Consider the following 144,179-nt stretch of genomic DNA (forward strand, 5'->3'; position numbering starts at 1 on the left):
ATAATTACTTAACGAAAAAAATTATAGAATAATCATGGATAATTTTCACGAATATTTCCATTTATTATTCTAAAAATAAAAAAAAAACTTTTTTAATTATCATCATCAAATTTACACGTATTTAATGATGTTAAAGAGAAATAATCATTAAGTAATTATTATTAAATCCACTTAAAGAATAATGAATTTTAAATAACGTTATTTTGTTAATTTGTGGCTTAATGAATTATTAAAAACTGAATAAGAATTCTCTCCAAATTCTATGAAATTGAATCCATTTTTAAATACAGATTGGTATTTGAAACGTTGTCTTGATATATACATAAATATATATGAATGTATGTATATATAATAATTGAATTATAGTTAAATTCGTGTCATTTTGTACACTTCAAATGTTATTGTTATTATAGTAGAACTAAGTGTTTGATATATTGTTCTATTGGTAAATTTATTGTAAGGTTATCTTCATACAGACTGTAAGCAATCTCTTACTGTATAAACATATATATAATTGGATTTGATAAGAGAAATAATCATTTATTATTATCCAATCTTTTATTTCGAATTAATGGAAATTAGAATGGCGCTAAAGTAAAAACCAGTCGGATAAAAATTCAAAAAAGACAAAATAATTTCACAAACAGTCTTCCAACTTTATTACATAAGTAACTGTACATAATCTGCACCAATTGTGTCTTTGTAAACAACCCGTCCCGCTGAAGACAGATTCCAACTACACCTTTTAAGGAATTTTGGGATTCAAAATTAACAAATTACACATTTAACATTACTTTTTTTTTAATATATATATCATACTTTCTGTTATTCAAAAATTTCTACTACGTGATAAATGTGACATAACAAGCAACATAAACTACAAATTTTTTCAGTTTTTTTTTCTTTTTTTTATACAGGTGCCCATAAGTAAAGCCATGGCATGAGTGCTATGCACAAATCTCAAGCATGAGGGACTAAAAACCATTTTTTGTATTTTTTTGGGAGGGGAGGGTGGGGAATACACAATGGAGACTCATCCTAGCGTCAATCACAACGTAAAGGAGTTAAGCGAAGAGATGTGTGTTTTCTTTTAAAAATGTTGATGCTGATTTTATTTTTTTATTTTTTTATAAAGACTGTGGGTTATGCTAAGAGCATTTCTTCTTTTTTTGGTTTTGAAAGGGTTATAATACAGAGAGGTTTATTTTCATTATTCACAATACGTATATCGGTTGAATGATGTTTACAGAGACGAGACGGATCATGAGCGACGAAATAGCAACTGTTTATTTTTTAAGAAACTTTGAGCGTAATTTTTAAACACTTGCCGTTCTTACGCAAGTTTGAGCTTCGTGTTCCAAAAAAGAAAAAAAAATGTGATATTTCGTCACCATGAGACTACAATTGACTTTTTTTTTTTTTTTCCTTTTTATATATGAGGGATAAATCGAGCGAAGGTGGGGAACTTGTGTTCTGGTACCCGAATCCAGAACTGCAAGTTCCATCTGTGACACGTGTGTCTAGTCTAAGACGACACAAGCGAGACACACGTGACACACACATATACACCACGGTGTGTCACAGGGAGAGTAAAAGCTAGCACATACATATGCAACGAGTGTCCGATAATGGTTAACAAGTCTATGAATCGCCAGTGATCATGATGGCCCACAATTCCGCATAATACTCGCGCCACACGAAAGATGACTTTAACACATATCGGACATACCTAACACTAGAAAGAAATTCGAAAGAGAGAGAGAGATAGAGAGAGAAAAGAGATAGAGATAGTCGTAGAAGAGAAAAGTTTTGTATTTTTTTGCCGATTTAAATATGGATACGTGACCTGCGGACATTACCTAACTCGTGATAATGTCGCGAAGTGTGACGGATAGACGGACTACCACTGGCGATCCGTTTGTATCAGGTAAAGGCGGCAGGATCGACAATCCATTATTTTCGGCTGATAATCGCGCGGCGTAGCGATGCAGGTCGCCATTAATCATACCGGGAATGCCATCCCAACAGAACCGGAAACTGAATTATTTGCAGAGGTTTATATATATATATATATTTATTTATATATTTATATAATTTTTGCTTTTTTAGAATATGAATACATATAAACTTTTCTTCAAACAAGCGAGCAGTCCTGCTTCAAACACGATGCGCAGTGTACATAAACGACTATACAGGGATAACATGGAAATTGTATATCATCTATAATAAAAAACAGTTGTAGGGCAACCGCTTGCATTTATACGACGGATTATGTATTGCATAGAACTAGTGGCCCGATTCTTATGCCTTCTAATCATATCTAAGGATCTTCGGATCCTACTAAAAAAAACCCACAATCCTTTATGTAAAATGGCCTAATAAGATGACGTAACTAACCCACTAAATACTTCATTTTTTTAAGAATTTGGAAAGAGAAAAATAAATGCCGTTCGTTTCTAAAAGAATCTATATTACATATATGTATATATGTAGAATGAAGAACGGGAAGAAAATCAATTATTATACTTCTGTTGTATATTTTTTTCTTTATTTACTGTCTTTACTGTCCTTTGTACATTGTAGATTGTCAAGCAGACAAAGTATACTGATACGCGTTTACTAAATTTTTGTTTTGGTATTATTATTATTATTTTTTTTTTTTATCTTAAATATCACAGAACTGTTGTATATATAATCTCACAGAGCTAATGTCTCCACTGATGTATACCCCTTTTATTTTCCTTTTTAAAAAAGGTAAAAATAACATTAGATAATTCTTAAAATTTTTTTAACGAAAGAAAAAACGAATTTTAACAATTATTAATATTATTAATAATATAATATAATATAATATATATATATATATTTTAAAAATTCAATTCTAACAATATCGCGCTCCATTCTAAACTTCTATTCTGGGAACTTTTGTCTTCAGCGGGACGTTGTCTATTCTCAACTTTACATTTTCATTCACATTTATATATATAACCTCTTATCTAGTGAAATTTTTACATATTGTATATAACTTGAAATAACAACATTTTTTTTTCTATCTCTACCTACTTAGAAATAAGGTTCTTTTATTTTTTTTTTAAATTGGGATATACTTATGTTGTTGTTGTTGTTGTTTTTTAAATATTAGATAATTTTTTTTGCCTTTTTTTGTGGCAAAAAAAACAACGAAAATGAGGGATTATTTTCTCTTTTATTTTTATTTTTTCCTATTTTAATAAACAACGTACAAGGCGCATCGGTTGGAAGCCGACTACTTTGTATAAAAAAACATGAAATTTCGTCGAATTTCATGTACAGCATTTGTCAAAACGGACAAGGAAGGGGTTAATTACTGGAGAAGCGAACCGAAAAATATAGGAAATCAAATGAAGCAAATATATTCTGTGGTTTCTTAGGTGGTGGCAAATAGTAGCAAACCCGCGCGCGAAAATTAATAATAAATTTATAAAGTTATGACCACCTTCCACTTCAGGGAAGATTTGGGGGAAAGTCTGACACGATCAGAATAAAACGCTTGACCTCTTCATATGAGCAAGGCAGATGAGTAGCACATTCTTTAGTGTAAAACACAAGAAACCTCACTTGAAAAAAGTAATACTAAATTGTGGGTCGTGTAGTGTCTATTCCGGTTCTTAGAAGCAGCTTCCGGTGATGCCCACGCAGATCTTTGATTATTATTATTATTATTATTATTATTATTATTTTAATTTTTTTAAAGGTATTTGTTTTTTAGAGACAGGGTCACACAACGATCAGCACAGCTGCTTAGAATGATGTTAAAGATGAGTTGGAGCACAACTCCTCAGTATTGCCAATGAAAAGAGAAAGGAGAAAAATTAATCGGAATGGAAACATGGCCTGTGTCCCTCCACGTCATCGAGGCCTTCCTGTGGCCCGGAGGATGCTATACTACATGACTACACAAAGCCCCTTTTGGAGTAGTAGAGTTTCTTATGATTTGAAAATAAAAACAAAAACACAATCAGAAAAACTCAACCCTCTTTTTTTTAAGTTTTTAGTGCTGTAAATCGAAAATATCAATTTGGCATTTAACCTTTGGCATTTAATGAGGCGAGGGAAAAGTTTTTCTTAGAAACTCTCAATTTTGTCTATTGGGAATGATTCGGCTTTAGCCAATTTTTGTTTCCTTTTTTTTATACAGTTTCACAGTGAATTATAAAAAAGGAAGGAATAACATGATTGAGCACAGTTTGGCACATTTTTGGACTCCTTCGATTCTAATAACAACTAAAGAAACTAGAATATCAAACGATTTTTAAGATTTGATGTATTCCAAATGTAATTTTTTCGGATTAGATCACAAAGGCGCAAAGCTTCATCATTCCCAACGCAAACTACTCCAGAAACATGAGCAAATATGATTTTGCACTTTGATATATATGTATATATTGTATATATACTTTCGTTTTTTTTTTTTACGTTTACGTGACGTAAGGCATGACGTACTGATAAGCCTACAAAGGGGGAAAATCTTGCTAAATTTCTAAACAATAACTGTACATTGGAGTTCAAAACGGGAGATTCTTTGTATTTTTCCTTAGTTCCACTAACTATTTTGTTTTTCATCCGGAATTTTCCGGTTCTGTCCATGTTTAGTGTATTTTCGAATTCTGTAGTAGACGGGGGCGGTTACATGACGCCATACATCCAGCAGCTTGATGCACAAGTAGTTAATCTGGTTTATTTATTTATTTATTTATTTGGTGTGTGTTTTATTCTATTCTTGGTCCCGATCCTCTCGGAAGAGGTACGTTGTCCAATAGACGAGATTGAACAGGGCAAACATTAGAGGAAAGAAGATACGAGATATGACATCAATCCGTTTGGATCGAGAGGGGAACTTGGAAAGCCATGCTTTACACAGGTTCACCTTTGGAGATTGCATATGAACTTCACATTGTCGCACCTTCTCTGAATGTATATCACCGTGATGGTGTACCAACGGCTTCTGAGGAAAAACAAGGCAACTTAGTGAAAAATCCTTTCACAGTTATTTATCAAATGTGATAAATTAAGTGATATAGTTGAGCCACTTCATGTAAAGTGCAAGTAATTGAAGATATTGTCAATAGTTGCTACGGGCTTAAATTTTCTTTATTGACAGGTTACAAAGTGCTTTATATCGTATTAAAATATAGACTCCTTCGATTAAAATTTATATAATTGATTACTTATTCTAGGATTTATAAAATATCAAAGTTTTGAAGGAAGTAATTGAAAAGTATTGGAAGAATTCATCATGCAATTAAATTTATTCTCTCTTAAATTAACTTATAGAATGAAACATTTTAAAACTCCCTAAAAACTAAAAAAAAATAGTGAAATATTTATGTAATATGTCGAAAAATAACAGTAAAAGAGACTTAAAAATGCTATTTTGAGAAGATTAGAAAAGCAATTATTCAAAAAGGTTTTTTTCAAAGAATTAGAAATTACTTACTATAAATTAATTTCCAAAGCTTATAATAAATCTGTCGAAGATTTAAAATATTATATGCAAAAAGTAAATAAAGGAAATTCTTAAAGTGACTCAACTATACATAAATACGCGTGTGATAGAACTCACCATAGCGAATGTTGTTCCACCATCCTCTAAGTGATCGGCTTCTAATGCTGCATGTTCTAACTCCCACTGTTTCCTCTGTTGTTTTTGGTTTTGTCGATGTGCGTCGCTGCGAGATGCGTAATTCACTAACGCAAATTCAAGCAGCGCTCCAAAGACAAACGTTAAACAGACGCCCGTCCAGACATCTATGGCTTTGGTGTAAGATACTGGTGGAAGTGACGCATTTATTCCGGAAGTCTGTGTCGCCATGGTAAGCAAGGTGGTGACTCCCAACGACACCCGAGCCGGAATGGCGTTCTGATCCAGCCAAAAGGACACCCATGACACAATAACTAACATGCAACAAGGTATGTAGATCTGTATTAAATAGTAGCTAAACTCCCTTTTGAACAGGAGATCCACCTTGAGACAACTATATTCACCTGGAAAAAAGTGATCATTGTATCATAAGTTCATAGTTAAAAAAATCTGCAGTGAAGATAAATTGTTCAGAAGAGAAGCCCTTCTAAATGTATGATTTAGAAAACTTTTTCTGCTGTGATATTTTTATAATTGCAACAAATAAAATTGAATAAAAACCTTGAGTTTTAGATCCGGAGTGATGTGGTATATTCGGTGTAAAATACATTTTTTAATTAAAAAATGGGCTTCAATACTATATAAAATATAAATATTAGAGGAAATGCTAAGTACCTGTGTTTGTCCTACTGGTACAGTAATCGGTAAGGAACCTCTCCAGTGTAAATCGAGGCAGGTGGAGATTTTTGGTGACCTGCACAGGATCTCCCTCCTTCCAGAGGAATACCAAGTCTTCTGTAGTGTAGCCATCTAGAAAAATGTACGATCGCATTCTTTTTATAAATTTTTCCTTTATTATAACTTTAAGCTTCATCTTACACAACTTCGTACTCACAACTGGCCATTGTTATGGAGCAGGTTTGTTTGTCCAAGGGATAAAACTTCAAGTCCATCGGGCAGGAGAGAACCAGAGAGATTCTATAAATAACGTGTAATATTTTTATGTGTATATATATAAAAGCAATGGCAAGATGTTGCTATTTTTGAAATTTATGCATCATTAAACTCACCTGATACTGTACAAAACGTCACCGTTTGGATATATCCGTAATAGCACATTGGGCATAATGATGTTATGGAAATGACCTTCCTTCTCATTCGAAAAGAATAGATCAGGCTTCCAAATCTTTTCGGGATCGGTCAATGTTAGGTATCGTACTTGACCGCCCATGTCATCAAATTGCATTCTCTCATCTCGCCATTGTTCACGGAAGGTCAATTGGACGCTATATTCCTACATTCAATGAAATATATTTGACATTTAAGTTACCATCATAAAATAAGCCAAACTTATTATCCCACACTTATATTTTTATGATAATCTTAAACATTAAATTGTTCTTTCGATGATTTTATCTTTATCGAATACATCAACTTACTAGATTATATTTTTCGTTAAAGACTATTCTCTTGCTTATTTAAACTTCGATAAAAAGTATTTTTAAAAAGTTTTTGTTTTCAGCTTATTTCAATTTAGTACTTAAATATAAAATAAAATATTATTAAAACTTCAATTCAAATCACAATTGTAATCAAAAACTTGTACGTGTGTCGTAATTCGAATGTTACTAAAGCTTTGTTAATGTTAATCATATTAATAAAGTCAACTTCTACTAATTAAATTTTTAAAATAACTCATATTTTCCACATTTAATTTCGTTTTTTAATGTATATAGTCTAAAATATATCTTCATTTAATCATTAAATAGTATGATTGAGGGTGAAATGGACCAGTGTTATTGTGAAGAAAACTATAACAGAAAATTAAATTAACTGCACCGTAAAAAGTATTATAACTAGTGATTGAAACACTATAATTTAAAAACACTTACGTTTATTGCGAATGATGATATTGACATTTTAAATTAAATTGGCAAACGATTCTTTTTTACCCCAATGTAAAGTGGATCCTGTTCAATTTTCATATGGGAATCATGCTTTTTAATTACGATAATCGAACTAATTGAAAACAAAAGACATCAAAACAAGCTTACTGTATTAAAGTGCAGTTTAAACTAGAAAACTTCAAGAATATTTTTCAAAGCGGACGGATGGCCGAGGAGATTAAGGCATCGGCCTACCACTCTGAGGGACCCAAGAATTTAATCCGGATAGTCAAAGAACTTCAGGAATTTTTCAAGGGCGATCTGTCGCGGCTACGTCGAGCCATCTCCCTCTTCATCCGGCCACTCCGTTGTGGGCTTGATCGACCTCACAATGGGTACAAAAACGCCTTCTGAGTACTCACAAATCAAACAGAGCCAAAAATAAAAAAAAAGAGTTTCGTTTTTTACCATCGTTGCGATCTAAGGGTCCTAGGGTTCTGGTTCCTCTTGACTAACATCAAAAAATTTCGCTTTGTTTTTATTATTTCAAAAATGTCTTTGGCTATTTAGTTTTCTGGAAGCCAACACCATCGTCCCTCTAGTTACCCTTACCGACTAAATAATAAGGGTAACTACACAGGAGTGTTCCCAATGTTGTCTGTAATGGGTAAAATTTGAGACCAGTCACATGTAATCCAGTATTCTAAAGCCATAATGTCAGACCAAATCTATTCTTTAATTAAAAAAAAAACTGTTCTAATGCATTTTCAATATAAAATAACAAATGTTAAAATAAAAATAGCATGAGAACAGATGGCCATTATTTTTTCTATCGTGGTCCTACAGCTTCTACGAATACATCTTAATTACTTTTAACAATGATCCATTTCACCTTATATAAAAATCACCCCATACACAACACATACCCCCAATTATCCTAATTGTCTATATTAAATGAAGCATAATGACGATTCTTCTAATTTTTTAAAGATAATTTTCTTCCTAAAAAAAATCATTTAATCGCGAATTTACCGATTGAAAACGTATTCTTTTTTTTTCCACAAAACAATATATTTTAATAATGCCGCGAAGATAAATTTGAAATATTTGAATTATCAAAAATGTGATACAATATAAATGTTTAGACCCGTGAAATATGCAGCACCGCCTGATAAATAATGAAAAAAAGAAAAAAAAAAAGTGATGATGCATTTAGAATAAAAGATGAAACTGGAAACGTAGTTATAAGATGTATATGCACGTGTGTTGATAGTGTTTTTCACGTTTCAAACAAACTTAAAGCTTATTCAGCAAAGCAGAAGTGTCAAATCTTTTCCGGAGGGCAAATATCTTACTTTAAGAATAACCGAGAATGTAACTTGCTGCTGGCAATCCTTTCCGGAACGTTCGAGATGCTCAATTACTTAAAGTTCTATAGGAAATTTACCATGCAACTCCGTATAAGTGCTTCAGAGTATTTGTACACTTTTAAAACTTTTATAAAACAGAAATAGGATTCATATTTAACATAAAAGTTTCTATGATAAACGAAAAATTGTTATATATATTCAAATTAAACAGCGACTTTATTAAAGTACTTATAGATACAATTCTATAAGATTTAATAATGTGGGATTAATTAATAAGTAGATTAATTTTATCAAAGTTAGAAATGAAGAAGAGAATGACAAAACTTGAATTGAAACTCCTCCTGAACTTCAATGGCTCGCCTATTGTATTTATATTAATTATCAAACTGTTAATCGGTATAAATTTATATATTTATTTCTACAGATACTAGAAATATCTATAATATTGTTAGAACACCTATAAAATTTTAATCATCGGATATTAATTCAGCCTTAACTCTTCGAATTTATGTAAGTTTTACATGCGCTTATCTTACATTTTTATTGATTTAACTTATTAATTTATAATAATATGACATTAATTATACGTTTAAATTCATTTGTGCTATGTTAAATATACTTTAAATAGTAATTTTTTTTTAACAATTCGTGATAAAAATTAGGATTAATTTTATTGTAAACCTATTTTCTTCGGTTTTAAATCCCATTATTTATCATTAAACTTGTATCGAGTCGTGTTTAATTATTTTGTACGGTAAATTTTTAATTATATTTTTTAGTTCTATACTTAATAAAATTCTAAAAATAATAATTTTAGGCTAACTTCAATCACTACATTTTTGTATGAGCTGCATCACTGAAAATAATACAATTATTGTCCATCTTATATTTGTTCTAATTAAATAATAATTGTAATAAAATAAGTAATTTAATATAATGTAATAAAATAATATATATATATATATATATTATAATAGTATAATTTACGTAAGAAGAATTGAGATCAGGAACGGTTAAAAACACAAGAAATAAATTCATCCAAAGAAGAAATGTTTTTATAAATTATAGGAAATTTTCTATATTAAAATAATTTAATGATTTAAAGTTATGAAAATGAAGTTTTTATTTACGGAAATGGGTTGATGTTACCTATGGTTCCAAGATGGCGGCTCGTCTGATTCTAGCAAGGAAACAGTGGGGACGCAACGATTCTAACCTAACTTAATGTTAAAGTTAAAGAATCTGTAATTACATCTCCGAGTTAATGTTACCTATGGTTCCAAGATGGCGGCTCGTCTCTGATTCTAGCAAATAGAAGAAGGGAAACAATGGGGACGCACGTTCGAACCTAACTTAACCTATTCTAATAAATTACCATAATTATTACCAACAAAATTATGGTAATTTATTAGAATAGGTTAGGTTAGAACGTGCGTCCCCACTGTTTGCTGGAATCAGAGACAAGCCGCCATCTTGGAACCATAGGTAACATTAACCCGGAGATGTAATTACAAATCTTTAACTTCAATATTAATAACGACAAATCCTACTTAAATAGACGAAACGAAATAAAATCGTTATCGTGTACATAATCAAAAGTTATTATTTAATTTGCAATAAATCTTCGAAGAAATAAAAATAAATAAAGATATTTATATATTTAAAAAAAAGTGCTGTTCGAGGGTAAAGACGAATTAAAATAATTGCATTATCTTAAAAATCAGATAAGACACGCTGAATTTATTACTAAAGAAGGAGGAAAAAGCAGGCTGTACCATTCTATTGTTCTTTTTTTTTTCTAACATTTTGCAATTCAAATCTGATAAAATTATCTGCATTTAACTAAATCTTGACATTTTGAAATATGCTGACATTCAGAAATATTTGCTAAGTCATCAAAATCTTCTCCCAGTAGAAATCAAGTATCCATCTTATGTTTAACATATTAAAATTTCTTTGATATTTCTTTAACTTAAAAAAAATTTTTTTACATCAATTTTTGTTTAATTATCAGATTTAAAAAGTAGTGTTTAGAGCCAAGCTTCGAGGGTTTAAAAAATAAAAAATAAAGTATCGCTTTGGGAAGGAACCATTATGAACTACTATAGACTTACCATTCGCACGTCATCAATTTCGCTAATACTACGGATGTAGATGTTAACACGAACCAGTGCAGGGCCGTCTGAAAAGAATAAAACGATAATTATTCTACAGTTACGTAGCTTAAACGAAATTAATTAAATAGTTAAGAATATTAATTAGCCTTGACGTCACAATTATCCGTAAAACGCAACGTTCGGTTTAAATTCTAAACAATTCTGTGTTTAAAGAAATATCACGTGAAGTCACGCTTAAATGGAAATTAGACAGTTTAGACTATGAATATGCATTATGCCAGCATATTCACGGTGTGATGTCATATCGGTGGAACTACTACAACCTCTATTGTTATGAATATGTGCCGTGTCGTTAACGAAAAGAAGCCTGTTGTGATGAATAAGCATGATGTCACAGTGTAATATACTGTAGTATAATGAATATACTACGGCATCAAATTATCGGCATTATTATCACGAATAAATGACGTCATACTACAGGAAATTTTCATTGTTTAATGACAAGATGGTGATTTTCTACTGTCTGTAATTGGTCTGACACAGTTTTAAACGTATAAAATATAAATTATTTTTGAAAATAATTATAAAATTTTGTATTTTGATAATGATCATCGTTTTTTTTATTTCTATATTTATATTAATGCTGGAAACAAACTGAAATAAGATGAAAGAAAACGAATACACCTGCCAATTTCAGTAAATATTTCTTCTGTTTTTGGAGTATTTAAGCCGAATTAAACTTTTAAAATTAATATTATATATTTTATTTTACTTTAATATTATTTAAACTGTCAAAACGTAATGACTTTTTGCTAGTTTCGAACGTATACAATTTATAATTTCAATCGTTAAATAGAAGCATTTATACTTCTAAAGGATATTTAATATTTAAAAAAAAAGTTATCATTACACGAATTAAATAATTATAAATTTTTGTTTAGTTTGCCCTTTCATCAGTTAATTAAAAATTGAGATTTATTAAAGATAAGAACAATTTTTGAAAAGTTTTTCTTTTTTTTTTTTTTTTCGTTTGATAAAAATTAAAATATTAATTGATGCAGTTTTAAATGGCATTTATCTTCTTAATACTTCTTTTATTCGAGAATTTCTTTTAAAATTGTGCTTTTTTACAGACTATTTACATCATTATTTATAATTGAAAGATTTCATTGTATGGTTCTATGAACTAATGAAATGTATACGAGTCATTTTCTTTAAAAAAAAAAGAAACTTTTAATTTAATAACTTAAATAACTAATCTTTTTATAACTTTAATAATAGTTTTTTAATAAAAATTTAAACTTTTTATATTGTTTATCAAAATTTTTCAATAAAAGAAGCCTGTAAAACTTTTATTACAGGGATATTCGATTTTTTTTTCAAAAAATTATATAATGTTTCAGAGCTAAGTTTTTAAGTATTTTATTTTAAAATTTGTTAATTAAAATCACTAAAATCACCATAAATAATTTCAATTAAAGCCTAAAATTATACAAATTTAATTAAATTTAGCATAAACAATAGCTCGTTTCATCTCGTATAAAAAGGAATGAAACTTTTTCACGAAATATCAAACTTAATAACTAAAAAGTACTAAAAGATATATATATATATATATAAGGATAAAAATTTTATAAATCTATAAATATATTCTTGTTTTCTAGTTCCGTATAATTGGCTGGAATATTCGAAAACATCCATAAAAGTATCGAATCAACGAGGAACATTTACGAATATGTCATATCCATAAAACTATGAGCTCAGTTTGAAGTAGCCTATATTTCATTGATAGCCTTCTGTATATACTAATAATAACAGAATAAATTATTTATAAGAACATTTAAATTGATAAAATAATATTTATTAAAACTTCAGTGCTTAGTTTTGTAGGACGTTCGATAAAATCACAGTACACACATTTTTATCGATCCCCCTTACAAGCATATATATATGAATATTTATAAAATTTTGACTTCTTCTAAATGTCATTTCTAATAATTTATTAATTCCCATGCCCGTAACTTATAAATCTTTTATAGTAAATACGTCAATTTTGCGACAGGAAATTTTATAATTTAAAAAAAAAAAAAAAAAAAAAAAAAAAATCCGTACTTTTCTGATCCTAATCATAAATTTAAAACGTTTTTCACACGAAATATTTTACTTATTTATTGATTTTAGAATTACTTAAACATCGAATTTTCTCTTAATCAACTTGAAATTCCTCATTAGAATTGCTGGAATCGGCCATTTCTCTCCGCCTTTACACGCATTAGTATTCAAATTCGGCCGCTTCCGCATTGTGGCATAAATGTCGTCCATATTGTTTAAGGTAAAAATTCAAGTCACGTGACGTTCCAAAATTCGGTTATAGCTTTGACGTTAAACGAACCACGTATAAGTGTTTATCGCATCAAAAGACGTATTTTAGCTGTAAAGTGCGACATAAAGAATTGTTGAATGGAAGTGGGTAGTAACGATTTTGCCACACCTGTTGGGGATGTTCGCCACTAGAATAAATTTTTGCCGATAAAGGGTGACAACGCATTTAAAATGCAACATCTGCATCAACTGGTTAACATCGGTTAACAACAAATTTCGATAAATTAAATAAAATTCCGCTGCTCATTTCTTCATATTTCTTCAAATATAACTAATAAATTACTTATATAAACGTGTTTTATATAATTAAATAAACGTTATTCATTTTAAAAAAAAACAAACAAAACAAATTTATATAATTTAATTTAAACGATAGAACGGAATAAATAAATAAATAAATAATTCTTAATAACTTAAAAATCAAATTAAATTCTCCGTTTGTATAAATAAATACATTTTAAATGCGATAATTTTAATTGGAAAATAATTTTTTCCATCAAATCTGTTTAATTTAGGAATATTTTTAATTAGAAAAATTTAAATGAACAAACTAACGTAAACGTTTTTTTTTATATATATATATATTGTTTAACTTCAAAGCATATATGTAACATTTATATTTATTTTATTACATTTAAAATATTCAACAAGAATGACTTTAATAAGAAAGATAAATACAGAACTTATTTCAACACACGTATATATATTATTAATTGTTTACTGAACATAATTTACAATGGAAAATAAGGAGCGATTTTCTAGCATTTTTAAATTAATTCCTTATTTTTTTTTTATTAATAAACGAATCGTTATTATAAGGTTATATAAATGTAACGACATAACAGCGTTAGTTTAACACTAATATTTAAAATAATAGAGAATTTATATAAGAGCACGCTTTAGATTTATTCTTGCAGACGAATTTTCAAAGGGATATCAATCTGGCAAGGCTAAAAAAGGGATATTTTAAACACTTTCATTTAAGTAAAAGACAATTTGATAACTTTAATTTCTCAATCCCACAGGAATCCAAGTAATAGATACCTCTCGATAGATGTAATCAATATTTATTCGTGCAAGCTTCATTTTACAGTAATTCACGTCTTAGAATAATGAAAGTCATCAACCTAATCTAACGTAGATCGATCAAGCATGCGGTTTCACTAAAATTCCTGCCTGTTAATTATAGACGAAGCTACTGCTCGTAAAGGGACAGACAGGTGAAGAATGATGGGATTTCGCGGTTGGCCTTCCGATAGATTTTTCCTTTACGCTCCGTTTTACTTTGCAGCTGTATAAACTATTCACTAAATCCCTTTCCGTAATTATTCTGATACGGCAAATGTTTATACTTTGTAAATTAAAAGGGATATAATTCTATTAATAGTTTCGTCAGATAACACAGTAAAAAAGAAGAGTTCAATTTGTGTACACAATTAGGAACTTTAGTTAATCATCTCTTCCCTAATTTGTTTCACTTTTTGCAATGTCTTTGAAGCCGTCTAAATATAAATCTTCCGTCTTAATAATAATATTCATGTGAATTTTAAAAATAACTCTTATTTTAATGTTGTAAAGCTGGCTAACAAAAGGATCTTTTTTTTTGTAGTTTCGTATTTAAAATGTGTATAAACTTCCTAAAGAAATGGATCTTTATGTCAAAAAATAATATTCTTTCATTAAGTTGACTACATTGCCGGATTTCCAATGAATTTACAGTAATGAACACGCTGAGTTTTTCAGAATTTCCGGGATATTATCGCATTATTTGCTCTTACAAGACATAAAGAAGTTGACTACTAACTCGTATTATCTTTCTCTGCCGTTCATAGGCTCGCAGTTAAGAATATAAACTGCTTTCCAAAAGTAAAACTTACTTAAGTTTCGCTTCAGATATTTTCTTTTATTCTCGGAACGATTTTTTTTATCTTTCAAATTGTAAAAATCGCTATTGAAGTTAATCTCTATCAAACAGTCTTTCATCGAATAAGTGACATAAATAGAAAAGTATTTGACCATAAAATAAATTTACCATAAATGTGAGATTTTTCATAACTGTATTATGCTGACGTTCTCTTCAAAAAACCAACCTTTAGTGGGTGCTAAATCGAAAAAAAAACGTGACGTCCAAACACAGCCATTTACAGTATGTAGGAAGTTTAAAGAAAATGAAGTGGTGCAGGTATAAAGAATTGTTATATACATTTTACTCAACGAGCAATACATAAACGAGAAAATATCGATATGGTGACACTGACTGACAACTCCCTAGATAGATTGAATACCAGTTTAGCGCTAGAAGTGGCCAAAGTGGATATGGAACGGTGATTCCGACGACCACCGCTTTTCCTCCGATCCATCACATCCCCCGGTGAGAAGGGAAGTGGTGATAACATGGCGCTGCGCTTCTCCAACGCTACCGCGTCCTGGATTCCATTTTGTTTCCTTCTGTCATGTTGATTCCATAATCCATTGGACTAGTCGAACGGAACGTCTGGATTGGGTGACCAAGCAATTGTCTGTGACAGAATTCAACTCTCAAGAGATTGTTAGTAAAATATTCAATTCCCTTATCAAATTTGGTTTATGTTTACGAAATTCTGTTAGAATTGATTCCTTTTTTCCCAATTGTTCTATGTTGGAATAGATTGGATGGCAGCGTTTTCTTTCTCTGTCTTTCTCTCTTCTCTTTCTATTGTGTTTTTGTTTTTATTATTATTATTTTATTTATTTTTTAAGAAAAACCGAGTTAGTTAGAGGCACTTTTACTAACTGCCCTCTGGATGTGCTGAGAATTGGATGGCATTTCCTTTACAAAATATCAACAAGATGTAATTACATTCTTAAAAATAACCACGAATTATCAAAATCTTATATTGAAGGTAAATCAAGATGCGCTTTCTTCTTCCTCCAATTTAAAAAATTAAAAAAAAAGTAAATAAATAAAGAAACAATAAGAAATTTTGTTTAGATTCTGAGTAAACATCTTTCGTGTTTCTAATAATCCAATATATTAATACGAAAACGAAGATGAAAATATTTTGAAGCAAAGAATTAAGTCGAAACAATAAAATAATGATCTTTTCACATGAGAAGGTGAAAATAATAAATATGCAAACTTTTATTAATTATTTAAATATGAAATAATTAAACAATAATTTTTTTTAAATTTATAATTAAAAATAAAAATTTTAAATACGGCTTAATAATAGAATTTAAATTATTACGATATCTTTAGCATAAAATATAAAATTTTAATATAAAGAAGTTTACTAATAATAAATCAGGAAGGGAAATTAAATTTATTTAAAGATGCATTTATAATTTAATATTAAAATTCTAGAAGATAAGACTTTAAAAAAAACAAATTATATTCGATTTATTATTTAACATTTAAAAAAAAATTATATTAAAGATATTCTCACGTTTTTATCCTTAGGCAGATTATTTATAATTTCGAAAAAAACTAATATTATTCAGGAAAAGAAATTCCTAAAGCCGTTATTCAAATAGTGTAATTCTATGTTAAAACGTGTAGCATAAGCGCATGCAATGGTAAAGATCTAAGCAGTTATTCCCTACAAAAAGCAAAGGTAAGTGGGCCAGTGTGTAACAGATTACCGTTCTTAATGATAACGCATGCCACTCAATACTCTACATAACATAGTTGCAAAAAGGATCTAGCGGATGGCGCTCGCAAACGGCCATTGTAGTAGGTTGACAGATCAGCCATCTGGCTACGATAGATTATTTCCGGAGAAGCAAAGGCAACAGCAGAAATACTCGAACAATACTGCTGGCAGCCGAAATGGCGACATCAACGCCCCCGTTTTAAAACTCCTGATTGGATGACAATGGATACGAAAAAGACCTCATGCCGACTACTCTATTGTTTTCTGCTAACGTAGTTTATAGATCAAGAGATATTTTTCAAATCTCAAAGAAAAGAAATCCAAAGGAGGAAAAAATTTGCTAAGAAATTAAGAAAAAAAAAAAATTATTCTAAATTCTAGAATTTACAGGAGACAATTGAAGAAAGTTAGAATATATTTTTTCCTCCCCTTCTTTCTTCTTTCTTCTCTAGGTTCTTTCTGTCTCATCTCATTTACATAGCTTTAATGAAAGAGGGTTGAATGCTTTCTTCTGACAAGAAGCTCGTAAAGATTTGCTCAGATAAACGAAGTATTTCTGTTAATTTTAAGTTGTGTAATGAGTGGAGAATAAATGAAACTTTCGCTACCAATTGTAAAAGTTTTTATTTTTTATTTTTATTTTTTTTTTACAAAGTAATAAAATTATGATTAATTAATTTTTTACGGCTGTTTGTTTTGTTTAGCTTTAATATGTTTAGTAAAAATTCAGTGAAACAAAGCACAGTTTAGATTTACTCGCATCATTGATCAGAGATTAATTAAAAAAAAAATCTATCACAGATTTTTCTTTTTATATTATTTTAAGCGTGTACAAATTTTCAAAATGGAAAACGAGAAGAGAATACTAGAAAATTAGCGTTAATCCGTTCATATTTCCAAAGGAAAAACTGTATTAGAAATTGTTCAATTTTAATATAGATTCGCATTTAATATACAATAAATGAAGAGCCTATTATAAGAGACAAACTAATGTTTAGCTTTAAAAATTATAACTTGTATATGAAATTTCTTATCATACATATCTAATAATAAGTATAGAATATTGCTGCGATATAACGTCCCAGGCAATTTGGCTTCCCTTGTTTTTTTAATGTTATAAAATATATTTACGTGCGACAGAATAAACATCATAATTGTTAACTTATTGCTATTTTTAAAAGTATAGAAAAGTCATAATAAAAATCACGAATAAATAAAGAAGTTTCGATATATAAGATTCACGTAATAAACCTCGCGAGGCCGCTTATAAGGAGACGGACAATGGAGTGTAATGATAAAGGCAATAAGGATCCGTAAATAGGAGGTAATAACAGACAAGATTCCCAGTAGGGCTATTGATATCTCTGTAGGAAGTCGTTGACGACACAAAAAAGCATTTTAACTAAGGAAGGTAATTATGTATTTCAGTTCCAAGTTATAATACCCTTTCAACTCTTTAAATAGTACCGATTACTCTTAATAGTAAACAAATACTTATATAAATTATTGCGACTTCGATAAATATTAGATTTGATATTTATTAATTATGGAAAAAAAATTAATATTTTTTATAATTTCGTACGATAAACAATGGAAACGTAGCACTCCTCCGTTAACTTACTGTTGAACAATTGTACTTGGGGTGTTAATTTCTTATTGATCAGTTACCCTTCTTTTGTTAATTCCCTCTTGAGCAGTTACAGCTGGATGAAACTCTCTTGAAAAATTTCATTTGCCTGTTAATTTCTCTTTTGATTAACGTCATTCACATTTTAATTTCTTCTCGAACAAATTTAGTTTATTTTATACGGTTAATAAGTCAACAATTCATTGAACTTTACGCGATTATCGTACAATTAATGCTCGAAACAGTTGATCTGAATACATCATTTGGATCACGAATAGATAAAAAAGTGTAGAATAATCAAATTTTCTTTGATAAATTATCAATAAGAAAATTTTAAAAAAATTAAATGAAGTGTATCAAAATCACAAATCTGGTTAAAGAAAGGATAAATGTATTTCTCTAGCAAGAATCGAACCAACTTCCTTTAAAGTGTTTTGAATATTCTAACAAGCTGTGATAGCGTGATGCAATTTATCACATCTTCGGATGTTTCGCTTATAGCGTAAATAATTAACACAATTAAGCATGTATTCGAAGGATGTCGGTTCGATTATCATCTGCGACCAAACATATTTTGAGAAGATGCAAAGTCCTGTTTTGAATGTGTTTTTCATCAATTAAATTTTTAAATATATATATATTTATCAGTAAAATAATTAAATGAATAAGTATTTATTACAATTAACATTAAAAAATGTAAGATTAACCAATTGATGTTATTTCAAATTAAAATTTAATTGCTTTGTTATGGTATGTATATGTAAGAAAGTAAATTTACTAAAAATAGAATCTTTTATTTTTTTAATTAAAATAATTAAAATAAAAGGAACACTAAATAAATTTTTAATTTCCTTTTTTTTATTTTAAAGTGATATCAGGATGGATAGATTTTATAAATAAATATAAAATAACATTACAATTATTAAACGAGTACAAGAAAGATTTTTATAATAAGAAAATAATTAAAATTTTAAACTCAGCCAATCAGATAAACTGTTAAAATACTAAGGAAAATATCAAAATAAAAGAGACTTTCCACATCATTCCCTACGGAGCGCAACCATAGAGGAAACCACCTGAAATGATAACTGATGCAGAAAGATAAATCCTTCAATTAAAAACAGATTTGGATAAAATTTCAAGCAGAATATTAATTTTTGTAATAAAATTTTGCATCTTATACTTGATCCCGAGCTCTGTGTTTCTTTAAGAGAAGTTTAAAATAACAATTCAGGACATAGATCAATGAGGATTTCTACGGAAGCTACGTTCCCGAATCTAGACTTTCCATCAAAGAGCATATGACAGATGGAATTGCTTTAACATTTTCCGTTGGTTTCAAAAAACTAATCACACTCCAAACCCACGCTGCGAACCAGGCAGGTGGTGGGATGTTGGGAGGAACCATGGTTGCTTAGCAACCTGCATGTGACAAGAGAAGGCAGGAGGTCAGAGTGCTACTATGTCTCCAATCATTTGCATAGTTTTTGTCTCTGATTTGATGGATGGTGTCAGTTGAAGCGAGTTGTTCTCCGCCTTCCATCTGTCTCCTTCTGACTGTCTCAGGCAATTAATTACGTTTCTTGTATGCGTTATAGCTGATTCCATTCTGCCTCTTATCTACGAAAATGAGAATTTTTACAGAAGAGAAATCTTCAGTTGTTTTGATTTTCGGATAAAGCAATGTTAATCATATCCTAGTAAAAGACTTGCTGCGCTATCAATTAACAAAGAAAATTAATAAAATGACGATACAAAACGTCGTAATGAGTCGAAAAATCGTTAGAAGGTAACATTTTAATTGAAATTTATAAAGTCCTGCTTTACACTTTACATAAATATCAATTGCGTTAAATGTAAAAACACATTTAAACTTGTCTTTTATTCAGTTTCTTTATTAATACAGAAAGTTAATGAAGAAAAATTCACACGCCTTACGAACTTCAAATTATTTAGTGATTTTTCGTTTGGAGCACAAAAATTTATTTTTCAAATAAAAAAAAGGAAAAAAGCTAATAGAAAAACATAAGAGCCAAAAATAGTAAAAAAAAAGGGTAGTAAAAAATCCAGAATAAGAAATTTATAGATCGACAGAGTTTCTCTTCAAGATCGCTCTGAGTTTTGAAGAAGGTCGATGACCCCGCGAAAATAGGTAATTTCGCGAAAGACTTTCCAATCTTTCTCTCAAAGAGAAGTGCTTCAACCAAAGTAATAACCTTAGTTACCAGACTCTTTTGTTTTCTTTAATCCGAGATCATCTTTTTTTCTATGGAGAAAAACATGGCTGCTTCCGTTCTCAGCTTTATTTCCTATTTCTTTCGAAAGAAAAAATGTATTTTAAAGATATTTTGATCAACTTGAAACCATACATCTTGCATATTCCATTTCCAATACGAAAAGTTTTTCATAGATAAATCTTCTGATGAAACATTCTCAAATCATCTAGACTCAAAACTTATCTTAAAACATATTACATTTTATATTTTATTAGTTCTTCCCACTTGAAAATGTGTATTTTAATTTATATTTTTCATTTATTTCATGTTATAATTTATCAAATTTAGTAAACGTTGAGGAGATTCGATATTCTCAATTAATTAATGGCAATTAAATCGTGAATTTATATTAAATTTCCTTTTTTATTTAGCCAAAATAAGCTTTAAAATTCATAATCTAAAGTAGAAAAAATATTACTAGAATTTAGGAATCAGGAATTTGTAAATACTGTTAACTATAGTAATATTGTGATGATTAAGTTTTGGGAATTCGTAATAATAATCTGACAAACCAATTATATAATAAAAGAAATTTTTTTAAAAGCATAAATCTTCGTATAATAAAAAAATAAGATTTAATCTGACAAAGAATGCTACAATTGGAAAGATTTTCTTGGACTTCATACAGGCATTGATGCTTTGATCAGTATTAATATAGACATTGCCTACATTTTTATAACGTTGACCTTTAGAGAAAACTTAAAAAGAGAAAAAAAAAATTGTAGCAAAGGCAATTTTATTTTGACTTAATACACAAAATGAAAGACAAGTCCTTTTTATAAATCTAGAAAACTCGAAAATATCAACCATTTATATAAGATGTAGTCGAGTAGAATAGAAACAAACAGAAATAGCTTATTATAATATCATTGAAAATAATCTATAATTTATAAAAATCTATTTAAAAATTCTCTAGAATTTAAATCCGAGTGGAATAAAGTATTCATCGAAAACTCTTTAACATAAAAATTATTGATACGTTATGATAGGTAAACGAATTTCAAATTCAAGCTGACTTGTGTAAGTATCGTTTAATAAGAAATTTATAAGCGAATTTCTTTTTTGTATTTAAAAAGAATGAGATTTTAAAATGACAAAATTAAAATAAATAATAGTCGCATACGTCAGTTAATAAGAAGATTAGATATATATATTTTTTTCTATTTATAAACTAAATAATATTTTTACTTAACGATCTAAAGGAAGACATGAGAGGAAAATGGCACTCAGTAGGCGGTTTAAGCAACAAGACAGCTACAAGTGGCAAGCAATAAATATGTCTTGTCTCAGGGATTTAGCTGACAGAATTTAGCAGTCTGCTCTCTCTCCTAAGCTCCACCACACTCCCTGGAGTCAGGGCTAATAAATTGAATTACTCTCAGCCGGCTGATGGACAGGAGGGCCCATAGGGACCAATGTAAATCACACCATCCTATATGGTGAGAGATGCTATATCCTTGACTGACAGCTTATTCTTATAGCAGCAGAAAGCTTTAATGCCATCTTTATAAAAAAAAAAGTTAAAAAGTTACAACGAATAAAAATTTTGGAAAAAAGATAAGATGTAGATAAAAAATTTAGAAAAAAAGAGAAACTATATAAAGAAATTAATTAAATAAAAATTGAAATTGAAACCGACGTAAAGAGAAATCAACCTAGAAAACAATAAAAATGAAAATAAATAGGTCTACTATTAGTTGAAAGACAGTCAAGGTAAAAGTAATAAGATAAATGAAAGGAAAATGGATAAAAATGAAAAATAAAATAGGAGAAAGATTCTCCAGATATGCAGTGTAACACTAGACTACATAAAGGAAATCTGCAAAAATATAATAAATAAATATAATTTGTTTACTAAATTTTTATAAATATAATAAGCAATTATTTATTGTGGCATCGTCACAATGCCGGCCTGAAATTTTTAATCATATTTCTAATTAATTTAATTTAAAATATAAGCTCTCCACCTCAAATTAGTAGTGTCGTGCCCCTGTAAATCATACTTTTCCTGATAGCAACAGAGTCGTGCCGGTCATCTGTGTAAACTAGTTCTGGGGAAATTTTTGAATTGAAATCACGTGAAGTTCGTATACAGTTAATCGGGGGGCTTTCTGCCCAAAAGATTTCATATCTGATCTTGATTTTTATCCATATAACACCGTTTTCGAGATTCAGAAAGAACAGAAAGACAGTGAGAATTTATAGGCGTACAATTTTTTGAAATTGTAGCCCAATAGTGTTAAATAAATGAATCTTCATATGAAAAACGGGAATAAAATTTGCAGAACATACCAAACAGGAAAAAATTAATTCGAGTTGATTTAATAATATAATTTTGATTAAAATTGACTGAGACACATACTTGTACACAGAAATATTTAAGAAAGTGGCCTTTTAACTTTAAAATCAGTCAAGAATTTAATTATAATTATAAAAATAAAAATTACAATAAGTTCAATTGATGTTTTAACTTCAATTTAAGTAAATCAAGCTGAATATTTTCAATGTTGAAATGGGGATCCGATTATTGTCGTTATTTTTAATTTTAAGAAATAATTTTTGGAATTTAATTTGTCAAAATTAGTAAATTTTTAAAAGATTTGTCTAGTTTAAGATAGTAAAATATTTCTAAAATAAAAATTTTATAATTTTGACTGTAAACTATTTTGATTTTCCTTAATATGCTTAAAAAGCTTGTGTAGTGTTAAATATTTTCCGATTACATCTATTTTTAACCTCAAAAATAAAATAAAATTTTAAATGGAACCATTTTAAATATTTTCTAATGCAATATAACGAATTTATATATCAACAAATAAATAATTTTTTAAAATATAATCTAAATTTAGCCATTTTTATACCCGTATTTATATATCTTTCTCATACTTGGTAAACAATATGGTGGCAATTTAATTTAATTTATTAAAAATATTAAATAGGCCAATTTTGTGCTATTTTTTCTGAATATAAATTTGAAGTAACATATCATTTCATATTATTAAAATCACAATATAATTAATAAAATTAATTAAATTGCCGTATTTATTTCATTCGTGGTGTAAATCTAGTGTAAATTATTAATACTTAGTCTATACATCTATTGTATGGGTATTCAAAGCTTACAAGTGCAAATACACGTAGTACAAAGATATATTATACACACACACAACGTAAGAAACATCACATAAATCCCAAAATCTAGTGATTAATAAACATTTCACAAAAGGAAATATAGATAAAAATTGATGTAGTACTATAAAAATAATGAAATATATTTAAATTTTATAAATATTATATAAAAATATTTGGAAAAATACTTTAATAAATATAAAATTTTATTTTATATTCGTGTAAGAAAGCGTATAAATTATAATGAATCTGAATACATCTATAACGTTTCATATATATTTCATACGATGATAAAAATTTAATTTATTTATGAAAATCATAATATTGGTTTTAGTTCCTTAGAAAAGTTGAGTTCTTAAAGAGTTACCTCAGGCATTATCCATTCAAAGTCAACATATACATTTGAAATTTTCATATATGAAGCATTTCAGATATCTCACGTGGCCAAAAAACCCGAAATTTACATACCTAGGTTATATCTCAGATTCCTGCGATATACCTCAGTGATAGTAGCGTATATCACGAATATAGTTATGCAATTTGCTTACGTTTACAGCATTCTTTTCGAGTAATCTTAATTTTTTTTTCTTTTTCAGATTATTCGTTACTTACTAAAACAAAAAGTAACTGACTCTAAGAAGATTTCAAATAATGACGTTGTCATTATATATTTGTAATGCTTCCGGATATCAAAGATCTTTTATTGGTTTAAATATCTTATTATAAATATATTCGAATAGAAAGATATTTTTTACATATAAATTACATATTTCAATTTAAAACTTTTCTTTTAAAATGATTTTTTTCAACAACAATTTAGTAAGGAGTAATCATAACTTTGTTATTAACAAAGTTTTTGATTGGACTAAAATTATCTTAATGACGTTATTTTCTAGTAAAATGCAAAATATACGAATAAAATTATGCCTTTTTTAAGGCCCTTAACTATAGATACAAAATAGAATATTTAATAAACATCTTTTTATTCACGAAATGGCGAACGTTTTCTATATTTAATTCGCTTATAGAATTGTTTATTATATATATACATATATATTTAGTATGGGACTATAAAAAATAGGCTGTTGATTAAAACAAGTTGGCATTGATAAAATTAATAGGAGCAAATATTTATTATTTTTATTAAATTAAAAAAAAAAACTAAAAATATAAAGATCTAATTCCATAGAATTTTCAGTAGACAATGCATAATACAATTAGAAAACACGTAAATTATATTTTAATTCTACATATTTTTGTACTAATCCTTTACACTTTTTTTAATTATATTGTTGGTGGAAAAGTAATTTTGTTGTGCAATGAAAATGTATTTATTTCTTATTTTTATTTAAATAAATAAAATATTTCTTATTCTTAGAAAATGTTTTTAAAAACTTATTATAATGTTTTTATTAGTTTTTTATTATTATTGACAAATATATAAACATGTGCTTTATAATAAATGTTTACTTTTGAAATTACCTTTGTGAAATTATAACGTTAGATAAATCTCCGGAGACATAAAAAACAATTTAAAATAATTAATTTTTATATATTTACGAATAAGACTGGAATATTATATTATAAATAAATATTTTTACAGTCTTTTTACTATAAAATGTGACGCATTACAAGCAATATAACTGCACCGTTAGGAGAATTTTGAAGGAAAAAAAAACGAAAAGTAAAATTAAATTAATTTAAGCCATATTACCAACTAAATTGAATTTTTTTAAGTGAAAAATTAAATTATGTTGAGTTGTTTAAGATCTAAACAAAGAAAAAGGTGTATTTTTTAGAAGTTATTTTCCATTCTGTCGAAATTACTTATTAAACTCGGAAGTGATGCAAAGAACATGTTTAATCTCGCATTTAACATAACAAAATAAAAGAAAAGACAAAAAAAATGAATCGTAAGAAGCTCTTGTTGCGTTAAAATGGCGGATTAAAATCTGCATTCTTTGAAAATTCTTTACTCGACCACACTAAAAATAAAATGGAAGTTTAGTTTCCTTTATAACAATTTCGCATAAACTAAGAAACATGCTTAAAGAGTATTACAAAAACTGTAGATCTCTAATACTTATAAATGTTTTCTTCGAGTGAATCAATGCTAAAATTCTCAACACAATACAAATCTCTTAAAAACTATTCTTTCTTCTTCTTCATTTCTCTATAAAGCATCGCATTATTATAAATGCTTTTGTGTAAAAATAGAAAATTTTTATACATTTTATTCTACTGGTTTTTCTTTTTAAAAGGTTTTCTAAGATCCAAGTTTTATTTGCAAAAATTTACTTACTGAAATTGAAATATAACATCTATCATTTTTAAATCCGTTGTCTTTAGAAAATTCAATGTTTTCGTTTAATAATTCTAAAGAATTATTGTTAAATTGGTACGCTAAATGTTTTCTAAAGATTAAATTAATCTTTTTTAATTGTTTTTTAAAATTAAATCATAAAATTGAAGACGAAGAGAAGTTAAGCAAACACTTAGCAATAAAATTTTAAGCCATAACACATTTACATCCACTTAAAATTATAATAAAAATTTCAGACAAATCTTTATCATCCTTAATAAGCAACAAAATCGGCATTTATAGCATCGACTTCATTATATAACAGTAAATCGTTAAGCAACGAGTGCAATAAACTTATAAAATTAATACAGAACATTATTAAATGTTCCAAAACGTAATGAAGTAAAGAAATGGACACTCGAGAAGTAAACAAAAAAAAATAAATAAAATTTTATAATTTACCTTATAAATAACTTAATCTATCAATTTATTTTATAAAGAAATTAAGTTATTCCCTTTAAACTAGATACATTAATAGAAATCTTAAAAGCTGACTTGACACAGTACAGATTCATCTTCACACCGAGAAGAGGAATTTATTATTCTATTCGATTAAATATTAAATAATTCCCCTTAAAGAAAAGTAAAATGTATCCATTTAAAGTGCAATAATTCATTTTTAAAATGAAAACATTTAGATTTACAGCAGCAAAAGATAAGAAAAAAAAAAGGTTCGAACGAATTTCATTTATTATTTTTAAATAATAATAATAATAGTAATAAAGAATAATTTTATTCAATCAAAATGATTATTTCATATCTTATGAGCTGCTATTATGGGATGTTAAGAGATTCGATGCACTTGGGTCCTTTCATTCGATTGGCTGCTATTCCCGTCCTCTACGCCATTCCTGTTCGTCTTCTATTTTTAGCAAGCAGCATTCCTTCGCTTTTCTTCCTCCAATCGGCTCGGCGCCAGCATCTTCTGAGCATGCGTAGTGGCATGGACCACCATCGATTACATTCTAGTAATTTTCTTTCCCAACGGCTTGTGTCCCTGAAGGGGGTAATTAAATAAGATAGCTTAAACGAATCCAAACACGGCAACTGTTTTTATACCATTTCTGAAGGATGAAGTATTAACCCCAGGTTATATTAGAGAAGAAAATTAGGAATAACTTCTAGACATTAGATGCTATTTAATCTTAAGATATTCGGCTGTTTGATTTTCTAAAAGACCTATTTGTTGTTCAATATGTGAAAATTGTATCCTTTATTTGTATGAAGGGCTTTGTTTAACGATTTAAACGAGGACAAAGGTCAAACAAAATCGTCACTCTCACAGATTGAATAAAGAGCAGTTTTAAAAAATACATTTGAAAGGGTGTTAATATTTAAAATATACTTTAGCAAAATAAAAACATTTAATTATATAAAGTCAAGTTTTAAAAATCTTAATGTATTTTTTATTACTGAATTTTTAAAAGTGTTAAATAAATTTGAGAATTTATTTAAGAGAAAAGCATAAATTGTTATTTTTTTAAACATTTTTTTTCAGCTCTTTCTCTCCTTTAATAAAATAAAGCAGATAACATTCTTTTATATAATTTAAGAATGATTTATTTTTAAAAAAATTATCCCCGAATTTTCTAAATTTTATTATTAATTAAAACATAAATTCGATTTTTGGACAGTTTTCGTATTAAGATCTATCAAATAAATATTAATCGGTCAGATTTCGTTGAAGAAAAATACTTTTCTAGTTCTTGAAGATGTTAGAGATGGGCCTATAACTATCACGTGATATATTTTTTTCTCCTGTTAAAACCAACATATCAGAAAAAGTCGAACGATTTAGAAAATATTCTTCTTAAAATGAAAGGAAATTTTTTCGATTTTTCCAACGGTATAAGAGAGAAATGTTCTCACAGTAACGCGTACAAACCCGTACAACTGGCAACACTGTTGAAAAATGAAGAGGACTTTCAAAACTATCGGATGAACTGTTGCAATTTTTCAAGAGAAGATCCCATCCCTTCAATGGAGGATTGAAAACAGTTCGGTTCTATCTTTTATAGCATCGAAGAAAACAGCTGACCACATCACTATATAAGGGATTTACAGCTTAAAAGTTTTGTCGTTTAATTCAAAAAAGAATCAATCTTTTTAACTGGAAGATTCTATTTAGATACTAAATCCCATTAATTACAATTAAGTAACTTCGAAAAGATTTCATCACAATTGTAAATGGGGAGGAGGAAAAAAAATGATTTAAATCGGACTCCATCTTAAATGAATTTCTTTGTTTTAGAAAGGGAAATCAAATGATGTCGTTATTCACTTGGTTAATTAGAAATAAAAGCATAAAAAAATTATTCTTGGCACGTCAATTTTTGGCTGCTCTTATAATAATAAAGTAGAAGTTAACGTGATTAAAAACTTTCGCAACTTTTTTAATATATATTCTAATAAGCTTTTATAAAGTAATAAAAATTATTAATAGAATTATAACTGTATACATACCAATTTGGAGATTAATGTAAAAAGCATTACAATGCTTGATACACAGTACACACATATGGAAGTAGAGATGGGCATTAGTATTCTGGTAGCATATTGCACATAACAAATTATTATTATTATTTATACATCTCTTCACTTTTCTCTCTTTGTGTCTCTTCCTCTCTATAGAGAATGGACAATCTCTATTCGATTATGCAAATAAGAGGACGCTCTCCTGTTTATGCAAATGATGAATGCCTTATATAGAGAGGAAGTACAAGATTACTGGAGATGGGTGTGTTCACATTCTGTTACAACTTCGACAGTTATTGCTGTTGTTTCGGCACTGCAGACTTCAATGAGGAGACGAAAAAAGAAGGTATTACTTATTGTTTCTGTTTGTGCCCAAGGAAAAAATTAAAGTTACTTCCAGATCTCTTTTCTCTCTCTCGCCATTTATACATATAATTCTCACTTTACGCTTGACAAAGAGAAGAATAAAGAAGATATTTTTCTAGTCTGGCTTCGTACTGTTTAAACTAGCAATATAACTTCCGAGATTTATTCATATGCCAAAAATTTGGATAAGGATCTTAAATTTCTTTTCTTTTTTTTACTTTTTTTATTTTTTACTTTTTTATCGAAACGTGTCCTACTTAAAGTCGCGGCTCAATCTGTTTTACCTTCTACTAAAGTAAAACGTACCAATCTCCAATAAAAAGCACTATTCTGATTCGATTCTTTACACTTAAAACAAAACTTTCCCCGCTTTTATCTGCCATAAAATCCCTCACCCAAAGTTTTTCTTATGCAATCAATAACAGCAGATTTAGGGAACACTCAATAAACTAATTCCTCTCTTCGGGATAGTTCCAGTCACGAGATACGATCGTCATATCCAACGTCCAAAAGTTCAAGAAGAGAACATGAAAGAAAGGACATGATGATGGGTAAGGCAATACGCCCATCCTTCTTTCCAGTTGCCAATATTTATCTATTGTTAGATAACTACTTGAAAGCCAACTGTTTTGTTTTTGTTTCTTTGTCTTCCTGTTTATATTCTATTAGTACAGTACCATACCTTAAATTTGAAATTTAGTAATCGTTATGAGTGATAATCTCGTATATCATCGATAGTTTTAAATATGTAAATATAATTTTCATGTTAAACTTTTGAATGATGCATTTTATTCTACATTCTTTGATTGAGTTGATGTCATAATTCCTGAATAGATTCATGCCAAATCCATAAAATCTCGAGGATCATCAAAAATAGAAGGTAGACAAATCATTAGGCTGCAATTTGAAGAAATTGTAGACCTATAAATTCATATGTTGTCTGCCTGTGTATCCTTTCTTAATCTCGAGAACGGTGTTATATAGATAAATTTCGAGACCAGATATTGAAACCTTAAGGGCAAAAGGCTCTGATTAATTATATACGAACTTCCGGTGTAGACTGGTAGTAACATGATTTCAATTCAAAAATTTTCTCCGTTCTGGAGGATAACCGGCATGACTTTGTTGCCATCAGGAAAAGTATGATGTACAGGGGCAAGACACTACTAATTTGAGGTGGAGAGCGTATATTTTAAATTAAATAAAGTTAAAATACGATTAATAAATTGTATCACTGCATTATGACGATGTCATAATACTTTTTGATCGTTTCGCTTAAACTAGTTTACGGGATTAAATTACAATATTGAAGAATCCCAGGATTGGTTTTGCAATTTATTTCTTGGATTAAAATTAGTAAAAAAAGAAGCATTATTAATGTTTGGTAAAATACAATATTAGAAGACGAACGATCTCTTTATTTTATTCTAGTTGCTTAAAAGACAAAACGTTCATAAATATGCCAGTGATTGATGTACTAACGTACCTAGATGCATTTGGGAAAGAAAAATACATAAAGAACTATCAGTTATGATGACAAAACACGTCGTAAATTAATGTGTTTGCACATCAGCAGCAACAAATCTTAGTAAGTTTTAAAATGTATAGCCGTGTAACCGACAGGATAGAAAAACGCCCGATAAAGACCAAGATTATTCGCAATTTTTACAAACCAAATGTGGTAAGACAAGCACAAACTCAATTTTGAAATCGAATGCTTGACGAGACATTGGAGATTTTAGAAATTCTTACAATAAAGTGTACTCAATTTTTTTTATACTTGAAGGTTAAAAGCGGCGATGAAAATCAATAACATCTGCTATTTAAAAACAAATATATATATATATATATATATATATATATATTACATATTGTATAGTTCTATTTTATATTATATAAAAATGAGCGTTTAAATTAACATCAATAAATTCTTGGATTTTAAGCAGGAAATTTTACGAGTAGAAGATTATAGGACAATACCGTACCAGGATGAAGATCAATACAATAGGTCTACAGTTTATCCAACATTATAAATGTGTTTCAAATCAGTAAACCATTGATCTAAAACCCGATTTCAAAGAAATATTTTACAAATACAGGAATAACACCGACAATATTCTAAGGAATAACAACTGGTAAGAGGATCCGTTCTGATTTTTGTCACTTAAAAAACGCAATTTCTTAGTGGTTGATCGACGAATCCGACCAAAAATAACAATGCATTCGATACAATTTATCACCAATTAAAATATTAAGCTCGACACTGGCGTAACGGGGCAGCCATTTTCAATTTCTGCAGCACGGTCCCTTAGTTACTTCGACTCTTGTTAGATCACATCCTACCCAATAAGCGGTCTATTGATCCAGAGGTGGTCTCTTTGATTACGATCGTGTTGGGTTCTCTAACGAGATGCCTTTTGTCTCATGGAGATTGCTGTTAGGGATTTCTTCTTACATGATTAGAGTTTTCTATCCAGAAAGTTCTCTGAGGCTTAGTAGCAGATTGTTCTACTTGCTATTTGTCCTTCGCTTAATAAGATCTACTATTAAACAGTAGAGGGTTTATTCGGTTTGTGATTTGTTGGCCATTTCCCAACTCGATATAAAAAAAACGGTCGAAGAAATCCGATCAAACTTTATATAAAAAAAAAAAGATACGGAAGAGAGAAAAAACATCGCGAAACTAATAATCTAGAAATAATAAAAAGGTGATTTTGATGAATTTTATTGCAGAAAATTGAAGATTTCTCTCTCTACACACCGGATTTTAGATAAAATTGATGATGAATCTAGACAACCGAATAATTGGTAGATTAAATGAATAACTATTTCAAAGATAACAATGGAAATTAATGAGGCAATCCTTTGAATATATTTTGCTTATCTCTCGTCTGTGACGTCATTGGCGACATTTTCTTTAGAATGTCTAAATAAGAAAATTTCCTAAAAATAAATGAGGGGTGGGAAGTGATTATTAATTTGTTTCCACTCGGTATGAGGCCTAAATTGTAAATGGTTTTGCAAACGAGATGTTAAGAGTGCCGTTGGCATATGTGTGATTTGGACGAGATTGATGCCACAATTGGACTTTTATTCTTCAAAATCTTCGACTTTAAATACGTCTTTTCAAGAGATTCGTAAGTAAACTGGTTGACATTCATCCGATAATCGAACTCTGTTTATGATTATTTGCAACATATTGATTTTTAGATAGATAAATAAATAAATAAAATAAAAAATAGCTCGGAAACTAGTTTTCAGAAAGCCTGAACGAAAAATATTTCTAATGCAAACACAAAGTAGGATTGAAGCAATTTCCGAGCAGTTACAAATGACATCCGGATTGAATCATGCGTTAAAGTGTGGGATACATTCTGAGGAATATAACTTGAGAAATAATTTCAAAACATAAATTCAAGTTTTATCTTTATATTCAACAATAATTTAATTTAAAATTTCTACACAGAAAGGAAAATATTTTTGCGAAATTATCAAACTAGCGGCGGATACTCTCAAAAATACACTGTTTAACGTTGAAAGTAGCAGATGAATTTTATAAGGAAACTTAAAATGGTTGAAGCTTTTCCGATGTTACAATCTGATTGAACTGAGAGAAAATTCTCTGAGGTGATGTTTCGACACTGCTGCATTTATAACATCTCAAAATTTTATGCAGGAACTCGAGATTTTCAAAACAAATCAACACTGTGTGAATGGTAAAGAAGAAGAAGGAAAAAAGATACAAGAATAAACAAACATTCGATGCATTTCACATAAAAAAAACCTGCATTAGGAAATGTTTAAGAAATTTATTCTTTTTTTTACTCTAGGTTATATGTTTCATGTTGGAAGATAGTAGCTCGGCGTCGCCATATTTAATCATAGCATGAAGATGGGTAAAAGACGAAATCCAATAGTTGTATGTCTGGTTCGCTAATGGATTGCCCAGTAACATGTGTAGTAGGATGGGATCTCTACACTGCCTGCATTACCGGATATCCGTTTATTGGAATGTGACGGTCTGAGCAAACAACAATTGCACGACAGATGTATCTTTGTGCTGTTTCTTGTACTTTTTTATGCTATATCTCAATAAAGCTAACTCCACGTCTTTCTCATCAGTAATAACAGATAATGCTATGAGATTCTATTGGATAAAGATAAAATTCTTACCTACAAATGCATTTTTTTCTTTAAAAATATCCGAATTCGTTTGTGTAATCTATATTTAAAGCTTGGTTTAAACTTATGATGTGTTATAAAATAATTAAATAGGAAATAATATAAAGGAATAATCAATAATTCCTGTAAATATCAAAAGAAGTATGACAAAAACGTAGATATAATTCCTTCTATATGATGCCAATCGACAAATAAAGAACGAATCGGATTTGGGTAGACATTTTCATTACGTGACATGAAAACAGAATTGAACATATGAGATTTCACGTAATACGACAATCTAAATATGATAGAAATTTATTCAACTTATAAAATAATACGAATCAATCGAGATTCGTGTGTCTATCACTTAAAAGAAACTGCTTGTTTGGTAATTGTTTTTACTCGTATAATTATTTCGTGTGCTGTAATTTTATAAATTAAAATTACGTAGACTTTTAATTAACTAGATTTTCATTGTTAAACAAAAATCATTCAATAATTAATTCATTAAAAATTAACGATTGTAGTAGACAAACCTGTATTGTTGATTCCGTGTGGACGAATCCGAGAATCGTATCTTCCCGGACCTATGATACTGTCCAGAATCCGTTTTTCAATTTGTCGAAAGTTTTCTTTCCCCCTAAAAAACAAAGCGTAAGATCATTAAAATAAAAGAAAAATAATATTGACTTTTCTTATTATTATTATTATTATTATTATATATCTACTCTGTAAATAGTTTTGATCTCGATGCTGTGGCCGAGTGTGGTGCAAACATAACACTATCTTATACATCAAAAGGAAGAAAAAGCTCCTATTGTCAAATGTATCTAATGATGTGTGGACTGGACCAGGTGTTCTTTTCTTTTTTAATGATGTTTGATAAAGAACTTCACTGACAGAAAACATTCCCCTCAAGAATAGCCACCTGTCAGACATTGAACTCCACTTTACCTGATTCTATCAACATAAATCTTTGTTTATATATCATTCTTCTCTTCTATTCTTTCTCTGAGTAAATCATGAAACAAATAAGATTTTTTTACGCAATCCGCTAGTTTTATTTAGTAAATTTTTAACTTTTCTCTCTCTCTCTCTCTCTCTCTCTCTCTCCACAAAAGTTTTCTCTCAAGTACTAAACATCTTTTCCAACTTATGTTAATTCTTCATACAGTAATCATAAAAATATATTCTTATTTATTGAATTTAATTATTAAATATGTTCCTAATAAAATAAAAATGTAGCAAAAATTAAATAATTAATGATTATATTTTCAATTTTATTCGTCGAAGACAACAAATAAATACATTTTATCGAAGAAGAAAAAACAAAAAGAAAAAAAAAAAAAAAACTTTAATGAATTTCTTCCACTTTAAAAATTCTTTATTTCGTTCAATAACGTAATTTAAAATATATTTATTTTAATAATTTTTCATTTAATGGCCTAATCAAAAATCATTTAATCTTTGTTAATAGAGAGAACATCTGTTTCATTTGTTTGAACCTTCTTTTTATTATTATTATTATTATTTTCTTTTACGATTAACTGTCAAAAAAATTTTTACAATTGATTTCTGTAGAATAAATTAATTTGTTTCAATTTATTCGGACATTCTTACCATTTTTCCGGAATCGAAAGTTATTTATTTCACTTTGTTTCTCCAACAAATTTAGATTAATTTGATTCGCTTAGAAGAGTGTTGATACATTTTATCAAAATTTATCCTCCTTGCACTTTATCGCTTTGAATTTATTTTCTTCGGGTTTACATTATGCATTCCACTAAAATAATTCGCATTAAACATACATTGTTTAAGTTAAAAGTACGGTACAGACTTCCTTACTGGAGACAGAAACGTTTGTAATACGTCTTGTTCCCTAAACTAATGAGTTGTTTGTTTTGTTATTGTCAGAACATTTTCTGTTTTGTCTTTCCTCTTCTATAAAGCGCTTGTATTTTATTTGTTTTCTACGCGATTTTTCCAGCTCTATATGTTTGTAACTCAGACACCGATTGATATATTATCAGGAAACATTCGAAAATAAATGTTATTTTTATTTTTTATTTTTAAAAACTATTTTCTTGGCTACTTAATCTTCGGTGTAATTAAATTAAGTGGCCTACTTTAACAAACTGAAGTGAAATAAATTTTACTTGATCATTTCCCCGAAAGACAAATTAATGATTTTTTAAAAATTTCTTCTATTATTTAAAATATATATATATATATAACTTTAGTAAACGTTGTTTTAATATTCAAATTTTAAAAGTTTTAAAATATATTTATTAAAGAATTATAATTAAAGCTCGCTTTAATCTTTTATTTGTTGTAAATTATGTTAAATATTTTATAAATTCCCGCTTTTTAAATCGTAAGTACTAAGAAGCCCATCAGTGACCGAGTGGATAAAACCACTAACCAGTGGTTTTGTCCACTCGGTAGTGGGTTCGTGCCTGGTCAATCGGGTTTTCTTCACGTTAATAACTAACAGTGGCCATTTCACATAGAAAGTACCCCTTCCGGGTGGCATCCCCCACGTGTTATATTATAGTATACAAACAAATAAATATTATAAATCTTAATTAAAAATAACTGTAATTTAAGTTGTAAAAATAATAGTTTTCTATTAAAAAAATAATAATAATAAATGGAATATTTTCTCGCATTTTTCGCGTGACATTCTATGAATTTAGAATAATTAAAGCAGGATATGAATGCGCAATTCGTTTGGAATAAATCTTCGTTAACAAACGCATTGAAAAAATTTCCAGATATAAGTGAGAAACTTGAGAGAGTTTGAAAGAGCGTCAACTGAAAGAGGACAATAGAAACTATACTATACGGGGAGGAGTAATTTTGGCGTGGAACGTCGCTTCCGTCAGGCCCCTATTTACTCGCGTCCCACCACAGGAAGTTCGGTCGCTGTCACTTCCGGTTGAATGACAGGTTTTCCGGCCAAAGTCGTGATGAGAGCTGCAGTTGGCTCGAACAATAGCAACTAGGAAAAGCTGAATCGACTAACTTAAGAGGGAAAAGTAAATTTAAAATGTGACAAAACTCCTAAAACTAAATAAAGCTATTTACAATTTTCTGAAGCACCTTTCCATTTATATTTTTGTTATAGACGTTACAATTTTTACCGATTCTAAAAGCTAAAAACTAGAAGAAAAAAAAAAAAAAAATTTGAAGTGCATAAAAATTGGTATATGGATTAGAAACGTCAGTCCCAAAGGAACACAATCAAAACGAAGGATAAATGCCGTACATTCTAAGTATTTTTTTCCCCTGGGAATTCTATTAGTAATCTCCATCTTACATTTAACTGTAAGGAATCAGTTGCAATCAGACATCATCTCAAAGATAACTCCATTGACATCCGCATCTCGATTCTCCCATCACGTTGTCATGGTAACAAAATCTCGTTTGTTTCATTGCTTCGATTTCCCGCGAGAATGGAGACATCCACGTGCAACAAGTTCCCGGATGCTGGGACTCTAATGATATTTAGTTTCATATCTACTAGTGACACTATTACTCCTTAAAAAGGTTGCATGAAGAAAGAAATCTTTTTGATATGTGTTGAAGGGAAACTAACGTCATTTTTCCTTCCTCCGAGAAAATCGTTCCAGATGTTGGAAATTAGTATTTAAGCATTTCTATCATCTGTTATCGGACGATAAGAGGCAGCTTAGAAGCATTGAGAAAAATTGTACGATATATGAATCATTAAACCTTGGTTTTCTTTATTGAAAAGAAAAGAATGGAAAGAGTTAAATCGATAGATTTTAATAATCTAGCTCCAAAGTTAATAAAACCTTAAACCCGAATAGCATTCACTCTGAAGAAGTTTTCAATGAGCAGGAGATGAAATTCTATCATGTGTAGTGATTTATAATATATATATATATATATATATATATTAATTAAAATAAAACCAATATCCACATTCCGGAGGGAAAAAAATATTTCGTTAAAATATTGGTTTATCGGAATTTGGAAGTGTTCCTATGTGAAATGAAAATATGTATTTTTCTATTTTTGTAGCAGGCAAGGAGAGTAAAGTGCATTCCAAACATAAGTCTGTTGGAAGCACAGTCATATCGTGTACAGAGTCCTAAGCTAATAACAAGTGACTCCCGAAGATTGATAACGTTTCAGGAATGGTTCTAGTGGCCCTATTTTTTTCCTTCCATTTTAGCCAATATTATTACTACTTTTTAATCTTATATATAATAAAATTAAGTAGTTTAACTGTCTGGAATTTTAGTCAATTTAATTCTATAAATTTTAAACAAAGAGTAGATTGATCGAAGAAGGGAGAGAAAAAACTCTTCCTCTTATAACCTCAATGAGATTCCTTCCTATTATGCCCATAATAAACCTTTAATTCATTACTTTATTACTATATTAAACTGTGTTTATATATAAATAACGTATAATAAATTAATGTTAAAGCTTGTTAAATACAAAAAAAAACAAACAAATTTAAATTTATGTGGTCTACAGGATGTCTGTCCTTTACCTCAAATTAAAACAGGTAAAGGAAGATTTAAAGCTATTGTGTGGCTGTTATTATACAATAATAAATTGTTATGCATCTAGTAAAACTCTTGAGAGATAATCCAGGTTATTGAGCTAGAAAATGTTAAAATTACTTTGTTTATTATTGTTAAAATATTTGTTTCCTAAGGCCAATATCAAATACAATAATAATGTTAATGTAATTTATCTGTGCAACGACATTTGAGAAATCGTTTCTATTTATTATTAAAATAAAATTAATGCCAAACAATTGTTAGAAATATAATTAATAAATTAAACTTCGTTCATAAATAATTCTAAATAAGAATAAATTAATTAAATAAATAAACATAACTTGATTTTAGATTAAAATTATTTAAATCACATTATATATAATTTCTCTTGGATTTTACCTTATAAAATCGATAAAGATTTACGTAATTAAGAATATTTTTTTTTAAAAAATTAATTTAAATAAAAATATATTTAAACTTCCTATTAAAAATTCAAAATGTTTCATAATTCACGACGTCACCAGTTTTTCGACCAATCGTCTGCGAGTGGGCGTAAACATTTATTAATACACAAATTTGATTTGTCGTGATTTTTTTTTCTTTTATTACAAAAATAATTTTGTTTTTTTATCTTTTTCCCTAAATTTTTTCCCTAAATTTTTATAATTTAGGGAATATTTTTACTGGAACTATTGTCTACATCTATGGAAAATATAGGAAAACAAACGATGACGTTGGCATGATGTCAAACGGTTTTAAATATCTCGTATTTCTTTAAAATAAATATAAAAATAATAACGAAATTCTTATTCTTTTTATTATTTTGCAGATTATTATTTTTAAATTACTTTCTATTCGGGTGCCAACAACCGTTGCTGACGTCATTTCCTGACGTCATTAATGTTATTACACTTTATACGATTTAAAATAATAATTATCATAATTCTAACTTTGCAATTTATTCTTGTTTTTATTGTTTATTATTATTATTATTACAAAATATATTTTTTTCAGGTCATTTATTTAAAAACACAAATACAACAATTATCTTATTTAAAACTGTTCATTTTTCATATCATTGCAATTATTATTACAAGTATTTTTTTTACCATAATCATTTAATATGTAATAATAATTATTACTATTGGTGAAGATAAATTTAAAATACAAAATAGTTTAGAGAATTTCTTACTTATTTATCAACAGAAGAAATGTTATTTGTGTTAATATACAAGATATAAACTATATGTTTAGATCACGTGCTTATAAAAAAAATAATATGGCAACGTTGTTGACGGATTTTTCCGGCATTCTTTATTTGTTTTCGTCACTAATAATTGCTACCATTACCTGTAAGTCTTCAGATTGGTTCGGGAGATGTCAAGTGGTGAATCATAACTCCAAAATCAATGGTCTGATTTTCCTAAAAATTTCAAGAAATATTTTCCTCTAATACACAAACCTCTCTGCAAAATTTCAGAAATTTTCGACGAGAGGTACAGGAGTTATTAAACTTCAAAGTGGGTGACCATACTAACAGCCATATATAGAGATAAAACCCCAATTTTTTTGCATTTCTCGGCGTTTCATGGTCTCCTGAGTCCAAAAATGTAAAAATGTTAAGAGGGGGTCATTTCTTTTACAGATTTCCATACTTTCCCTCTGTTATATAACAGTCAGAAAAATAAAAAATAAAAGCATTAAGGCCTAGATGAAAAAGAAATGTTTGTCTCTGAATGGCACCTAATCCACATCTTATGATATTTTACCGAATTGTTCCACCATTTAAGCTACTGGAACACGTTTATTGTTGATTCTGATGAGATCCTCAACATTAGTCTATGAACAGTTAATTTTAATTGTCTAAGTCTTATTTTCTTTATTACACGATTTGCTCAGTGACTTGTATTGTGTATCATTTACTTAATAATTGATTATTACACGAAAAATTCTAATATATATATATTTGTTCTATTTATGAAATCTGTCCTTCATTATCTCAGCATTGATTTTAATCAGCTTCAGCAATAAAAACTCTAATACGGATATAAGGAATATGATTTTAGTGACGTAAATACGACGTTTCCTCTTGATTATCTTTAATAAATTTCAATAAAAAGAATAATTTTTTACCATTTCAATCATGCGTGATGCTAAAGAAACGTTCGTGCTGTTGTGAATTGTTTACTAATTTGCGTGCCCTTTTAATTATCGTCGTGTCAGCTTTAAAAATGACTTTGAAATATAAATTAAGTAGTGTTGAATCGTCTGTGACGTAATAATATATTTAACAACGTCAACAAAAGTCATCGTTTATCACATTTCTTTCGGTTACGTCACACACAAACAGATTTATTTCGTGCTATAAAGATGACGTAGTAACTTTAAGCGTGACGTAGAGAAGCTAACGGAAAATAGACGATAACGATAGAGGTTTATTGGCAGTTTCTAGCCGTATAAGAATTCCCGATGGTTAAAGAGAGTATAGGGAACATGTAAATGTCTAAACGAAGTCTTTCCATTCAGACTTGATTTACAATATTAAGAGGTGAAACACAATTACCGAACACGCCATTTCCTGTATTAGTAAAGTGCAGGAGAAGTGAATAAAATGTTCCAGGTACTTCACTAAACTTAACACAACGGCTTGACTTTAATATATTAATAGTTTCTATTAAAGTAAAGATTGAAGGAATGTTAAAGTTCGTGCTCCCAAGTACGAGAAGGATGCTTAAATTTTTGATAAGTGTAGAAACTTTAAAAAATTCTGCACCAAGGAAATATTCTTATATAAAAAGTAAACATTCAAGCGATTATGCAAATGCAATTTTATATTTTCACCTTCTAATTTCCTAACCAATTTGAATACTTTAATAATCTGCATTTAATAAATTAATTTATCATATAAATTAGAGCTGTGAAATGTAAACAAAAATTAATTAATTAATTTTTTTGTATTATTTATAATGTTAAAAAACCAATACGCCTGTATATATATACATTATTAATAATTTTTACATTTTCACAAGATGAAATATATTTTTAAAATTTCCTAACTAAATAATAATAAAAGACCCGGGGATATATTTGAAACCAATGTTAAGAACGAAGTTACCGCCTCGCCTACGGTTATAATAAATTAGATATAAACCAAATTTGAGTAGTGTAGTACATTTAACATTGAGTGGAGATATGATGCAGTTATCAAAATATACCCTAGAAACATGAAAAGTTTGCTAATCAGGTTTCTTTTGCATGGTTTACTTATATCTCATTTGATGACAGTTTTCGGGGCAAATATTCAATCTATCGTAGTAAATAAGTTGTTTGTTAATATATCCATCAATATAATTTTAATTCAAATTTTGCGCCAAAATTCGATTTGATTTGCCATTTTTTGACATTTCGCTTTCGTTCTCGTCTCCTCGCCTTCCATCTGCTTTAAATTTTAATGAGATTTTTAATTAAATATTAAAAATTCCATGTTTATTCTTTTACTAGTCTCGAAAATGTATACGGGATTCTTAAAAGCTGTAGTTTCTCCGCGAGTAAACAAATATATTCCTTAATAAAACTACAGAAAACGTCAGAGAATTGAATTTTTTCTGCTGTTAAATAAAAAATTCATAAAATCTATGCAATAAATTATTTATTTATTTATTTTAGATTTATTTATTTAAGAAATTATTATTATTATTATTATAAAATATGTTTAAATATACATAATATATCTTAAAGTTGGCATTTTTGCACAGCTTATAAAACATGCTTCCTTATATATTAATATATAGGAAATTTAAAAAATAGTACTGTTCTTATTAATTGAAACGAAAAATTTCCTTAGGCCTCCTGAAAAATTTTATTTATTTATTTATTAATAAGTTGTATAATTGTTTAACACTAATACATGTAATTACTCGTATTATTTTACTTTAAAGGGAGGTAGTTCTTAACGTTTTTTGAGAGGGTTAATGGCCCGTCTACGCGCTAATTCGCATTATAGATACGTATATATATTATAAAAATGTACAGATAATATAAGATGCTAGACAAGCAGTTATCAGCCGCAAAATGCTAGGTCGAATACCACTGATCTAGAAGCTTACTTCTATCCACCATTAGAATTAAATAAATAAAACTAAACAAAATAAATTTATAATAGAATTATGGCGATGAAATCATCGTTAATATTCATAACATTAAATATGATAAATATTTTAAATAGATGAGGAAATGTGTAGAATATTTTATGATAATGAAGACGATACTATAAAATGTTAAATTATAGTTAAAGTTAAAAGAAGATATTCCTTTACATTTATTAATAAAGACTTTAACGATTATTACTTGTGTATTTATAGAACTTTCAGTTATTTATTTAAGCATACGATGTACAAATTAGAGCTAATTGTTGAAAAATTTATATATAGAAGTAACACCAGTTCTCCCGAAAGATTCATTAAATACGTAGGGCAGAAGTTTTGTATCACGTGAAAATCTTCATTAAAATGCTTTTATTCACTAGGGGATGATTGCAATTATATAATCTCTAGAGGAAACGAAGATAAAAGAAGAATATCAAATGTCAGCGCTATTCCACCATTCTTTTAGTTCCAATGTACACATTTCTCCAATTTCTGTCGTCACATTATTCTGAGCCAAGAAATCTTGCATTTAGATAAATTTTAGTCGATTATACGATAGGTGATCTTCATAATAAAAAGCTCAGAAGCTGACAAACAGTTCGATAAATGGTTCTTCATATATGTTTTTAAAATTAAGATATTTTTTAAAAAGTAAATAAATAAATAGCGAAGTTGATTGAAGTATACGGAGAGTGTAAACAAGTAAGCTATAAGTTTTTTGTTTTTTTAAGAGCAGCTGAACCGTCAAGCGACTAATCGATGGTCAGCAATCGTTGGACTGCAATGCGTCAAATTTGAAGGATTTTCCTAATCCCTTCTATCTATTTATAGGTTAGGATTATATAACTTTAAATTCGAGCCAGATAAATTGCCATATCGATGGAAATTGGAAATATAAAGCTTTCTTCTTTATAAATTGGAAAATCGTACGCCATTTTGATTTATCAGCGATACAACAACAACAAAAAGCTCTAGATATTGTGCAGCACTGGCTCATAAAATGCCTATATACTACTATGTGATATAAGAAAAGTGAAGGAAAGAATGAATAAATATTAAATTCCTTCTCGATATTTTTTTCCTACTAATTTAATTTTCGTTAAGGCGCGAATTAAATTATTTTATAACGTAACTCTCATTGTATTTAATTCTGAGAATGCGGGCAATAATGTCGTAAATGTCTAAATAGTCAATATATAAAAGAATGAAGTAAAACATGGGATAGTGAAAAGTAAGCTATAATTTAGTTCTTGTCATATTGTAAGTTTTGCGAATGAAATTCACGCAAACGATGCATCGAAACTTGAAAAAAAAAACACACACACACACACACACACACACACATTTTCAATTGACGACAGATCTCATAAATAACGTGTTAACAATAGCTTGTCTGAATTGAACTAAGAATATATATTTGTGTGGCTGCATTATTGACTTTTGTGCCAAATAGGAGGCTTTATGTAGCCTGTGTAGTCTAAAATGAAGATGCTTTTTATCTTTTATATTAAATATTTGCTTTAAAACCTACAATATTCGATAATTAAACGCCACGTATTATCATTTTGTTTAATCTGTGTCATCGGCACCGATTTTGTAAGAGCTCATTTACTATAAATAATCCAGTTTAGCTTTTATCAACATTGTTTTATAGATGTTCCTCTAGCAATTTTTTTCCTTTTTTTTCGTTGAAAGATCCTTTGGAAGGATGTTGTTTCATCTCAAATAAAGAATAGCCTGTAATTTGTTATCAAAGCTTGGTTAAAATTATCAGAGACCAGAATTTTACTAAAAAAAAGGGGGGTGGGCAACGGTATTTTTATATTATATAAAAGAAGCACTGATTCAGATAAGAATCTTATTCATAAAAATTAATATATTATTAAAATTAATCTATATTTATTTATTTTTAAAGATTATATTCTCAGCTAACTCTACAAAGCAATAATATAATATATTATTTAAATAATAAATTCGATATTTTTAGTATAATTTATAATAAAAACGTGAGAGCAAATAAATGCTATAATTTGCAAATAATTAAGTTAAGGTGAAAATGATGCTTAGCTAGTGGATAAGAAATTTAATCTTAACTAAGGTTAATCTAAATTCCTGTAGGATAAATAAGTTAGCAACGTTATCTAAATTAATCATCGATAGATTTAATTAAGATAAATACTTTAATAGCACCTATTTAGGAATCAACTAACAGAATGAAATTTTTGTTATGTGATTTTAAGACAGAGAATAGATGTTTTTTTTTTAATATTCTTTACTGTATAATATAATTATTTTTACTATTTTAATTTTTAAAACAATCCCTTTTGTCTACGTAAATATTTCTGGAAGTCAACAGTTAATAATCCAGAAGCTTATTTATACTCAATTTATATTATTTTGATGTATTATTACACAGGGGGAGTGTATTTAAGAGCCTGCATCATCTGAATATATTCTTTATAATTTCCTTCATAGATATGTAAGTGTTTAGTTAATTTAAATTATTAAAGTGTAGATAAATAAAATTTATCAGCTAAGTTATATAGTCTGTTAACTATTTAAATTACACCTACTTATTTAAGCTATTCAGTTGAAGGAACATTATTTGCATCTATTTAAAATAAAGTTTTGTTAATATATTACCTACATTACTTTAAATTAATCGAAATATAATCTAAATAATGCCTTACAAAGGTTGAAAATAAATAAAATATTTATTTATTTATTTTTTTATCTATGTAAATATGTGTTAAAAATTTCCACATTTTTATATATATTTTTTACATGTTTTAATATTTATTATAAATAAATTTTTAAAGTGTTATTTAAATAGATTTTATATGAAAATTTTATTTTTTGGTAAGTTTCTAAGAAGATGCTTTTATTGAATGAATGCATCAAGAAGTAGTTTAATTTTATATTATCTGTAATATTCAATTTCAAACAAAATAAATAATATCGATTTAGATTGTTGTAATGTATTTAAATATTCAAATAGTTAATATTAAAATAAATATTTAATACTTAATGTATTGTAACTAGGCTGTGGTATTTATGTGTAGATCAGTTAAACCTCAGTGTCACGTTATCCTATGAGCGAAAAGGGGAATTTCCTAGGGCCCCCACCAACAGGGACCCTCATCTTTTACGAGGAAATATTTTCCTGAAGTCAACACAATAGTAAATAGGGCCTCTCCTTGGGGTCAAAACAAATTTGATTCCACGAAGCCACTATTAAACTTTTATATAATTTTTTCCCTCCCAAAAAGCTGCCTTTATACAAATGTATTTAGTTACTACGACACTTTATTTTCTCGATTTTTCAATAATTCTTTACAATTTGTATCCCCAAAATAAAATTAAGTATTATCTAGACCATAAAATAAGATTATTTATTTTATTTTTAAAAAAAACAAACAAGAAACAAAACAAATTATCCAAATTTTCGAAAGTAAATTTAAATATAATTTAAACGCGGATTTACAATCTCTAAATTAAATCGAATTTCTTACAGCATTACCATTGATATTAATAGAAATATTTTAAATGAAAAAATCTCGATCTTAAGTGAGGATTTGAACACATTTTTTCTCTTAATCGTACGTGTTTAGATTTTTAATTTCGTTCGATATTATAAATATTTTTTTTTAAATTCTTCTCTTAGCAAACGGGTTTGGAATTTTAAATCTATTTTTCTAGAATTAATAATCCAGTATCTTTCTTTTTTTTTCATTCTTTCTTTCTTAAAAATCGATGCAAGAAATAAAATAAAATAAATAAAATAAAATTTGTATGTTTAAGTCAAAAGAGAAGCAAAGTATCTTCCATGGTATTCTTTGCTTCTCTGTGTAAATTTTCTTTTTAACGTTTGCTGAATGATAAGATACTCCGATCTATTTATATGTATGTAGTCTCTTACAAGTAAATATTTTAAAATAGGAAAAAATATATATATATTACCATTTTTATGACGCTTTTATGAATTTTTCATGTTATACCTTCCATAACGACAAGGAAATTAATTAGATCTTACGTAATTGCTATTTTTAAGAGAATGGTTTGTAAAATAGCATTTGAAATTGTTAAAATTACAATTTATGCTAATTAATAAGCGAATTAAATATAAAAGAAGACTCCATTTTTATTCATATTATTAAATATATAACTCGTTAATGAATGCTAAATGATACGAATTGATCCTTTGTTAAATGAGAGAAAACTAATAAATATTTAGAAGAATCTTATTATAAATTTTATGCTCTCTCTTGGTGCCATTTTAACCAGTAAATATAATAAATTTTTTATTAGAAAATATGAGAGAATGATGTTTTTTTCCTAACCAAAATAATATACTACTGAAAGAACGAGTAAAGATTTATTCATCAACCGGAGAAAAATTGTAAACACCTGCTCAAGAATAAAAAATTGGCAAGCAAAAATTTTGTTGGTTTGTAAGAAGAATGAAGTACAATTGCCCCGAAAAAGGCAGTTTATCCCTTTGATCTTGGAAAGGTCATTTGTCAATTGATAATGAACGAAATAGAAATAAATAGGATCCAGGAATTCAATCAAGAAATTCTCTTTTATCAATCGCTAAATAAAATAAAGAATAATAAAATAATAATAATAAAAAATTGTATAAGTATAATCTATATCATTTAGATTTTTCATTAAAAAATTAGTAAAAATTTCAAATTAAAACTTGAGATGTTTTTAACGATGACAATAGAGGATAAGAGAAGAAATATTTATTTTAATGTTAATAATTAGTATTTAAAAATTAACTCTGAATAAATAATATGAAATAATTTTCATTTTTAATCAGTACAGTTAACAAAATCTCAATTTATTCTACTATCAAAAGCCAATAGGCTGAATATATGATGTGAAAAGTTAAGGTATTCAATAAAATTTGCAATTTAAAAAATTTTATTTAACTTTTATGAGTTCCCCCCCCTATAAATTTAAGAAAAATACAAATTTATAGGAGAATATTTATGTTAAAAATCGCAATTAGCACAGTTTAATTTATGCGAAGAGAAATCTTTATATATTCTTCAGATTAGTTGTTTAAATATAGCTGGAGGCGTTTCTATATTACTTGTGGTTTTTAGTAGATAAAAGGAACAAAGAACGACATAACTGGATAATGAAGTGTTGGAATTAAACACGAAATTTATGCATCTAATATTGTCGACAATGGATTCCTTATTCTCCTTTATTAATTCGATTTTTTTGCCAGAGAAACTTCGTGACAAGTATGTGTAGCTGAGTGACATATAAGAGGCAGTTCCTCTTAAAAATTGAAATGTAATAGTACTAACGTTTAAGTTTTAAACTGGTAAATAACCTCACATCATTCTAAAAATAGCGAAGGATAATAGCAACGACGGTTATAAAATACAAACAATTGAATTTAAAAATCTATTTTACAGATGTTATTTATTCGAGTGGAATATTAGAATGATAGTTACAACTAATTAAATCTAGTAAAAAAAAAGGAAAATAATGTGAAAAACCTTAAGATGTTTCTTAATTCTAATGCTATCCAGCGATAATTATATATGAAACCGATTATATTTTTGACACTTTAATGAAACTAAACACATAAACGTACACGTTCTCGGTGTTAAGAGCGATACACAACGTATGATTAACTAAGTATATTAATGCTTGAATTTACTAATAATTTATAATTTTAAATTGAAAACACTTACCTAACCCCTTGAGCTCCCTGGAAGAGAAGGAATACCCACACCACCCAGAGGAGGTGCCGATATCTCTGGGTCGCCATGGTGTTCAATTAGGTGACGAAGCAGTCTACCGGTGTCTGTTCGCACCTACAAAACAGAAAAGAAAATTTTTTTTAAATGATAATTTCGAAAATAATATATACATTACGTATATATTCTCGTAAATGATTTAGATTCTTTTCAATAAAAAATACAGCGCGTATCATTAATTAACACAACGTTTTTGAAGGCAAATATATATATATATATACATCTTTAATCTCCACAGTAAATTCCTAATCGTTAGACGTAATTACAAACCTTTAAATGGAAGGCAAAAGATAATTATAAAGAATAAATTAAAAGAAAAAAATATTCCAAATATATATAATGTTATCTGTAAAATAAAGAGGAAATTTCTAATCAGCTTTCGCTTTGTGCAGCTTTCTCTTGGTAAAAATAACTAGAATTCGGTTATGAAATAATTTTGGTAAACCGATCCGCATCCCGTCCAATCTATTCATCTGTTCTCTTCGTACAACAAAGGGGTAGGAAGAGGGGTGAAAATGTTAATTAATTTTTTCCCTCCCCATTAATCCGACCACATTTGAACTGGATTAGATACTTTCGTGGGGTTCAAATGACGAGTTGATTGCTGACATAAAGGTCTCGGACCTGTACAGTAATTAACCCTGCGACCCGACAGGGCGGTTGACATCCAGGGGAAGAACCTTCTTTCCTTACTATTTCACACATTTATCATCAAAACATATATGTTTATTAATATATATACCGCATAAAAGAGACAGAGAATAATCTTAGCTTTACGAAAATATTTCAATTTAATTAGTAATTACCAGAAAAATTCTATTTAAATACTGATTCTGTAATTAAAATTCTTCTTATGATAAATTTTTAAAATGAAAGGGTGGGTGATATCTAGAAATGATTAAATATTCAATAAGGAGACTTAAAAAAAAATTATTCTATGAATAAATGTGTTAAAATAGATTATTTCCGGTTTATTTCATTATCTATTGATTCCCATTTTGAACTTCCGCAATTTATCATATTCGTTTTTATTTATTTAACTCTGTAATAACATATTAATCTATCTTACATTGACAAAGTATTACAAATAAACTATTACTTTATAATTTTTATTTTCTAATATTACTTTTTCCTAAATATTTATTCTTGTTTATATCCGATAAACTCATATTGCATCATGAATCTTTACACTTCAAACTCATTTAATGGCATTACATAATACAATATTTTAAATTATATAATACTGTAAAACTATTATAAAATTATAGTGGATAATATTAAAATCAGCAAGTTATTATACTATAGTTTTATAGTATAATAATATTTTATCATTATTTTCTGTTAAGAATATACAGTTAGGTTATATCATAAACTGCCACTCGCTTTACTGGGTTTTTCTCCAAAATTTTATAGCTTCTTACGTCTAATTTCTTAATTCTTCTAATCTTTGTGTGTTCTTTCTTCCTTTTTTTATTCTCTGATAATTTTTTTTTACAGCATAGAAAAGTACAAATCTCTAATACAATAATTAAAGCTGGTAAAATGTTAAAAACCTTCGTAGCATCGCTATTTATTATTATTATTATTATTATTGTTTTATAATTTTTCTCTAAAGAATTTTAACGACTAAGTTGCTATACAAAATCTAAAATTAGTTTTCAAAGACACGTTTCAATAATAATTCGAAAGTAAACAGCATAATTATATCGGTTCATCAAATACTATATCTGAGAAAGATACATTGTTAATTATATTTAAAATCACGTATACGAGTCGAGTTCTTAATAAACTCTAATCTGTGCACATCCTAAATTCAAATTTGCATATATCTGTAGGTATATATATATATATACATAAATGGTTAAGTTTCGTAGTAAACGAAGTCTATTTATTCTTGCCAAATGCAGCATATTTTTATATTTTACAACCTAAATAAATTTAGATAAAAATATTTGGAACATTAATTTAAAATTTGTCACTACTTTTGTAATATTTTCAGTGTAGAAATCGCGATTCGTTTATGCCGTGATTAAAAAATCCATTCATTTAACAATAAAGTAATTCTTTATCACGTGACACAATGAGAACAATGACAGGGGTTTCCTAGAGTTGCCTTTTACGGCATCCTGTCAACTCGGACCCCATTAAATCGTTGCTATGGCAACTATCGGATCCTCGGCACCGTTATCCGTGAGTCAATCGGGCCCCATTCCTAGCTTGAGTCACGTGATACATCGTCTTAATACAAGGTCCCTTGTATAATGAAGTTGCGAGATTGCAAGCAGAGAGATAGTGGTTCCTTTCTCCCAAGAGGCTAAAGGATACCAATGTTGGTGGATATGAGGCGACTTGCTTAAAGTGGCAACTCAATTCAGTGATTCTCTCTATTATATCGTGCCTCACCAATAAAGATTGGTTTTTTTTGTTAGTGAGTAGGATTACTGTAAGATTTATTCTGATCTCTAAATGACTGTTGGAATCAGATTTCTTTCTAGATATTCGATTATCTAGTTTGTCTAACAGAAGAAAAACTCATCTTAATGCCTTTATTCTTCTTATTAAGCCACACACGCGATTATTTTGTCACTTCTTAATCTATTTTTAATTTATTCTATTTGTTTTTCATTGTTTCTAAAGCATAACTTTATATTCTATCATCGTTATATAATTACTATCATTTTAATTTTGTTTTCTTTTGTGATTATCAAATAAGTTTTTAGTAAGATTTTCCTCATATCTGAGTTTGTCAACGTTGTATCTTGGGTGAAGTGGGAAAATACGACGACTGTTTCAGATAATTTTATTTAAATTTATAAATAAAAAGGAATTTTAAAATAAATTTAAAAAATTTAGCAAGTTAAAAGAAATAGCTGAAAATATATCACTTGAGTGACAACGACTACCGCGAGATAGTCTTCAGGGATGCTTTACATAATTCACTATCCATTGAATGCTCGCATTCAATCCCCTGTACATCAGACTTATCGGCATAACTAGGTAGTAGTGCAATAAAGACGTCTTTACAGGCGAGAGGCTGCTATGGTCGTCACTTAGCGAAAAGCAGGCGTAAACAGACGTATGACGGGGAGAAGAGCTGAAGCATCAGTCACGGGCAAATTAATGGTTACTGACGTACGGTCTCAAGAGTTGGATCGACCGCTGTTGGTGGGATTGTAACTCCTCTCCCTCTGGGAGTTTTATACAGCTTGACTGTGCATCTGTCAGAGAAATGTCTATGTTTGAGGTTGAGATTCTATTGGTGATTGCAATCTCCTTGTTTTGACGACTCTATCTTTAATTCCAGCTTTATTTTTAAAATGTTCCTTTTTTCGTATCAACTTATTTCCGCGCTACATTATTGTCTTTCTATTATTACGATAAGCTTTGAAAGTGTAAAAGAACAACTAAGTCTGAATTTGAAAAGAAAATTATTATTAAGCAATCTTTATAAGCAAATTGTATTATTAAAGTATTGACCAAATTAATTTTATATTCAAGTGAGGAAATTTTTTGAATTTCATCGCTTGCATATAATCTTCGTTTATCTTATGTAACATATTATTAATCGAATTAAAATGTCTCAAAAGTTATAAACAATTTAAAACAAGTTAAAATTAAAATTAACAATTAAATCTGTAGAGAACAGTCACCATTTATACACTTTCACTGTTCTGAAATACAAGGATATGGTGACCAAAACAGACCTTTCTTTGTAGTCTGTTTTGGTAACCAAAATTTTAAAACAAATTCCCTTTAAAACAATACAAAATTTTTATAATTTAAAACAGTTTAAATGTTAAAAATTTTGTGTAGAGAACGTGTTTAATTCAAAATCTTACAGTCTAATTCAATGCTACATATTCATTCGATGATAAAGTTGCATTTTTGGAAAAAAAAAAAAAATTTATTCCTAAAATTTAATATTTCTTCGTCTTGCGCTTCTCCTTTTTTATATCAAAAATCTTTTAATAAAAAGATCTTTGATTAAATATTAAATATTACGTCATGCCCGCAACTAAAAATATATTGAACTCTGACAATTTTGTCAGACTTCAATATACCATGAGTCAGTCTGTTTGTGATAAAGCTTTATTAGGCATTCTTTAATAATATATCGATATTAATAATATATCACTACTAAACCCTTTATAATTAGTTTTAATACCTGAAAAAGATCATCGTGAAAGCATCTAAAATGTATTAATTATTTTATACTTTTAAAATTTAATATTACAACAATTTTTCATCATTCGTTCGAGATATTCTTCATTAAAGAATATTAAAAAAAATATTGTTTATTTAATTAACATATTTTTTCACTATAATGACTAGTATAAATATGTTTATTGTATTAAAATTAAAAGTATTAAATTATTAATTTATTTTACATAAATTAAATGCATATTTTATGTTTATGCAACAAGTTAAATAAGTATTTTGGCTGTAATATTTTTATTAATTCGTTTTAAGTTTATCTAGCGTGTCACAGGAAGACTACTTTGTTACATCATTAATTTTTTATTTAATTGAAAAGATTAAGTGAAAATTTAAAAGAGAATTTGTAAAGTAAGCCCAATTTCTATTGATAAAATGACTAGTTTTTCTTTGTCAACAAGGAAAAAGAATTTATCTTCTCACAAAGAACTAAATTCAAAACGGTTTAAAATAAAATACTGTCTATGTATTTAAAAATAAATAAGAAAGAAGAACAACAATTACATTTGCTTGCCGAACAGTAGCTTGTTTCCTAATTAAACCAAGTGATCTTCAGGTCTGATGGCTAGTAGTGATTAACGGAAATTGTTGCTGTCATCGGACTTCCTCGATTCACCTTTAGCTTTTCTTTTACCACAGCTAAAAGACATTGTCATCTCTCAGTTCATTCGATATGAAAACTCCCTTAAGTCCTCCCCAGCTAAGCCATGAAGTAAGTCTAATTCCCGTGATGTGTGGGTGTGTTAAGAATTCTTTGACTTGAATTATGTTTGATATAGATAAATATCTTCAAATAGGCCGACTTATAAAAGATGCACAACACTCGTATAATATACCTCACTTCACTATTGAAGGAATTATTTATGATGTCGAAACTTTCAGGATTAATCCATTTTCAAGATGATCAAGATCTGTTCGGTCTATAATGCACCACAATTCCACGCCACTCGAATAGAATCGGAAACTCTAAGATATTCTAAATCCTTCTTTATTGTTGGAAGATTCGGGAACTTCAAAATATAGAAAGATCACAGGATTCTCAGAATATAAGTAACTATTCAGTTAAAGATTCTTAGAATATAATCAGGAAACTATTAGAAAACCAATTAAAATCCTTCATCTATTCCATCTTACAGAGTATACAAAGTGAGGGAAGCGCAAGTTAAATTAAAATATTTTAATTTTAACTGATAATACGGGACTAATATTGATTGCAAAACGGTACAAATGGATGGCAAGTGATGAATAGAAAAGATATTTTCACTTCCCGCGGAAAATGTAGTCAAATAGAACGATCTTTGGTTAGAAACAGGACAGATCTCCTAATCGATTTTGTAAGGTCTTTTCATCACTGGTGATCTTCACTGATGTTTGGACAAACCAGAAATTTTTCCGTTGCTATAGTAACGTATAGTACTCAGCATCCCTCGGACAGGTAGCTATAGCAACAAGAGGAAAAAGGTCGCCTTGTTAGAATAAAGGAGAAGGTTTGTAGAAAAGACATGGTAGCTTCTATCCTGTTCGAACGAGAAATGACTATAAATATTTAGTAGAAATAAACGAAAAATTTTCAAGTTGTCCTTCGTTTGATACAGCTGTCAAATTAAAAATATGACAAAAAATCTTTCTAAAATATTGAAGAGTTTTAAAAGATAAGAAAAAAAAATCGAGCAGCTCGTAAAAACGTAAAGATGATAAATTACTCGGTTAAGAAAGAATGAATTTTTATTGTGTAGATAATGATGAAGCAGATAAGATTCTATATTAAAGAGTGAAGAAGAAATATTTGTTGTTTTAATAATACAGAATGGATAGAATACTGTTATATATCATTATCAACTGGAAACATTAGAATATAAAGGTGAGGTATGAAGTGAGAGTTAGAGAGAGAGGATAAGTAATAACTTATGTTATCAGAATGATATACGCAATTGCAACAAGATGGAGATGGTTTTAAAATGAAACTAATGAGTACGTTATACGTATAAATAAAATTAAAACATATTTTACGATATATATTTACTATAAATAATCTCTATTGGAATATATGTGATTGGAGAGAGAGCAATAGCTTATAACTCGCTACTACAGCATCTAAAAGTGGTAACTTATATACGAGGAAACTATAAATCTCTAAAAAATAGTTGCCTGTGGGCATCTTCAAAGAAACATGGCTGTAAATTTACCAATAATAGATAGTGAGTTTACGAGTATGGAATCATTCCTTTTATCTAGAAACGCTTCTTCGCCTTCTCCATCACTATATCTCGCTGACAGCCATTCGACATTATATTATTTTTAATAAGTTAAATCTTCTGAAAGGTCTAAATAATAAATTTATTGACGAATGATGACTCTATAAATATTAACCTCTAGAAGTTATTTTGAATATGAAATAAGTAAATTAATTATTCGAAATATTGTTTATTCCGTTAATTATAAAGTAAAGTAAATTCGATTGCATATATATTTATTAAATGGATAAAAAAAATAACTTATATAATTAAATATTTGAAGGAATTATAGCTTAGTATTATATAAAAAATTAATTTATTTTATCAATTATTGTTACTCATTTATATTAATAATTTATTTAATGAAGAAAATTGGTTGTCTGTCTTAATTTTAATTAAAGAATAATGTAGTTTCTATCATAATCTTCTATAATTGGAACATGGAATTTCTTCTTTCTCATTCTAATAATAATAGAATCTTCTATGGAGATGTTTACAGTTTCGCTGGTTTGCCTTTACTCATAACTTACATCACTTAAATCAGATAATAATCATACGATATTGCGACTAAGCTATGATATATTTTCATAAATACAGTATTAATTTTACAGCATGATCAGACTATCGAAAAATATATTAATGTGCAAATCAATGATCTGTTTGAAGAGTTTTTTAAACCTTTTCTTTCTCGAAACATCAATGAAACATTTAATTATAAATTTTACTACTACTTGAAAAATTTTAAGTAGTTTCTATGAGCGAAGCAACAGAATTAAATCCAAAATTAAAGACAGTAGAGGGGAAAAAATTAACGCTTTTGTTGAGTGAGCCAAGAGAGAAGAGGGAAGAGCTCGTCTACACAGCAGCCGAGTGGCACATAAAAGGGATGACTCAAATTTTCATTATTGGTGACGTAAAAAGCAGCCTTTCCGGCGAAGAACTTCATCTAAACGATCTATTTTGTCATTTTTCTCCATCTTATAGAAACCGAACCTCCTCTGAGTGAAAATGAGGAACTAACCGGTGATACATTTTTATATAAGTGGCAAATCTCATAAAAATCATTTCCTGGTGAACTTGTACGTGACCTGCTGATCCTAATATGTCGTTTCTATAAAAAGCAAAATTATTCCCATTACGGTTATACGGACAAGAGTTATAATTGGATGCCATATTGCTAATGATTCTTCTATTGATCTGTCACTTCCGCTAGCCTTGAAAGGTATATATATATATATTTCTGACTTAAACAAATAATTTCCGGGAGTACTTTATTCGAGAAGTGAAAAAAATATTACGGATAAACAACTTAAAGTGGGATCCTTCAAATTATTTCACCACTTAAAACAAATCGATTTAAAAGTTGCATATTCGCATTATTTTTACGAAGCTTCTTAAGTATTAAATTTATTGCTCGATATAATAGAGGGGTGGTGTGTGTGTGTGTTTTTTCTCCCTAAATTTTCACGTTTTCAACACAAAAGAGACGAGCATAATTTTCTAGTTAACAACGCTCTTTTGCTTCTAATCAATTTTCGGTGCACAGATGGTACACGTTAACCTTAAAATGTCTGCGAATGCTTACGAGAGCCACTCATTAATAATTTGACACTAATTCCGTATGATTTTGTTCAAGTCCAAACTGTCACGTATTTCGTCAGGTAGGCATGCAAAGGTGTCATCCGTCTCCACCTTTCCACTCGTAATTTCGTGATGTCGCTATGGCAACGTTTCAATGTGTCCGAGATGAGATGCGCAGAATAGAAAACAAGAGAGCTCCTTAGTCTACAATAGATAACCCGAAAAGGGAGATGCGTTTCTTGAATGTCAGAACCTAACACTTCAAATGACATCTTTCGACTAACCCACTCGAAACTCGAAACTTTTACCAACTTTCCTATCTCCGTTTTTCTCCCCCCACTCGATTCTATTTAAGTTATTAACGTAAATCTATTGACTTATTAACTACGTTTAGATTACTTAGTTTATACAATGCTCCAGTGTGGTTCTAATGGACTGTAATGTTGTAGATAGTATATATTATCTATACTCCAGTGTGGAGAATGTTCACTTTATCTCCTAAGTAGGTCGCAATTGAAAGAGGTGGGAAGTAATCATGTGGCTTTTATCGACGATTGCACAACACTCCCGCACCTAGAAATCTGCTCTTTTTCCCATTTTTTTCTTCTTCTTTCATGCAAATCTCTTTCGCGATGTTGGCATGGAGAGGATCGAGGAGGGTAAAACAAAAATTAGGAATTTTAAAATATATGCTCTCCACCTCAAATTAGTAGTGTCTTGCTCCTGTACATCATACTTTTCCTGATAACAACAGAGTCATGCCGGTCATCTATTTAAATCCATTAAGGAGAAAATTTTTGAATTGAAATCAAGTGATTTCCGGTCTAGCTCGTATGTTTTTATATAGTTAATCGAAGTTTTCTATCTCTAACCTTGGTTTTGACATACATCTGTCTAACACTATCTCGAGATTAAAGAAGGGAGAACAGACAAACAGTGGAAATTTATAGGTCTACAATTTTTTAAAATTGCAGCCCAATTATATTTTTGTTATTTGAATTTTGTTATTGATACGTAACGTTTTAATATTTTAATCCGATTTAAATATTTTAACAATGGAACTTCGGTTTGCAAGCAATTCTGTAAGGTTATGACGTTGAAAGAATTGGAATGTCGTACCAATTAACCACGAAAAAAAAGACACAGAAATGGAGAAAGTATACAAAAATGCATCATTGACCAACTGTAGAAAATGTTGCAAAAGAAATGATCGTTGTGAAACAATATTGGAAATCACTTAAACTACTGTGTTGACTGGAAGTTGTAACAGCTGGCCACTGGGAAATTGATGTGACAACTGCTTGCAGGCCTCGGGAAGAGAAAAGTTGGAGACAAGACCCGATGCTGCTTACTGCTTGAAATTCAATCAATGTTATGTTTCGCCTTTTATCTTGTAGAGGCCGATCTATGTTCTTAACCGGCAGCTTCGTATTTAATTAACTAACTGAGATGTTGGCAACGAGGGAAGAATAACATTTGGCAATATTTACATAACCGACGAATGTATACATCTCTTTACTGGCGAGTTCTTGGTTAAATCAACATTTAGTCGATTTAGTATACATAATACATAATTTGGAAGCAACTGTTATAAATTAAAGTGCGGATGAATTACTGGAATAGAAGGCGAATTTCGGAGGCGGTATTGTTTGTGGGTTTACTCAATGAGAATTATACACGATATAATGCAAACCTTTATGTCTCGGTTGAGAAATTATCAAAGTACAACGTTGGGCTTAACTGTCATTTGATATCTTCGTGTCATTTCTTTTTTTTTCCATATAAATCTCTCCCCCGATTGTATCGATATTGTAAAATCACACTAACGATCGATGATCTCGGTTTGGTTATTCCAAAATTTACACCACAACTAACGTATCAACGAATTTAAAGTAGCCATTTACTGATACTGACGTTAAAAATGCGAAAAAACTTCGCATAGATCTTAAACAATAACGTCAGAGATTGAAATTATACTTAAGATTTATTTACATATAAAGTAATGATAGGAAGTAAGGATGGAAGAATAATATTTAAAGAATTACCCGCAAATAGAGGAAATAATTTGGCAGAGTAAAGAGAAGATGGCGCCAAGCGAAAACTGATTGACTCAATTACAAGCTGCGAGTTGACGATGATAGATGGACAGCGCCCTAAAGGCTTTCCATCCAACGACTTAATGAAGAAGGGTCGCCATCTCTACACTTTTAGATAATGTCGCGGATTTCATCACCGGGACAATCAGTGCTTATCGAGTGAGGGGATTTTTGTCTTCTTTCACCTTCATTACTTTGCCTTTCGATGATTTAATTTAATAGATCCGAAACAAACGTCCAGACTTATAAAGTAATTAATTGAGTGTTAAAACACGTCGTGGATATCAAGATGACAACTGTGCTGAAAAAAATTATATGCGGTTTAATTGTTTTCTTCTAGTTTTTTTGCATCCACCATCTATGGACATGCTTAGTGGCGTGTTATATCATCGTGAGGCCCAGGCAATTTAAATTAAGAGGCCCCATATACAGTGTTGTCTTCAGACGTTTTTCTTCCGGGGAATTTTTTTTGGTAAATATTTTCTTATAAAAGATTGGTTTTGGGCCCTTTTTTTGGTAGGACCTCGGGCAATTGCTCTTTTTGTCCATAGGATAATGCGCCACTGGAGAAGTTTTATGTATATAGAAATATATTAAGTTCATGGTGTAACGAAATTAAATGATAGATGAATTACTCACTTTCAAGGTTTCATATCTGTAAACAAACTCTATTTTCATTTACTTTGACGCAATCATAATTTTATTAATGGAATTTTTTACTTTATAATATACGTAAAAGCGACATAGTATTGCATTGCAAAATTATAGCGATTATTTTAAAAAATTTATGAAGTTTAAGTAAGCTTTAAATCACTTCCTTGAGCAAAATGATTCTCTTGTTCAGATTAAACACTTACTTCTTTGTAGTATCATAATTTATCCCCTAAAAGTTTTTTTTAAATTATGGCAAATTTTGATTAAGGAGCAATTCCGCGTGTTTGGATGAGAATATTTCAAAGCATCCTATGCCCAGAGATATCGCAGACCCTTAGGGAGGTCTGCAGAATGATTCCAGCTGCTTTCACAGCATGTTCTTTGTCACTTATCCAGATCTCTGACAAAACTGTTATTTAAACTAAGCATCTGTCTTCGTTAAAATACTCTTCACTTTCTGCAAATGACGATCACAACTGTTATTATTCATTCCATTAACAATAACATTCTCCGATTAATCATTCAGGTAATTTCTGCCGATTTGTAACTTTCAAAACAGTCTTTCGGACATTATTCTTCACGAAAACAGAACTAATTTATATCATAAAGCGGTTCTCTAGTTTTTATGATTTATAAAGGTTTGCGATATTCTTTATTAATTGTCAGGGAAAACTCTATGAAATATTAGTGTCACGTTAGTCATTAATATTTCTTTCCAATTTGCGATCCTTTGGGTAAATATTGATGCGCTTATTATAATTTTAAGGAAGCGTATAGAATATATATATATGAGCATAATAATTATGGAAATTAGACGAATCAAATCGCATTAATTGTGTTTGCTGTTTATGCTGCTGAGAATGCTTCTGCCAAAGTTTTTGTACAATAATATCATATAATTTAGATGCTTTATATGATCTGTAGGAACTGTTTGCAGTGGAAAGAATTACATACTCAACTGAATAAACAGCAAACAGAATTATTGCGGTTCGACTTTGCCATAATTGTGCAGAAGAGCAGTAGAGAGTGCTCCTAGGAAAGTTTTGCTTAACACAAAAACATTTAGCAAGCTTACTTTATTTAGTAGAATTGTAATCAACATCTAAGATACCAGAAAGCGTTTAAGAAGCCAAAAAATCGAAACAAAACAGGTGACTAAAACGTATCCAAAACTGCATACAAACGTGACGATTTCCTTAAAAGTAATCGCCCGAAAAATCAACTTCAAACAGATACTTTAAATTTAAATCGATATGAATAATTCATAATGAAGACTCTCTAAAAGATAAATAATGAGAAAATTCCATAATAAATACCTTCAAACAATTATAAATAACTTTTAATGTAGTCGATATCGCTTGTTATAAATACCTTGTCCGAGGTAAGAGTAATAAGTTTCTGGTATAATTTTAATCTCCGTCGGATACATGCTATCGAGCAAAGCAGGAGGAGAAGAAAAAAAAAGAAAAAGAAATCCTCAAAGCAATTGGTAAACTAGATTCCGATAGTGAGTACTTTAACGTATCCAGCGTGCATCCGCCATTAGTCTCCCGCAGCGCACTCTGTCGGCGAAAATCTACATTTTGTATGTGTGCCGCTCATATTCATTAATTCCAGTCAGAGGTAGGTAGTAGTGTGGCAGCCATTAACCCTATGCTCGCCGGTTTAATGAGTAATGTCGGCTATAGATGCGAGTCGTCAGCTGTGCCACTCACCAATGGCTGATTTTAATGGGGAGGATATCATTCATTAGACCCCCTTCGAGACAGACATTGAAAGCTTTTTATGCACAGATATATTTTTTCGTACCGATAGCTAATGGAAATCTGCACTTATTAAGAGAAATTTTTAGAGCTTCTACTTATTAAATGCGGTTTTTGGCGAATTTCGAACTTATCTCTCTCTTTTATTTTTGATAATAAGCGGCTCCAAGGAAAAACTTTGTTTATTTTTAAATTGGTTTTTGAAATAATCGTATTTTTTTTAATGACTAATAAATTGTGATGTGTATATATATATATATATATATATACCTTCCTAGGAAGGTTAGCAAATGTAGAAAGATATTAAGACCTTTAATAATAATGGATCTGACAGTCCACATAAAAGAAAATGAAGATAATATAAAGGAAAATTGATACATTTTGAAAAATTCATATAAAGTATAGAAAAAAACACTGAATAAAATTCGAGAAGGTCTCTCACTTATCTAGTGTTGATCTTTCAAAAATGAGAAATTTTTAACATCTTATTGTATTGTCGAAATCTCATTTCATGTTAATAATTTTCAAAGCTCATCAATTCTTTTCTGTTAATCCCACTTTAAATCGTCGTGTATCAATTTTAAGAAGAGAAGGAAGATGCAACGAAAGAGATTGCTTATAGCAACTTACCGAAAGAAAACGAAATTCGTATAAGAATTTATATAATAATATTAAAATAAATTTATTTTTTAGATAAAAAAAATTAATTATTCTATAAGTTTCTACGTAACAAAACACGAGTATAATAATATTTTTACATTATTATACACAATTCCTTTCGATATAAGTTATATAAGACTGGATTTATTATGTTTCTGTACTGATGCCTTGTTATTATAAAGAATAAAGCTAAAAAATAATAATCAAAAGCCAGTTATTAATTCCAGTTTATCCTCTGTCTTCCAGTTTTCACAATAGCAGCATTGTATAAGTGGAAAAAAAAATAACTAAACTGGTTCTTTTAATGTCAGATTACTTATTTTGGTATTAGGAAACGAAGAAATGTTCTTTTTACCATATAAATACAGGAGTGTGCAGAAGTAGATATGGAAAAAACATAGAAGGAAAAAAGATATATATATATATATATATATTTATTCATAAATTTAATCACAAATAAGGCATACGAAATAATAATAATGAACATTAAACATGTGTTTCTCAGATTCACAACTGTATACCTACTTCTTCATCCCCTGTATAAGATATTAGAGAAAATTTTCGGAGTCAAAATACCTTTTAAAAAAACGATTTATAATATAAATACAGTAGAGCGTCGATAAGTGGAATGGCCGGAAAGTGAAACGATTTTCAGTCGGACTGTGTCGTGCTGAATCGAATGTTTTTGATACTAAATTTACTTCTAAAGTATAATTTTCATGTTTTTTATATTCTTTAATATATTTATTTTGTTTGTACAAAATGCAGAAATAATTTTTAACGATACGATAGCCTCTATGATTATTATAAAAATTTTCGTTAGGCTTAAAATCGACGAAAATTCAACAGGAAGCGACACGCAACGGAGAAAAATTTGAACATCGGACAGGTTAATGTATTTTTTCGTACAAAGTCGGAAACTGGAACAAATCATTAACTGGAAGGACCCCAGTCCCCAATTGGTTCCACTTTTCGACGCTCTACTGCATAAGCCAAAATTTTCACGTCAATTAAATACATTTTAATATTTACTGAATTTATTAGACGTGTTTAATTTTATAATATTTATCCTTAACAGCCAGATAAAGTAATGTGGTTTGATGTAATGTTGTAAACCAAAAAAAAAAAAAAAAAATTATTTTGACATTTAAATAATTTCGTACGAAATAACTGGTCCTCTTTTCGCTTAAAATTTATAAATATTTAATTATTTATTATTTAAAAGTTAAAAAAAAATCTGTAAATTGTTTATAACTTGATTGATTTTTCTCCTGTTATCATTATCTGTAGTCACGTGGTGAAAGATAATTTTGCTTTCTCTTTCTCTCTGGATAGAACGATTTAATCAGTGTCAGAGAGCAACAAATCCTGTGCTTCATCATTTATCATAACAGAGATTTTTGTCTGAAAACCTATCGATTGTCAACTAAGAGGATATTAAACTTGCAAAGAACATCCAAAATTAATAAATATTTGCTACGTAAAAAATTCTGATATAAATTTAATTTCTTTTTTTTTTATATTCCAATTTTAATATTTTGCTTTATCGATTTACTTTATATTATTTCTGTAGATTTACAGAATATATTTATAGAGGTTTTAAAGTAACTTCGAAATGACAAACAAAAGAAAAATATTATATTAATTAATGTAATTTTTATGGAATAATTTTAAATTTAAAATTCGATAAATTTCAGCCGAATTTTAATGCCTAAAAATAAACAACACAATCATAATTATTTCCAAAGGAGATAAACAAATAAGTACAAATTATAGCAAAAAGTATAAGGAATTATAATTTGCTTAACGGGATTTTGATTAAGTTGCGAACTAAAATTAATTCACAGGTTGACCGAACAATGATTATGCTTAATTTTGACAAAATTAAATGATTTAGAAACGATTTAACTAATATATAGCATAAAAGTCTCAGATAATGGTAGTGATCTAGTAATGATTGCGACTAATATCACTGGGCACCACTCATTCTGGTGAAAGGACTGGTAATTAAAGTGAAGTCAGGATATAATCAAATTCCTGCATAGACTTATAATCAGAAAATATAAAACTATAACACGAAATCTGTAATTTGTAAAGAATTTTTCTTTTTTTTTTTTAATTTAGACGATTCTTAAATAATCTAACTTCGTGTTTAAATTTAAAATGCCAGCTTAAAATGCTTCATTGTTTATGTTAATAAGTGTTAACTCGAGTTTAAAATCTCGAACTTCATTAATTAATATCATATAATCCTTAGATTTAATAATATTAGTCGAAACTTTAGTCTATAACTTTAATATTATTCCTCAATTCAAACAATACTAGAATTTGATTAAAAGTCTGTTGTTAATTTAATGTTTTAATTTCTACAAGAAAAAAAAAATGTTTAAATTTTGTAAAGTACAGATAATTATTAAGCAATTTACTACAGATTATTGGAAAAAAATAATAATAATTATATTTTAATATACAAACTAAAATAAGAGAAATTTCTAACTTAATTATTTGTAGTAAAAATTAGAAAATAATAACAATAGTAATTGAAGTTAGTGTATAATCATAAAGAGAGATCACGTCATAATACTAGTAACTTTATCGAGGTGGGTTCCACGTAACAGAAAATAAATGGAGAAAACTCTTAAATATAGAACATATAATGCAGTTAAAACTATCTATTTGATGAATCGAAGCAATCTTAAAACAAAACCATCTCCTTGATAAACAACCGGTAATTTTGTTCAACGTGTCTCGTCCATTTCGCTAACAATTCCCTATTCTGTTTGACATTTAAAGTGTCGTACTGGGACATTTTCGATTTCTAGCGATTAATGAATTGCGATTCTTTGGAATTTCCATTAAATTTCCTTGTCACTATAACACACTAGGAATTAATAGTTTCTACCTTTAAATCCCCTAATTAATTCTATAATTAATTAATTTAATCCCTCTTAAATAAAACAAATCTTGTCTCTTCGTGTATTAATAAATATTCAACTTCATTATAATCGTTCTTAAAATTCTTACTCCATCGATTCGAAGAGCTCTTTCCTCAACCAATAATTCTTTTAAAAAATAAAAATATAATTCGTATTAGTATTAAAACACTCGTAAATACTAATTAATGTTTGTTTTAAATCGTTGTATAGAAAAAAAAAATCACGTGGCTTCCTGTCCAGACCGGAAGTTCGTACATAATTAACCCCAATCTTTCCGTATCCGGTCTGGATTTTCATCCATTTAACTCCGTTCTCCAGATTAAAGAAGGATCGTACGGACAGCCGAACAGACTGACGAAGTGTAGGTCTGCGATCCGAAAATTGAAGCCCGATAATTTAAGGTTATTTTGCAAAAATTATTAGATTTATTATTATGTAATTTTTATTTAATATATTTAAATAATGTCTGGAAGAAGTTGGAGTGTCCTGTTTTAAATATACGAAAAAGGAGCAAAAATAAAACCCTTTTAAGTAGCTTTTATCATTCAAAATTTATGTAAGAGTAAAGCAACAAATTCGTATTAAATAGAGAAAGTTTAGGAATCACGATTGCTAAGAACGTGATTCGTCTAATGACACCTGATGCATCGTGATTAATGTATCGAGATAGACTCTTTCATTGATTTGTTAATTACCTAACTTATATACTTTTTATTAGCCTACAGACTTTTCCAATTTCCAACATATACTCTATATATTTAACTATGCAATTTAAACATTAAATTCCTCTACATAAACTTGTCTACTCGTGGGTTATATTTAATTCAATCATTTGCATTCTTAATAAACACTTTAACCGGAGTAATTTCCTCATTTTAAACAGTTAAGTAAAGGATATAGTTTTTATCTTTCAATTTAGAGAATATATATATATATTAAATCGTATAGAAATTTTTTAAATAATATTTTAATTTATAATACTAAACAATGGATAAACTCGAAAATTAAGGTTGCTACAGCATCTTTAGTTACTGAAAGAACAATAGAAAATGTCATGTAAAATTTAAACGTAAAATTAAGTAGAAAATAAGTCTATAAACGTTTCTGTACAGTTCTGTTTCCCAAAGTGTGGTACGCGTGTACCTCGTGGGGAAACACAGGATCGTAGCAATTTTGGCTATGTACAGTACAGTATGTAGAGTACAAGAAAGAAAAATACTGTAGTAACGAAATGTATATATTTCGTATGAATTCTTCTACTCGAGTTGTGATTAAGTGCTGCAATTTGGGTAGTTTTCAAAAGCTGTTTTGACGAAAGATGCTCGGTACTTATGAAAATTTAAGGGCTACACGGATGTTAAAACTTTAGGAACCACTGCTCTAGAGTACTGTAAGAAAAAAAAAATCATCAAAAACGAAAAAATACGGTAGGCTTACATTAAATTTATCATCTTATCGCTATTCGGGGCAAGATGAAGAATAGTTTTTCCCAGAATTTCGTGTTGAAATGACAAATAAATTTACTGAATTTGTTGTAAATTGAGAGAAATTCTCTTCTACCTATTCCATGCAGATTACAGTAATTAACTTACACGTTAATTATATTAATCATATTTAGGTTATTTATCTCCGAATTAATTTAATGTTAATTTATATTTATTTAATTGGAAAAATTGTATAATCTGAATATATTTACGTAGCCGAAATTTAAATCAACAACCAAGTAATTTTTAAAACGTTATATTATATAGAATTAGGCATAGTTATTGTCTAACTTTCTTCGTCATCATATTCTATGCGTATCTAACTTAAAATATTGATTGACGTTACTATAAAAACTAAATATATCGAAAAAATATAGTAATATTTTCTGTAGCCGGAACAGTGAATGTAAAATAGCCATAAAAATCGGTTTACGAATAAAAGTTGAGATATTGTTTACGTTATGATTTCTTATTTCTTTTAGTAAAAAAAAAGAGGAAGTGTAGCTTTTAATAACTATAAAAGATTTTAGAAAACTTTCTAAATAAAAATTTCACGTATATAAAAATGTCGTCAACACCAAATTCAAAAATACCAAAACTTAAAGTTGACCTTTCACTTTCTTCTAAATTTAACATCATTATGACAATGGTGAGTTAATACCACCATCAAAAAATCTTTGTAGTTTACTGCCTTATAGTTAAATAATGCCTGTACACATTGCAATTGCTTTATATATATATATAAACATTACTCCACATTATAATTTCCAAATCTCTAATGGTAAGTATCTGTTGCTAAGATAGTACGTTCCTTAGAATATATTTAACTGTTGTCGTATATCTATTGCACCGTGTTACAATGCTCTTCATCTGACAACTACTTATTATCCGAGCTCTCAATTATCGCAACAATATCATCCTCGCATAACGCTTTACTCGCATCTTCTCATTATACCATACACCAAATGTGTATTATGAATGCCTATTATATAACTGTTAAAATTTCTCGACAGTTTTATAGTATCGAAATATTTGATGGACATAAATCATAGCTTAGTTTATTAAATATATATACGTAGTGTGCAAATCTAGTGCTTGACTTTCATCGATTATTCGCAACTCAAGCAAGAAAAAAATATATAGTAGAATGGAGTAAAGTTCAATAAGAGGAAACCAAATACACAGCGACGAATTCAGAGTGTCGCAAGAATTCAAATAACCTGCAGACTTAATCAAATATTTTAATAAAGTGACATCACAGAGTAAGGTTATCTTTGATGTAAACCATTCTTTTCAACCTTATCTTCACAGAGAAGACCGCCCGAAGCAATATTTCATCAAGTAATTTTGACAGTTGAAAGAGTTCGTAAATGGAAAGATAACCAATTAAATCTTTAGATATTGTACCAAGTAAAGTATCTTTAAATATATTGCAGATATGCAAATTTAATTATTTTCATTATGACGTTATTTATAAATTATTTTTATTATAATGAGACATTCCGTTTATTTATTTCTTTTTTACACCATACTCGTGTGTGACGAATTCTTAGCATTACCACAAACCAATCTTGGACTAATTTTAAGATGTTTTTAACTGTTTATTATTGTAAAAGAATACGTATTTTTTTAAAAATAGTTTCAAACTATCTTAGAATATGAATACTTAACATCTTCGGATCAGAAAAATCAATTTAAAATGCAAAAGGAAGAATAATTTTACATGTTTTATTACTTTTTAGCGTGCAAACTTTTGTTTTTTTTTATTCAAATCAGTAAATTTATTAAAGTTAGCAATTTTGATTTTTTATTTATTTATTAAATTGTTTATATGACCTACTAAAATCTCAACAAGCCTAAAACTTGGACTTCAAATAAATAAAATGTATAGTTTATTCTTGACCTGTTTTACGATTTGTGTTCCGAAACGATAAATTTTTAAAAAATTTCAGGCAATAATTTATCAGAAAGGAGCGTTTAAGAGACGATATATAACACAATTTAAAAGGAAAGTAATCTCTTTGACTTCCTTCTACCTATTAAGACACAGTGAACCAAACCAGACAGACAATTTCCCTATGGTATTGCCTAAGACCTTCTATATCCGGTAGTAAGTTAGCTTGTGGACAACTGGCAACAAAGAGGCATGTCCAGACAACTCCCAAGGGTGCCATTTCGCGCTAGGCCCATAAGTCAGACCTTATAGGTGAAAATGACTGTCTTCGTTTTTCTTCCTTGCATAAAACCAGGAAGAATTCATTAAAGAATAAAAAAACAACAACAACAAGGATACTAAATTACACAATTAACCATAACACGGTTATGTAAATTTAATTTATTTCAGACATTAATGCCAAGCTGATGACGTCATTTAGTCAAATTATCATCTGATGAACGTTCGAGATAATTATAATTTGCAAATTACTTAATTTACTTGTAATTAGATAATATATATATATATATATATAGCTCGATTAGAAGCCTATAGGCTAATTATAATAAAGTGAATAAATTCTTGAAAAAATAAGTTTAAAATGTCTCGTTTCACATAAAGATTTTAAGAAATACAAATACACATTTTTAATAATGATATAATTATTAATTTCTCCCCCCTCCCTCTTGAAATTTTCAAATTTCGTAATTAAACTCATTAATGTAGCATAGTTTTGAATGCACAAATATAAAAAAAACTTTAAATTTTTATTGAGTAGGAAGCCTTAGGTTAGAACAGGTGTTCGAAATGGTTTCATTCTCTTCCTCCCTTTCACTAAGCAAGCCCGCATCAGAGCCATAGAGTATTGAAATGCGGATCGAGTAACAATAATCTAGAAGAGACAAATTTAAAGAATCTAGGTCAACTAGTAGAATCCAGATTGAATTCGGTCGGGATAAACGAAATTTGCACTTGTGCAGAAGAGAATGTAACTTGTGAGAAATGAATTTTGACATTGTTATCGAACTGTCTCGCTATAGGCTATAGATTCGCTAAAATATCTATATACACTTCGATGGAAAGAAAGGGAATGTCGTATCAAATCTATGGAAAAACTGTATTATAATCTCCAACTTATATACATTACAGTATATAAATAAAACAATTCAAAAGCTATAGTTCTTACAAATTCATATAAAATTAAGATCATAGTTAAGAAAAATTAAATGATTTTTACAATATTTAAAAAACACAATATATTTACACTCGTAAAAATTAGATTTAATTATTACTTAAATAAGTGAAAGATTGTTTAACAATGACACTAATTGTCTGAATAGCAATAATTCAATTGTATATTGTATTTGAAAAATACACTATTTACTCGGGAGTATATCAAAGCCTAAATAAAGTGTACACAATTTTAATTAAATACAAATTCAATACACCACGTAACTAACTTTAAAAATTAATAAATTTTTCCTCGCAATGGTTGCAAATTGATTATATACCATTGGATGAAAATTACAAAGCATTTTTTATGTAAAATATTTTTAAAACTGGAATGTAAAACTCGTAAAATAAATTAATTACATATTCTATTCAGAAAAATAAATTTTCTACATTATTTTAAACATTTTCTGCGCTTATTTTTTATAGATAAATTTCCAAAATTAATAAAAATCCTTTGAATTTTTCATTGATAAAATGCAATTCCTTTTGACTTATTTTTCCTAGTTTTAAAGTTTGTATTGAATTTATCATTTTGAAATGATAAAATGGATGTATCATTTGTGAAAAATATTTTAAAGTAGACTCTATAAAGAAGGATCCATTAAGTAAAATATGTTTTATCCACACTGCAAAGTCACGGGGTCAAATGTGGATGGATCTCCATTCAGGTTTGATGAATGAAAATTGTTCTGGCAGATTTTATTCGGGATAACTCCCAATAGAAAGAAAAAAAAATACAAGCCTAAATATCTTTAGGTTTTCATCCTTTACGCCGTATTAATATGATGTTTAGTACTTCTATTCGAAATACCGTACATAAAATACTAATGCAGAATATATGTAGGTATACCGCTAAATCCGTAGCACTACATATATTCTACATTAGATAAACGTTAAAGACTTAAAGTACATATATTCCTCATTAATATATTACTGTTGTAATAATTTTAAAATTACTATCTAGAACAATTGTTTCAATAGGCAGTAGCCTACATAAATTGATATACTTAAACATAGGATAATTAAATGTTTTCTTTAAGTAATCAAGTAGAAAAATCATACAAGTTCTCGATTTAACGCATACAAGATCTCTAGTTTTTGTTATAACGCATTTTGTATCGAAAATATATATATATATATGGCAGGCATCGTTCGATTTTTCTCCCCTTCGCCAGTCACGTACTTATCATAGAATTCTGATTACACTACTGGGTCTTTGCTAGTCCAGGTTTCAATTCAGTAATTTTGGTTCCCGAAAGTCTCGAAATGTTTATCTAACTCGGACAGTAACTTTATAGATTGTAGAATGTAGTTTCAACAGTTAAGTTTCACTAGGGGGAAAGAAACGGCCGTACTTCCCATAACATTGTATTTTACGATCCAAAAGAAGAGTCTACTACATTCCTATGAGGTTTTGTCTAAAAACAAAACTAACCGAAATTCTCTTGTTATTGGTACTTTTATTTAATCCAATTCTTCCTATTCAATTACTATATTTTAAATTTTAAACTTGCGGTTTAATAGATTCTAAAGTCGAGATTGGGGTAGATGCATTGTAAAAAATGTAAAACAAGACACGTAACTATAAAAATAATATATATATATTTTTACTTAAACTATTTAGTATATTGTATACAATCAGTCGAAGTTATATTTTAAGTCAAATTATTGTTTAGTAAATAATATCAGCTTTTGATAATGAAATCTTCCATGAAAAAATATCAATTAAATTATTAAATTACACGCTTGTTTACAAGACAAAAAAACTACTTAAGTGAAAGATAATTGAACTAAAATACATATAATATACATCTAAATATATATATATATTATAATACAATATAGGCTCTATACTGTAAGTTTAAGCCTAAAATAAACACGAAAACTATATATAATACAATGAATTAAAACTCCAGGAAGACAATTATAATTAAAATTTACAAGCTGAGAAAAAACACCGAATTAGAGTAAAAGTGTTTTCACAATTCGTTTCCTTTCACTTTTCCAAATTGGATGATGTAGTCTGAAAAGGGTTACCACGTTTATTTTGAGGCTGGATGAATACTGAATCTGATGAAGCTTCAAAATAAAGATTCGTAGCCCTCCTCCTCACTACTTTATTCAATCTCGAGGCACGAAAGGGGAAGAATTACGAAGACACTTCCCTCTAATTTAGTGTTTTCTTCTAAACTTGTAAGTTTTAATTATACTGTATATATAAAATGCATCGAGTAAAATAGCATAATTTTGAATAATTCTAATCTGTATCAGGAATGCGAAATAACGTAATAATATAGCATATACTTAAGTACACTCGCAAGTAGATTTACTCTATATTATAACATATTAACAGAGTTTAAACGTTAAAATTTAAAATGAAATTTAGTAGAATCATAGTGAGAATTCAATTATTTTCAAGAAGTAAGAATTATTAAGGCTAAAAGATGTTCAAGGTTATCAAATAAGTGGCCTACCTCGTGGATGAATGAGACCAGCAACTATGCTATCCGGACTATGAGCTGAGTGTGCTGAACTACTCTAATAAACACACAAAGGATGAAGGGTAATTGGTTATGTTATCATTACAGTTAGAGAGTTTCATTATAGTTGTCAGAAAGACATTAGACAAATTTACACATACAACAGCGCATTAGTTCTGATTTAATTCTCAAAAACTCCATAATAAAACGATTAATAATATTTTAAACAAAATTTGAAAATTATTTATTCTTAGATTATATATATTTTAAATAATCGAAAATAAAATTTTTAATTATTTACCAGCATAGATTATTAATTTATTTTACATCCTCTCTTAAATGGGATATCCTAATTATTCTTTTGAACTGATAATAAACACGATTGGATAAACGGCATCACGTGCTTGTTGTGATGTAATAAGAGACGAGTAAAAAAGAAGAACGAAACAATAGTTGATTGTATCATCAATCAACTATTTTTTCGCTTTATTTATTATTTATTTGTTTATTTATTTATTTTTTTTTTTTGCTCTCGGTTGTTTTTTTTTTTCTGTATGTACTAAAAGATGCGGGGAAGCCTACTTGTTTGTAAAAGTTAAATGAAAGCAAAGCAGATTTTTGTTAAATTTACTGTAAAAGTGGATATTGTTTGGTAAAAGTTTATTATTGTGTAGTTTATTAGGTTAATGATTTTTCAACGTTTAAATTTAAAAAGAAAAAAAAAATTCTTTAGAAGAGTTTTCGACTAGAAATGAATTGAAAAATAAAGTTTTAAATTAAAAAAATTTCATTTTCAAATTAAAATATCTTTACCGGATTATCGATTTTTTTTTCTCTTAATTAAATAAAAACGAATGAGTAAAATAATAAGAAACGAATTCTGTTTTGTTAAGGCGGATACAAAGGAATCGTTGATTACCGTTTACCTTATGCTAATAACTAACTTATTACAGCCTTTGTTTTTTTCATAACATCTGATTTCTTCGCTAAACGAGGTAAACAAAGCTCGGAATGCCCTCGTTAACACAACTGTCTTCTCTCATTCAATTATAATAAATAACTTCTACAATTTTAACAATTACTCGATTCCTTAATTACATTTTACATTTTATACAAGATTTATTGGGGATAAAAGTTAAAAAATATTGAATATTATCAATAGAGATCAGTTTTCAAAGTATTTTATTATTATTATTATTTTTTTTTTTTTATTCAATTTTTCTGTTCCTTCCCAATTATCCTTCGTATCAATTGAAGAGAATTTTTCAGACGTACTCCTTTCTATTTACTTCCAGTAAACTCGGTGCCATTTCAAATAAAGATTCGACCTAAATATCTTCCGATTTAAACAAGTGTATCAGATACTCCCTTCGCTTCATTTCGGCTCGACTCGATTCACACCAAATTCCAAATATTTGTGTCATACCTCCAACGAATCAGTACGGAGGTATCCTTCTAGGTCACCCTGTTTTTCCATACGCCATTGTAAAAAAGGGAAAGAAAAGTTTCGACTAGTTCTTTTACAATCATTCGAAGGCATCCAGACTTCATTCCAAAAACCAACTGATCCGTTATTTCAAGAAACAATAATATATTTGCTTTGTTCAAAAAGCAAAATTGATTTGTTCCGACAAAGTCGCAATACATTCTTGTTTACTCGTACCAAAAATAAAAAATAAAATATTCTTTTACGTGGAGAATTTTTTCAATGTTTCAAAGTAGAACTATCATATTCCAATTTTTTACAATCCTTTCTAGAAAATTTCCATTCATAGTGCCAAACAACTAGTATCAAGAATCTCACTTAAGTCTGCAACTGACGGCTTGATAATGGATGACCGGAGGAACAGCCAAGAATTAAGTGCATACATAACTGAATATGTATGTAAATCCGGCTAACTCTACTCGCATTCTTTGTTTTTTTTCTTTTATTTTCGATAATCTTTCAAATTACTTTTAAATACGGATGATTGTTAAGGGGGGCAAAAGATCACTATTATTTTTGGCGCATGCTCTTTGACGTTTAACTCTGGCATTGTAAAATAGTCATAAAGTAGACGTAATGTCAGAGGAGACGATAAACTGACGTCAGAACCCGTAAAGGCTGCAAAGTTTATGACTTCGCTTATTGTTCTGGTAAAAGTAGCACCTCTCGAATGCCAACTTGCCATTGAAACGTATAGAAGATCTGGCTTGGTAATATTAATATAAAGGAGTGGTAAGTACGAAAGAAAGTTTCGTATACCGTACAGATGTAAAACATTCATCTGGAAATTCTTCGCTTAGTATTTCTACTTTGCCCAAATTTATAAAGCGTGTGATGGAAGAAGTGTTTGAGTGAAGTAAACAACTTCCGTCTTTGTTATTTCTGTAGATCCCGATGACAACTCGTAGAAGTTGGGAAGATCTCGATAACCTCTTGCAGAAAATTGAGAAGAACTCAACAGCTGTTTGAGATTAAACTGAGAGCTTTTCAAGATACTTCTAGACGTGTATATAGAGAAACCTTATGAAAGCTACTGGTAAAAATTATACAATCAACATGACCCCGAGCGAAATAATTGCTTCATCGGTTCCTAACCAAATTTAAATAGAAATTTCTATTTAAAAAAGAAATATATATTCAACTAGTTTTTTTCAGAAAAATTAACCGATAATTAAAAAAATAACAGTGGTATTAATTTATTAATATCGAAGCGAAGAAAAATAGAGTACGTCTGTTTAATCATTTATGCCCGGATGATTTCTGTTTTATATCTTCTGTTGCATACAGAACGGTAAAGAGTAGGTGATGTCGTCCGTATCAAAAAACAGATAATGACTTTTACAGATAATATTGTTTCGAGTTCATCATAGAAAAGGAAAATCGTTTATTTTTTCCTGCAAACAGAATTGCACGATAGGAAAAAAAAACAGAAAAAGAAAATTGAATAGTTTGAGTGGAGAAGTTGGGGAGATACGCAATATAATAGAAAAGAATAAGGGATACAAACAATATATATTGTATAATAGATAACTAAATGTGAATGGAGGGATGTAAAGATAATGAAAACCGAATGTGAAAATACACTATCGAAGGAAAATAAGTATTTAATAAATTACGTTAGATAAGGAAAAAAAGGAATAATTAGAAAACAATGTAGAATATATCTTAAATAACAATGTTATTGACACTTATCAATGTATACTATTATATCTATGGATATTTTCAATAAAAATGGAAGGGAGAATAGAAATTTTTTTAGAAATTGCAAGATTTGAAAAATAAGTTTGTCCGAAACGTGGACATGGCTAAGAAACTGGACACAACAATGAGAGTGAAGAATGGTTCAAACAAACCAAAGAAAAAAATCAAAAGTATTTTTTTTTTGTTGTTTGTTTTGTTGATGTGATGAATGAGAAGGTGGATAGAAAAGAATTCATCAGTGGAAAAGCCTCTCTTTAGGAAGTGAAAAGAAAAAGAAATGATAGATGAATCTTTTCTACCTGAAATAAATTATATACAGTCTGTGTATATATATTTATTTATTTCTTTTTCTTAATCAACTTTTAAAATATTTTATTTTATCATTTTTTATCTCTAAATAATTTTAGAAATGTCAATCAAAACATTTCTTTTATCAATGCTGTATCGTTCTTACCCTATACTTGGTTTGTTTTAGATACTTCACCTGTGTTTATACATGACATATAAAAAATACGAATGATTCAGATCAGATCACAGACAGTTTGAATTATTGTTTAGTGTATAATATATTTATAACCTGAATTATATTTTTAAAATATTGAACAGTATTCTAATTAAACACCAGGGAAAAGTATATATTCGTTAAGAACAATGCGATGCTCTAAAGAAAAGGTAAATTATTATATCATATGTTCTAAGCGACTTTCTGAATAAAGAAACAGACTATTCAATGTAAACCATTTTAAAATATTACAGAATATATATAAAAGATTAAGAAAAAAAAACATATAACTTGTTCTATAGATAGTACATCCTGTAGTTCTGTAAGTAGTGGTGATGTAATTCATCAAAGACTTATAATTTCTAATTGCATGCTTAATCATGGTGCATTATAAATAATTCAATCGCATAATCATCGAACAATTACTATTAAATTGGCCTTCAAGTATTAAAAATACATTCTTACACGAAAGGAAATTAGAAAAGTCTAAGAAATAAAGTTTTATCGAATTTTCTATTTTTATTATATATATATATATATATAATATATACAGTATATATATATTTTTTTTTTTATTAAAGTTAATTAGCGTAGAATATTGTTGATTATTCCTTCACGAGAAGTGTTGGCAAGAAAGTATTTTCTTTAAAGGAAACGAATTTCCAGGATAAACGATGGAAACTGTTAAAAAACACGCACTCATTAAATAAGTAAGGGAACGTTTACAACCATAAATAGCCCTTCTAAATAAGCTTTAAAGCCGCTTAACAAAAATAATCCCTAAAAATACTTTTAAATAAGAATTAAACTACATTTTAAACCCACAAAGTTGAATTGAAAAGAGAATGTTATAATGTTGATACGTATGAGAATCTATTTAAAATGGGTTCTCTCCAGTCGAATTTATCAACAATCCATTAATGAAATTTTAATCTTCTCAATCTCCCTTAAAACGATACATGCACGACCAATGGTTACCATAAATACGGTTAAAGACAAGCCTGGTTTATTAATACTTTATTCGGTAAGAAAATAAAGAACGAGTTAGAAAGTAAGACAATAATTATATGCCTCTTGTACAACGTTTGATGTTAATGGCATAATTTGTTTTAACGAGCAATAAAACAGCATTAATGCTCAATAATATAGAAGTGAATATAGAAGTGAGAGAAAATGTGTCGAAAGCCATGATTGAAAAGTTACTTTATCTACTAAAATATATATAAAAAAAAATTGCTAGAGATTTAACTGTTGAAAGTCGAATTAAATTTATATCAGTAGATAATATAATTTTTTCTTATTTTCTGTATTGAAAACAAATTTGTATTCCGGTATTTTAAATTAATTCATTTGTTTATTCATCTTCCATACGCGTTATATCGTCACGGGTCCTAGGCAAATTTAAGTTAGGTTTTTTCGGGGTAATTTTTTGGGGAAACATTTCCTTATAAAAGATTAGTTTGAGGCCTACTGTTGCTGTGGGGCCCCAAGCAATTGCCCTTTATGACCGTAGTATAACACGCCACTGGTTTGCTAACAAAATCCGGAGAATATTTTTAGAAAACTTAAGACGTATAGATTTTAAATTTTCTCGATTTAAGGAACTAAACCCTCAATTTAGAGTTTTTTCTCTCCAATACGATAATTCTAACGTTTCGTTAGTGTTTTTTTTTATAAGTTGAAGTTATTTTAGCTTCATTTAATACGACTTATTCCCTGAGGGAAGTTGCTGTGATCTTCTGTTCTTTGATTTGATCGAAAAGTCTTTAAGATGAAAGGATTCATTTTCCTGATCGAGTTTTGACAAAGTGGAAAGTTCATTTAGCGCATCTCCAGCGACTTTAAGCCCTAATGATGTTGAATGAGAATCAATTTACTTCATTTTTTCCACCTCTCGGTCTCATCAATTTATGTGACTTATCCTTGAATTTCGCTTTATTTTACGAATAATAAAACATATGGAAATTTTATGTATAGGGATTATCGCTAATCCTAACTGATATCTCTCTATGATTAATTTAAGAATAAGGGTTAATTGCTCGATTCGGTTGGTGTAATTTAATCCGCAATCGAAAAGGAAATGATTTATTTAAGGATTATTTTTAGAATTTATCCTTATTTTTCATCGATTTGTTTAAATTTTCATTTAAAAAAATGGAGAAATTCACTTAAAATTGAAATCTAACGTTGAAAAGAATACGTGTCCATTTAAGAAATTTAAGGACTTGTACCACTGTATTTTTTCGATAATATTCAACGAGAATATTTAATGTATGTGCGAAAATATTTATAACATTAAAAAGTGAAAAGGTAGATACTGAAATATTCATCAAAACTTCTCGGAGAGAAAAATAACTGTTAAGAACATATTAATGAATATACATTAGCAATTCTCATAAATACATATTAGAAGGAAGTTCATTTCTCTACAGAAATATGAATGATAATCAATGATAGAGAAATGCTATTCGACAAATTTTCTGCTGTAGTTAACAATGGTAGAAAGTTCCTTAACGATATTTTGAAGAGGCAAAAGTGAACGGATGTTCTTTGCAACCATCTTCTTCTTCTTCTTCTTCTTCTTCTCCTCTTTTCTGCTTTCAGAACAGATGAAGTACGGATGTATTTAACAGTATTTTGTTCACGAACTTTTCAACCATTGGGTTTCCTTAACAATATTGTCTTCATTGTCTGACGTTTCTTAACAACATTTTATTAAGAATTGGTCAGAATCTTTTGTCCTTTTCATTCTTTTATTTTTGAAATTTCATATTCTACAAATTAGAAAACTCTTTAAACTTTATTTAATTGTTTTCATATATTTTCACGTAAGGAAGAACTTATCGATGATATAAATAATTATATTGATAATTGGAAAACTATAATAACGATAATTCTAATAGAAGATTGTATTATTATCCAATTTATGTTTAGATTTAAATGCAAGCAAGATTTTGTTTGGTAATAAAAATTTAATTTTCATTGATTTTTCTCATTTTTACTATCTTTAACTTGGAATAATTTGCTTGCAGATGTTTTAAAGGAAAATATTTTCAATTTCTTCTCATTCATTTGATCAGATACTTAAAGATAATGGGTAGAAAAGTTTCATTTTTATTTTTATTTACTAAATAATAATTTTATTATCCTATAATCGAGAAAATTTTGTAAATTCTTCCACTCTGGAAATAATTTTTATTTTTCGTTGGTGTTTTATCGACATATAGCCTAGGAAAGCAGTAAAATCAGGCATTTCGTTCTGGCATTACTGCATTTTATTAAGCACAAAAGGCTTCGACTTTTTCTCAAGCAGGAAAGAAAAAAAGAAGAAGAAGAAGAAGAAGAAAGTTCTATTTTTGTATATGCGATGGAGATTAGGAAAATGGAGACGTGAAATTTTATTTACATTCATTTTCATAGTCCGAGGATACAGATTTGTATTTCTATAAAGTAAAGAAAAAAAAAATAATAATAAACGAAGGGGAAAAAAAATTTTTTTCAAACAGAAAAACATAATAGTAAAGATGGCAAATTCTTCTTTTATGTTCAATAATAGTACTAAAAACATCTTTCTTTTATGCATATTTTATAAAATCTGCAAAATATACAAGAATTTTCTGTAGTGCTGAAGCTTTTTATTAACCCATTCTACCTAAGGTAGAGGATATTAAATATAACAGGCCTACAAAACTAGACATAAATGCAAAGAAAGTGTACGACAAAATTCGTGTGTCAGAGATACACTACATATTTAACATTCACGCAATGTCTTTACTCGTAAATAATTAATAACTTTTAATATTTCACTTCGAAATTGCCTTTCATACACAGAATACGTTGGTATAAATATTTATCCATCACCATTAATTCCTATTTAAAAGCATAGCTTCGCCCAACTTATTAAATATGTATCCATTGTTTCTCGCTGTTTTATTTTAATGAATTTTAAAATATTCTTTAAAATAAAATTACCAAAAAAAAAAAAATCCTTATTTTTAAGGTCAAAGTTTACACAAATTAGTAGTAATTATTCCGGAAAATTAACAAAATATATAATTATAAAGTAAGCTAATACTTTAGGTTAGGTTAGCACTCAAATCTGTTTGGTCTCTTGTGATCTCATTAGGAGACAAACTAGGCTCAATATTATTAAAATAAATTATAAAATATATAATTGATTTGTTTTAATAATATTTATTTATTAACATTTGATTAAAAGTTAATTAATTAATTAGAAACAGATGGAGTAATTTTGTAAAATATGAAAAGAATTAATTACAAAATGTTGAAGTTAAACTTTTCATAAATGAAGCCGAACTCCTTTATATGAACCAATTAAAGTAAAAATTCATTGGATTTCTATATTTTGTTGCTATAGCAATACTCAATTAAAATTTTTTATTATTTTTTATAAGATAATTTTCACTCAGAATGAATGAATAGTCGAAAAGCACGCGAATCTTTTCAATCTGTAAAGAATAGATTCTTCCCTTTTTTTCCTCCATTCCAAAAATAGAATCAGTGGAGAGGAGCAGGGGGAAAACTTTTAAATTAATCAATCTACGTATATTTTCTTTAATTTTTGAAAATCCTATTAAATTCGACATTAAATCATTGATGTATTATTAATACAATCTTTTGTTGAATCTCTCCTCTTAATTAAAACGTTTAATTTGTTTCATTCTTCTCTTCCTCTATTTTAAAATTTTAAAAGATTATAACGAAATTTTAAGCTTAAAAATTTATTATTAAAATATTTTTAAAAATTCGTTTATGTTTTATCCACTAAAATCTAAGAAAATAGATTCTGTTATTAAAGGTAAACATTTTATAGATTCAGATTTGTGTTAGGAATATTTTTTTTTTCTTTTAAGTCTGAAAGAATGTTTTATTTTGAAGGAGAGAATAAAGGAGTCGAGAATAATGATATTCGACCTAAAAATATATCATAAAAGTAGTATAAAAAGTAAACAAGAAATTTCAGATTTCACTAGAGAAATAGGAAATCATCAATGAGAATGAAAACAAAAATACCAACAGAACTAGGATTATAAAATAGAAGAAAACCGTATAAAGATAGTCTGACGGAAGAAGAAAGAGTATAGAAAATGTAGAAAATCGCAGCGATACAGGGATATAAATTAACAGATAATAAACAAAGGAAAAGATGGAAAATAAATTGAATGGGACGAGAATTAGCAAAAGGTTATCGAACGAAAGGAAACCGAGATAAATGTAATATTTAAAGAAGGACAATGGTAAGGAAAACATAGAGAGTAATATCCATCCATCAAATTTGGAAACAAGACGTCACGTGATACAAGAGTCGCCATGTCTGAACAGCTGTGGATGACATACTCTTTAATCTCGTCATCAAAGACGCATGCGTCGATCGAAATACGGCTATCTGGATTATTAGATAATGATGCTACTGTGAACACAGTGCATGGTGTTATCCCAGACGGTGGCCGATTGTAGAGGGGCTTTTGGCAAAGACCTCCTCTTCTATTGTAGCAGTCGTCCAATGAGAAGTAATAAATTATTTCCTCGCGTTACCATAGCGACTACGGAAGCCGAGAGATTACGATGCAAACGGTCGACTAAAGGAAATTGGAATGATGACATCGGCAGTAATAACAATTGACTAAAAATATTCATTGTCTTTCCTAAGTAGATGGTTGAGTGATGCTATTCACCGGTTCTCCTGCAAAACAATATCCCACATCTCGGCCATCTGTACTTAAGGATGATCTCGGTTATCCACCGACTCTTTCCCTTAATTTATCTTCATTCCAGCAAAATATATCGTTAAAATCCTCGAAAAAGAAAACTTTTATACCTAACATTTATCCGGGAAAATGTCAAAAATTTCTCTATTAATAAATATATCCAAATTATCTGTGGATACTCGGATGGGATCCTATTTTATAAGTGTCATTAATGTAGATTTTAAGCATTAAATTATCCGTAAATAGAAACCATTCTTCATAAGATTCCATCGAATGATGCACATGTGCAATTGGATTGCACTTTTTTTCTTTTTTTTTTCTCGAAAGAAGTGGCAATCGATGAGACCTGGATAGACAATATCTTGTGGATGACTACCCCACTTTTCTCTTCGGAGAGGTTATCAGTTAAACTGTGTGTGGTATAGAAAAAAGAAGAAGAAATCCACTTATACATAATGAGAAGATGTTACAACGCTAACTGTAGTTATCCAAACTTCAAACTTACATAAAAATCGAAAGTTTAAAGCGAAATTAAAAATTAAATTCCTGTTTTTTAATCCGAGAACATTTAATTTTGTAATTGTTACCGTAGAAGATCCATAAATTTGGCTTGGAAAGCAACGAATCGAGTAAGAACGAGAGTACAAATTAATAAGATAAATTTGAAAATTTGCTTTTAATTTCTTTAAATTAAATTTGGAAAATATCGACACGGTTAGTTTGAAAGTAAACTACATTAGTTTTAATCTCTTTACATCGAGTTAGATACAAGATAGATAAATTTAATAGAGGAACGTTTAACTTGACTCGCATCGTTCGTGTCGAGGATTTTAATTTACTGATCCTTTTAATCCTAATGATAAGATTAATCTTTCTATAACAAGAATTCATCTATTTGGATCAGGAAAACGTGTCTCTTTTAGTATTAACTATTATGATTACAGAAATCCTCTTTAAGACTTAGTCTAATTTGCAATGGATGCGTAACTCTCCTGGAAGTAATATTTTCTATCTTACTGTGCAGGATGGATTGTCAATTGTTTGAAGAAATTTACATTCATTTTTAATTATTTTCTATATTAGTATCACATACACGCAGACGTAGGATGCAAATTATCTTCTCTTTTCTTTAATTTTGCTATTTTATGGGCAGTAGAAGAATTGAACATCGATAACGAAAAAAAATGGAAGGTTATTTTAATCTCGAAACATTATCAAGAGATAAATGATTATTATTAAAATGAGAAACATCATAGAAAATTGAAATTAATTAAGAAAATTACAAAAAAATGGAGGACATTTAAGAAAAATATGGAGATGGTAAAGATTATCATCATCATCATCATTATTATTATTATTGTTAAACATTAAGCAGAATATTACTAAAATATAGACATCAAATATGATAAAATCATCATAGAGTTATAGATTTTTAAGAGTTATCTTTAATAATTATTGAAATTTATTTCGATAAATACATTATAAAATATAGAAATTACATTATATAAAAGACGAAAATAATAATAAAATTCATTTTTATTTTTATCAAAAGACAAAAATCTTTAAATTTTGTGTTGAATAAATTGAGTATATCAATATTTCTGGATCCATATTTTGACGTAGAGAGAGAGAGATGTTCATTTATTAAAAAATATTGCAAAATATCATCGTCAGTCGAGTAGACTATAAATATTTCTTCGGGTTTATGCGACTGTTTTCCATTTACATTTTACTTTTCTTATTATTTTATTTCTTATTTTATGCGACGATATCAGCTTTTCCTGCACTCAATAATATCCTATTGAGTTTTATATATCCTTTTCGATAAATTTCCTAAAACTATCGCCCATTTTCAATTATTGTAAACCCCGAAAATTTTTGCAAACTTTTTCAATCATCTCCTTTATTTATAGCGTCAGTAAATCTAAAGTCGTGAACAAACTTAAATAAAATAAATTATTTTAGGTAATTTTATCAGGAAGAAGATAAAAGAGTTATTTGATCGGTAATTGAATTTTTATCTTAAACAAACAAAAGCATTTACTTGAAATTTACTTTAAAATGGAAACCATTGGAAAAGGGAAATTACATTTTAAGCAGTTTTAATTACTCTATTCTAATATATCCAATAATTATAAGCTAAGAAAATCTATCTTATATTACATAGAATTTATCCCAAGTGAATGCTATATTCAAACGAGACACGATCTATCATTAGTTTAGAATATTAATACGAGGAAATTCGATACTTGGAAGTAAGATTTTTATGAAAATTTAAACTTTCGACACAAAAATTAATAAGTGGGAAGTTAATTTAGACATTTTTCAATCGTTTAGTAGCGAAATATTATATTTTGACTTAAATATTTGATAAATATTGATCCCTAATTATATGAATCTGGTGAGTATCACGCGTGTTGACTAGGCCTTACTCAATATAAGGCCTAATCAATAGGCTGTCAAATTTATAAAATTTGCCGTTTATCATTGTTTCATGAATATATCATTAGTCTTTTTTATTGTGACCAAAATGTATTTTCCAAATAATAAAATATTTAAAAATACATTCTAGAAAGAGTGCATTGGAATGTTTAAGACATATCAACTACAAAGTGAAGTGAATTCTTGCAAAACCAAACAAATATACCAAACAAAAGGATATAAAGTGAAAGACATATAAAACTACTTTCTATCTACTTTCTAGTGTCATGTCAAGGATAGTTTGACATTGTGACGTTCCCTTGGTTACGCTGCAGAATTACGTCTGTGACTTCAAGTATAGCGAAGAAACATGTCAAGTCGATTTGTTGTCAAATGTTACTCAATTTCGCAAGAAAAACTTCAAAGTAATATAGAAATCGTGTTTCTAAAAGTTACTATAGTAACATTTGTAACTTTCAAATTTCAACTCCACGAAAGCAAGCTAAGCAACAAAACCGAGAAGGAAAAAGGTCATTGAAAAGAGTAGGAAGAACAGCAGGAAACGATTGAATATTAGAAAACGTCAATGCTGTTAGAAGTTATGCCCATTCTACAAGAGAAATATGAAAAATACTGGAAAGAGAAGTATTTGCTTTGACAAAAGAAGTTCTTAGCTTAAAAAATATACGTAATTTATAACGCATTTAGCAAAATTTCCAAAGATGGAAGTTTACTATTCAAATTTATTATTTTATAATGGAAGTAGTGGAAGCATTCTTTACTTCACATTTGAAATTTATCTGGGATGGACTCGGGCTATGTTATGCTAAGCAAACTAATCCAAGGATCCTATAGGGACCATCGGATGCTTTGAGAGGTCTCAGGTGACGTAGTCGCTTTATCCAGAATCCCATCCATAATTCAGTAGCAGCAGCAGTGATTCGGAAGCCAGTTTGTTAGTATTGCCTCTAGGCTTAGTTCCTACAATGTATACTGCACACCGATGGATTATTGTTCACCGGAGCGTCTGGATTAATATTAAGCGTTTTTTATCTCCTTTCCTCTTTTTCTTTCCATGCTTATAAAGGCGTAACATAATTGCGAAGCGTGCATCGTTTGCTTTACTTCTTATATAAAAACCCTGCATACAATCGCTTTATGGCTCGGCATTTATTCTATTCTCTCCTCTTTATGACGTTTATTCACTTCCGACTATCGTTGACGTGTTGTTTACATCTGTGGATTGTGATTTAATAATATCGTTTCGATTCTGTTTTCATCGCGCGTGCTTTAATTAATAGAAATTTAACTTTCATTTTACTTACCGTTTTCAAGATTGTGTTTTGATCTTCGGATCGGTTTAGCTTAAATTTACAATCCTTACGACTCTAAACACATTTTTTATAATGCAGGCAAAGGCTCCTGCACGACTTCCTCCTCTATCTCTTCTCCCTTTGACTACAATCTCCAAAATTTAACAGCGCAAATGCCTTATATACAGAAGTATTCCTGATAAATTTGAAGAAGTTTTATCCATGCGGTCCCGAGATATAAAGCAAAGTACAAGCCAACATAAAACCCGAAGGGTCACAATTTGACCGATTACAATACTTCTCTCTCCTGTTACTTTAACACCCCGGAAAGCAAAAATGAAGTTAGTGTTCATGCTATTTTATGATTAAAATTTATCTTGCGTAAAAGTAAGTTCTACTTTTCAAAATGCGTTATTTTAGATATAAATATTGTCACGCATTTATTTCGTGTCGCGGTTATATTATTTTTATGGGCCTGCTACGTATTAAATATTATAGAAAATCACGCGATTTTATAGATAACTCTTTAATACGGATTGTAATCTTATCAAGAATAATACAGCACAGTGTGTGTGTATATATCAATTTGTTCTTCATCTCTTAAACATTGTATTTATATAAATGAGAATTTCTTTGCTTCTAATTCAATATTAATACTATCGAAACTCTGTAAATAATTCTTATCAGATTAATTATGATTTTAAAATTTTATTTCCTGCCAAATTTATGGAGAAGAAACAAACAATTTTCGAAATAAAATAAATTTTAATTACAAATAAACAATTTTCTTTTAATGATAATTAATTTTATAACAAATATTTAAATAAGTATATCTTCTCTTTAATTATCTTATAAAATATATTATTTTTAACTAAAAAAGAGAGAGAGGGAGATTATTTTATATCCTAGAGGAGATAATTAAGGAAGATGAATTTTCATTTTATCTAAAGCAGTTTTATTTTTATCTGTTAAAATTTTAGAATAAACTTTTATAATTGTAATTATTAAATAAGTAAATTTTAATGAATATAATTAAAATCTATGCTTTAACCTTTTAAATTTGAAATACAATTGGTGTGATAAATACACACTTTACAGTATTAAAAAAAATTACAACTTTTCCATTAGAAGCAATGAATAGAATACAGCAAAATGAGAAAATACAATAGAATAACACAGACAAGTGTCAAGATGACACATTGAGACACCATAAAAACTTATTGGAAGATTTGAATGTGTGAAATATTTAAGTAAATATGAATATTCAACTTTATTTTAAAATATGATGTATAAAAAAGGAAATCAAGGATTATATTTGTGGAAAAATAGAATTTAAAAATGTAAAAATTATTAATTTATAAAAGTTTATTTTAATTAATAGAGAGAAATTCTATTAAAATAACAAGTGTATATAGAAAAAAGTTGAAGAGTTACTAGTATGAAGGCTTATAGATATGTAAAGAAATTATTTATAAACTGAGAAAATTGAAGATTTAAAAAAAAAAAAAAATGTTTAGAAAAATAAAAGGTAACTCAACAATCAAATTTTATAAATATTTTAATTTAAAAAATGGCGTCACTTCCTGTCCAGACAGGAAGTTTCGTATAAGCGGAGCTCCTGGTTTCCTTATCTGATCTCGTTTTTCATCTATCCAGTTCCCAGATTAAGGAAGGACGGGATGACAGACGGACAGACGGACGACAGTGGTCTGCAATTTAAATATGGCAGCCCAAAAATTGTTATTATTATAAGAAAAGTCAAGAGATAAGCGAGAGATACTTTACAAAATATTTTTTTTTTTACAATGCTTAACATAAATTAATATATTTTCTCATAAAGCGAATTAAGAATATATGAAAATATTTTTAAAAATATATAACATTTTCGAGTATTTAAATAGAGAATTAATTAAAAATTTTAATATTTCGATAACGTATGAAGTTCATCTGAACTTTTCCTATAATTTTGAAGCGTATGAAAGAAAGATAAAGTAGTTTGTCTCCATATTAATAAAATAAGAAAAATATATGATTAATACCTAAATTCATAAATACAAAATATGCTGTGTGGAATTTCGAACAACAGTATTATAAATCAATTTTGTGACTAGAGATATACTGTTATATTTCAGTAAATTAGCATATATACTTCAGTAAATTAGCATTAGTATGAGCAATATCCTGTTAGAATTAGTTTATTCTATCAAGTATTGCAGTTAAGGATATCCTGTGTTATCCCATCTAAATCATTTTGTTTATAAGTGGTTAGAAGAAATTTTTTAAACTTCACGAGAATTTATTTTTACAGCCATCTGAATTTTATTTGATTTATTTAAAGGAAAAATATAGCTATTGCTTGTTAATTTGAGCAGGATGTATAATAATATAACTAAAACATTCCGCATGACGTAACGAGAGAAGTGTCATGGCAACTCATTACAAAACATCCACAGATCGATATTTGTCTGTTAATCTTGATCGAAATAAATTGGAAAATTTTAATAACAATGCACATCATGCCGGATAACAATTTTCAAAAACGGAATTTCAATTATTTTATATTCTCATTCATTAAACTTGGTACATTTTAAACTAAAACACATTTAAATACCATTAAAATAAAAAAAAGACAATTATTCAACTCAATTCGTGCATAAATTATACTTATATAAGGACACGTTTAATATAAATTAATTGCATTAATAAAATATTACTTGTCTAAATTTGATAATTTTTTAATGATTTAATAACCTAAAATATATATATATATATATATATATATATTATTAAATAAATCAGACTATGATAGCGCCTGTAAAGATCTCTTCACTGTAAAAGTAGACTTTTGTGCAGTGAAAACATGCACTAAATTCAAATATAATTAAAAAACACGATTAGTGAATATTTATGGGCTCCTAACGTTTATAATAAAGTTAAATTTATTGCATTATTAAAATAAATTTTTTAAAAAAAAATTAAATTTTAAATTTCCCTGCATAATATCTTCTGACGATCCTAACATGAGATATCACTATTATTAGAAACTGATATGAATAATTCTTGAGGAGTATTCCTATCAATCATATAACACTTGTTTTTAGCCACCGTTTTCAGATAGCATCATCTCGAAACTACTTAAAGGCACTTAAATTTGAATAGATGATAGTTAAATCATCACTTCTCTTAAATTCCTGTCTATCATCTTGACAAGTTTGGTATCAGTTGTGTGATCAACAATAGGCCTTTTGTTGATGATCTGTCGCAGATGCAACAGTGCATGTAATTGTTTCTTGCGATTGATTGCTTTCCGTTCTATACCATATCCACATTGGATATCAGTATCAATTAATAAACGTGACACGATACGATGTTCTCTGAATACTTTTTTTTTCTTAAATACATTCTCAACGGTAGCGCAGTCGTAACATCTTTATACTTCTAAATCGATAAAAGCAATAGCGTAACTTAAAAAAAAAGGTTCTATTTTATCTACTATGACTTATTCGTTGCTACCAAAATAGTCATTTGAATGTATAGCGTAACGGCCGCTACTGGTTAGTATGCGTAACAAGAACGTAACTCTATCATAACTATAAATTGGTTGTGTATTGAATTGAGACTAATTTTGTTTATCGTTAGGGATATGATTTCCCTAAGGTTGATTTATTAATTACAACTCTGATCACCGATTCACTACGGGATAAAGATTACAATATGTGATTTCTATATGTATCTGGAAATTTAATTTATCGTTAGATTATAAATATTTATAACGAATTGAACGTATATTCAGTTAAAATAGTAAATAACTTAGTTTATACGCTATAATTTTCGTATGTTTAATATACTAAACGAATAAGAAAAGCGATTATACTGTATGTAACCGAGAGTCCGGGTTCGATTTCACTCGAAATTCACATTTTTTTAACCACGAAATTCGACATATCTCCTGGCAAAAAGTCTTATAATCGTCTCCTTGTGAGTGCTCTTTTGAAGTAGGAGGCAGTCACGTCAATTCACAGTCTTATGCCGGAATGCACATTTATGGAGATGGGAGAGAATATTTTCGACTAGCAGTAATCGGGTCTCGAATAAACTTTTACTGCACATTATATGTATGTATATCGCAGGAAAATAAATGGAACTAAAACTAAGTGTGAACGTGTAGGTTAGCTTTATGGTGACATTTTTAACGTTAATATGAATAATACTTTAAAGTCTTTTAGCTAAAAATCCAGAAATTCTTTTGAAACAACTTAATATTATATATATTAATATATAAGGACGGTAAAACCTGCGTAAACCGGAATGGCACTGTACCAAAAAGAATATATATATATTTTTTTTCCGCTATTCTTTAATACAGAAAATAGCTTAGTTCCGAAGAATTTTTTCGTTTTAGCTGGTTTCCGTTTTAGACAGGTTTTACTGTATTACGTGCAGGATTTAGTGCCGAAACGAAAGCACTAATTTAAAGTGCCGTAAATATGCGGCCTTTTAGAAAAAAAGAAGAATTTTCACAGCGTGTTACACGTATGATGGTTACTTAACAAATTCTGTTCTTGTAATGGATGTACTAGTATACAAGACAATCCAACATTATCTATTCTTCTTGTATAATATGAATATTTAGTATGCTCCTCGTAAAAATGTATAGTAACATTGTTCTTAATTCTTTTATACTATCCCCGTAGGTTGCCGAATGACTGAGCATCCTAATGGCTTTGCATGTTTTCTAATCACATGCTGCTACCTGAAATTTAATTATAATCAGTTAACGAGGGAACACTATACTCGGGAATACGAAACAAAGAGAAGATACGAGTCGAGTCGAGAAAATGAAATCTATCCATAACCCATCTTTATTAAACAGACTGTCAGTTACCTTCTACTAATTATAACAGTTAAGTTTAGTAACGACCTCAATTGCGAAGTTTCCTAATGGAAAACGATACAGGTTAAGTAGTAAGGTCAAGCAATACACGTTGAAACTAAACTAGAAGATTAATGATTTCAATCATGGCCTCCGTTTTAACAATTTTCAAAACATCTTACTTGTCCTTGATAAACAATTACTTAATTCCTAACATTTAATAACGTATGTAATTTAAAATTATTTCGCCCTTTACTAAATTAAAATAATTTATTTCTGCTAAATTTTTCTTCTTTATATTTAAATCTTACGCTTAGAATTCTTGGTATTTATTTGGGAAATTACATTAGCTACATTTAATTATAATTTAAATACCCGAGTAGTGAGTGATATTAAGCATTGTTTATAACTTTGCATAATGGGGCATTATGGATTTTATAAAATAAAAAAAAGGAATGTTTTATATAAAAAAACATGATTGATATTTTTTCACTTGAATTTCTTTCAAGAAACAACTATTGTGGTTTTATAGTATTCAACTTTAGATAAACACGCGAAATATCGTGACGTACTCTATTAGAAACACGGCCTGAAAAGAATCACCCCGGAGGGACAGATGACAAGTAAAGAATCGAGTTTACCTTTTACGTTACATACTTAATTTTTTATTGCCGAAATAGCTTTATTTATTTGTAAACATTTGTAGAAACATTTAGGTTACTTTAATTAATAGTAATTAATCAAACGGTCGTACGTAAAAAGGATTATACTTAAGTGATAAACGATAAAGAATTTAAGATTGGGTGTCTCAAATCTCTTAAATGTAAATAAAGAAAGGACTGTATAAGAAAATAATCTATAATATAAAAGTTAAAATACGTATTTATGTACGTTATGTTCTGAGTTAATACGATATTCACATCAAATGTATATTAATATTCTTCAACACCCTAGAAAATACTGTGGGGGTCGTGCCACTCTTAAAGGTCACCTCGCTTAACTTAATCACGAGCAATTTTTATGTATCCTAGTTTCATTATTGTAAATACTGTAAATAAATATATATTTTAGTTACTGATACCATTGTTTTTATCACTATCTTCCAACTCAACCCCCTCGAAATCCCGAGCAACACGCAGCTAGTTTTATATAAAAATTACCTCTATCTGCTTTTTAATACTTAAAAATGTTCAAAATCAGACAGAGCTTACTAAATAAACTTATTATTAAACCTAAATATAACATACAAATGAGTAAAAATCATACTTGAAATTTTGGATGAGTAAATTGAATTGAGTTTGTACAAAATTTATAGTTACAAGATATAAAAATATTAAGAATATAGGATTATAAAGATGAAAATGAAACTATAAAATTAAGTATAAGTAAGAAAATCAAAATTTTGAAGGAGGAAATAATTTAATAATAAAATACTTACACGATAGTAAAGTTCTATTCCCAAAATGTACATACTTTATCGTTATAGGGATATAAATAAAATTTCTAACTAAAAAAAAGTATATAAACTTTTATAGTACGTAAACCTGACATATATAATATATATTTCAAGCCCTAAATATATATATAATGTGTTATACATATCAATTTTTGGAATAATCGTAGAGAAGACATTAGCAAAAATAACAAGAGAACAGACAGACATTACTTTACGTGTGCTAAAAGGATCATTATGGCATCATAGATATCTGGCAAATGGAAGGTCTCTAGCTAATAACCCGACCTAATTTATTATCTGGAGTAAATAAATAATAAACATCATGTTTCATTAAAGTTTTATTTTCGGAAAAACAATGCTCCCTATTTGATATGATTTGATTTAATTATCTAGAGTATAGATATCAATCTGATTGTCTGCTTGATGGCATGTGGGTTGGATAGGATTAAGATGTGGCGTCCTGATGAATGTTTCATTATCTGCATTCTATCCAAGAAGGATGTGGGAACTTATGACCAAGCATTGACTCTCCAACCATTAGTTACGTTCAGAACTTGATATCGTTCTTATCGTACTTTCTTTCTTCCTCTTCCCATTTCTGAATATTTATACCATTTATTTTAATATTTAATTTAAATTAATCAAATAATTAATCTCTAAAATTTAAGCTTGCATTATTTATAACGTGAAATAATTGAAATGTTGAAGTTTCGAACTTATTAAATCCTTGGACTTTTACAGATTTTGTTTAAATTAACTCGGGTTTACATTATTATTCGTTATGGAAATTTTATTTTCCAGAAATTTTCGAGATCGTATCACATCTCCCGCGTAAATTTCTTCACCTCGATATAGATAGAATCTGCATTCTGACATTCTTTATATAAATTCAATCTTAGAAACCTCTACAAAATTTCGTTTCTCTCAGCCTCTTTACAAATATCCGTACCAGCATCTTCTAAAATTCAATCTCAGCAAGTTCCATACAAAAACTCCGTACCATTCACACAAAACACTCGAGAATCTTATCTCCGCCCAAACTTCCCAACTGCGAAACTATAATCCGAAAATATATTTTTCTCTCCACATCGGACCAACAGAACCGAAAAAAAAACCTCCGCCCAAAACACACGTTAAAACCACTTAACTACACTCTATAAATTCCACTTTATCTTCGGAATAATAACGATTTTTAAACAGGCGGCGGTATCGATAAATAATAATAAATTAAACTGGAAATGTTACGGGCAAAAATATACATAAGTTGTTGAAAAGGCGAATTTGACAATAAGAAATTACTTTTAGTACCCAATAAAGAGGAGGAAACGGCCTCATCAAAAGCTAACCACGTGATGGGAAATGTGTTAACATTTCCTTTCAGGTAAGTTGATATCACCTGATTGAAAGTAATGCAATCTTGTCATTTGAAATGTCAAATGATGATATTGATACGTAAAGAGAATAAATATATATGTATGTATATATGTATTTTAATAAATTGTATTTTATGGAGTTTCTAAAGCTATCCGCCACTGAAAATCGCGTGGCAGGATAGTTAAGTCTGAATTATCCATTAAGATATACACCATCGGGTTTGTTGATACCAGTCACCATGGCAATGAAAGTACGGTTGAAGCAACACATAAAAATTATATATAAACAAGTCACGTGGTAATTGCTACACGAATATTTTAGGAATGAGTGATTAAAGCAGATTTTAAAAATGCTTTATTTAATACAAAAATATGGGCATTTCCATTAAATGCTGTTACTGTCCACTTCTTTTTATAAATTTCTCTCCTCCACTTATCGCTAGCGATTTGCGCGATTATCGTCAAGCCATTCGCATCGCATTTATCCCGCATAAATTATTATTTTTTTAAATAAATTATTATTATTGATTTTAACAGAATTTATTTAAATATTATTTTTTTCCAATAAAACTTTTTAATTCCGATATAATACCTTAATTGGGCTGCAATTTGAAAAAACTGTAGACCTATAAATTCCCACTGTTGTCCGTCCATCTGTCTGTCTGACCTTCCTGAATCTCGAGGGCAGTGTTAGATAGATTAAAATCAGGATCAGATAGGAAATCTTATGGGCAGGAGGCCCCGATTAACTACATACGAACTTCCGGTATATGGAAAACCTTGAATCACGTTTTCGTATCTAGTATCCCGAAATCCATATTCCAAAAATTACGTGACTTCCGGTTTATACCGGAAGTCACGTAATTTCCATTTCAAAATTTCCACACAACGGAGTTACATAGATGACCGGCACGGCTTTATTGTTAAAGGAAAAGTATCATCTACAGGGGCAAGACACTACTAATTTGAGGTGGAAAGCATATATTTTAAATTAAATAAATTAAAAATATGATTAAAAATTGTTTCTTTTTAATTTATTTTATTTAGAGGAGCTTAATTTGCTTGTAAATTGATAAAACTTTTATTCTACTGTTGTATAAATCTATAAATATTTATCATATGCAGAAGGATTTCTTTGAGTTTTGATAAATAAAGTGGTTTTTAGCTAATTCAAGAAATAATTAAAGTAATATAAACCAAAATAAAATAATTTTTACTTCTATATAACACGACTAAACCTCGAAACGACAACAGGAGCAATATGAAGCGATAATCCCTTCCTTCCTAAAGTAAAAGGATAGAATAGGGAAGGGGGAAAAATGGCGCATTGATCGCCAGGACATTTTTAGGACGAGTGTTAAAAGTTTTGTACGGAACGTTTTGACTGATAACTCGATTAGGATTGATTCGAAACACAATCCGATATCAACAAGAAAGATCTAAAGCTTTTAGTTGAACCCTCTATATCCGTTCTCAATTTAATTTGGTGAGAAAGAAAATCTAAAAAAACGAGAGGGAAAACCGGGGGAGGCATCTCTGGCATCTCAAGAATTCTGCTGCTAGTGCTATAGGTAAATGAGATCTTGTTTATCAGATAGAAATTGGCTGACTCTTATATAAGTGAAAGTGCTGGATCAACCACTCGATATTAAATTACATACAGTCCTTTTTCTAAAGAAATGCTTGTTTGAAGTTAAAAATATTTTCCATACAAAAAATTGCGGCATCTTTTGATGATGGATTTATTAAATGTTTTGGGATTTTCTTTCGCCCAAATAATATATATATATATATATAGGACGATATTTGAATTTTTATCTACGGAACTTATGTGAAGATTTATATATCAAAAGAATTTTCGATGAGTATCCTCTTTAAAAATAGAACTTATAACTTTTTTCTCAAAGAGAAGAATACCCATTCGTATCATACAGTATCTTTAATCCTCTTCTTGATGGAAACATAATAATCGCTAGACCGAGTTACCTTTATTCTCTCTTTAACATCTAGAACTTATTTTTTCCTCTCTTGGAAGATGTAGAGAACGGATAAAACTCATGCATTTTCATTGTCCTTTACACTAAATTTATAGCTAGAAACGATTTTTATTTAGTAATGAATATTGCCATTAAACTTGAATAATCATCTTTGATGTATTTGTAATTGTTTACATTTATACAAAAATAACTTTTGACATTAATCTTTAATTTATGTCTGAAAATTAACGTTAATATAATTAATTTTATAAGTAAATAATATCGATTTTAAAATGCCAAATATGTATATTTAGTGCTCCTATATATAACAAAAACTATGTTAAATTTTAAAATTGAATAGTCCTCCTGTTGTAAATCTCTTAATGCAGTCCTATAAATTTAAATTTAATCTATATAAAACTTTAAAATATTGGTTATAACATTATAAATGGGCTTAGATTTATTACCAATAAATCACTTTCTGCCAATAGAAACAACTTTAAACTCTCGTAGCATTATTTAAAAATTTGTAAATTTTAGTAGACATCATAGGACCAGTACTTCAAGTTAATACATTAAAAAGTCTTTATTTCTGTAAAGGTTATCTAATATCTGACATTGATATAGATATTTATTTCAGCATTAATCTGTGACTAAGAGATAAAGAGTATTAAAAATAATATAAGATCCAATCGTTTCTAAATTAGAAGTAGGGAAAAGACAGTAAAAAAACTTCACAGTATCTTCACAATTTCGTCATTCTTGCAACACAAGAGGAGTCGACTTTTATTTGGAGGATCTCCTTCACTTCAGCATGCAAAAATTTGTCTATAAACATCCAGAGACAAGCTTTAATAGACAATTTTGCATGCTGAGGAGGAGGTGGAAGGTCCACTCCATTATTTGACTTGAAGTTTGAGAAATTACGAAGATACTATAAAGTTTTTTGTGGTATTTTTTCTACTTTTTATTTTGAAAACGATCGTGAATCATCGTTCTACTTTTAGTTTTATTAATATAGACTGGACCCTAATTTATTAATTCAAATTTGGTCAGTTTATATATTGTCAAAATAAATGTAAATATTGTAAAAATGAAAACAAATAAATTCATTAAACAAACAATTTCAGGAAAGGAAAATTTATATTTAACTTTAATTCAAAGGAAAGAGTGTACACAGAAAAGTAAACAGTAATATTAATTTTGTGTACTTTTTAATGGAATTAATTCAGTACAAGTTTCTAATACTCATTAGTTTTTTTTTACTAAATAAAAATTAATTTTAATGAACTAAAATTTGCTTTTACCGTTTTATTTTTATTTAAATTTGTTAACATGTATATAAATAATTAAATTATTAATACACTGGTATATCTGAATAGGATAAAACTTTAATTTGTCTCTTTCCATTGCTATATATTGTTATATAATATATAATAAAATCTAAGAAAGAACAATATATATATATGTATGCTTATTAAACTAATAAAATGTAAATAGAAATTTTAAAATTCGAGGAAGATTTTCGTAAGATAAAAATAATTTCGTTTCCTTTGTTCCTCCTGAGTAATCCTTAAAAAAGTTAACACAATTGCATCTATATATAATTTTGAATCATTATTATTAATTATTACATGAGTATTATTTATCAAATTTACTTTTTTCATAAACAAAACAGTTGTAAACAATATAATTAGGGACTATCAAACATAAGTAATCAAGTATTTAAGCCATTGATAAGCCCCAGTATTGTTTTATTTATGAGAAAATGAATGTGATAAATAATATAATTTTGAGATTTTCTTTTCAAATTAGTAATTATGTTTACATGTATTTTAAAATTTCATTCTCAATTGAATTTTACATTTGTTTTGTTTAATATTTATTGAGATACATTACGTTTCATCTTGTAAATGCATTTACTATTAGTTTAAATTATTGTTGGATTAATAATTTCAATATGTGTAAAATTCAATAGATATATTAATGTGTGTGTGTGTATTGTGTGTATAAATAAACACGCACGCACGCACCTACAAACACACACACACATGTATGTATGCATATATATATATACACAAGGCCGAATCTATCGTGAAGCCAATGAAATGGCCTCTAGAAATCTCAATTTTTTTCCTACTTACAGTGAATAGACATTAATATTTATTAATATTTACTTATGAATATCACCATTATTCAAATTTCAATATATTTAACAGAAAAAATATTAGTGAAAAACTAGTATTCTCCTATAAAATTAGAAGGTTTTCAATGATAATTCTATATTTAAAAATATATAAATTAATTTTGGTGGCTCTGTATATATACATAATTGACCTCAATAATTAATACCCCATTTTTAACTTTAAAATTATATAGATATATAACATTCATTTCCTAATTAACAAGCCGGTAATGAAACGAGTGTTCATAAACACAATAATTATTTACTCTTGCAGATTACTTTTTATATATATAAAATATTTCAAAATGGAAGAATTTTTATGTAACATTAAGTATCAAACTGTTTTGTATAGAATATTTTCTTTTGTAAATAAAATAAATGTTTCTTTTCAGTGCTATTTACATATTTTCCTCGAAACATCGATTAAATGTCATTCCAACGCATAAAAATTAAAAATACTTCTCCAAAATTTCTTTAAACAATTAAAAAAAACTTATAAATAATTAACGATTTTCATCTAAAATAAAATTTAAAAATTTTATTTTATTTTTTTTTTGTCGATTTTTTAAATATAACATTTTTTAAATATAATTATTTCATATTTTTTGCAAATTCCTGTATAAAATTTCTAATAAATTTCATAATATAATTAATATTTACGAACTTTGTTCATTAAATTATTCACTTTCTTTCATACTTAACTCATAAAGAAAGGGAAAAAATGATTTTTGCCCCTGTTTTTAAACTTCAATTTAACAAAGTATTTAGTCAATTTGGTTAATGTAACCCTTGGTGCCAAGATGGCGGCTCGTCTCTGATTCCAGCAAGGAAACAGTGGGACGCACGTTCTAACCCAACCTAACCTATTCTAATAATTTGGTTGCTAATAATTATGGCAATTTATTAAAATAGGTTAGGTTAGAACGTGCGTCCCACTGTTTCCTTGCTGAAATCAGAGACGAGCCGCCATCTTGGCAACAAGGGTTACATTAAACCGTAAAGTTTAAATACAATTAAATACTAACAACAACAATAATAATAATTACAATTAATTCGACTATATACGTTTAAAATTTTCAATATTTACAATAGCCACGTGATCAAGATTCAATATTATTCCTAATTATTTCGGATTTAAATAGAAACTGAATATTTATATATATAATTTTATAAACGTAAAATATTCTTTTAAACAATTCAAATATTATAAAATTATATTTATTTATTTATTTATATGTTTTTTTCTATCTCTTTCTCTTCCACTTCCCTCATCCTTATTAATTGATTAATTATTAGACCATGTTGCTCACAATAACTGAGTATATTAACACAATTTACGTGGAATATACTAAAATAATACATGGAATATACTAATAATTAATCATTTTATTTATTATGATTATTGTTCGTAGTGTTTTCCTGTCTTGAAGTCTCTCCCTTAACATTGCATCCAGATATTTCTGTATATTATTATTATTATTATTAAAAAATAATTATTTATGTATACTTATACACAAAAAATGATTTTCCTAAGCGAATTTACTTTGTGAAAGGAACGTATATTTTTGTTTTTAAACTAATGGATGAGCTGTTGTCATAAAAAAGATTAAAAAATCAAAGCCCGCGGCTCTTTCTTACATAAATAAATCAGTAATTTTTTTTTCTATTCTTCGAAGAGATAAAACAGATATCTTTGCAAATGTTGTAGGAAATATATTAAGTTAAATTCGAGTAATATTTGAAATATAATTTCCTTTATCGTTATTAAATGCAAACAATTAAGTTAAAAGGAAACGTTTAAAATATTATTTAATGAGATAAAAAAAATTATAATTGTGTTATACGAATTATAAGTAAACCTTGTTACTTGTTACATAATTTTGTTTATTAGTGTATCAGATATGAATATGCAATCCTACGCCAATCAATAAATATCGATCGTGTTTATCAGTTTTTTGATGAAAAATATATAGAAATATTAATAAAAAAATATGCTATTTTTCTAACGTATCCTTTATAAATTTTAATTTAATTCAATTGTTTTTTACATCCCTTTCTTATTTCTCTATGTATACTAAATATTGGACTGTAGTGTAATTAAATACAGTTAATAAGCCATTTTAATTAAGATAACCTAACAAAAAAGTAATAAATACATAATAATTTTCTACTGGTATAAATCGTGATTAATAAATACCCAATAGAAACTATTATTATATGATTTAAACCCATTAAAACTATATTATGTAAGTGTTAATTAGGATTAAGTAACATAAAACATTATATTTTACATTTCATAAATTTAAATTTTAACTGAATTTGGGTGTGGCTATAAAATATTCATTAAAAATTATTGTCTTTTTATCTGGGAGGATTTTACATATCAGATTTTAATAATTAAAGGCGCACTCTTCTATATATTAATAAATATATTAGAAATTTCCATCAGCTACTAAATAAAATTTGGTACTTGAACGAAGAAATTAGATTTATAAATCAGTGCAAACTTTTCTAAAGTATCGCTTAAATTATTCATAATTTACATGATCCTAACAAAATTCGAATATATACAAAAATACAGGCCTACATTTCGTTAAAAACTAATGAAAATGCTACTTAAATTACTAATAATTTCAACGTTTTTAAGGCTTTAAAAAAATGAATAAATAAAAAAAATTTTATTTATATCGTTTTATCTTCTAACAATTTTTCTTAAAAAATATAATAAATAATTCGAGAAGTTATATAATACAGTATTTTAGATACGAATTTTTAATTACATTATTTTCTAGAATTTTTAACGTTTACGTATAAGCTAATTGTTTACTTATTAAGTTTTAACAATTAAAATTTTAAATGACTGTCTTATTAATTCATTTCGTTTCTATAACGACCATTTAAAGAGCTTGTTTTCGCATTACTTCATAACAATTGGCGAATTTTAATAGCAGAAAGCAAAGAAAAAAACTCAACCGGGAATCGAAACCATTTCCACCAGATCTTTCACAATAATACTTTAAAACGAGAAAGAAAATCGTAAACAATAAAGACTATATAAACCGTTTTCCTCTTCCAAGAAACTCTGTAGTTATGCATGTTTTATTCATTAATGAGATTTTGGTATGAAATGAAGACACGCCTACAAGATTATTCTAACCTAGCACCCATGACATCTCTCCAAGTTGTGCTTTGCCTAATGTTCTAGTAGTAATGCATATTCTTCATTTATCTTTGACAGAACAATTCGTTTAATTTAATGAATTCACAAAAGGTAATTTCTCTGCATAAGCTATCAATTAAACTTATGACGAGTCACCCGAAACTTTCCTCTTTTATCGTGCAAAAAAAAAAACAGCGTGAGAGAATATTTTTATAATTAACCTCCAAAGAGTAAAATTGGACACGGTGTGGCCTAATCTATTTGTTCCGAATTTTTTTATTTTCAGAAGAAATTATCAATTTTTCGGCTTTTCAAAACACGTCGAAAATAACGAAATTGCACAGGTGCAAATTTAGGCGTTTCACTTTTATACGAATCACACGCAATTAAGTTCAAGGGAAATCGTAATTCATACAAATACATCGTAATAAAATCACGCAAATGAAATTGTTTGATATAAATATAACCGTGTTATTATTTTTATCATATAATTGTATACGTTCTTCGAAATTGTATCACCGCCCTTTATTTGAATTTATCATTAGTCGTATACAAAAATTACTTTTGCCTTGGCTTTGAATCGTTAGTCTGTGTGTTAATTTAAATATAGATCTAAGCTATTTTCACGTATTATTATTATTATTTTTTTTTTAAATTTTTTGATTGATTGTTTCCTGTTAAAATTTTTATCTAGTAGACTCGCACATTTTCCTTTTATAGGAAAAAGTATAAGTGAAAAATTAGGATTGATAATTGGACTGTCATAAAGACACTACGAAATTATATATAATTAGAAGTTTAAATTTGTCATTAAAATATTTGTAATGCCAATAAATATATTTATAACGTGAATTTCTCTAAATTTATCTTTGATAATCAATCATATTCATTCTTATTACCATAAATTCGTACCAATTTGGATAGAATGATACTCATCCGGATGGCATTCTCTAAATGGTTTCGCCACCTTAAAGTGCCATCTTTCCAATTAAATCTGGGGGTAGAAAATTAATTTTGTTAGCTATTATTTATAATAATTCTGTTTCGTGTTGACGTAATACGTTGTGTTGGCCAAGAGCAGACCGCATATTCGATTTGCAAGTTATTAATATTCCGTCTTACACAGTTCAATTAGATCTAATGCGTTGACTAGTTCGACAAACTCGTTGCTTTAGAACTCACTTAGCATAATTTTATCGTTTCTATGCCTAGGGCAATCCCCCACGTGTCTTTGCATCTGTCTACAGAACTTTGATTGCCGGCCATGACGTTACAGATAAATAAGATTCCGTTTAAAATCCTCATCTTAAAATAATAATAAAACAAACTTATCCCAATCGAATACATTGTAAATGCGTTTCTTTCACTATTTTACAGATTGGATGTCGTTATAAAGAATGACTCACGCCACGCAACATCCGAGAATCTATTTTTAATGTCACGTTTGTTGGATTAGTCCTCCATGGATTAATTTTAATATATCTTAAGTATATATATACACATATATAAATTTATTTCCAGCTCTATACAGTATTCAAATACATTAAAATTAATTATTAAATCAATAATTTAGTTAGCATCATCCTGTGTTTTCTAAAGGAAAGAAAGTAGAGGATCTTTTTTTTTACGTGAAAATACTCAAAATAAAATTTTTTAAATACGAAGATTTTGGCGTATTTTTTAATAATTTCTCATTAAAATTACATTCGTAAAAATTATTAAGGCCTAAATTACAATAAGTCTGATAAGAATTTCATCGTAACTAGGTGTATAAATATCAAAAATTCAAAAGAAATGCTTCAGATACTTAAGGTATATAAAAATAAATTTTCATGGTATAATATAGGCTACTTCATAAAGTATCTGTCAAGTATAAATCGCTCTACACTTTATAAAACACGACTTAAATACAGAACCTTTTTATAATATCTAGGCATACAATTTATTGCGTATATTTAAAATCTTTCTAAGGCCGTATCTACGTAATATATATATATATATATAATAATAATAATATTTAAAATATATTTAATGAAATTAATAAGAATAATCTGTGTTCTTTCACTGGGACAGATCAGATTAAATTGATCTATCATTATTTAATGTGTATTTAATTGTTTATGTTATTATTACATAGATATAAATATTCTAAAACTTGGAATTATAAACACGAAAGAAATTTAAAAAATTCTTAATTTTGGCAACATTTTCAAAAAGACTGTTACATCAAAGAATGAGTTCGAACAATATCCCTAACACATAAAATTGGAATTTGATCAAATCCAGCAAAGATAATGTAAAGCACACTTTCTTGAGAACTTAAAATAGTTTCGGGCAAAATTCCCAAATTGTGATTTTTGTTCAAGGTCAAACATGCCATTTAAATTAGACTAAAATTAATTACGAAATTAATCTTATTTTTTTACGATTTAAAACGTATTATTTTTGATGAAACGACGATTAATGTAACATCTTTTATGCCCATAGTAAAGATAATGCAGAGAAATTTCAATAGATCAATTCCTATAGCCTCTGGATGGTTGCATCGCTGCAAATCTAGCCAATCACGATTAAGGATAGCATTTACGACAACACAAAATCCAACTTTATTGAGACACAAAGACTAACTTCTCTTTCTTAATCTGAAACCTACTAAGTTACAAGTATCCTAGAATAAACAAGAACAACTTTTGGAAAATAACAAGCTGTAATAATATAGTGTTTAATGTACTTTTGTATATACTTCCTTCTTCTGTCTAATCCATTCTATAAGCCACTTTCATCCCTCATTTGTCTACTTTTATAGCGTGTTCAGAATTGTCGATTCCGCAAATTCTTACTTCATTTTCCTTTGCGATTCAATACCTTAAAATTCTACTAGTGAAAATCCTTTTTTGGAGTTTTAAAAATTATTAGCTGAAAACTTTATTTCTAAAATAAATTTCGAAAGGAAAAGTGTTATTTAATAATGTTATCTGATGGCATTTTAGGCTGGTTTTATGATTCTCAGCATCTGTGACGTACTTATGGGGGTGGTGTGGATGTGGATCTTCAAGAGGCTTAAGGAATAAATTTAAATTTAAAAAAAAACCTAGAAAATTTGAACCTGTAATGCTTTTGTTACGCTTAATTTATGGTATCCTTAATTTTTCTTCATTCTGATTGTACTTTTTAGATCACCCTCGCAGATCATCCCCAGAACAAAATCTTAGTATGCCACTGCTCAGCTTAGATTTCCTCGTTAAATATTACTACAGATAAATATTATCGGCATTATTAATATTATTATTACTTAAATGAAGTTGTTTTATATTATAAATTTTATAATTAAGACAAATTTTTCTCTCAAACTTTTCCAAAATTTGTTTGAAAACATATGAAAATGATATGCTTATAACAACTCGTGATTTATCTTTATTGCTTTATATTTTCTGTTTCTATAACAATGCTGTTATTGTTTAAAGATTAAATGGTTTATATATTATAGAATAGATTCTCATAAACATACTGAAACTGACTTTCATAATTTATGGACAAATGTCTAAATTTTATTTCGCAAGCAAACATTAGAACTATTTTATTGACACCAATAAGGCAATTATATTGGAGGCCTAAACGATCAAAACCTCTTCAAAATAAATTGCTGCTATACAACTCGACCACATTCTAAACTAAGTTATATTACACACACTACGTACTGTACTATAAGTAGGTTAAAATCCCTAAGTACCTTTAATATTTATCAAAATACAACATCATTAAATCAATTTTAAAGCTGTCTACACCATGCAACGTCATTTAATATATTTTATAGATCTTACTATTTACTATTTATTCAAATATTCCCATTGTAAAGAATATAAATAGTCTCGTCTATTTTGTCAGGGTTATCGTGAATATTTTACTTTCAAGCGATAGAATCCTCCAGAAAACAGTAAACAAAATGTAAGAAATAGCAAATCCGTAGAGTATAAAATTCGTTTTTGGTCCCATCGGCTGAAGTCCCTCACGAAAACAGCAACACGCCTGTCAAACTTCATTTATTCTGATTAATTTAGCATCCAAACACGCTAATTAAACCGAAGCTGGCAAAAATCAATAATAATAATCAATAAATGTGCAAGATAGTGTAACTTAAATAATGAAGAGATGCTGTGCCACTTTTTCCCCTTTTTTTTCAACTGAACATTATTTTTGAATCAGATAGGGGTTCCTGAAACAAGCCAGTCGTGCAAAATATCATCTAATTTATACACTTCTTCCCCTTCTGAAATATTACCAAATTAGTATATCGGAAGTAGCAACAGCTGTACAATGTATGACGGTTATATGCTCGACAAAAATGATGCTACCAATATAACAAAAATAAATTATAGAATTTTACTAATAAAATTTACCAATTCACTAAAATTTTCGTGAGTTTTTTTAATGGTGACAGATAAAAAGTAATTTATTCATTTGATTTCTGTTATATCTATACAGATAAACGAATTTCTTGGATTTTTTTTCCCAACTTGATTAATTCACTATCAATTTATTAGTTATCTCACAGTATTATTATATCACACAAACCTATTTAAAGAAATTAAATCATTTTTATGTTTTCTATTTTTTTATCTTTCTTACTCTTTAATCTAACGATTATATTTAACACATTAAACATTTTTTCCCCTTATATATAATGCTAAAGAATAATAATAATAATTTTAAAAAAAATAGAGAAACTCGTAAAAACTTTTATACTTATTGTGTCTATTCTATATGACTTTGATAATGAGAATAAACATATTTTCATTCTTGTCCTATTTCAGAATCAGACATAACTTGTTCTCATTAGTTTTGCTTCCCTAAATCTGTTATGCATCAGTGCAGATTTTACAGTAATATTTTAATAACAATATCTATTTTAATGGTTATAAAACTTTGAAAAGTGTCTACATTAATTAGTTTTCTGCTAAGAATATAATCAAGCTCGTTCGATTTGTTTCCCAAACTTAGAATTACTGATTACCCTGTAAATGTTACTTTCCATCATAACTTGAAGTATTGCGAGGAAGCCAACCTTCGAGCTTCGGAATAAATATGATATATTTAAAATGATAAAAGTATGAAATTAGAGAATTTTATATAGTTCATAAATATTAAAATAATAATTTATAAAGTAATGTTTGTTATTTAAAATACTGACGATTTTGTCATCACATCTGGAGTTCAAGATAGGAGACAGATCTGTAGGAAACCAATCATTCCGGACACGCAAGAAAATCATCTCTAGACTAAAAGATTATCCTAGAGTGAGAGTTGTTACTACCTTTAAATTCTTTCACACGCCATAAAGATTTTGTAGTTGTTGTTCTTGATGTATCCCCATAAGTATTAGTATTCATTAGTAACAAAGAGAAGATGGAGAGTCTGGATCTAAGAAGCGTAACATGAAGGATCTAAGAGAATACATAACAGATGGAGATTCTCCCACGAAGTGCAAGCCGCACTGCAGTCTACACTAAGAATTTTTGGTGGCAAAACATTATAGTAAAAGTATTATTGTAATCGCTATAAAGACTAAAAATGAAATAGATCGGCTGAACATAAAAATAGAATAAAATAAATAGTCAATATGTCATAAATTTTTAAATATTTTAACCTGTTTAGCTAATAAATCGATTTAAATCGTGTTTAATGCATTAATTTACAGTTATTAAGAGAAGAAAAACTGGAGAAAATGACTTTATATAAAACGGCCTAGCTCTTTGTTAGTACTGTACTCATTTTTTTTTCTTTTTTACACAGTTTAAATGGAAATTAAAGGAAAAATAAATGTGATTCTTTATTTTATTTAGAGAAGTATCACTATTTTGCTACTCTATAGTGATTTTTGCAGGTTGGCAAGTTCGAAATGACTTTCCAGATGTTCGCTTTCATTTCGGTGTAAAAATCGAAATGCCGATAATCGATTATCAACCGGAGTTAATAAAAATCGAACTGTCTATATAAAATCAATGTAATTTTCAATAGGCGAATAGTTTATACGAAAGAGGGTTAAAAATTTATTACTATTTCTGGTAGATAGGCCCATTAGTCTCTTATCGATAGAAAGGGGGGAACAGACTTATGAGAAAAAGAAGTAAAAAGCATCTTACATGATCCGCACTTAATTCGAAATATCTTTAATCCTCGTATATAGTAGGTTGACCTCTGTGCCAACTGGCCACACGTGACCGCAATACAGACCCCTTCTCTCTATTTCTCACGATAAAGGGAGAAGCGATCGATGCGCATGCGTGGCGCTAAAACGCGTTCGCTTCATCCGCACGGATATAACATTATAATGAGAGGAGTGCGTAGTGACGCCCCGGTCCAGGGCAGTTTCGGGGCTTAAAAAAGTTTTCTTTTACTCACCAGTAGTGGTCGGTGTGGCGAACATCTCGGCTGAACCTGCCGGCAGCCGACCCGCAGGACAACAACGGTACTACAGCCAACCCTGCTACTTGTATCTCGACGATAAACTGGCTATTCAAAGCTCGGCCAAGATCAGACATCCGGGCAATGGATGTCGTCGACCAATCAGAGACAGTTTAGGTGATCGATGCATGGCTGTCAGTACTTCTAGATGGGGCGTGCATGCGCGTACTTTGCCTATACTTTGCGCAGTATCTTCTTCCAGTACTGATTATTCGTGTTACTGGAGTTTGCTCCACATGTGCGATTTTTGTTGTGATTTTTCTCCCTCCCCCATCCTTCCGTCGTATTAATCTCGAAATCTTTAATCCCTCACCCAAAGGATGATCATTAAATTCACTTCCCGTCTACCTAGTGTTTGAGGAATACAAAAAATCTTGTCCAATTCCCAATTAATCGTTGAATATTCCGACTTTTCCGACTTCCAAACTGATCAAGATTGCAGAAGAATCTTCATCCGTGCGGAACGATTGTTAGAACGGCGTGCATCTCTAAAATTCCGAAATGATAACACCCTGACGGCAATGCAGAACCCCATACCAAAAATCTACTTCGGCGTTAAGTGATATTCAATGATAAATTACGTTACGCTTCCGAGCGACGCCTCTGTTTGTGTACTACTAAAGTGCTTAACAAATGCATCGAAAGGCGATAATGAAAATAATCGTAACTAAGCTCTGACCATTCGTTAACTCTTATATTTGTTTTGTTACAGATAAAACTTTATAAATCGATAATGACCCGTCGTGATTATCATCTCGTAAGTGTTGAGTGACGCCGTTGATACTGGGGTCATCCACTAGCGAATTGGAGATTTTGATCGTCATTTTTCCCTCCATCATTTTCACTATTGATAAATTGTTTAAGATGATAATCGCCCCTCTTAAAAAGGCGACAATTTTTCATCATTATCTAATTTACATTCGCATCTTTCAATTTTTTAACTTGCGATAAATAAATTCGTGTACTACGATTTTAAATATTTTTTTTCTTAATTTATTATACTTTCCAGGATTTACTCCTTAGCTTAATTCGAGTTAAATTTACTAAATTAATAATATATATATATATGTTACAAGATTGTAAAACTAGCGGTAACAAATTGAAACTTACTGAAAGAATTCTTAAATTGGTGCTTAACAAGAAACAATTGTCCGAGACATGATTTTCTGCAGATATTTGTGGATGCCGGCGTGCAGCAAACTTGGTAGAAAAATAATACCAATTCCAAACAGCTTCTAATGGCTTCCATTTAGACCACTAGAGTTCTCGACTGCTCTGCTTCGAGTGATTCATGCATCACGGCTTTCCGCCAGATGGCGCAAGTTGAGGGGGTGAGGAGAAGAAGGGGAGAAAAAGTAAAAGAGTGCTTAGGGAGATAAAAAAAAAATAAAAATAAAAATAAAATAAAATAAAATAAATCCTTTCGGATTCAAACTCGATCAGTGAGATATTAATATATATTTATTCCATTAAATTTTTTTTTAAAATCTCGATACTAACAATTAGAAAAGACGTGAGGGAAATATAAAGAAGTTCTCCGACTTTAATGGAGTTATGATAAATCAATGCTGTTAATGTATCCTCGGAGATTGCATTGTTTATTTTTAGTAGGTGTTGGCGTTAAATTTAAATTTACTGTTTCTAGCTTTTTTAACCCCCTCTCTTCCTTTTTAATCGGTGTAAGTGTGTGATGAGGAGATTTAGATGTGGATGAAGTATTTCGATGATTTCGAAAGGTAAAAAGAAAGTGTGATTTGCGAGAAAAATTAGAGATTAAAAAATGATCCACTCTGTCTGAAACATAATAAAAGGTAAATCAGGTGAAGTTTATATAAGGAGTTACTAAATAATCCAGAATTCAACTGTTGAGGAACGTGTAATTGTGTTGAAGATTTAAAAATAATTTAAACGCGATTTAATTCGAATAAACATTTAATTGTAAATAAATAAGTAAGAAAAATACAATAAAATCTTTAAAAAAAAGGATGGAATAATTTAAATAATAAAATTATTCGTCTTATCATTATTTTTTTACATCACTTTTTGTGAAAGCGTGAATTACTCTTTAAAAGATACGTCTTAAACAATAAAATATCTTGGAAACGATGCAACTCCGACCCGAAATGGGCTCTACAGAGAACAATATTTTAAACAAACGAGCACCTGTTACACGCACTTTATACCTAAAAATATGTTTAAAAGTTTATAAATTTATAAATTCGTAAGAAAAAGTTTTTTTATAATTAAATATATTTTTAAAACATTTTTACTCGCGCCAAGTTTATTTAAAATATATTTTTGCCTTATTATAAGTTTTAAATGCATGTAAGAGTATAATACCCTTCCGTTAAAGACGAAGCAACTTGGATATTTATTCAGACAACAAATGATGTTTCCCATAAGAAAACATGACCTGTCCCATCAAAGTAAAATCACGCGATCTGTCATAGGATATATTTAAAGAGCTGCGCGTATCGTTTAAAAAAATATATCCCTTCTTAAGAAAAACAACATTCTCAATAATGTCCCTCATTTATTATTATTTTTTCTGATTTGTTTTTAAAGGAAAGTTATTTTTTAATCGACAACGTCGTATCGGAAGGGAATTTAACGTATCGGAAATTAAATAGCTCTGCCCAATTTTACAGCATTATTTTCGTGGCTATTATATATAACAGATGGAAAATAAGGTCACAGGTCAAAAAATTATCCCTCAACATCTTTAATTTCTGCACCTTGAAACGTCGAAAAATTCAAAAGAGTTGGGGTTTTTTTTTCTATATGTTAGTGTGGAGACACGATTTTCTTCGTCCAATTTGAAGCTTAATAACTCGTGTGCCTTTCGTCGGAATTTTCTAAAATTTATAGGGGTAGTTTGTGTTTTAGGGGAAAATTTTTGTAGAAATTTTCAGGAAAATCGGACTGTTAGTTCGGGAGATATGGACCAATCCCTTTAATATCTCTTGAACCAACGTGAAGACTTAAAGGTAAATGGTAGCAATTATTAGGGATTAATACAAATAAGGCCGGAAAAGTACAACAACAACAACGTTGCTAAATTTTTTCGAAATGTCATTTCTAGTAAATTATTTCCTAATTTCTTATATGCAATTTATATTTTTTTTTATCTCCTTTATCTTTGTTCTAAATTATTTTAAAATTAAAAAAGAAAATGTTAAAACTGTAATTATCAAATGATTTATATAAATTAGGATAAAGAAAGAAACATTCGATGGATAAGATTTTCATGTAAGATTTCATGAAAATTTCAATTAATTCCATCATTTTCTGGCTACAGGCTACTCATTCATCTCGAATCTCATATGTTTAGCAAAGATTTTTATAAGCAGATTTATTAAAACTAGTGATTAGAAAAAGGAAATGATTTTATTTTGTTGTCATAAAAGAAAAAGCGTTATGTTAAATTAGCTTACAAATTGGTTTACAAGGGGGAGGGAAAAAAGTAAAAGTGATGAGCTGGTGAGAGAGAAGATACGCATCGAGGAGTTAATTGCGACTTTTCCTATATTAATCGCACGAAAAATCTTAATTCGATTCTCGCTCTGCTTCATTTTTAAGTAAAATCGCTTATGGCGAAAAATTCAGAAAAATGCTTAAAAATTTCCTTTTTAATTCGAGATTTTTCGCACCAATAGTTCACGAACAAGCGATATATATATATTTTTTTAATATTATTATTATTATTACATTCTATGGCAATCCTCGGATATCAATCACAAGTTTCTTGCATTAATCTCGTGATTTTTACTTAATATATTTTATATTTTCCACTTATATCTCGGGGAAATTTTAATAAAATCTCTCTAAATTGAAATGGCTCTTCTTCAAAAAAAAAAAGAGGGGGAGGGGGGAAGATAAAATTTGACTTTAAACAGATTCGCTTTAAAAATAGGAGGGAGATAGAGAGAGAAAAAAAGGGATACAAATTCGCGGGTGATATTTCTTTACACTGGTTAAACTTCTGATACATTAAAACCGAAATTCAATTTACCTCTCTTAACAAGGTATTGAACTGCCAGCTTGCAACTTCCCGAATTATAAAAGTAGCAATCATACTATTATAGTTTCAATCGAATCTGCTACAGAAAAAGATCATTTTAAGTGAGTTATAAAACATAGATGGATGGTTTGGGATTTTAAAATGATCGTTAAACTCTTCAAATATCGATTTTTTCTCAATTTCAAACCTTCGATACCGAAACTGTGATTTAATAAATTTATCACCTTACTTTATATATATATATATATATTTCTATAATGTCTTTGATATTTTAAGAATTTTTATCGATAAAAGAAAAAAATATATAATTTGTTAAGATTTTTTTACGCTAAATTCTACTTACAAATCGGCCATTTTGAAAATTTTATATCCTTTTGTTTTTTCTGTTTTAATATGTGTTAAACGTTACACAACTATAATTAAATGTTAAAAAATATAATAAAATGCCGCAATAAATCCTCAGAGAAGTCGAGTTTAAATAATTTCTATTATAATTAATGTTTTTTTTTTATTTAATTTTTAATTTTAATATTTGTCTGTGAATAAAAATTTTAAACAATTAATCTGCTTATTTTTCTTTTAATTTATATATTTAAAAAAAAAATAAGATATTATAATTTAAATTTTTAAAATAAATGTAATTAAAAATTATTTTATAAGAAATTTATTTTTAAAATTAAATTTTTAATATATATATATATATATATATATAGATTCGATTATTTAAAGGAAAATATTTAAAATTTAAATATTATTTACAAATATAATTTTAAAATGTTTATATTTACTTAATAAATTATAAAATAATATTCTGTTATGATTTAAATTATTATATTAATTTAAATAATTATGCAAAGTTTTCTTTATAGAATATATATATATGGCTTCACAGATAAACAATTGCATAGACAATTGTATTAAATACAATTCAATTTTTATTTTATATTCGATATATTTATTTAAATATACGAATTATCTTAATATAATTTATATTAAAATTTATGTTAATAGAGTTTTGTTACGTGAAAAATTGGCGGAATATATTTAAATATCTGATAATAAATAATAAACGTAATTAAATAATTACGTTTATTTATTAAAATACATTGAAGAATAATGAATAAATATATGACAAAGTTTCCAAAAAGTTTAAATAATGATACAAACATCGTTAAAAATTTTTAAGAATTTTTTTTTATATTTTGTGAATTAAATACTCTAGAGATGAAGTTATATCTGTAATTACTACTCTTTTATATTAATTAAGTTTTTATTTTTCTTAATTTTCAAGGGGACGAGAACCTTAATGACCATTTCCATATTAATGCGACTATACGACACAAGTAACTTAGACGACGGTTTATAATTATGCTTAAAGGATAATTGCCAGATTTTCTTGTTCAAATTTCTTGTTTCGCTGCTCGAAATAGGGTCAAATGATAATGGCTAACCTGAAATTCGAGATAAAAAGTTGTATTTTATTTTTTATTGCAGGAAAAGAATCAATTAAAAATTTAAGGTACTAAAGAAGAAGAGTGCAGAACGAGAACCGTGAGAATGGATTTTTCTTTAGACAATTCTAAATAAAAGAGCTGCCAAGTTTAAATTTTCTGTAGAAAAAGAAACAATTGGAGAAGATTTCTAAAGACGAGAGTGGATTTCTGTAAAAATCAGCACTGCCAAAGTTTTAAATAGCTTAAAAAATAACCGAGAATTCCAAAAAAAGCCTTGATTTTTTTAATATTTACTACAAAAATACCGTTTTTAATTGTAAAGTTTTTCTTGAATGTTATCTTAATTAAACTTAATTTTTACAGATATCAACAATGCAGCTTTTAATGTAATTATTTATACATAAATGTCATTTTACTCGTATCGAAATGGATTCAATTATTGTACAGATATTTAATACTATTGCTTTACTGCAGTATCGATTATTTTTATCAGTGTTCAATTACTGTTGCAGCATTATTTGCTTTCTCCAATGATGCGAATCGTTCCTCTAAGTCATATGCAGCAAATACTCTTAATAATATTTTTATATTATTACCGGCAAATTATTTCAACGTTTACATCGACGTTTTCTTAACGTTTTTAATGCTTTTTCGCTGCATTAATCTAAATAGATTTTAGTTAACGATCATCACAATATAATAACTTAAGTAAAAACTTCAAATTTCTCTATCAGATATAATTATAATACTTGACAATTGTCGCAGGAAGTTAAAGTGATGATAGGCGGTTCTGAAAATCACATAAATGATTTATTAACTTTTGATGCATTATCGCATTTTCTCAACATTGGGAACTAACTACATACTTATCTGGAATGTTAAAGCGTTTTGATAAATCAAGAGAGAGAGAGAGAGAGAGTGAGAGCTTTATCATTCATTCTCTTGAATATTTATCACCTTGATTATCTTTAATTATTAAAATTTATCTCATTTTCTTAAAGAATCTGTCCCTTTAGAGCTCGATAAAGTGTCGAAAGAGCACTGTCATTAAGATCTGGAGAACGTATCAAAATATAATCCTTTATTTTAGAAAGATCAAAGAACTTTGCGTTTTAAAACGTTATCTATAAAGAGCAGAAGGGATTTCTCCGCAGAGCAATTCCTTGGGGACTAAAGTTTAACTGCATAACTTTATAAAATGTAGCATGAAAAATTTAAAAGAGGGGAAAAAAATTCTCCAGGAGTCAACATAAATCAAAGAATTCCGAATTTTCAGGAACTAGGAGAATTAAAATGTTTGCCGAAGATATAAAGATTAATTGCTAGATTTAATAATAGCTAAAATCCAATCGTAACTTGCGGATATCCCCCTAGATAAAAGAATGGTCTAGTGTAATCTCCTGCTGTTACTATATGTCGTCAAATGGTCGAGTGTTGAACCAACTGGAAAAATCCAGAAGCTCCTCGAACGTTCTCTTCCCTGCAATGTTTAGTAACCGTCCAAGTTATAAATATTACAACACCAAATTAAATGCTTCGAAAGCTCTTAATTAAGATTTCTTAAACGGCTTTTAACTCTCCATAATAAAACTATATTTCGAGAATTTTTAACGTAATCATTCTTCGCCATTAAAAAAAAAACACGCAAAAACTAGATTTTTATCTACGTTAAATCAAAATAGTTGGGTTGGAGTCGTAACTATTAGGCCAGACAGCAGCTTGTTAAAATTATTTTTGTGGCTAGATGCGGCGTAACACTTCTTTGATGATCTCTAGTGCAATTTTGATCTTTGATGGATAATAAGGAAGATAAAGTTGCCCAGAGGGATGCTACAGAAATCCTCTTTTCTCGTAACCGCAAACGCAAGCATTAGGCTTTCTAACTGTTTGTATATATACAACTTGCTACTAATTAGTAAAATGAAAATGCTTCGAACAGTACGATACTAAAAGATTTAAAGGTCGAGAGATTAGAAGATCAAATCATTAATAATTAATTTCTTTTTAAAGTTATAACATAAAAATAAAATCATCTTACCAAGCAATGATTATTTCTCAGCTAGGATGCTCGAAATCGAATTTTTCTTAACTAAATTTCCTTGTTAAAGTTATAATCTACGTTGTAACTCTAAATAAATTTATAATAACTACTTTTGAATTATTAAGTACTGTAGTTAAAATTTAATCTGCTTAAAATTGATTTATTAGTTTTCGAGTTAATTTACTAAATGAGTAGCAGAAAACCCGAAGAGGTGACTTAAAACTGCATTAAAACTTTGAAGGATATTTTTATAATAATCCACCGACTGGAAAAAAAATAATAATAATAATAATTTATTTTCTGAGATAATAAATAAATAACGTACAGTACATATCAGATTTCCATTTTAAAAATATTATTTTGAAAAAAAAAAACATTCTTCGGTTTTGTTTTACAATTTATATAATTTCTATTAAAACACATTTTAGATATTTTAAGGAATAGGGAAATTTGTTATTATTATAATTATCTTGAGCGTATCAAATGACAATTTCGTTTTTTAATCAATTCCCTCCCCCGAAATTTTTATAAATTTCCACGGGTCAATCTTACTTACGTTACAATCCATCGCGTTAAGACACAAAATCAGGCTCCATCGATCCAATTATGCAATAGCCAACAGCTCTTAAATTTTCTTCTGTCTGTCCCTTCATTCAACTTCTGCAAACCAAAAATAAATTCAGGAAATTTCTAGATATATAATTGCTTCTTATTATATAAAACAGTTTATTTTTATATTAAAAATTTCATAAAAATAGATTCTTTTTAAAGTTATAGAGTATCTTTAAAGTATTTAATCGTTCTATTTTAGATAATAGAAATTTTACGATTAAAAACAAAAAGAATGGCTTAGATTTTTTCTAAAGCAATTTGATTTACAATAACCAACAATATTGCTAATATTAAAGGTTCTACTGTTGTGTAAGAGAATACAGGACTGTTTAATATTAACATTTTCTAGATATATATACAATGACGTTTGCAGCTAAGTTTAGTTTACACACCACATCAGTCACTCCATATTTATAAGCGGACCTTCTATTCACTGACTACAATGCTGCACTCATTCAGTCGCACGGTAAATACAGAGTATGCCACTCCCGGAAATTAAGATGAGACGTTTGTTGTTTGCACGCTACTTCCGGTATTCTATTGTCCTTTTCCTTTCATACCTTTGACCCTTTACTAAATATTTGATTTCGAATCTAAATAATATTTAAAAATACTAATAACACTACAAAAGATAGCGACTTTTAGAGTGAAGGAATGCAATACTTTTGTTGCAAACAATGAGTAATTTTTATAAGTTTTCTTTAGGATTACGTATTTTAAAATAAATAAATAAAGTGTTACGGTCGTTTAAGAATCTTTACTGTATTATATATACATTTTAAAAATACTACGTAAAATTTAGATAATCAATTGGGAAAATTTAACTATTAAATTTAAATTATATTAAAGAAAATTAAAAGAGTTCAACATCTATTCAATTAGATAAACGATAACAAAATTTAAATAACTGTAAAAATGCAAAATTTAATCGCATTTTGTGGAAGTAAAAAGAGTATTTTCCATCAATTCCACTCATGCAAAGATCATTTGAGAGGTAATTTGTGAAGGGCCAATGCAAACAAATCATTAAGCAAGTCTCTTCGTTGATTTGTGCAAACAACATCTCTTTTCCGAGTTTACTACAAAGCGCACAATACTATAGATTTACTTCTATCCATCACACACACACATAAAAAAAATTACATATAGAATGCATATTTTTTTAAATCTTATGAGAAAAATTACGGAACTGTACTAATGTTTTTCCATTTCCAGTAGGAAATTTCCTAGCGAAAAATTGAATGATACCAATTTCGATTAAATATATATATACCTTCAGATATCTGGTATTGATTTTGATTAAAAAAATATAAAAAGTACACATTTTATAATAAAAACCTGGCATTTACTGAAGCAAAGCATTGATTAATAGAGAAGTTGTGTGATCAGCAGTGACTACTTCACTCTTTACTGCTTGGAATGAAGTTGAGAAAAAGTAAAAGAAAAATAAAAAAAAATAACTCCACGCAATCGAAATTGCTCTTTAAGGATCAGAACACGTTCCAAGGAGTCAGCACTTTGCACCGTCCAACAATCCTCTCTTTATCTGAAGAATTATTTTCTTGAAAAGCAATTCATATAGAAGTTATATATTAATATTGATACCTCTAAAATGGCATTTGCACCAATTTTTTTTATTTATAATGACCTAAGGTATCAACACGTTCTAACAAACAATATCCGAACTCACGCGTGTTATTAGCTGTATCGTGTTCTGAATAACTTAAAAAAAAATTAAAATATTTAAACAATTTAAATTGAAATTTTGTAAAATCTTTTATCGATATTTCATAAATAGAAGAGATCTGATATGACCCGATGACTCTAAATAACGAATGAGGAGAGACAGACGAAATTAAATATGATATTAATGATTAATTATATAACTTAACGAACTTTAACCTTTGATATTCTGAATTAATTAATTATTTTCTATTAATTTACTTACATAACGTTCAATCCGGTAAAATAAACAAACGACAATCATTTTTATTTATTGAAATTATTATAAATTAAAATAAATTTCTTGATAAATTTATTAAATTATTATTAATTAAAGATGTTTTTGATTTAAAATATTAAAAAATAACGATAATTTCCCCCCCCCCGCAAAAGTTTTGTATGTACTGTACTTCATGCTTATGCGCTTATAAAAAATGCTTTGTTTATTTGTTTTATAATTAAATTCATATTTTTACATACGATTTATACGGGATATTAATTTTATCATCGGATTTATCATCGTTTAAAAAACTCTTGAATTATTATAATTTTCATAAATCATGTCAGCATTTCTGTTCACGTTATACTTTAACAGTATGTCTCCCAGTAATCTAATTCTTTCATCAAATTATGCATTATGTAGGGAAAAAATATGCACTCTTAAATTCAATTGTTTGAAAACGAAATTCGCGATAAATTAATTAAAACTTTTAAATGCCGATAAGTAGACCTTTTTCATAAAATTTAAATATAAATTTTACTGTTCATCCTTTTAAAAATTAATTACTTCTTAATCTTTTATGGATCCCACTTTAAAAATAATTTTGAAATGTTTATAATCATGGGTTACTCGTAGAGGGGGCAAACGAGGCACTTGCTTCCTCGAGATCGAGTAAAAATACCGCAGATTAAGTGTACGCGTTGCAATTTTTAATCATTTTCTTAATTTATTCAATTTAAAATATATGCTCTCCATCTCAAATTAGAAATGTCTCGCCCCTGTAAATCATACTTTTCCTGACAACAATAGAGTCATGCCGGTCATCTATGTAACTACGTTCTGGGGAAAATGTTTGAATTGAAATCACGTGACTACCGGTCTACACCGGAAGTTCGTATACAGTTAATCGGGACCTCCTACGTAAGATTTCTATATTTGGTCTCGACTTTCATAGGTCTAGTTTCTTCAAATTGCATCCTAATATGTAGCCTTACACCCTCGACCATGAGACTCTTTTCTGTCTTTTCATATTGATGCAAATACTGTATTGAATATAATATTGCATCAAAGTAGATTATAGGATACACTGTATCCTATAATATACTTGTGAAAAATAAAAATTTATTGATGCAATTATTTGTCTCCAAGTTTTGCCCCCTGGGAAACTTTTGTTTATAATATTTTCAGTTAAAACGTTTAAAATTGAAAAGAAAAACTGCTCGTATCTTACGAGATGCCAGTATAATAACAATATAAAAATCTTTCTTTAAGAAACCATTAAAGAATGCTGTATAAACTGGAGAAACTTAAGACAGTTTAGAAAATATGGCGATCTTTGTTCAATTCAGACATTTGACGTTTCGGATAATTGATGTCTCCTCTACTTTTTTTATTTAACTTGAGTCGTACATTTTGTATAGCTCCATCGACAACAAACCTCAACAAAACATAGCAAACATATTCTTAAAAGAGATTTTTCGAATAGAAGAAACAGTGCCTTACGTTCAAATATTTTTTCGACTGACCGAGAATGAAAAATTCAGCTTTGAATGCGAATTAATATTCACTTTAGGTTCGTTCGATTGGTTAAAACACTGCATTTTTACGTAAATTTTACGTCACTTTTTACAATATTTCGTTTTAGAACTGAAGAAATGACGTCAAATTGACGTAAAAATGTATACATCGAAACGAATCAAGAAAGAGTCTCGATTAACAGATTTTAATGCTTAAAGTACCACTCGAAGAAATTATTAGTCACGAACCAATACGTAAACGTATTGAGTTATTTAAATTTAGAAGGTGGACTTATAAATATTTCTTTTTCTGTCGGGAAAACGATTAGTATTAATCGTAGGGAAAATGGATGCTTTTGTGGATAGTTAATCCTGTTGTGTGTTCTGCGGACTTTATTGGAAGGAGTCGAGTTAGATTGGGTTTCGTACTTTTGATTGTTTTGTTTGATTGATTTAGAACCGTGAAATAGATATGATTGGCTTATATTATGTTTGATTTAGTTCAGTTAGGAGTTTAGTTGATTTCGATTTGGTTTGGATTACAAAGTATTTGATTTGATAGAATTGTGATTAGCGAAAATGGCTTCGATTACAATTCGTTTAATTGTATTAATCCGACTTCACAAAAATTATTATCTCTCTCTGTCATATTTATCTCTCTCATCTCGCTCTCTTCATCTCGTTCTGTTCATCTCTCTCTCATCTCACTCTCTTCATCTCTCTCTCCCATCTCGCTCTCTTCATCTCGCTCTGTTCATTTCTCTCTTTCTCTCTCTCTCTCTCTCTCTCTGCAAAATTACTTTATACACAATTTAAATTTGTTTCCGTTAAAGTCTTAAAGATAAATTTACTTGTTTAATTTTCCTTTCGAGTTATCTCCGCTTCGTACTTTATAATAGACTAATATTTTAAACGATAATAGTTATCACGTATCCCAGGCTCAGTTTAAATGTTTTATATTTAAATTTCTGTAAAGCAATTACATTTGTACGGCGTTAATTTCCTCCGACCAGAGCATTTCTATTAATTAACATTGATATTTAAAACCGTGTCGTCGAGTAACCGTTTTAAACAAACGGTTCGATCGTATTGTAAAAATTCCAGGAACTTATTAAATATCAGTAATTTTAATTGGATATTGGTTAGCAACAGGAAGAAAATCTCTTGTGGATGTAAACATATTCTAGCAACATTGTAGAACCCAACTATAACGAACTGGATATAATGGAGTAAACATTACTCTCGTCTCTCCTGCAGCTGGCATGGCTCTCACGCTTCTCTCACGTGATCTGCGATTTTTTCCATCCCTTCTGCATCGTTAGACTCCATCCTGCAAACTTTCTTCGACTTATTATCTTAATTGATTGATGGATTATCATCTCAATATTCATAACGGCCCGTTTAATTATTTTTTTTCCTCGAGTTTTTAATTTGTTATAATCTCATTTCGATGAATATTTAATCGATATTTTAATTTTGATGCAAAAAGATATTTTAATATACGAAACTGTCACTAAGTGTTATTGATTATATGCTGTTTTCTTATGTAATTACGCGGAAACATTCTCTGTAATAATGTTTCTGGAAAGATATTTTTGATGTTTAAATAGATTTTGTGGTTCCTGGAAAAGAGTTGTTTCGTAGGAGTGCACGAAATTATTCCACAGACGAAAAGGACTTTTAACAATGGCAACAAACACGCTCTCAGAAAGACCTTCTATGGAAAAAACTGGAGCGAATTCATTACAGAGTTTGGCTATTTGGGAGAAAGAGGATGGATTATCCGAGTAAAGTACAAGAAAAGTGTACTCATTAAAGTACAGCACGAGAGATTAACATCATTAAAAGTCTTAATCGTCAAAAATGTTTACTGCGCTTGTTAAATTGTCAAAATATAAATATATCCATTAATAAACGCAATTTGATTTATTCTTCCATAGGAAAAAAAACAGAAAAAAAATAAGTTCTTGTTTGCAGGATAACGAAGTTAGTCGGTCACCTTTAAACAAAGAAGAGTACAAATAAAAAGAAAAAGGAAAAAAAAAATAGAGAAAATTTTATTTGGGTTAAACCAATTTCTTTCCCAAAAGAAAATATTTTTGTTTACAGTTTAATTATTTTTAATTTTTTGATTAAGTTATATTTCTAGGTTAATTCGATAATTTATTTCTTTCTCTAAGATTATTTGCTGTTGTCTTTGTTTATAAATTAGTTAACAACTTTTATAATTTAAAAACAAAAAGCGGTTTTTTTTTAAAAGGGGAGAAGATAATCACGTGACACGTGTGAGTAACAGAAGTTTAATGCATTTATATTTTTATTTTCTTGCGCGAACTGAATAAAAATTGCTTATGTTATGACGATTTACTGAAAAAATAATAAAGGATTTTTATATTCGTTGGTACTTTGTGGATGAGCATTCTTGTAACCACATACTGCAAGCTGCTTGAATTTATATTTTAAAATTTGCACGAAAACTTTCGTCAAAGAATAAATTGTTCTTATGTCTTTAATATATTTGGGCTGCAATTTGAAAAAATTGTCGACCTATAAGTTCTCACTGTTTTCCTGTCTGTCCTTCCTTAATCTCGAGAACAGTGTTAGATAGATGAAAGTACAGATCAAATATGGAAATCTTAGAAACGAAAAGCTCTGATTAACTATATGTAAACTTCCGGGCTAGACCGGAAGTCACGTGATTTTAATTAAAATTTTTTTTACTAGAACAGAGTTGCGTAGATGACCGGCATGACTCTGTTGTTATCAGAAAAAGTATGATGTACAGGGGCAAGACACTACTGATTTGAGATCGAGAGCATATATTTTAAATTAAATTAATTAAAAGTATGATTAAAAATTGCATAATTTTTGCTTTTTATATTACGCAAAACTTTAATATATAGCAAGTGAGTAAAATAATTAAGCATTAATTGCCCTACAACGAAAGTAAAAATATCCTTTACATCTCCCCAGTTTCCGAACCGTTCCCAGGAAATTTTAACTGGAGTTTAAAGAAGGGTAATGAAATCTTTACAATTGTCGCATCCTTACAGTTTATTGCACATCGCCAAATGTCACTTATTGAATATCATAAGATAGCAAAAGTGTCAAAAGCACCACAACTTGCTCATCTGTCAGAAGGTGTTCAAACAAGATGACATCCGAGAAAAATCAAAAAATAAAATTTTAGAAATTGAAATAAAAAGAAGAAAAAAACTACTCTCTCAAATTATTCACCATTTCCATTTAATGGAAGGAGGTAGAAGAAAATCTGAATATTTTCGAGAATCTGACAGCGACAATGACGGCATCTCCCTCAGATTAAATTATATCTTTGTGCTTGTTTCCGTTTTTCTTGAGTTTTTCTAAACCGCTAACTTGTTTAAATTTTTTATTTCTTTAATTAAAAATGTCCATTTTAATCACAATTTTTGGAACGAAACTTTTATGAGACGTGATAATGCTGCATTGGAACTATTATAAACAGTAAAGCGGAACACGCTTCATTTTTAAGTTTGACATGGGAAATAAATTCCTGTTTCTGTTATTAAATTTTCGGTTTATAAAGTTTTTAAAATTTTTTATTCGCGATCTGTTCGGTGTAATTTATTTTTTCGTATGAAATATTATAATTTCCGAATCTATTGTGATTTATACTGTACTGTATATACGGACGTTTAAGTACAGTGAATAAAGCTGAATAAAATAAAATAATTTTTCGGTATTTAGCTAATTTAATCCATAAAATTTAACTCTGTAACTATCAAATTATCAGTTTTATTGTGTTTGATATTAAAATTATCAAACTAAGAGGAACTGTGTTATAAAATCTTTTATAATCAAGTGATACGCTCTTGTAAACAGCAAAACTGAGACTATCTTCTAATAGATAATTGCCAAGCAAAATGCTGATTCTTATCTAATAGTTAACGATCGGATGAGCGCTTGAAAAAACAGTCACTAGCTCAATTACAGACGTGTGGAAGAACAAGAGGTCGAGTGATCAACTAGAATGGTTTGCCCTATCTGCAATTGAGATTTCTCTCGCTGCCTCAATAAAAATTAGAATACTTAATAAAAGCTGGAGATAATTTATAAATTTATTATAATTAGTTTCATTAAAACTAGAAACAGAAAAGATACCAAGTTTAAATCAGCGACTCGCTCATTTATAGACGTTGCACGACATTACTCACTTAAATTCGATTGGCATGTTCTCCTTTAGAATAAATAAATATTTATCATCTTAAAATTATATTTTAGTCTTGTTTGGGCATCAGTTTGTGTCCTGTAATCACTGGCATTCTTAGATATAAGAATACAGTTTAGTTTAGAGTACATATGTATTGGTATTATCACATACGATCTTAAAGTGGTGAAAGTTCACGTGACTGATTCATAAACAAAATGATCTCCGTCCAAATCTAAAACTGTGTTAGAAATCACGCGATCCTTACTAAATTTGTCTCACGTAGAGACGGTTATGTGATGATATATCAGAAAGATAACGCCTTATCAATGTCCACATTCCTTTGAACCACGATCGCTTGATCGATTGCAAACTAAGTTTTCGCACCTGATCAATGTTAACGCTTTTCTGAACTCAATTATTCCATCGAGTTTTAGTTTAACTTATTACAAACATTTTTTTCATTAAGTTGTGGCAAACTTTAGTGATTTTCTGACAGAATTCCTCGATACAGAAGGAAAGAAAAACAAGTCTTCTTGTTGAAAAGAAAAAAAAAATGTTTACCTATTTCTTGCAGATTTGCGATAAGATGACGTTTCGTAAGGGTAAAGGTCACGAGCCATACCTGCAATAGAATCGATTGAGCCTATTCGGACGTCCCAAGGAGAAGAATTAAAGGTCGGGGGTGACGTAGTTATCAGAAACATCGTCAACGGATGAGTACGGATTTTATCTATTTGCAAACCTCATTCAGTTCTATAAAATTCCGACAGACAGATGCAGAATGAAAAATTTTTCTTTAAATAAATATACATTTAAAATAAGTAAATATCTGCATATGAATTGTTATAGCTGCAACAGAATTTTGAAAGCGAAAAGAAATAAAATAAAAACAAGAGAGGAAAAGCTTTAAAGATAAAAAAAAGGTAAATTCGTTTTATTTTTTTACTTTTTTTAAAAATCTTTTTAATAAATATTATTTGCATAAATTCTTTAAATGGATTCATGCTTTCTACCGTGTCGATTTAATTGTCGGATATTCAAAGGAACGACAGTTTCTGTAAAATCAATCGTATTTTACATTCATCTGTTTTAAAAAAAAAAATTATAAAAAAGATTAATGTACCATATTAATGACTCCTGTACATTATCCTTTAAGAGGTAATTAAAATCAAATATGCTATAAATCAATTTAGAATGTTTCAAAAGATATATTACCCTATTAAAATTAATTAATGTTAATGTTACTTTACTCCTTTATACATAAAAGTATACTGTTTCTCTCTTGTTTCTCTCTTTTTTTTATCTTTATATTTTATCTCATAACAGTAATCATTAACTCTTATATAATCAGATAATCTTTGCATTTTTTTTAAATTCTACTCGATAATTTTGAATCCTTACATGACCAGTAACTTTATACGATTTTATCTAAGAATTTTAATATGCCAACGATTTGAATTCGTACAGGAAAGTCCTAGTTTTAAAAATATATGCAATAATTTTATTGTAATTTAAATATGGAATTTATAAGGTCTGAAATATATGCAAATATTTATAAATGGCTACTGTTACTGAGAGTTTGTTGCTTATATCTTCTAGAATCGAAGTTCCTTTCGTCGATAAGTTTAACGATATATTTTTTTTGATATTCAGCATATTCTGTTTAAAATATTTATTAAAATTGAGTAGATAAGGAGCGAATATTTTATTAGCATTTCAAATATTTTCGACATTTTTAATCATTTTTAATAATACTTTTCTAGCTAAATATACTGATATCGAAAACTTCTCTAACTTTAATTAGAATATTTTAATATTTTATTTAAAACATTTATTGTGTTGAAAACGTAAGCAGGTGACTTTCTCACTAACAGGACCCCTTTTTTTCAGATCCATTAAGCAAGGCTCATAATGGCAAGGAAGTGAGGGATGGAACAAGACGTACACGAGACAGACCACCCCCCAAAAATTCCAGAGATATTTTAAGACCGCTTGAGTTCGAACCCGGATCCTCCAGAACGGTAAGTTGATGTTTAAACAATTCTCTCTTAACGAAATGCCTAATTAATCCCAATAAAATTGACTTCAAATTATTAAAACACGCTTCTATTATCAAAATATTTAAATAAATAAGAATTATTATTATAAAAACATTTTAAATAAACAATTTTAATAAGCTAGTATCGTACAGACAAGCCTAAAAATATAAGTAGTTTTATTTATGTTTTCTTATTTAGTAAAATAAATTTTAGAAGTTATTTAATTACTTTCCTTCTGTCTCTACTGATTAAAAAACTTTAAGAAAATTTATAAATTTTACGTAGTTAATTTTAAAGGTTATAACTCTGGAGAAAATAAGGACGTTAATATCAGTTTATAAATTTATTGGTGTGATGTGACATTGTTAATAACTAGAAGAGAAAATCATAAGTAAAGTTTAAAATTAAACTCCCCCCTCCTTTAGGCGAGATTTCTGCTACCCTGGGTTGCGTGACTAAAAGTATACACCTTTAGTAACAAGATTTAGTGAACTAGACATGAGAACATGCACTTGATTATGCAAGATAGCAATCGGAGATCATTACTGAGACATGTTTATATTTTCTACAAACTTTATCCAAATTAATTTTTCTCTTTAATTCTTTAAGTTTCCTGACAGATGCGAGGTATAATTTCTGATTTTTGGCTTTCTAAATTAATTATGTAATAAATATAAGTCACACAATAATGGATTCAGTAAAGAACGAGTAAAACTTCTTAAGCAATAAGACGAAGAATGAAAATGTCAGTGCTAATTATACTAGTATAAAGACGATTTTATAAGAGAGAGATTTACTAATTTATCATTTATCACTTGCAGATGATAACTGATGAAAGTCGAGCAGCATCAAAGCTTGAAAAATATTAAATGCATTTTTTAAGTTGTACTGCAATGTACCAAAATTTAAATGGAATCAAAATGTCAAATGCTTTCTAGGGTATCTCGTTACTGAATTTACAATATTGCTGCTGAAGTCGACTGTCTCTAAGTAATGGACACATCTCTTCTTCACTCCAATACTTACGATCGAGAAGATCATGGTCGCTTTCAATATCATATAAGTAATACTCGTGATTTTGACTTCTTTATACACTTGTCTCGCCCGTTATTTATATTCTATTAGGAATAAATGATACTTTCGAGCTTTACTCTACGACTATATTTTATTCTAACTTATCCTAAAAGTAAGAGCTCCGTTTACAATGCAGAGCAGCTGTGAGGAGAAGCCGAAATCACGAGTATTATAAACGTTGTTGAAAGTAGTTTACTTTACTTATAGATTAATTTTGGAAACTTTCTAAGATAATAGAGAAAAAAATGTACGTTAAATTAAGTTAAATTATAAATAGTTTCCGGTTAAATAAGAATTAAAACGAGTTAGTAAATTTATGAAATTACATTGAATATTCTAAGGGATGAAACTGTTTAAAATGATAGAGAGCGGAATGAAGGAAACGAAAAGAAAAGAATCAAAAAAAGAGAAGAAAGAGACCAAGAAAAGTGCAGATTTAGTAAAAAGAAAACAAGGAGTTACTTAAATAGATCGAAAAGAGTAAAACGAGAGAAGAGAAATTACCATTCCTTATTCGTTTGCTTTCTTTTCTGCATATTTAAAAGCGGATAATAATTTCTTGGGAAAGAGAAGAAGGAAGCTATATTTTAATTATTCATTTAATCAAAGGGATTAAGCATCGTTTGGTCCTTGCAAGGATATTCTTTATAGCATTAACTCTTTTACGAATCAAATCCCCTTCAAATAAATTCTAGAATGACAGGCGACGGGCGAATCTTCCATCTTCAATGGATTTGGCGGAGTGTCACCAGGCATGCAGATTACCCTTTTTTTGATAAAAACCTTCAACCCTTATTGATTATTGACTCTCCCATGCATCTTTCACCTATGCTATTTGGTCTATATCAATTGGGCCCCTCTCCAAACGGGTCCTTTTCATAAATCAGACTCGATTCTAAGATGTTCCAGGGAGAGATCGACTTTTTAAACGAACCCGATTCGCGCTTTTCTCCTTTCTTTAATGGCTTCCACTGGCATTTTGACATTTAATGAGCTGCGTGCTTTCTTGCAGATTACACAACGTTCAAAACTTTACCTTCAAATTTCTTCGTCTTGGCTTTTAATTTTATATCATTTTTAACGCCGGCATGGCATCAATAATAAATTTTAAATTTCGATAATTGAAGATTATTTAATTTAACGAAATTAATTTCCAAGTAAATTATAGAAATAAATCCAAAGATATGTTTGTAACCATCCAAAATTAATCTTAATGTTAAACGTATTGTTTCATACCGAATTCTTTACAAGTATCGTAACAGAAGGGAGACCAGAGGGCCCGGGCCACCTTAATTTTGTAAATAACTACAGGAAAATGTGACAAACACGTATATACATCTAAGAGATTACTTTTTATCTGCAATTGTACAGCGATATGTGGGGTATGTACGTTCTAATTCGGGCCCACGTATCGTTTCTACTTACGCTAATAATTGATTTTAAAATAAAATTTAATATTGTTTAGTATTCAATTTATAAACCTGGAAATAATGTATTGCAGTTTTACTTGTGGGATGATAGAAAATACGATTTATTATACGTGATATCACTGATTAAAATTAATTAAACGAATTTTTTGAATAGCTCATTTGCTTTCAATAATCCAGAATTGCGTTTATATAATAGTAAATTGTGTGTGAAATGTTAAAATTAGCGTAAATTTCACTTCACCTTAACAAAAAGCTAAAATTAATGTTTAATATTTTATATTATTGACAAAATTAATTAGGCTACAGTCAAACGCATTGATTATTATTATTTTTTTAATAAACACATTATGTAATTATTAAAATGTACTTTAATTCTAATGGATTTTTAAATTTCCAATTAAATAAATAATTACATTATAAATTATTTTAAAAAAATAATAATTAAAAAATGTTATTATTTCCGAATTTATGTAAGGAAATTTCTGAGTTTATTACCAGCGTTAGAGTTGATAATTTATTTTAAAATATGGACTTAAACTGATATTTATAACTTAAAAGATGTAAGTGGATTGTTATTGTTTTGTTCGAACATTAAAGAGCATAATACCCTTATTTTTATAGCAATAAATAAATAATTTACATATTACTTTCTAGTCTTAAACTTCGTTCTACTCCATCATTCCTCATGCTTCTAAAGAAGCGAAGTAACTAGATTTAAGAGTCCCACGCAAATTTTAGGCAGTAGCATGACTCGTTTAACAGAAAGAATTTCCTAACTAAGGCTCGGGGCGGGTTGGCGACTTTATTTGTTTCTTGTTTAACCGATTCCTCGAGTTCATTTTTAACTCGGGATGACCCCGGGGCATCCCAACCGTGATTTCAGTCTCCCTCTGGTGTCAGTCTACGGAAATACGCTTGGCCACCCCCTCTCTCCATCTAGCAAATAACCCCCGGGCGTTTTTCCGTTCGGAATTCCGGGAATTTCCACTTTTTTAAACTATGTCGGATGGGGATTTTTTTTTCTACTTTGACCACGCTTTCCTACCTGAGAAAATTGTTTTTAGAACAAATATTTCTTTTGCCTTATATTGAAACTTCGAAAAATTTTCCCTATCTCGTCGCGCTTTTACAATATGTTTGGGCATTGGATAGAGTTGAGTTAGGATGAGCCAATGCTTCTCAATATATCTTATCTTTTCTATCAGCCTCGACCAATACCGTCTCCGGAACGATCAGCTTTTTTTTTTCCTGCATCTTTGAGAATTTCCCCTATCCTTCGTAGGACTACGCAGCATTTGCACTTAAAATAAACGTGAAAGCATACACAAACACATCACTCCAATCATTAATTTAATATCTCCCAATTAAAGCACCTAAAAATATATTTTATAAGTAATACACATCGCATCATTCTCTCTCCATATCTCTAGAACCTATCCGATTTAAAAATAATTTCGTAGTTTTTATATCTTAACAATTAAATTTAAAGGTTACCTCGATACAAAAATAGAAGAGGGGGATTGGTCGAATTAAAAATATGACGAGTTGGAAAATAAAATGTAAAAGAAAACTGAAAAATTGAAATACTATCCAATAGTCTCTCGAGAAATTAATGATCTGGTTCATTACTTGAAGAGCTTGAGGACAAACTTTCAAATAATTACAAACATGGCCGACCGATATACTCGTATGGAGTATTGTTTCAATTGAAAATAAAAATAGGAAGCAGTTGTATTGATTTTTGACTGATTTACATGATTTGCACAGTTATTCGCTTCGGAGTTTATTCAGCTACGTCTCTACTGAGTTGTATCAATCCGTCAATCGATTCTCTGCATTGCTTTTTTGCTGCAAGGTATCAATATTCGTTGGAAATACTTCTTTTTTTATATTTCTATTTTCTATATTGAAATATGATGTCTTGTGTAGCTGAAGGTGCAAATTTTCAAGTACCAACGAATGAGTGAATGTTGCACGGATATTGTTTCGCTCTGTTCATTCTTGCTGAAATCATAAACGCCATTATCTCTTATGGTAGCTACAATTATTATTATTATTATTATTATCTTGTTTTAATTTTAATCGATAGAGATCTTTAACAAAGTCTAAATATGTTTTTTTTTTCGTTAACTCGCATATATTTTTAACTGCAATTATTTACGCCAGAAAAATGTAATTTTTGAAGTAATTTAAATTTTAAAATTACTTGAATTATTTTTCTAGAATAATATATTATCCTTATTTATTGTTAGTATTTATTTCTTGAACATTTAAAAAAATTACTTCTAACTTTTGAATTATCCATGGACCGACTTTTAAATTATTCCCGATCGATTATAGGCCTATATATATACATATATATTTAAATTTGCATTAAATCAAATATAAACAGAATTAAACGAATTTTAAAATACTTTTTTTACGATATAAAAATATATTAAAAATTATTTTGGCATTTATTATATTCATAACTTTATCAAAATTATACTATTTTAGGAAGTATGTACTTCACTTTTTCCCCTTTTGTATGTTGATTTGGGGGAGGAAATCTGTTGTTCTAGGACATTTCCGACTTGTAAATAAAATAAATAAATTTTTATTCACATCAATATCGATTTTAAGTTACTGAAAAGGTAACAATCTATATGTTAATTAAAAGAGGGTTTCAGTTTAACCGACTTAGTTTGAGTAAACGGCTAGGGCTAAAAGTATGATTCGGGTATCAAATTAAAGCTCTTCTGCTATAGATGATGCCGCTGTAGAAATATTTGAGAAAGATGGAATGGTTCAGGCATGGCGAAGTGGCAAAAAGTACAATGTCACGTTTATGGAACAAACATGATTTCTACTTCCTATTAACTTTAACCCGAGCAATATTTCTGTGTTTTGCAGTTTCATTATTAAATATTGAGATCAAGCTACATTTAGTTACTAAGACTGTTGTTTTTATCACCCTCACAACTCAACCTCATCAATCTCCCACCCCTCAAAAACCATCACAGCTAGTTTATGTTTATTTTGGACACTTTAACAGATCCGCAGTTATCTCGATCACTGGAGATGGACTTCATTTACGAATAATCAACGAAAAATACATTTAGACTTTTACTACATTTTAAAATTTCGTTTACAATAAAGGAAAATCTCGTATTTAAAGTTTACGTAGCATTAGTACGGTGTACGATATAAATTTAAATTTGTAAGGATTGTCTTGGTAACAAATCGAGAACTCTTCATCGTAGTATTTTCATAATTTATTAGATTTAATATATTTCTTTTTAAAAGGATAGGAACGAGAAGTAAAGTCTATAATCTGTCGAAAGTATATTTCATTTTCGCTGAAAGCAATAAAAGAGATTCCTTTTATTATATATTGCACTTCTGTCAACATAACTGCAATTGCGTTAACTATCGATCTAACTGAGATCTCGGAAATTTGATTTGGAACTATTCCGAAGAAGTTTCTCCATAGCTCCTTCGCTAATATAATTAAAAAAAAATATATCATTTAACTTTAATTTTCTTTAAATCACTCCTTTCAAAAATTAAAAACCTTATTGGCGAGTGGTAGGAATTCGTTTCCTAAATAAATATTACGTCTGTAGATAATAAAATGGAAATTTTAGTTGGCTTTAACGTTATACAATCTAATTTAAGTAGCCTAACTACTAACTATCGCGGTGATAATACTTTAAAAGTTCTAACGGCAGCTTATATTTATTTACTCGTTTCCATTTATATGATTGTTATTATTACGAACATAACTTTCACGTATTGTACAGTACCTATACTAACAGCAAGTTTTATCTCTGCCGATCGGAATAATCGTAAAATCTTTTCAAAATTTCAATGAAAGCTGATAGTAACTTTTTAATTCCATTCCATAAAATGCTTTAAATCTACGAAGCATTCAAAATCAATAGAATTTCTTAACTCCCCTTTTCTAATTCTTATCCCCGAAAAACCCTTGCATCAAAACAACATCGCGCTTTAAATAGACTTGACTTTGTGATTTTTTACTTTTATTCCTATAAAAGCGATAAATGCACTTTTTGGATGTTTCTCTTTTCTTTCTTTCTTATCTCTAAGCTTTTGAAACTCGACAAACTGCGACTTGGAAAAGAAATGGGAAGTCATTTTGGAAATGAAATTGCCTCAAAGAAATCAATTTCCTAAGGCATTTTGTTCGTCAGAGAAGAAGGGTTGTTTTTTTTATTTTTATTTTTTTAAAGTTCTTGTTCACCTTTTCTCTTTAACTTCACAATCTGGGAAAAAGATGCGAACCACTTGTTTAAGAGGACCCTCTTACTCCGTCTATCAACCAATGTTTGTATATCGTTGGCCAGATGATGTTTAACCGTTTTCTATAACACTACTCGAGAGAACTTGTATCCAATATTTCAAACTTTAAGCTTATTACCATTCTTAAGATGCAACTATCAAAACTTTCGTCCATTTTATTTATCTATCCACTTACTGTAATACATAAAATCCGAATATATTTAACATTAAAAAAAAAGACACCGAGTATAATACGAAGTATTATTAATATTTTATTAATAAAAGTAACACACGTTTATCGAATTTATTTAATAAATTTACAAAAACACAAGTTAAATATAATTACTAATTATCATAAATTATGGCTAATTTTGAATTTTAATTATATTATCATATTACCTATAAATTGCATTTACTTATTGCATTTGACAGCTGATTTATAAACTATGTGATAATTATAACTCGAATTAATTACAATTTAATATGATATAAGATTTTATTTTATTTATTTATTTTTTTAATTTAAATTTTACTTCCAGTTATTTATGTAGTCAATTTATTAATATATTTTTATATACATAAAAAAAATATTATATAATGAGTAATAAAATTCAGCGAAAGGTTTGTAAAGTGGGGTTATAGTAGCTATAAAGTACAATAAATTGATCAAGTTAAACATTTTGTTAGAAGTGTTAAGTAAACACTAATCGTTCTGTTAAAGTTTTATATAACATCGCTGTTCAGTTTTATTTATAACAAAATCAATTTAGATACTCATCGTCTCCCCGAACGGAAATCTTATAATTTGCCAATTTGGTTTGCTAATGACTCAGATGAGTAACTTGTTAAATTTTAATTTAATTTTCTATTTATTTTCCTTCGATAATATTTTAAAATTTAATTATCTAATTTCGAATTTTACTTCTTGTATAATACAGAATTCGAGTGAAGCGAAAACAAATTCAATGATAAACATTTTTAAATCATTTTTTTTAATGTATAAACGGGAGCAATTTACGAAAACATCGAATAATAATAATAATAATAAACTTTGATAAATTAATCACATAATATGTTAAATTGATCTGAATTGATTCGGTTCTTTTTAAGTATATCTTTGAAGTTATTAATTATATAATGCATTAACATTAGGTGAACTTAACTTATGTTAAGATAATTATCGAATTATTCTTTGTTTTAAGTTTAAAGTTTAAAAATTTACAAACAAAAATCATTTAAAAACAACTTTCTTCTTGTCCCGAGCTTAATTGAAATTACATAATGATATTATGCTGTTTAAATTTATCAATAATCCTAATTTTATACCTGTAATTGGTTAAAAATTGTTGAAGTTGTCTAGTTTAATATCACGTATTAAAATTCCTTTTCTATATCTCAATATATAAATTAAAACTGAATAAAAGTAACCTTATTCTTTTATGTTTACATAATTGAAAGGGTTTATTATATATGAAGATAAGAAGATATTCATTGAATGTGATAGGAAAAAGGTATGGAAAATGAATGAGACGTGCAGCGAAAAAGGACATAAAAATTGCTGCAACGATTGAAGAGTGGAAAAGCTTAGAAAATTGTATCTAAGAATAAGGAAAAGGGCACGGAATAAATGATGTCGAGATATTAAAATGAAGACGAAGGATTATAAAAGCAAAAAAAAAAAAAAAAAATATTAAAATTAGATGAAACTCAAAGGACAACAAGGAAAGTTTGTTTCAAATCTGATTGCAGAAAATTACCGATACGTTATATTTAAAGATTAGAGGAAAGCATCGAGTTATTTATATCATATCTTTTATGTCATGTAGATTAACTTAGTACAGTATTAACTATAGTTTTGTTTACGTCAGAGTTCATTACGCTGATTTCCCAATTGTAACGATATTCTCAGATTAAATCCATCCATCGCAGCCATTATCTCTTTATAAAGTTGTTTTCCTCTTTGCCACGTGTCGACTAATAATTTGTTTACCAAGATATTAAACTATGGACATGTTATGTCATAGCTTTTTCATTTTCTGTCAGAAAGTAATATATTTAGTCAAACTTTAATTAACTTTTTATAAAAATTCCTGTTGTGTTATGTGTGTGTATGTGTGTGTGAGTAAACAAACAACAAACTATAGTGATCGATCTCCTGTAAATTAAAAAAAAAACCCCAATTTAATTCATTATTTTTTATTTATAAATGCATACTCGATGTATTTTTAAACAACTCACGTTAAAAATTTTAAAAACTTTAATTGGGCTGCAATTTAAAAAAAACTGTAGACCTGCAAATTTTCACTGTCGTCCGTCTACCTGTCCTTCCTTAACAGTGTTAGGTAGATAAAAGTCTAGATAAGATATGGAAAGCTTAGGGGCAGGAAGCTCCGATTAACTGTATACGAAATTCGGACCGGAAGCCACGCGATTTCAATTCGAAATTTTCCTCAGAACATAGTTACATGGATGACCGGCATGACTCTGTTGTTGTCAGGAAAAGTATGATTTACAGGGGCAAGACACTATTAATTTGAGATGGAAAGCATATATTTTAAATTAAATAAATTAAAAATATGATTAAAAATTGTAAAACGATGTCATAATAATTTTAATTGTTAATACTTACATTTATTTATACGTATAAATAGAACGTAGATATAATGGAATTCACATCGGATTTTATTAGTGTAACGTTATTATTTGATTGTGTTAAGAATTTTATTAATATCGAAAATAATTTTGAAAAATATTAGATGCTTATTCTACAGTATATTCATTCAAAAAATATATAAATTTTAAACATTTTAAACTTCAAACAGAATAAAATAGACCATCTCGTGAGGCGAGTGAAGCACCTTAGAGTGGAAATATCCGAAATCAATAGCTTCAGTCCCACTGTATACTAAGCATTGTATGCGCCTGGATAGTCAATACGTCAACAATATTAACATGAAGATTGTTGAAAAAGACTTTCGGTAGATCTTATTCTCTTCTATATTTCTCGAGATGAACTGTATTTTAAAAAGTCTATCATAAAAGAAACTTTATAAATATTATATATTCCCTCCCTCCACTCGTATATTATTAACCGAAATTTAATTAAAACTTTTACCATATTTTTCAGTGTTTTAATAAATATTAAAATAAATTATTTAAACATTTTAAATGCGAAATCCTTTGATGCGGTTTCTATAATTTTGCTGCTTCCATGAAAAGTAATAGCCTAATTAAGATGCTTAATAAAAAAAATCATTAAATAAATAATAATGATAATAATAATTTAATTTATTATTTTTTAAAAAATTAATTAAGTATTTAAAATTGTTTTATTAAGTAATATTAAGCTGCGAGTGAATTATTAATGAATTTTATTAATTCTATTGTATAGATTTTTAAATTTTTAATCCTTTTTTTAATGAATATTTTTATTTATTAATTAATTTCGAAAATAAATAATATATTAAAAGTTAATTGCAGTTCGGAGGATATATTTTTATGCGTTTAACAGACGATATTTCAAAAATCTTATTAAAAATTTCTAAAAAGTTATTGGTACAGAATATTTAATAGATTGCACCCAAGAGAAAAGTTATAAATTAGGAAAACAAGATTGAATAAATTTCTTCAGAAATTTGAGAAAAATACGATAACTAATTTGATTCTTTAAGGCAATTTCTCCAATAGTTTCATTGATTATAGAAAAAATATAGTTATTAAAAGATTTAAAAAAAAGTTAATAATATCAAATTTTATCTACTTAATTAAATAATTAACCTTTAATTAGTGTGGCCAGGATATTAATAAATAACTAAAACTTTTTAAGTAATGATTTCATATTGGTTTAGTAAAGTCAACAAATAATATATATAATTTTTCCTTATTATATTTGTATTGCGATGTATAAAAACAATAGAAGTATATTGTTTTTACACTTATCTATTGTTGGTAATTTCATTAAGAATTAATTATATATATATATTTTTTTTTAAAATAAAGCAGTTTAAATCCAACAAATATCTTCTGAAAAAGAAATTTGTAAATAAAAGATTAATGTATATTTTAATTGTTTATTACTAAATTAATAAATTTTTAATTAACTAATAAATGATAATAAATAAAAATTTCGGTCTTTCGGCAAATTTAATTAAAATTTTTAGTATCAGGTTTTGTTTAAGTGAAAATAAAAAGTCACCTTCAATTCATTTTTAACATAGAAACTGAACTTTATAAATTTTTTGTTATTTAAGTAATTTATTTAACGTAGTGTATTTTTATTATCGTACAACAATACATTTTCAAATCGTTTAATGTAAAAGCTACCTTCTAAGTAGCTATAAGAAACCAATATTATTAGTTTTTATTACGTTTAGTGCATTAGACATTTAGTTTAGCTTGTTAAAGCTTCGAAACTGTACTGATTATTTTAATTAATTTGTGTATGCAATGTTAATTAACATTAATTTGAGAATAGTCACTACTAAAACTTCTAATGATAACTGTCCAATGATATGATAGTGGAATCGACTACTGCTGCTACCACACAATCATGCAAGCAGCTTACCGCACAGTAATCGGTAACATGAGAACTAGCAACTTGTCACTAACAGTTATACCGAACAGCTTTAATCCCCTTTCTGGATTTCAAACCAACGTTCAACCTCCTAAACATCCTCTCTATAAATACGGATATTTAAGCGATTTATTGGCGTTGTTACGCTATCGCCATGTTTCCAAAACATAATTTTTAACACGCAGAAAAGCTAGAGGGGTGCATTAATTGAAATTCCGCATAAATAAACGAGACGTGAGACTACTACACTTATTAATCTTATTGTTTATAGTCTATTACAAATGAATTTTATAATATATCAGCATTTAAGAAAAAAACTATTTTAAACTTCTCCAAAATTATCTCCCATGGTGGAGTGAAGTGGGTGTTGGATCTTCCCAGACAGTGGCGCGTTACATCTTCAAGGAAGCTCAGACGAATTTGAATTAGGGAGGTCCCATGTACTATACAGTGTTGACTTCAAACATTTTTGTTTTGGGGAAAATATTTTCTTATAAAAGATTGGTTTGGGGCTCCTGTTGATAGCTTAGTTACTCCACTGCAAGAACAGTGTTTATTTATTAATTAATTATCTGGATAGATTTAAAATCGAGATTTTATTTTTATATTGAATTGATTATTTTATAAATCCGAGCTGAATATTTTGTTAATTTTATTTAAATTTCGAAATAAGTAATTAATATTCATACAAAATATTTAAATTTATTATCGATTTATTCAAGCGAAACACATCCGAATTTGTTATTCTTTTAAGACTCCGCTTTAATAAATTAAAATTCTTTATGTTTGTCGGGATTATTTTCTTATGGAATAATTAAAATACATATGAAACTTTTAGCATAAAGCTAGATAATCCCAAATATACGTCTGTATACTTTTCAATGACGTTACAGAAGGAAGTATCGAATCTATTCCATGTCACGCGAATGTTAAACATCATTTATTCAAAGCGCATTTTAATAAACTATTTTTAAGGAAATTATTAAATATTTACTTTTAAATATTAGAGCATAAAATAACTTTTAAGTAAATATAAATATCATGCACTCAGCTTATTAATTTATCGTGCGTAAGTCTTATAAGTCTGTTTGAATTACAATTGTTTATAAATAGGATACGTTGTATGTAATTTAAACGTTTTAAATACGATTGGAATTTAATACTGTTTGAAGAAAATACTTCGGTTACGAAGTTCACATTTCGGTTTACACGACTGTCAATATAAATCTTAATTATGGCTACATATTGAGCATAACTTCTCCTTTGCTTCTCTCTTCTCTTCACGTATGATTTAGGGGTTACGATATGCTCTTACACATAAGAGGTATAATGTGAAGATATGTTTATAACGTTATTGTATCAATATAAAGTGTATACAGTATTATGACCGTAGCATATTTTTATACGGTAATAATGTAAAATCTATTTAAGCTAATAGTCCGAGTATGCTTAACTTTAACAATAGTTAAATTATATTTAACTATTGTTAAAGTTAAATTAATACAGTTATTTAATATTACGTGACTTGCTGCAATTTGAAAAAATTGTAGACCTATAAATTCTCACTGCCGTCCGTCCGTTTGTCTTTCCTTAATCTCGAGAACGGAGTTAGATAGATGACTGGCACAAAACTATTGTTAAAGAAAAAGTATGGCGTACAGGGGCAAGCCACTACTAATTTGAGGTGGAGAGCATATATTTTAAATTAAATAAATTAAAAATTATGATTAAAAATTGCAGCCCGGTATTTGTGACGATTTCACAATAAATAATTGCTCGTTTCGCCTTTATAATCTAAATTATTATTTATATTTCCATTTATAAATTAAGTAAACTTATGCTTATACGAAAAAAGTAGATACAAGTTTCAAATATAAATTTATTAAAATATTAAATAAATGTTTCAGTAGAGAATCGATTATAATAGTAATAGTAATTTTAAACACGAGAAATTAAAGTTTATAAATCATCATTTAATTTGTACGGCATCATAAAATAAATATAAAACTATTGTGATTTTGAATTTAATTATTTAAGAGATATTTTATCTCAAACATTTAAATAGACAGGAAGATTATTTTGTGTATAAAAATACTGCTAAGATGTTTCAAAACAAATTTCTTGTTACGCTAACACGCGATTATCTAGTTTTAAAGCGAACCATAAAATAAATTTGAATCGCTAATATTCATTTATTTATATCCATGCACGGGGATTAAAAATATATAAACATTAAAGAAACATAAAGGTGAAGCGATTCAACACGGAAGTTAGAAATTATCTATTATTTAAAATTATGCATGACATAAATATTCTTAAACCGTTCGGTGTTTAAAAAATATCGTTTTTTTTAAATCTCGTACTCGAATTTTTGCAGAGATAAAATTTTTAAAAAAACATTTAAAACCTTTTACGTAGGTATTATTATTTTTTATAACGTTATTGATCTTCTAATCAATATAAGCATTAGCAGCGCCTAATCAGCAGCCAATAGCTACACGCATGCACATGATGGTTGTTTATTAAGCATGATTTATAGTATATTGATTACCGGAGACATTTCGATTTCTTCCATTTAAGCTTTCCATGTATTTCACTCAGTTGCAGACACTTCAGTTGGTCTTAAATGTCACACGAACCTACTGATCTATTGTCCAATATGTCCACTGGTGTCGTCCTATTGTCGCCAATAACCATTGGTGTCAAAAGGATATTTTTATTTCTTTTTCCACAGCTAACACACCGTCTAAAATTTTAACAAGCCGTCTAGTTAGCTAACAATCGCAAAGAATGCAAAATTTGCTCACAAACAATGTTTGTATAATGTTATCGAACGGATCCAGTGTTGAGATGATGCTTAGCAGAAATTCTAGTTCGACTGAAAAAGGAGAGAGAGAGAGAGAGAAAGAAGAAAAATAAATCCATCGGTTTGATCGATTTAAATTAAATGCGAACGTTTGTATTTAATTCATACGTTATTTATAAAGCTAGACGAAGTTTTGGTAGCGTGGTATGATGCCGGAGGCGCCGAATGAAAATTTAAATTATATTAATTAAATTATTATATGTGCCCGGAGAAGGTTTAATTGTAATCCCACGTTCCATTGGGCTACACGCTTGTTTGCTCATCATTTGTCATTCTACTTGAATGCTTCTAATTCATTGATCAAGCGTTGATCGCCCTTGCTTGGAAATGACGTCGTTCTTCTCAGACTTTGACTCGATTGATTAGGTCACGTGATCGGTTGGTTAGCCCGGCTTTACTGACTGACAAGTGCAGAATGGCACAAATAGTGCAGTATTTAATCTACTTGAAATATCCTTAAATGTTTTTTTTAAATAATTAATGGATTTTTTTGCAACGGTGAGTACACGCTGCGAAGCATTCCTCCTGAATACTAAATTTTTTATTGTATTATAAATCTTGTTCCGCTAATTCCGCTACCGAAAAATCAATAATAGTATTTTTATAGGACGTAAAATTTTTTTAAAAAAAAGAAAAAAACAGAAATTTTATCGAATTATATAGAATTGTTATACAGAATCAATGCAATCTCACGCATCATCACACCATTGTAAACTAAAAAATTACGTAACTTCTGTGTATGAGTATCTATGTAAGTTAATATATGTATATTACTTTAATAGGTTATATAATTATAATTAATATAATTTAAAACGAAATAACTCTACGGTCATTGTCCGCGTTAACATCCATCGTATACTTTCCACATATAATACAATGGAATATTTGATATTCCTTTGTATTATATTAATCATTTATAATTAATTTAGGAAAAAATTAATTATATATATATATTTAAATTTGAGTTTATTCTGATTCAATACATTAAAATTTCAATTAAATATATTACTTTCAAGTTTGTGGAAAAATTTTAGAAAGATCGATTACCCGTTCCATCTATTTACATAGTAAATGTTTTATATAAGAGTTTTTATGGTTAAAAATCGATTTAATATTCCAATTTTCTAAATAGACAGAATTTTTCTTCGATTCTATATATATACATATATATATATATATATACAGAAAGCCTCGATGATGAAATTCGACCGCTGGATAAAGGAAAACTCTATTACCTCTGGGAAAATGTGCTTTAAGTATTTTGATACCTTTTTACCGATTATAACATTCGGTTGCTGTAACCATAAGTTTATTTACATTCTGCAGTTAGATTTAACCCTTTATTAATTCGTTAAATTAATACTAACGACGAATAATTATTATTAGAAAAAAACGAAGAGTCGATGGTGTCGCGCTTCGTAACGTCGTCGCTCACCACAAAATGTCAAAAGAAGTGAAATAATGAAATCAATATCCCTGCAAATACCTACTTTATTACAGAATATAAAGTTTTGATTGTTGCCGAATTGGTTACTAAATCTAATCGTCGCGTATTAAACGAGAAACGATATAAAGAAAGCCATCAATTTATGTGAATCAAACTGACGCCATTTTAAGATTTACAACTGAGAATGGAGAAGAACACTTAGTCATCTGGTACCAGATGTGTCTAAAATAATAATTCTGTTCACTGGACACATTTTTTATCCTTCAAAAAACAGAAAAGAACAATATTCAACCTCTCCAGAACTCATTTTCTCTGTAAGATTTGGCTTTACTTTCAATACTCTGACCAAAAATTCGGTTACGGATACTCTCGACGTTTCCTCTGTTATTATTACTAATATATTTTCTTTTAAATAAAAGACACTTTTATTATCATTTTCATAATTAAAAGTTTTTATGGGCGCATACGGGATAAGAACCCTTGAGATGGAAATGGTGTCAAACCGTTTACTTGGTAGAGTTTTTGGACAGAGTGTAGTTTACAGCCTTTGGGGTGATGGCGATCGGACCAACCAATTATCTAACTCTTGGAGCTTATAGGACCATTCGAAAGGGGGGAGGTGAAGGTACCACGTCTTACCCCCTACTAGAGGGATAAGAAGAATTCATTACAGTTTATCTTTGGGTTTATCGTTCATTTGCGCGGAATTGGCAGAACTCTCTAGGGAACTGGGACGTTAGCCTTGACTTGGTAAACGTCAAATAGTATAGAGAATGTCCAGATCAGCTCACACCACATCAGCAATTGTCACGTCCTAAAGGTCTCAAATAGGAAATCTTACCTAGTACTTTCCCTTTCGATTGCTGAAAGAAGCTAGAAAAAAATTGCTTTTATCTAAAAACTATGTAGAGATGGGATGGTTAAGAAACAATAGAAGTTAAATTAACTGGAATTCACTTTAATTGATGTATATCTTTATAAAGAAAATACTTATTACTTTTTCAATTGGATTTGTCATTGATGACAGTGATAAATTCTTTACTTGAAAGAAGGAAAGTAAGACGAAATTTCTTAAATTGAAACGAAATTTTTAATTCACTTCATTCGTTTTATTTTTTTCATCGAGGCATTTCCAGTTACAATTTTTACGCTATTAAAATTTTGAACAATAGCTTCGTCAGAATAGATAAAAATTAAACGAAGAAAAATCATTTTCTCCAGATTAAATAACAGGTAAACAAACACACGGAGTAATAACAAATACTATTATTAACGTCAACCTTAATTAAAACCTATAGAAACATACATCAAGTTCAAACGTTTCTATTCTTAAATTAAATAATTATAAATCGAAAGTATAAAATTTTTCAGTTAATCATTTTAATACACAAATATATAACTTTGTAACGAAATTCTTGTCATTTAAAATCATTGAAATAAATACTAAACAATTACCTATAAGACTTGTTTCCAACAAGTTTACAATCTTCTTAGAGAAAGGAAGATAACTTTCGAATACTGACATCAACAGCTGACATCTTATAGATTCTCAATGACATTTTTGGGATTAAACTCGCTTGAAATTATACGTAACAGATGTTTTGTCTGTTATTTTTTTTTCTTATTTATAATATAAATAGAAATAAATTCCCAAGACTAAGAGGTTTAAAGCACTCCAGGGTTTCTTAGTCATAACAGAAATTCTTGAACTGTTCGAACGTTGACAATTTTTTTTAAAATAATATTTTCGAATTTTTGTACTTGTAAACATATTTTGCATTTAATCTACGCCGTATTAAATTAATATTAGAATTTTCCGTTACGTTTAATAATCGATTGTATTCGTAGATGCGTTATCAAATACTGACACATTTTATTTGAAATCGATATCGAAAATTAAATTGTAATCTATTACAATGTCAGATATAAAATCGATTAAAATTTTAATTATATTCGATTACGGTATTATGTACGAATTTTTTTAAAACGATTATTTAATTGAAATCGATCATAATTGAATATAAATCGATCAGATAGGTTGGTACGGATTGATCAAAACAATTGTTTTTTTCTATTGTACTCTAATGTAGTTATAAAATATACATTGAGCACATTAAAATATTCATATAAACTAAACCAAATGTTTATTATAATCGCTCATTGTTTATTATTTAGGTAAAAATTAATGAAAATTTAATTACAGTTATTAAGAGTTTCCGTAGTTTATAATAGTCTGGTGTAAAATGAAAGTGATTTAAATTTATAACTTGCCTTTGATGATATTTTTTTTAACTGTACAGAATTATTGTTAGAGTAAATTATAAATATATATTACAATTTAATAAATCTTAATCATTACAATTACATTGGTATCGGATCGTCTTTTAACTACTGATCTCTGTGGTATTAGTATGTCTATAAATGTGGATGCAGATCGTTGCCATTTGTCTAATAAGTAGCTAAAGCAGGTAATAACTGTCTCTGCTAACGAGTTTACTATCTGGAGCACTTACATCGTTTGATTGTCCAGCCTCATAAAAGCTACTGTTAAATCGATACAATATCTGTTCTAATACAAAATTTCACAACGAAATTTTTGATTAGAAAAGTTTATCATTTCCTTCCTAATAGGAATTTCTATTAAAATTCAATAATGATAATAAAAATTAAAGTCTTAAATGTACATATTTTTGTATGTTTTATTTAATAAAAGTGGGAATTTTTACGTTCTCTTCCTCTTCCTCTCGCTTCTCTTCGATGCGAGATAATTCTAATTAATAATATAACTCTGTTACTAGCACTTTATCATTGACTATGTAGAAAAATAACTGTTATCTTGACAAGATTAAATATTAATGATCTTTGACAATGATTCTCGTTTGTCTTCCGACTGGGGGGAAAAAGCAATGAAATCCAAATAGCAGGCCAATTGAAGTTAAGAATAGAAAAATGTGCATTAAGAAACTAATAATAAGCGCCATTAAGTGTAATAAAAAATCAATGATTTTAAATTATTTCCGGATATAAATGAAAGAAAGTGGAAATTATTCATAATTTTATTAAAATAAGTATTCATTTCGGTGAATTTTTCACTCAATTTTTAATGCGTATTTCACTTTATATTTCACGAAGTTTAATGAGATAAAGTGCAATTTATTTTTCGATTTTCTTAATTATTATTATTATTTTATAAATCTAATCTAAAATTTTTACCAGAAAATTATGCAATATTTTAAAAATTTTCATCTTTATTACATAATATATTTTCAATGCAGACAACAACGTGTTCAGTACAATGTTATAAATTTAAAATTTAACTTAAATAAACATCAGATGGCAGCACTAAAATAAGAGAATTATAATATTAAAAAGTGACCTTTAAATGACCTACTTTGTTTAAACTTAAATATAGATTAATATTTTACTTTAATGTTAAAAACATAAAATGCACAGAATTTAATCTTCAGGAAAGGGATTTAAATATATTGCAATGGAACTAATATCGAATTGATTTTAACAATTTACGTTAACATCACTTCTAAGATAATGGGGGATGAAAGAGGAACAAGAAGAGACAATATTTAATTTTCACGACATATGATAAATAGTCTGATAGACTGTGAATTTTAAAATATATATATATATATTAGGATTCTAATCAAATAACTTCCTGTTTTGTATATGTTTGAATTCTAATGAGAGTAGGGTGAATATTTTTATTGGTTTCTTTTTTATTCTATCGCTTTTGCTTGCAATTTAATTTTTTTTTATTTATTCGAAAATAAAAATATGTAATTTGGAATCATATAAATTTAATAATAATTTTCATATATTTTAAAGAAAAAAAATCATGTTTCTCGAAGTTGGGATGGAAGTGATGGAGAGAGCCCCATGGCTCTCTCCATCACTTCTCCCTTATATACGGCACATACACACACATATGATTAAATTCTACATTAAATTATGTTTATCGGATTTTGGTATGAGGGTGGGTCAACCCCTAAAACATCATTAAAATGCATTATCATCTGGTTTAAGTGCTCAAAGTTTCAGCCTTCTATCTTGATTAGAAGTAGTTGAAATTTGAGTTGTAAGATTTTACACGATACGAAGCAATGAAATAATCGAATTTAAAAGCGTCAAATATTATATGAATATTTCTTTATTGATGAGGATTTTAACAATAATCGATTATTCTTTGGACTAAAAATTTTTAACTACGAAGAATTTGACTACTTTCGAATTTTTAAACTGTAAAATTTACGAGAAAACTTTACTCTTTCTTAACTAAAAGTTTATCGTCTTTTAATATTAAATAAATTAGAAATTTTTATATACTCGAATTAAAACGTATTGTACACCTTTCTCGGTCACTTCTCCTTCTTGTAAAGTGTTTTCCAGCAAGCGGATCATACGGTATGAACCTGCCATAGATTTCATACAATTTGTCTATATTGCTTCAAATACAATATAATTTTGGTGAAACAACTGACAGATATTGCAACTACACCAAACAGACTTTTATAATCACTTAAGAAAATTATAATTTCACAAATTACGTTGATCCTAAAATCGATTACACGTTTAAAAATTCTCCATTTGTAAAACGTAATATACAAAAATTGATTTTTTCCACCCCTCATTAAAATATTAATTTCAAATTTAAATTTAATAATAATCTTCATTGATTGTAAATTTCGAATAAAACAACTAGAAAGTTTTGTATACTCTCTAAATTATTTTATAATTGGAAATTGTCGTTCTTCGGCATCATTTCGTTTATCAAATTAGGTAATTTTGCCGAAGGAAAATTTGATTTTTCGAACGAAATCCATCCAGAAAAACAATATTATATCAGTTCAAAACAGAAGTTTCTTATATAATTTCAAAATAATCAGTTCAAAACCTTTTT

The 144,179-nt window shown here is 28.5% G+C and overlaps 1 protein-coding gene across 4 annotated transcripts; it reads right to left on the bottom strand.

Annotated features, from left to right (window-relative positions):
* Positions 1-635: 635 nt before the first annotated feature.
* Positions 636-107,079, bottom strand: LOC136990117 (glutamate-gated chloride channel-like). 4 transcript variants are annotated; one of them, XM_067288481.1, is made up of 9 exons: positions 106,889-107,079; positions 47,807-47,929; positions 33,943-34,046; positions 10,991-11,058; positions 6,691-6,914; positions 6,516-6,598; positions 6,296-6,430; positions 5,603-6,024; positions 636-4,984 (listed from the first exon to the last, which is right to left on the bottom strand). In XM_067288481.1, the coding sequence occupies exons 2-9, from the start codon at positions 47,881-47,883 to the stop codon at positions 4,754-4,756; spliced, it is 1,344 nt and encodes a 447-aa protein (XP_067144582.1). In that variant the 5' UTR covers positions 47,884-47,929; positions 106,889-107,079; the 3' UTR covers positions 636-4,753. The 4 variants fall into 4 exon arrangements, with proteins under 4 accessions (XP_067144582.1, XP_067144583.1, XP_067144580.1 ...); XM_067288482.1 differs by lacking the exon at positions 106,889-107,079 and adding an exon at positions 105,716-105,867 and having other exon boundaries at positions 636-4,981; XM_067288479.1 differs by lacking the exon at positions 106,889-107,079 and adding an exon at positions 105,716-105,867.
* Between the last annotated feature and the right edge of the window lie 37,100 nt (positions 107,080-144,179).

The sequence above is a fragment of the Centruroides vittatus genome, unplaced genomic scaffold (genome assembly GCF_030686945.1).
Source record: "Centruroides vittatus isolate TY-2023 unplaced genomic scaffold, ASM3068694v2 scaffold_861, whole genome shotgun sequence".
NCBI classification, from domain to species: Eukaryota; Metazoa; Arthropoda; class Arachnida; order Scorpiones; family Buthidae; genus Centruroides; species Centruroides vittatus.

What these genes read in the sequence shown, in the direction of transcription:
- LOC136990117 (XM_067288481.1), bottom strand. Translation starts at nt 47,883, where the DNA reads ATGGCGACCCAGAGATATCGGCACCTCCTCTGGGTGGTGTGGGTATTC. An exon ending in CAGGGAGCTCAAGGGGTTAG is followed by an intron (nt 34,047 to 47,806) that starts GTAAGTGTTTTC and finishes TTTGTTTTTTAG; the next exon opens with GGGGAAAGAAAACTTTCGAC. An exon ending in AAATTGATGACGTGCGAATG is followed by an intron (nt 6,915 to 10,990) that starts GTAAGTCTATAG and finishes CATTGAATGTAG; the next exon opens with GAATATAGCGTCCAATTGAC.